Here is a 125,257-nt window from a genome sequence, read left to right as displayed (position 1 = left end):
TCTCTCTTCCCCCCAGTCGCTCTCTCTCTCTCTCTTCCCCCCAGTCGCTCTCTCTCTCTCTTCCTCCCCCCAGTCGCTCTCTCTCTCTCTATTCCCCCGCAGTCGCTCTCTCAGTCTCTTCCCCCCCAGTCGCTCTCTCTCTCTTCCCCCCCAGTCGCTCTCTCTCTCTCTCTTCCCCCCCAGTCGCTCTCTCTCTCTCTCTCTTCCCCCCGTCGCTCTCTCTCTCTTCCCCCCAGTCGCTCTCTCTCTCTCTTCCCCCCGTCGCTCTCTCTCTCTCTTCCCCCCAATCGCTCTCTCTCTCTCTCTTCCCTCCCCAGTCGCTCTCTCTCTCTCCCCCAGTCGCTCTCTCTCTCTCTTCCCCCCCAGTCGCTCTCTCTCTCTCTTCCCCCCAGTCGCTCTCTCTCTCTCTCCCCCCAGTCGCTCTCTCTCTCTCTCCCCCCCAGTCGCTCTCTCTCTCTTCCCCCCCAGTCGCTCTCTCTCTTCCCCCCAGTCGCTCTCTCTCTCTCTTCCCCCCAGTCGCTCTCTCTCTCTTCCCCCCAGTCGCTCTCTCTCTTCCCCCCCCAGTCGCTCTCTCTCTTCCCCCCAGTCGCTCTCTCTCTTCCCCCCCGTCGCTCTCTCTCTTCCACCCAGTCGCTCTCTCTCTTCCCCCGTCGCTCTCTCTCTTCCCCCAGTCGCTCTCTCTCTTCCCCCGTCGTTCTCTCTCTTCCCCCCAGTCGCTCTCTCTCTTTCCCCCAGTCGCTCTCTCATTCCCCCAGTCGCTCTCTCTTCCCCCCAGTCGCTCTCTCTCTTCCCCCTCGTCCCTCCCAGTCGCTCTCTCTCTTCCCCCAGTCGCTCTCTCTCTTCCCCCCCAGTCGCTCTCTCTCTTCCCCAGTCGCTCTCTCTTCCCCCCAGTCGCTCTCTCTCTTCCCCCCAGTCGCTCTCTCTCTTCCCCCCAGTCGCTCTCTCTTCCCCCCCAGTCGCTCTCTCTCTTCCCCCCAGTCGCTCTCTCTCTCTTCCCCCCAGTCGCTCTCTCTCTTCCCCGTCGCTCTCTTCATTTCCCCCCAGTCGCTCTCTCATTTCCCCCAGTCGCTCTCTCTTCCCCCAGTCGCGCTCTCTCTTCCCCCCAGTCGCTCTCTCTTCCCCCCCAGTCGCTCTCTCTCTTCCCCCCGTCGCTCTCTCTCTTCCCCACCAGTCGCTCTCTCTCTTCCCCACCAGTCGCTCTCTCTCTTCCCCCCCAGTCGCTCTCTCTCTTCCCCCCCCAGTCGCTCTCCCTTTTCCCTCCCAGTCGCTCTCTCCTTTCCCTCCCCAGTCGCTCTGCCTCTTCCCCCCCAGTCGCTCTCCCTCTTCCCCCCCAGTCGCTCTCTCCCTCTTCCCCCCCAGTCGCTCTCCCTCTTCCCCCCCAGTCGCTCTCCCTCTTCCCCCCAGTCGCTCTCTCTCTTCCCCCCAGTCGCTCTCTCTCTCTTCCACCGTCGCTCTCTCTCTCTTCCCCCCAGTCGCTCTCTCTCTCTTCCACCGTCGCTCTCTCTCTCTTCCCCCCCAGTCGCTCTCTCTCTTCCCCCAGTCGCTCTCTCTCTTCCACCGTCGCTCTCTCTCTCTCTTCCCCCCAGTCGCTCTCTCTCTCTCTTCCCCCAGTCGCTCTCTCTCTCTCTTCCCCCCAGTCGCTCTCTCTCTCTCTTCCCCCCAGTCGCTCTCTCTCTCTCTCTCTTCCCCCCCAGTCGCTCTCTCTCTCTCTCTTCCTCCCAGTCGCTCTCTCTCTCTCTCTTCCTCCCAGTCGCTCTCTCTCTCTCTCTTCCCCCCAGTCGCTCTCTCTCTCTCTCTTCCCCCCAGTCGCTCTCTCTCTTCCCCCCAGTCGCTCTCTCTCTCTTCCCCCCAGTCGCTCTCTCTCTCTTCCCCCCAGTCGCTCTCTCTCTCTCTCTTCCCCCCAGTCGCTCTCTCTCTCTCTCTTCCCCCCAGTCGCTCTCTCTCTCTCTTCCCCCCCAGTCGCTCTCTCTCTCTCTCTCTCCCCCCAGTCGCTCTCTCTCTCTCTTCCCCCCAGTCGCTCTCTCTCTCTCTTCCCCCCCAGTCGCTCTCTCTCTCTCTTCCCCCGCAGTCGCTCTCTCTGTCTCTTCCCCCCGTCGCTCTCTCTCTCTCTTCCCCCCCAGTCGCTCTCTCTCTTCCCCCCCAGTCGCTCTCTCTCTCTCTTCCCCCGCAGTCGCTCTCTCTCTCTCTTCCCCCGCAGTCGCTCTCTCTCTCTCTTCCCCCGCAGTCGCTCTCTCTCTCTCTTCCCCCGTCGCTCTCTCTCTCTTCCCCCCCATCGCTCTCTCCCTCTTCCCCCCCAGTCGTCCTCTCTCTCTCTATTCCCCTCCAGTCGCTCTCTCTCTCTTCCCCCCCAGTTGCTCTCTCTCTCTTCCCCCCCAGTTGCTCTCTCTCTCTTCCCCCCCAGTCGCTCTCTCTCTCTCTTCCCCCCCAGTCGCTCTCTCTCTCTCTCTCTTCCCCCCAGTCGCTCTCTCTCTCTCTTCCCCCCCAGTCGCTCTCTCTCTCTCTTCCCCCCGTCGCTCTCTCTCTCTCTTCCCCCCCAGTCGCTCTCTCTCTCTCTTCCCCCCCAGTCGCTCTCTCTCTCTCTTCCCACCCAGTCGCTCTCTCTCTCTCTTCCCCCCAGTCGCTCTCTCTCTCTCTTCCCCCCAGTCGCGCTCTCTCTCTTCCCCCAGTCGCTCTCTCTCTCTTCCCCCCCAGTCGCGCTCTCTCTCTTCCCACCCAGTCGCTCTCTCTCTCTCTTCCCCCCCAGTCGCTCTCTCTCTCTCTTCCCCCCCAGTCGCGCTCTCTCTCTTCCCCCCAGTCGCTCTCTCTCTCTTCCCCCCCAGTCGCGCTCTCTCTCTTCCCCCCCCAGTCGCTCTCTCTCTTCCCCCCAGTCGCTCTCTCTCTTCCCCCCCGTCGCTCTCTCTTCCACCCAGTCGCTCTCTCTCTTCCCCCCGTCGCTCTCTCTCTTCCACCCAGTCGCTCTCTCTCTTCCCCCGTCGTTCTCTCTCTCTTCCCCCCAGTCGCTCTCTCATTTCCCCCCAGTCGCTCTCTCATTTCCCCCTAGTCGCTCTCTCTTCCCCCCCAGTCGCTCTCTCTCTTCCCCCCCAGTCGCTCTCTCTCTTCCCCCCCAGTCGCTCTCTCTCTTCCCCCCCAGTCGCTCTCTCTCTTCCCCCCCAGTCGCTCTCTCTCTTCCCCCCCAGTCGCTCTCTCTCTTCCCCCCAGTCGCTCTCTCTCTTCCCCCCCAGTCGCTCTCTCTCTTCCCCCCCAGTCGCTCTCTCTTCCCCCCCAGTCGCTCTCTCTCTTCCCCCCAGTCGCTCTCTCTCTTCCCCCGTCGCTCTCTCATTTCCCCCCAGTCGCTCTCTCATTTCCCCCCAGTCGCTCTCTCTTCCGCCCAGTCGCGCTCTCTCTTCCCCCCCAGTCGCTCTCTCTCTTCCCCCCCAGTCGCTCTCTCTCTTCCCCCCAGTCGCTCTCTCTCTTCCCCACCAGTCGCTCTCTCTCTTCCCCCCCAGTCGCTCTCTCTCTTCCCCCCCCAGTCGCTCTCCCTTTTCCCTCCCCAGTCGCTCTCCCTTTTCCCTCCCCAGTCGCTCTCCCTCTTCCCCCCCAGTCGCTCTCCCTCTTCCCCCCCAGTCGCTCTCCCTCTTCCCCCCCAGTCGCTCTCCCTCTTCCCCCCCAGTCGCTCTCTCTCTTCCCCCAGTCGCTCTCTCTCTCTTCCACCGTCGCTCTCTCTCTCTTCCCCCCCAGTCGCTCTCTCTCTCTTCCACCGTCGCTCTCTCTCTTCCCCCCCAGTCGCTCTCTCTCTTCCCCCCAGTCGCTCTCTCTCTTCCACCGTCGCTCTCTCTCTCTCTTCCCCCAGTCGCTCTCTCTCTCTCTTCCCCCCAGTCGCTCTCTCTCTCTCTCTTCCCCCCAGTCGCTCTCTCTCTCTCTCTTCCTCCCAGTCGCTCTCTCTCTCTCTCTTCCTCCCAGTCGCTCTCTCTCTCTCTCTTCCCCCCAGTCGCTCTCTCTCTCTCTCTTCCCCCCAGTCGCTCTCTCTCTCTCTCTTCCCCCCCAGTCGCTCTCTCTCTTCCCCCCCAGTCGCTCTCTCTCTCTCTTCCCCCGCAGTCGCTCTCTCTTCCCCCGCAGTCGCTCTCTCTCTCTCTTCCCCCCCAGTCGCTCTCTCTCTCTTCCCCCCATCGCTCTCTCCCTCTTCCCCCCCAGTCGTCCTCTCTCTCTCTATTCCCCTCCAGTCGCTCTCTCTCTCTTCCCCCCAGTTGCTCTCTCTCTCTTCCCCCCCAGTCGCTCTCTCTCTCTCTTCCCCCCCAGTCGCTCTCTCTCTCTTCCCCCCCAGTCGCTCTCTCTCTCTCTTCCCCCCCAGTCGCTCTCTCTCTCTCTTCCCCCCGTCGCTCTCTCTCTCTCTTCCCCCCAATCCAATCGCTCTCTCTCTCTCTTCCCCCCCAGTCGCTCTCTCTCTCTCTTCCCCCCCAGTCGCTCTCTCTCTCTCTTCCCCCCCAGTCGCTCTCTCTCTCTCTTCCCCCCCAGTCGCGCTCTCTCTCTCTTCCCCCCCAGTCGCTCTCTCTCTCTCTTCCCCCAGTCGCTCTCTCTCTCTCTTCCCCCCCAGTCGCGCTCTCTCTCTTCCCCCCCAGTCGCTCTCTCTCTCTCTTCCCCCCCAGTCGCTCTCTCTCTCTCTTCCCCCACAGTCGCTCTCTCTCTTCCCCCCCAGTCGCTCTCTCTTCCCCCCCCAGTCGCTCTCTCTCTTCCCCCCCAGTCGCTCTCTCTCTTCCCCCCCAGTCGCTCTCTCTCTTCCCCCCCAGTCGCGCTCTCTTCCCCCCCAGTCGCTCTCTCTCTTCCCCCCCAGTCGCGCTCTCTCTTCCCCCCCCGTCGCGCTCTCTTCCCCCCCAGTCGCGCTCTCTCTTCCCCCCCGTCGCTCTCTCTCTTCCCCCCCAGTCGCGCTCTCTCTTCCCCCCAGTCGCGCTCTCTTCCCCCCCAGTCGCGCTCTCTCTTCCCCCCGTCACGCTCTCTCTTCCCCCCCCAGTCGCGCTCTCTTCCCCCCCAGTCGCGCTCTCTCTTCCCCCCCCAGTCGCGCTCTCTCTTCCCCCCCAGTCGCTCTCTCTCTTCCCCCCCAGTCGCTCTCTCTTCCCCCCCAGTCGCTCTCTCTTCCCCCCCAGTCGCTCTCTCTTCCCCCCCAGTCGCTCTCTTCCCCCCCGTCGCTCTCTCTCTTCCCCCCAGTCGCCCTCTCTCTTCCCTCCAGTCGCTCTCTCATTTACCCCCAGTCGCTCTCTCTTCTCCCCCAGTCACGCTCTCTTCCCCCCCAGTCGCTCTCTTCTCCCCCAGTCGCTCTCTCTTCCCCCCCAGTCGCTCTCTTCCCCCCCCCAGTCGCTCTCTTCCCCCCCCAGTCGCTCTCCTTCTTCCCCCCCAGTTGCGCTCTCTCTTCCCCCCCAGTCGCTCTCTCTTCCCCCCCAGTCGCTCTCTCTCTTCCCCCCAGTCGCTCTCTCTTCCCCCCCAGTCGCTCTCTCTACCCCCCCAAGTCGCTCTCTCATCCCCCCCAGTCGCTCTCTCTTCCCCCCCGTCGCGCTCTCTCTTCCCCCCCGTCGCGCTCTCTCTTCCCCCCCCCGTCGCGCTCTCTTCACCCCCAGTCGCGCTCTCTCTTCCCCCCCGTCGCGCTCTCTCTTCCCCCCCAGTCGCGCTCTCTCTTCCCCCCCAGTCGCGCTCTCTCTTCCCCCCCCAGTCGCGCTCTCTTCCCCCCAGTCGCGCTCTCTCTTCCCCCCCCAGTCGCGCTCTCTCTTCCCCCCCCAGTCGCTCTCTCTCTTCCCCCCCAGTCGCTCTCTCTTCCCCCCCAGTCGCTCTCTCTTCCCCCCCAGTCGCTCTCTTCCCCCCCCCAGTCGCTCTCTCTCTTCCCCCCAGTCGCCCTCTCTCTCCCCTCCAGTCGCTCTCTCATTTACCCCCAGTCGCTCTCTTCTCCCCCAGTCGCTCTCTCTTCCCCCCCAGTCGCTCTCTTCTCCCCCAGTCGCTCTCTCTTCCCCCCCAGTCGCTCTCTTCCCCCCCCAGTCGCTCTTCCCCCCCCCGTCGCTCTCCTTCTTCCCCCCCAGTTGCGCTCTCTCTTCCCCCCCAGTCGCTCTCTCTTCCCCCCCAGTCGCTCTCTCTCTTCCCCCAGTCGCTCTCTCTTCCCCCCCAGTCGCTCTCTCTACCCCCCCAAGTCGCTCTCTCATCCCCCCCAGTCGCTCTCTCTTCCCCCCCAGTCGCTCTCTCTCTTCCCCCCCAGTTGCTCTCTCTTGCCCCCCCAGTCGCTCTCTCTTGCCCCCCCAGTCGCTCTCTCTCTTCCCCCCAGTCGCTCTCTCTTCCTCCCAGTCGCCCTCTCTCTTCCCCCCAGTCGCTCTCTCTCTTCCCCCCAGTCGCTCTCTCTCTTCCCCCCAGTCGCTCTCTCTCTTCCCCCCGTCGCTCTCTCTCTTCCCCCCAGTCGCTCTCTCTCTTCCCCCCAGTCGCTCTCTCTCTTCCCCCCAGTCGCTCTCTCTCTTCCCCCCAGTCGCTCTCTCTCTTCCCCCCCAGTCGCTCTCTCTCTTCCCCCCCAGTCGCTCTCTCTCTTCCCCCCAGTCGCTCTCTCTCTTCCCCCCCAGTCGCTCTCTCTTCCCCCCAGTCGCTCTCTCTTCCCCCCAGTTGCTCTCTCTTCCACCCAGTCGCTCTCTCTTCCCCCCCAGTCGCTCTCTCTTCCCCCCCAGTCGCTCTCTTCCCCCCAGTCGCTCTCTTGCCCCCCCAGTCGCTCTCTCTCTTCCCCCCCAGTCGCTCTCTCTCTCTCTTCCCCCCCAGTCGCTCTCTCTCTTCCCCCCCGTCGTTCTCTCTCTTCCCCCCAGTCGCTCTCTCATTTCCCCCAGTCGCTCTCTCATTTCCCCCCAGTCGCTCTCTCATTTCCCCCGTCGCTCTGTCATTTCCCCCCAGTCGCTCTCATTTCCCCCCAGTCGCTCTCTCATTTCCCCCCGTCGCTCTCTCTCTTCCCCCCAGTCGCTCTCTCTTCCCCCCAGTCGCTCTCTCTCTATCTTCCCCCCAGTCGCTCTCTCTCTATCTTCCCCCCAGTCGCTCTCTCTTCCCCCCAGTCGCTCTTTCTTCTCCCCAGTCGCTCTCTCTTCCCCCCAGTCTCTCTCTCTTCCCCCCCAGTCGCTCTCTCTTCCCCCCCAGTCGCTCTCTCTTCCCCCCCAGTCGCTCTCTCTTCCCCCCAGTCGCTCTCTCTTCCCCCCCAGTCGCTCTCTTCCCCCCCAGTCGCTCTCTCTTCCCCCCCAGTCGCTCTCTCTTCCCCCCCAGTCGCTCTCTTCCCCCCAGTCGCTCTCTTGCCCCCCCAGTCGCTCTCTCTCTTGCCCCCAGTCGCTCTCTCTCTTGCCCCCAGTCGCTCTCTCTCTTGCCCCCAGTCGCTCTCTCTCTTGCCCCCCCAGTCGCTCTCTCTCTTGCCCCCCCAGTCGCTCTCTCTCTTGCCCCCAGTCGCTCTCTCTCTTGCCCCCAGTCGCTCTCTCTCTTGCCCCCAGTCGCTCTCTCTCTTGCCCCCAGTCGCTCTCTCTCTTGCCCCCAGTCGCTCTCTCTTGCCCCCAGTCGCTCTCTCTCTTGCCCCCAGTCGCTCTCTCTCTTGCCCCCGTCGCTCTCTCTCTTGCCCCCAGTCGCTCTCTCTCTTGCCCCCAGTCGCTCTCTCTCTTGCCCCCAGTCGCTCTCTCTCTTGCCCCCAGTCGCTCTCTCTCTTGCCCCCAGTCGCTCTCTCTCTTGCCCCCAGTCGCTCTCTCTCTTGCCCCCAGTCGCTCTCTCTCTTGCCCCCAGTCGCTCTCTCTCTTGCCCCCAGTCGCGCTCTCTCTTGCCCCCGTCGCTCTCTCTCTTGCCCCCGTCGCTCTCTCTCTTGCCCCCAGTCGCTCTCTCTCTTGCCCCCAGTCGCTCTCTCTCTTGCCCCCAGTCGCTCTCTCTCTTGCCCCCAGTCGCTCTCTCTCTTGCCCCCAGTCGCTCTCTCTCTTCCAACAACAACATGCCCTCAAAAGACCCTCGGCACCGCCGGGCACTTCAGCTAGTCTATTATAAAGGATGCAATAATTGGGCACTTAGAAACTAATAGTAAGATTGGGCAGAGTCAACATGGATTTATGAAAGGGAAGTCCTGTTTGACAAACCTATTGGAGTTCTTTGAGGATGTAACTAGTGGAGTAGTCAAAGGGGAACTGGTAGATGTGGTGTATTTGGATTTTCAGAAGGCCTTCGATGAGGTCCCACACAAGAGGTTGGTGAACAAAATTAGGGCACATGGAATTGGGGGTAATATACTAGCATGGATTGAGAATTGGTTAACAAACAGGAAACAAAGAGTAGGGATAAACGGGTCTTTTTCAGGATGGCAGGCTGTGACTAGTGGGGTACCACAAGGATCGGTACTTGGGTCCCAGCTATTTACAATCTATATCAATGATTTGGATGAGGGGACTAAATGTAACATTTCCAAATTTGCTGATGACACACTAGGTGACAGTGTCAGATGTGAAGAGGCTTCAAGGGGATCTCAGGCTCAGTGAGTGGGTGAGAACATGGCAGATGGATTATAATGTGGATAAATGTGAAGTTATCCACTTTGGTAGAAAAAACAGAAAGGCAGAGTATTTCCTAAATGGTGAAAGATTGGGATATGCAGATGCTCAAAGGGACCTGGGTGTCCTTGTACATGAGTCACTGAAAGTGAATGTGCAGGTGCAGCAAGCCATTAGGAAGGCAAATGGTATGCTGACCTTCATTACAAGAGGATTTGAGTACAGGAGTAAAGAAGTCTTACTCCAATTATATAGGGCCTTGGTGAGACCACACCTGGAGTACTGTGTACAATTTTGGTCTCCTAACCTAAGGAAAGATATACTTGCCATAGAGGAAGTGCAATGATGGTTCACGAGATTGATTCCTGGGATGGCGGGACTGTCGTATAAGAGATTGAGTAAACGAGGCCTGTATTCTCTTGACTTCAGAAGAATGAGAGGGGATCTCATTGAAGCATACAAAATTATTACAGGGCTTGATAGGGTGGATGCTGGGAGAATGTTTCCCTTGGCTGGGGAGTCTAGAACCGGGGGCCACAGCCTCAGGATAAAGGGTAGGCCACTCAGGACTGAGATGAGAAGAAATTTCTTCACACAGAGGGTGGTGAATCTTTGGAATTCTCTACCCCAGAGGGCTGTGGAGGCTCAGTCATTGGGTATATTCAAAACAGAAGTCAATAGACTTCTGACTAGTAAGGGCATCAAGGGATATGGCGATAAGGCCGGTGAATGGAATTGAGGCAGAAGATCAGCCATGATCTCATTGAATGGCGGAGCAGGCTCAAGGGACCGAATGGCCTACTCCTGCTCCTAATTCTTATGTTCTAATGTTCTTGTGTACATCCATAGACATTCCCCTCTCTACTACTTTAGTTACTTCCTCAAAAAAATTAATTAGATTTGTTAGGCATGACCTACCCTTTACAAATCCATGTTGGCTCTTTCTAATCAGCTCACATTTCTCCAAGTGCTCACATTTCTCCAAGTGCTCAGTCAATTTGTCCTTAATTATAGATTCCAATAACTTTCCCACAGCAGATATTAGACTACCAAGTCTGGTTTCTCTCTCTCCCCTTTCTTAAATAATGGAGTTGCATTTGCAGTTTTCCCAATCGAAAGGGACAATTCCTGAATTGAGAGCACCTTGAAAGATTATGGCTAAAGCATCTGCAATTTCCTCACCTGCTTCCTTTAAAATCTTTGGGTGCCAACCAACAGGTCCTGGGGATTTATCAGTATTTTTTCTAATACTGTTTTCTTCCTTACATTAAGTTTAGTGAGTTCCAGTCCTTGATTCATTATTAATTTCCCTGAAATGTTAGGTATATTATCCTCTTCCCTACTCTGAAGACTGACAAAGTAATTATTCAACAAGTCTGCCATTTCCTTAATTTCATTTGCAATATTACCCCCCCATCAGTTTTTAAAGGGCTCACATTACTCTTGACTACCCTTTGTTTTCTAATTATAAAACAAATTGTGTTAATCTTAATATCCATCAAGTTTCTTTTCGTATTCCCTTTTTGCAGCTCTTACTATCTTTTTTGTCTGTCCCAGTCCCCTGGATCTACACTATTCTTTGCACATTTATATGCTCTTTCCTTTAGTTTTATATTGTTTTGTTGATCATGGCTGTTTTATTTGGTCGAGTTCTGTCCCCTAAGGAATCACCTGTCCTGATATCACTCAGAGTGCTGGGAATGCTCTGCGGGATGGGCAGCATCTGTGGCGAGATAGGCAAAGTTGAAGTTTTGGGTTGATGACTTTTCATGAGGGTTGGAGAACATTGCAGATGTGGCAGGCTTTGGGCGAGTACGGGGGCCGGGAGGGAGAGTGGGTCTTTTTTCTTTATTCGTTCATGGGATGTGGGCGTCGCTGGCAAGGCCAGCATTTATTGCCCATCCCTAATTGCCCTTGAGAAGGTGGTGGTGAGCCGCCTTCTTGAACTGCTGCAGTCCATGTGGTGAAGGTACTCCCACAGTGCTGTTAGGGAGTTCCAGGATTTTGACCCAGCGACGATGAAGGAACGGTGATCTACTTCCAAGTCAGGATGGTGTGTAACTTGGAGGTGGTGGTGTTTCCATACATCTGCTGCTCTTGTCCTTCTCGGTGGTAGAGCTCGCAGGTTTGGGAGGTGCTGCAGTACATCTTGTAGATGGTACACACTGCAGCCACGGTACGCCAGTGGTGGAGGGAGTGAATGGTTAAGGTGATGGATGGGGTGCCAATCAAGCAGGCTGCTTTGTCATGGGCGGTAGCGAGCTTCTTGAGTGTTGTTGGCGCTGCACTCATCCAGGCAAGTGGAGAGTATAACATCACACTCCTGACTTGTGCCTTGCAGATGGTGGAAATGCTTTGGGGAGTCAGGAGATAAGACACCCGCCGCAGAATGCCCAGCCTCTGACCTGCTCTTGTTGCCACAGTATTTATATGGCTGGTCCAGTTAAGTTTCTGGTCAATGGTGACCTCCAATGGTGCGGGATTCGGCAATAGTAATGCCATTGAATATCAAGGGGCAGTGGTTAGACTCTCGCTTGTTTTAAATAGTCATTGCCTGGCACTTGTGTGGTGCGAATGTTACTTGCCAGGCACTTGTGTGGTGTGAATGTTACTTGCCACTTATGAGCCCAAGTCTGAATGTTGTCCAGGTCTTGCTGCATGCGGGCATAGACTGCTTCATTATCTGAGGAGTTGCGAATGGCACTGAAGACTGTGCAGTCATCAGCAAACATCCCCACTTCTAACCTTATAATGGAGGGAAGGTCATTGATGAAGCAGCTGAAGATGGTTGGGCCAAGGACACTGCCCTGAGGAACTCCTGCAACAATGTCCTGGTGCTGTGATGATTGACCTCCAACCATCTCTCATCTGTGGAGGGGTGGAGGGTAGAGGTGATGATGGGATGGTAGTGCAAGGCAAAGGAGGGTGATAATGGGACCAGTAAAGAAATGGGGCAGTGATTGTGTTAAGGACAGAGAAGAGGAGGAATTTCTGAAGTGTGTTCAGGAGAATTTTCTTGATCAGTATATTTCCTGCCCAACGAGGAAGGAGGTATTGCTGAATCTAGTGCTAGGTAATGAAGTGGGTCAAGTGGAAAATGTCACAGTTGGAGAGCACAGTATCATAAGGTTTAGCTTAGTTATAGAGAAAGGACTCTAGAATAAAAATGTTTAACTGGAGGAGGGCTAATTTTAGCAAATTGAGGAGAGATCTGGCCCGGATAAATTGGGAGTCAAAGACTGGCAGGCAGAACTGTATTAAAGCAATGGGCGGCCTTTAACGAGGAGATGGTTTTGGTACAGTCAAAATACATTCCCACAAGAGGGAAAGGGAGGGCAACCAAAGCCAGAGCTCCCTGGATGACAAAGAAGTTGTAGAGTAGGATGAAACAGAAAAAGGGGGTGTATGACAGATGTCAACTTGATAAATACAAGGGAGAATCAGGCTGAATATAAAAAGTAGAGAGGATAAGTGAAAAAGGAAATGAAAGAGGCAACGAGATAGTACGAGAGTAGATTGGCAGCTAACATTAAAGGAAATCTAAAGGTCTTTATAGGCATATTAACAGTAAAAGGGTTGTCAGAGGAGCAATGGGGCCGATTAGGGACCAAAATGGAGAACTATTGGTGGAGGCAGAAGACATAAATGAGGTACTAAATGAGTACTTTGCATCAGTATTTACCAAGGAAGAGGACATTGCCAAGACCATGGTAAACGGGGAGGTTGCTTGGATTCTGGATGAGATAGAAATAAATAAAAAGAGGTGGTACTAGACAGACTGGCAGTAATTAAAGTGATAAGTCACCCAGTCCATGTGGGATGCATCCTAGGTTGCTGAGGGAAGGGTAGAAATTGCAAAAATGCTGGCCACAATCTTCCTTAGCTACAGGGGTGATGCCAAAGGACTGGAGGATTTCAAATGTTACACCCTTGTTCAAAAAAGGGGAGAAGGGTAAACCTGGCAATTACAGGCCAGTCAGTTTAACGTCGGTGGTGGAGAAGCTTTTAGAAACAATAATTCAGGAGAACATTAACAGCCACTTGGACAAGCATGGACTAATAAAGGAGAGCCAGCTCGGATTTGTTAAGGGCAAATCATGTTTGATTAACTTGATTGAGTTTTTTGAGGAGATAAGAGGGTGGACGAGGGCAGTGCGGTTGATGTGTATATGGACTTTCAAAAATGCATTTGATAAAGCACCACATATTAGGCTTGTTAGCAAAATTGAAGCCCATGGAATAAGAGAGGTAGTACCAGCATGGATCCAAAATTGGCTAAGGAATAGTAAACAGTTGTGGTGAATGGCTGTTTTTCAGACTGGAGGGAGGTATACAGAGTGGCGTTCCCCAGGGTTCAGTACTAGGACCACTGCTGTTTTTGATGTAAGTTAATGACTTGGACTTGGTGATACAGGGCACAATTTTGAAATTTGCAGATGGCACGAAACTTGGAAGTGTAGTAAACAGCGAGGAATATAGTGATAGACTTCAAGAAGTTAGACAGGCTGGTGGAATGGGCGGACACATGGCAGATGAAATGCAACGCAGAGAAGTGTGAGCTGATACATTTTGGAAGAATAAGAAGAGACCATACAGACTAAATGGTACAATTTTAAAAGGGGTACAAGAACAGAGAGACTTGGGGGTGCTTGTACACAAATCTTTAAAAGGTGGCAGGACAGGTTAACGAAGCAGTTAATAAAGCACATGGGATCCTGGGCATTATAAACCGAGGCAGAGAGTACAAAAGCCAGGGAGTTATGCTGAACCAATGTAAAACACTAGCTTGGCCCCAGCTGCAGTATTGTGTCCAGTTCTGGCACCACACTTCAGGAAGGATGTGAAGGCCTTAGAGGGGGTACAGAAGAGATTTACTAGAATGGTTCCAGGGATAAGGGATTACAGTTACGTGGATAGACCAGAGAAGCTGCGCTTGTTCTACTTGGAACAGAGAAGGCCAAGAGGAGATTTGTTAAAGGTGTTTAAAATCATGAAGGATTTAGATAGAGTAAATAAAGAGAAACGGTTTCCAATGGCTGAAGGGTTGATAACCAGAGGGCACAGGTTTAAGGTGATTGGCAAAAGAACCAGAGGCGACAGGAGGAAAACTTTATGTAACGAGTGGTTAGGATTTGGATAGGGTGGTGGATACAGATTCAATAGTAGCTTTCAAAAGAGAACTGAATAAATACTTGGAGAAAAAAAATGGGGAAAAAGCAGGCGAGTGGGACGAACTGGATTGCTCGTTGAAAGTACCGGTGCAGACTCGATGGGCCGAATGGCCTCCTTCTATGATGTACTAGGATTCTAACACCTCCCACTGTTCATCTGTAGTTTTACCCAATAACAGTTTTGACCAGTTTGCAGTCGTCAGTCTGTCTCATCCCGTTAAAAGTTAGCCGTACCAAAATCTATTACTGCACTGAAGTGTGCTCAAGTCCCATTCTCCACACTCACACATTGGTTCAATTTTATATATTAAGTATTATTTATGTTGACAAGCCAGATCATTTTAATAGGTTTTAGGATTGAGGGAGGTATTTTCAATTAAACGAATGCCAATATGGGATTACAGATGGAACTGTCTCAATTGAAGGTTGTTGCCAAGAATTTTGAAAAGATAAAAAATAGAATTAAGCAATTATCTACTGTGCGTTATTTTTCTATCTCCCTTTTATTTGAAGATCACGAACCTAAAAGTAAGCTCACTTACTAGATTAGATTCCATCAATAGAAACACAGGACGGAGTCCTCAAGGGATGTCAGCCGTGGCTCAGCGGAGCACTCTCGCCCGAGGCAGAGGTCATGGGTTCAAGCCCCACTCGAGAGATTTGAGCACAAAATCCAGGTCGACACTGCAGTGCAGCATTGAGGGAGTGCTGCATTGTTGGAGGTGCCGGCTTTTGGATGAGATGTTAAACCGAGGCCCCATTTCCTCTCAGGTGGGGGATGTAAAAGATCCCATGGCACTATTTCAAAGAAGAGCAGGGGAGTTCTCCCCAGTGTCCTGGTCAATATTTATCCCTCCACCGACATCAGCAAAATGTCATTAACTCTTTGCTGATTGTGGGGCCTTGCTGTGCGCAAATTGGCTGTCGTGTTTCCTACATTACAACAGTGACTATGCTTCAAAAGTACTGCATTGTCTGTGAACCGTTTTGGGATGTCCCGAGATCATGAAAGGCGCTGTACAAAAAGATCTTTCTTTAACCACAGTGTGCAACAATGTCTTTGTTGTTTATTCCAGAAATGGAAGCTGAAGGGATCGGCCATCCAGCACCTCGTAACTGGCGCTTGCCTGGACAGCCAAGCAGCCAAGACTGAACCCAACCGGGTGGGGACCACACCATGTCAGCCCCAGCTCGACAGCCAACAGTGGGAGCTGCTGCAGGTCACGTGACACCCGAAGCCACGCTGCACCCATTAAACCTGCATGGACTTGGAAGCGGAGAAGGGGTTTTTAAAATTTGTGTAAATACATTTTCACTGTAGACACAAGATTTAAAAAAAAGCTCAGAATGCTGAACTGCAACTGGGAAAGTTTGGACAGGAGCCTCAACACAGTTCAGTACAGATGCTGCTGCAGTTGTCTAAAGGAGACATCACGCACAAACGGACTGCATACCATCCTTTCTCTGGAGCTGCCGTGTACTACAGTGGCCAATTTGGTTTTTTTCCCCTCCCAGATGTACAACTTTTACTGATTAGCTGAAACATTCACTTACTGGGAATTATTCCAAACCAAGATAAATCTGGTGTCACAATTAGGGTTGCCAAGTCTGGTTGGACCTTTTCCAGGAGATTATCACATGACCTACCGCCTCCAACAGCCCATCCATTGGTCGCCCGACACCCCCATCCTCACGGTGCCCCACCTTCTCACACCAATTGGAAAGCGAATAAATTCTGCGTTACCTGACTGCCAGTCAAACGGACATTTCCACCCCCTCCCCCCCCCCAATATTTTAATAACCAATAAATGAAACGTAAAAGAAAATGAAAAGCACGCACAATTTTTAAAGCCCCTATAATTTCTCTCTTCTGGGTTTCTTGTAGCAGTGTCCAGATTAATCTTCAATTCTTGGAAACTCCAGGGCAAGCCTGGAGGTTTGGTAACCCAAGTCACAATCTGCATGAGCAGAATGTTCCAGGGGGGTGAAAGGGCAACACTATTATACCACCTTCAATGGTGCTGTCCAGGCAGTGTTAGTACATCTTTCTTTCTATTACATCACTTCCCTTGAAGAACAGGCAGGTCTGTTGCTTACTTCTTTGTATTTAAACACACGGGAGGTTTGTAAGTTTTGGTTAAGTCTGGAACTGCACAGTGAGGTCATGGCTGGAGTTGAGTGTACTTGCAAAAATCAATTGAAAAACCTCAGTAATTAATGCTTCACATCCAGAAGTAAGCAGAGAAAAATATTTCCGAAGGCCACCGGTTTCCAGGTTACTTAAAAGCTCGGTAAAAACCATAGAATTCCATGCAATGGAAGCAATTAAAATAGCCATAAAGCAGTGCCTTCATTACTTTAAAAATTAATGGACTTTTATTTTGCAGTTTGTACTTCAGAGATCTCTAGCCAATACTACTCAAACTGAGCGGTCTAAAAATTAAATACTTACAATAATATTTTTTAAACGACATTTACAAATTCAGTTATAAAGAAATAGAAGGGAAAAAAGTTAAGGTTCCAAAATGTTAACTGCTTTCGACCGACCATTGCCAATAAATAAGACTTACTTCCTGTCACGTAGGCAACCTGTCCCAGACTTTCCACTTAAAAAAATACATCTGATAGTTATAGAATCATATAGCATAGGAGGAGGCCATTCAGCCCATCGTACCTGTGCCGGCTCTTTGAAAAAGCTATCCTGCTTTTTCCCCATAGCCCTGTAATGTTTTCCCTTTTCAAGTATAGATCCAATTCCCTTTTGAAAGTTACTATTGCATCTGCTCCTACCACCCTTTCAGGCAGTGCATTCCAGATTTGTACCAGACTAGACATTCTGCTGACATCATGGAAGTGATTAATTACCTTGTCAAAATTACTTAGCATTACCCTGAAGCAAGTTTGAAGCAACAGTATTGGTGAAGGTATGAATAGGTTGCTTCAAGAAGCAACTTTACTGTCAATTTTTTCTCCTCTAAGTACTGACTTCACTTCTAGTGAGTCAGACAGAATGGTCACTGCTCTTTGTTGTTTGACACACAAGAAAACAGTGAAACTAAACCGAGAATGGTAGAATTTAATTCCCCCAGCCAAAATTTAAGGAATTTCCAGATACCAGTCGTAAACTTCTATGATTTCATGAAATGGCTCAATTCGGAGCTCCAGGACTTCAGTTGAGTTCAAGACTCCCTCCTAGCAAACATACTACAAAAATCATACAATATCACCGTTCCTTCAACATTGCTGGATTAAAATCCTGGAACTCCCTCCCCATCAGCACTGTGGGAGTACCTTCACCACACAGACTGCAGCGGTTCAAGGCGGCAGCTCATCACCACCTTCTCAAGGGCAATTAGGGATGGGCACTAAATGCCAGTCGCCCATATCCCAAGAATGAATAAAAGAAATATAGGGAGCAGTATGCATGTGTATTTATTTTGTGTTTAGTACAAGTATATTGTATATTTGTCTTACCAAAAAGCACTTTTCTCAAAAAAAAGCCTTGCTCAGCCTCCCCTCAAGTGAAGGGTATAATGTTGAACCAGTCATGTTTGTCATATGGGCAGTCTGTTACCCATGCTCCAAGTAGACAGGGATGTGTAGCCAATGCCAGTCACCCCCTCCCCCACTACACCAAGCACCATTCATGACCTCGGGACGTCCCAAAGTTCTGCACTCCCCCCCCTATGGGAGAAGGCCCAGCTTCTACTCAGGTATTCGACAGTGGCACAGTTGAACCTGTGAGCTCAATGAGTGGGGATCTCCATCTCACCACAGCACGGTGCTGCTCCAAGCTCCCATTCACACTTGCACACCCCCAAAATACTTTTACAGCATCAAATACTTTGTGTACTCCAGAAAAACTATTGGAAAAAATTGCAATCCCTCCACTCCCAATGTAGATCAAGCAACTTTTGTACAATTTGAGCAATTCAAGAGAAGTAACTATAGTACGATCCAGGACAGAAACTGGAAAAAAAAAAGTGGGAATATGCCAGTTGATAGTTGGATAGATTTTACTGAGACAGTGGCTTCAGATCTCAAACTTCGATTTAAAACAGAACTACAATTTAAAAAAAATTCAAAAGGATGTATTAAATGGCTTTGAGCAACTATCAAGCCCAACAGCATGAGGGAGCTGAATTTAAGTAGTAACAGATTAAATAGAATCATTTAACCACTCCTGTTAATTCTATACTTTTTAAAATTCACTCTCGGAATGTGGGCGTTGCTGGCAAGGTCGGCATTTAGTGCCCATCTCTAGTTGCCCTCGAGAAGGTGGTGGTGAGCCACCTTCTTGAACCACTGCAGTCCGTGTGGTGAAGGTACTCCTACAGTGCTTAGGGAGTTCTAGGATTTTGACCCAACGACGATGAAGGAACGGCGACATATTTCCAATTCAGAATGGTATGTGACTTGGAGGTGGCGGTGTTTCCATGCGCCTGCTGCCCTTGTCCTTCTAGGCGGTAGTGGCCGCGGATTTGGGAGGTGCTGTCGAAGAAGCCTCGTTAAGTTGCTGCAGTGCATCCTGTAGATAGTACATGGTAGCTGTTCACACCAGACATTGCAGTAGGGGCACCATGACCGGGGATCCCACTCGTGATCATTCTTCAGATTACCCTTGGAGGGCAGGTACGGATGTGATGCTTCCCATAGTAGAGTAAATCACAGCCACTCAGTTTAGGCTCAACCAAAATAACTGGTGAGGTATTAGCGGGCTGCTTCTACCCAGATAACCAAACCCAGCACAGGCTTTTGACTGTGGGAGGGAGGAATGTGGGGGGGGGGGGGGACGCGGAGGGGGTGTTGGGGCGGTAGAAAAAAAAATTAAATCAGAAAATCTATACATTTTAATTCAACCTCTGCAGTTACTGCTCAGAAGTTCTTTACCTCATTATCGGAGAAACTGGTCATCAACAATCACTGCGCGAGTAAAATAAACAAGATGGAATACGGGACCTGAATGACTGATGTGCCCCATTATTTGATTCCAAACTACAGTCCTCAACCTTCTCTCCAGCAAGACACACACATCAGTCTGTGTTGTGTTGGCCAGCCTCCAGCTGAGCTCATACCATCAAGAAACTGCCTTGCTTGAAGCTACTAAGGCAACAGCCTAAAAGACTTGGATTTCAGAGTAGCTCATTATATAAATTGGACTCTGGCAACTGGGCAACGCATGCAGCTGTGACTCGCCCATTCCAGAGAATATTTCAGCTCAAGCCTTTAGCTGTAGAATCAAACAGCATAGAAGGAGGCCATTCGGCCCATCATGCCTGTGCAGCTCTTTGAAAGAGCTATCCAATTAGCCCCACTCCCCATACATTTTTCCTTTTCAAGTATTTCTCCAATTCGCTTTTGAAAATTACTACTGAATCTGCTTTCACTACCCTTTCAGGCAGTGCATTCCAGATCACAACAACTCACTGCATTAAAAAAAAAAATTCCTCATCTCCCCCCTGGTTCTTTTGATAATTATCTTAAATCTGTGTCCTCTGGTTACCGACCCTTCTGCCAGTTTAAACAATTTCTCCTTATTTACTCGATCAAAACCCCTCATAAAGGGTTGATAAATATCAAGTAGCTTTGCTCACCTCTCAAAATGGATTTTCAAGCAACCAGATTAAAGACACCTAATTGTAAAGTGCCACGTGACTAATTTCAGATGGGGTGCAGCATGGAATGGGAGGGAGAATCTGGCAAATTCTGATTTAAGATTGAGAAAGCACTTTAGTTATAAAGTCAAATTGTTTCATTTTTTTTGCAGTTTTATCTTCAAGTATTTTGATAAACTGACATAGTTTGAGGTTAGAAGGTAGATAAAACAAGCTATTATTTGCAGTACAATTTTTTTGTTGATTATATTGTCAGCTTTGGTTCAGTGGTAGCACTTTTGCCTCTGAATCAGTAGGTTGCAGGATCCAGACCTACTCCAGAGACTTAAGCACATAATCTAAGACGGTACTTCAATGCAGTACTGAGGGAGTGCTGCACTGTCAGAGGTGCCATCTTTCGGATGAAACGTTAAACAGAAGCCCTGAGGTGGACGTAAAAGATCCCACGGCACTATTCAAAGAAGAGCAGGGGAGTTCTCCCTGTGTCATGGCCAACATTTATCCCTCAACCAACATTACTAAAACAGATTATCTGGTCTTCACATTGCTGTTTGTGGGACCTTGCTGTGTGCAAATTGGCTGCCGTGTTTCCTACCTACCAACAGTGACTACACTTTAAAAATACTTTGTCTGTAAAGCACTTTGGGACGTCTCGAGGCTGTGAATACGTGAAAGAAATGCAAGTCCTTTTAGTCTCACCTGATTTTGTGAGGATATCTCACATAGGGACAAGTGGGGTAGAGTTCCAACATTGTCCTTTTCAGTTTCTGGCTCCAATCCAATCCAGAGCAACGAGTGAAGGATTTGCTAGGGTCAAGGCTCCTGGGTAAGGAATGTTTTAACAGTTTTGACCCTGTGCCCAGTGGGCACAAAACTAGCCATAACTCAACATTAAAAAACAAAATAGTCTGATTAACTCAAATATGGCACAATAACTACTGTGGGAAACGAGCTCAGAGCACAGCCCTGAGGCCCAGACACACTATTCAAAGTACAAGCAGCATCATTATGTGCTTTAGCGAATCAACATGGAATTGCTTGATGCGGTTAACAGGTGCCAAGAAAATGTGGTGGGGTTGGGGAGGAGGGAGGGAAAGAGAGTTGTTGCCATTCCTAAGCGCTTGAGAAGTCGGAGTTTAAGTGAATTACACGTTGTTTGATTAACAATGCTAAGTGGTGAAGAGATTTCAACAGCAAACTTGAAATTTTCAAAACTGCGATTGATAGATTTTTGTTGGGCAACGGCATCAAGGGTTACGGACCAAGGCGGGTAAATGGGGTTAAAGTACAGATCAGCCATGATCGAATTGAATGGCAGACAGGCTTGAGGGGCCGAATGGCATACTCTTGTTACCCTGTTCAAACTAGACTGCAACCACTTTAACTGGAGAGTCAAATGAAAATCTACTTCTTCCCCTTTGAGGAATGAAATGATTGCCAGCGCAGTAGAGACACTGGCCTCTCCCTTTCCGCCACATTTCATCTACAGCAACTAATGGAGAAAATTGGACAAACTCCCAAAAGCTGCAACGCTCGAACACAATTCAGAAGAGTGTGGGTGTTGAAAGGGAGAGGCAGCAGAGGATTAGATTTGTGCCAGCCATGGCTCATTGCGAAGAGCCAATTCAATGGATTAAAAAAATTAAAACAGAAATGGTATCGTGTGAAATTTTATTGTTCGTCAAAAATTATTTAAAAACTTGCATAAATTAAACTGCAGACAGTATAAGGAGCTCTCCAACATAAGTTATTTCATGCACTTTTTCCCCAAAAGGTATCAGTGCAAGAGAGTGGAACGCAGATTAAAAACACACACATCATACTCAAAAACCAATCGGGAGGGAGAGATGGGTGTGCCTAGGTATTGTGCTTCACTATACAATAAACACCATGGACTGGAAACAGCACATTCTAAAACGAGGCACCCGTACCAAACGTTCCAGGTATCCACTCACCAATGTAGAGTATGGGACCGTACCATGCTTGCATTGCTCACTGATGAAGAATTCAAAACCGCATTTAAAACTATTGTCTAGCATTTACAAGTCAGTACAAAGTACCTTTTTTATTCACCGATCGCATATTCCGATTGCTGCTCAATGATGTTCTAGTCTCCCGTGAAGTGAGGAATCGCAGCTCTGCTTGAACACAAAGACTCGGGAAGTGTATTCTACACGTGCCTGCTGTGTGACCTCCCTGCACCAGAGGCAGGGTTCCACCTATTTCCCTGCTTGCTGGGCCTGTCTACGCAGCAGGACGTAGATCTTCTCCTTGATCCAGTCCTTGTTGTAGGGCTGATATGTCTGGGTGTCTGCTCGGTAACTACCATGGGGGAGGGGGGGGGGGGGAGGAGAAGAGAGAGACCACAAATTAGATTTCATACATCTTTCAGCAATGATGCTTCGTAGCAACGACTGAAAGCAACAAATTAAGTTTCAAACTATGTGAAAATGAAAGAGGTTCCTGATTGACAGTAAATGGAAGCTGTCGCAGCAATGCTCGGTGGCAGTCAGTAAAGCAAACCAGATGTTGGGATGTATTAAAAGGTCAATATTGAGCCAAAGAGGTAATCCTGCCACTTTATAAATCATTGGTGTGACCGGACTTAGAATACGGTGTACAGTTCTGGTCGCCACAGTACAGAAAGGAGATTTCCAAAAATAACATGTTGGGATCCAGTATGTGAGTAATTTGAGACATGACGTGTGGTAAGTGTAGCATGTTTGGGAGCAACAGGTGGCTTTGGACCTATGGTTCCCAAAGCTCTCCACCACTGGGGTTTTTCTCACCTCATGTCTGGGTCTGTTGTAGACTCCTTGATGGAGATTGATTGCTGTGATTAGTCAACAACTCCATTATCGTTGCATTATGTGACTGCCAGGATGGTAGAAGGCAAACTTAGTCTGTGATCATCTAGTAATTTCTATGTTCCTATGAAGCAGAGAGCCCATTAATCCATTGAATAGTAGGGCTTAACACACAAACAAGAAATGTTCCGTGACCAAGAGCTGGCCATGAAGGCCAGTAAGTCTTCTTCCTTTCGAAGGATTAGCCCTATGTTTTGTGGCTGGGGAAGCAGAGTGACCAGCTTCGCCATCACCGAAGCTGCCTTGAGGTGATTTTTTTTAGTGCCAACTCTCAACACTGTAAAGCCCCAGACTGGATACTGTGCCAACCTCAAGAACAAGCACCTGCACAGGATCGATGGGCTGAATGGCCTCCTTCCATGCTGTAAACACCTGAGCACCTCTAATACTCCCATAGATGGGCTGCATGAAGGAGTTGGTCATCAGACAGGCAATCTTCACTCCCAAAACCTTCACCACCTCTCTTACTTATTATTGACACTACGCTCTTCCTTCTAAAGATCTCCTCATTCCAGTCAGCTTTCCTTTCCTCACACAATCTTCAAGTGTTTAAAGGCCAAGCTTGGCATCGCCTCGTTACTACTGCCCAATTTACCTCGTCTTCTCTCTGCGACCTTGGTGGTGACTCTTCACTTTGCTTCCTCAATTGAAACAAAAAAAAGACACCTACCCACCTTCGAACTGGAACAGAGAGCACATAGATGCTTCAGATTGAGATACGCCAAGAACAAGACAAGAATGGCGAAAGCAAGAGTTCTTTTGCAGAGAGGGTTGGCGGACATAGTAAACGAGAGAGTCAGATCAGCAATTCATGAAGCAGCAGGTTGTTTTTTTTTAATTATTCATTCTCAGGAAGTGGCCGTCACTGGCAAGGCCAGCATTGATTGTCCATCGCTAGTTGCCCTGAGAAGGTGGTGGTGGGCGGCCTTCTTGAACTGTTGAGTGGTTTGTTACAACCGAGAGGCTTGTTCAAAGGGCAGTTAAGAGTCAACCATGTTGGTGTGGGACTGGAGTCACATATAGGTCAGGCCAGGCAGGTTTCCATCCCCATAGGACATTATACCAACTCTCTTGGATTACCTTGAATTTGAAACTTGTTCCAAATGCAAGTGTCTCCTGCACACACGAGAGGGAGGAGGGGGGGGGGGGAAAAGAGTCATGCATTCAGCCAATCCCAATCCCTCCCCACTTTAGGTTTGCAGACCAAACTAGCAGGGTGCGTCATTCCTGCAGCCTAAACCAAAACTGCTAGAGGTCTGGCAGCAGACTATGGCCAAGCCCATTGTGGTCAGATGGAACACCCTTTCATCTTGAAGGCAGGTGGGGGTTAGAAAGTACATTTCACAACAATTACTCCCAAAAGTCCAAATCACTGGACAGTGGGAACATTATGAAAAATCCACCAAAAACATCCACTTGGTGGTTCAGGCACTGTAACTCTGAATACCGACAGCTAGAAGTGACTGGGGCTGGGGTTGGTGGGGAGTCGGGCTGGAAACAACAGTCCCGCAGATCTTTATGGGAAATGAGCCAATCCAATAAACATTTGCAACTATCTGTTTAAAGATAATTCAAATAAACAAACTGTGGACCATATGTACAGAGGTTTTCCCTTTACTATAATAAGAGAGGAACTTGCATTTATATAGCACCTTTCACAACATCAAGACGGACCAAAGTGCTTCACAACCAACGAAGTACTTTTGAAGTGTAGTCACTGTTGTAATGAGGGAAACGCGGCAGCTAATATGCACACAGCAAGATCCCACAAAGAGCAATGTGAAAATGATCAGATAATTTATTTTTAGATGCTGGTTGAGGGATAAATATTGGGCAGGACATCGTAGAGAACTCCCCTGCTCTTCTTTGAAATAGTGCGGAGACCTTTTACGTCCAACTGAGGGGGCTAACGGGGCCTCGGCTTAACGTTGCATCCAAAAGACGGCACCTCCAACAGTGCAGCACTCCCTCCGTACTACACTGGGAGTGTCAGCAGGATTAAGTGCTCAAGTCTCTGGAGTGGGGCTTGAACCCACGATCTTCTGACTCAGGCGAGAGTGCTACTTACCATGCTTACCAGGTAGCCCCATTTTACGCTATTTAAGTTAATGAATGTAAAATAGGGAGGGCTCTCCTACCAGAGGCTACTTCACCATCACCACCCCCGCCTGAGTGGTCTGAATTGGCTGCACCCAGGTAATTCAATACCCACAGGAGAACTAACCCTACATCAGGGGAACTTTGCCCTCCTGTATTACTCATTTTTGAAACGAACACAACATCCCTAGTTCTTATTCCCATTGTGAAGAATGTTTTCATTCTCTAGATGTGGGAGTCACTGGCAAGGCTGGCATTTATTACCCATTCCTAGTTGCCCTTTAGAAGGCTCACCACCATCTTCTCAAGAGGTCACAGACTCAGCCCTCCTAAAATCATTACGATGGGAGCAAGCAACATATTGATCAAAGTGTCGATCTAGAAGATGCATTAAAAGATCATTAATCGACGACTAGGCTGCCGTGATAATTTAGCAGCAATGGAGGATGAATGAGTCTGTCAGTCCACCCCCTCGCTCCCTGTCCCAATGGTTACAGTTGGTTAGAGTGCAAACACTACAGCTGCATGGATGATGGGTGTTACAATTGCCGTTGGTAGCCCTGGATTTTTGGGGAGATGGAGGTGGGAGAAAAGAGGGTTTGTAGGAAAAGGAAGGGACACACCAATGTCGATTGTCGGGAGTGCGCACAGTGGGCAAGAACAAGATTGGGGAAGTGTGATTTTACCCACAGTTGAATAGGCTGCCGACACTCACTGGCCCTTGTCCAGGTGGCTATTTATCCAATTGTTAGCATGGACAGTAGGCGCTTGTGGAACAGGAAAATAAGGAAAACAGGGAGGAAGATAATGAGGGAGAGAAGGAAAATGTGGGGAAAAAATGTCCGATTAGTCACATTCCAGATGGACATTATTTACCCCCCACAATCAATTACTCTCCCCTACCCATCACTTCCCATTCATACTCTGCAGTCATGTGACAGTGTGTTAATCCACATCTATTTAGTCCTTGACATTGGGGAAGAGAACGGAAAATTCATTTTCCAACCTACAGATCGCCCTGACTGGTATCGAGGGTTAGAAAGCAGAGACTGGCTTGTTTTGTTTTCCTGCTGGTCTGACCACTGGAGCAGCCCTGAGTGTGAACACTTCACCCCAGGAACAAGACTTACTGTCAGGTCCTTCTCGCCTTGACTGAATTCAAGATTGGAGAACTGCCTTGCCAGGCTGCGCCATCCCGCCCGATCCCACAGGCTAACTTGTGTTGAGCCCCCATTCCTGATAATCAGCCAATTCCTCTTTGGCAAGTCCGAAGCTTCAGTGAAAGAATAAAAATGTGTTCGCCCATCCTGCTGCTCGCCATCCCCCGGCCCCTATCCCCCAGTACAGGTGATGGGAATGTATACCTCCGCCCATATATAGACAGGAATATCGCAATAATATTCAACTTAAGAACATAAGAATTAGGAGCAGGAGTCGGCCATACGGCCTCTTGAGCCTGCTCTGACATTCAATGGCTGATCTTCGATCCCAACTCCACTGTCCTGCCCTAACCCCGTATCACTTGATTCCCCTAGAGTCCAAAAATATATCTACCTCAGCCTTGAATACACTCAACGACTCAGCATCCACAGCCCTTTGGGGCAGAGAATTCCAAAGATTCACAATCCTCCGAGTAAATAAATTCCTCATCTCAGTCTTAAATAGCTGACCCCTTATCCTGAGACTATGCCCCCTAGTTCTGGACTCTCCAGCCAGGGGAAAACAACCTCTCAGCATCTACCATCAAACCCCCTCAGAATCTTGATATTTCAGTGAGATCACCTCTCATTCTTCTAAACTCCAGAGTGTAGGTCCATTCTACACAGTCTCTCATCATAGGACAGCCCTCTCATCCCAGGAATCAATCTAGTGAACCTTTGTTGCACCGCCTCCAAGGCAAGTATATCCTTCCTTAGATAAGGAGACCAAAACTGTGCACAGTACTCCAGGCGTGGTCTCACCAAGGCCCTGTACAATTGTAGTAAGACTTCCTTACTCTTATACTCCAACCATCTTGCAATAAAGGCCAACATGCCATTTGCCTTCCTAATTGCTTGCTGTACCTGCATGCTAACTTTGTGTTTCCTGTCCGAGGACATCTAGATATCTCTGAACACCAACATTTAATCGTTTCTCACCTTTTAAAAAAAATATTCTGTTTTTCTAATCTTCCTACCAAAGTGAATAACCTCACATTTCCCCACATTACACTCCATCTGCCACCTTCTTGCCCACTCACTTAACCTGTCTATATCCCTTTGTAGACTCTGTGTCCTCCTCACAGCTTACTATCCCACCTAGCTTTATATTGTCAGCAAACTTGTATACACTGCACTTTCTCCCTTCATCCAAGTCATTAATATAGATTGTAAATAGCTGAGGCCCCAACACTGATCCTTGTGGCACCCCACTAGTTACAGCCTGCCAACCTGAAAATGACCAGTTTATCCCTACTCTCTGTTTTCTGTCAGTTAACCAATCCTCTATCCATGCCAATATATTGTCCCCAGCTCCATGAGCCCTTATCTTGCATAGCAATGTTTTATGTGACACCTTATTGAATGCCTTTTGGAAATCCAAATATACTACATCCACTAGTTACCCATTACCCTGCTAGTTACATCCTCAAAAAACTCTAATAAATTTCCCTTTCATAAAACCATGTTGACTTAAGGAAATAAGTTAGCCATTTACACCCAGTGGCACATTTAAATAACACAATACCCTCGGCAACTGATTGCAGCCAACAAAATTAGGGGAAAAACGGTATTGAGAGTTTGTGAATTTACAGCTGGTCTCCAAGGCTCACTGAAGCCGTTCTTCGCCCAGACTTGAAGTGGACTCCCTTGCAATTTATTGAAACATATAAAATTCTTACAGGGCTTGACAGGGTGGGAGGATGTTTCCCCTGGCTGAGGAGTCCAGAACTAAGGGTCTCAGAATAAGGGGTCAACCATTTAGGACTGAGGAGGAGGAGAAATTTCTTCACTCAAAGCATTGTAAATTTTTAGACTTCTCTACTCCAGAGGGCTGTGAATGCTCAGTCGTTGAGTATATTCAAGACAGAGAGCGATAGATTTTTGGGAAATCAAGGGATATGGGGATAGTGCCAGAAGGTGGAGTTGAGGTTGATGATCAGCCATGATCTTATTGAATGGAGGAGCAGGTTCGAAGGGCCTACTCCTGCTCCTATTTCTTATGTTTTTATGTTGAAAGACCAAGGAGTCTGCCAAACTTATGGATAGTGACCACGGTAACAGCCAGGGACATAGTGCACGTGTGTCCCGCCAGGCCAAAGAAGTGCCGCAACCCACTAAAACAGAAAATTAAAATAATAGAATTATATACAGTACAGGAGACCATTTGGTGCATCGCACCTGTGCCAGCACTTTCCCCACAACCTTCAAAAATGTTTCATTTTCTTCAAGTATTTATCCAGTTCCCTTTTGAAAGTTACTATTAAATCTGCTTCCACCACCCTTTCAGGCAGTGCATCGCAGATCACAGCAACTCGCTGCGTAAAAAAGTCTCCTCATCTCCCCCTGGTTCTTCTGTCAACGACCTTCAATCTGTGCCCTCTGGTCACCGACCCTCCTGCCACTGGAAACAGTTTCTCCCTATTGACCATCAAAACCCTTCATCATTTTGTACACCTCCATTGAATCTCTCCTTAACCTTCCCTCATCAAAGGAAAATAACCCCAGTTTCTCTAATCTCTCCACATAACTGAAGTCCCTCATCCCTGGTACCATTCTAGTAAATCTAGGATTCCATATACTTTAAAAACTTTTTTTTTTTTTTTTTTTTTTTATAAAACATCCTTGTCAACTTGCCTTGCCACCTTTAAATATTTGTGTGCATACACCCCCAGGTTTCTCTGTTCCTGCACCCCCTTTAAAATCTAGCCTATCTTGTCCTCTCAGCTATTGAGGTCTCACCCAAGTAGTACAGGGAAGGAGAATGGTGTGTCTCACCATCCATTTTTCTCTCCTGATCAATACCTTGCCCTCCTCGCTCTCTCCTCTAACCCTCCACCCAGCCTTTAGCACACTGGCAAATAGATAATTTCTGATAGTTACATTGATTAGTAAAAGGCCAATCGGGGAGCTGGAAACCCCGCCAAGAAATTCGGGAGAACCGACGGTAATTTACTTCACTTGCATAATAACTCCCATCAGTAGCCATGCATTCATTAGCCCATGTGCTTAAGCAATTATACTAGACTTTTAATTATTACACAAATGCAAGTTTCTGCTGCTTAGTTAGCTGCCCCCAGCCCTGATCAGGCTCAGGATTCCGATATGAGCATCAGCAGGTAACTGGCAATCTATTACATTGCTGCAGACCATTGTGGCAAAGCCACCAAGGGACTCCTGTATAACTGCCTTTAACAGAGTGCTACAACACCTAGGTTGGTTTACTGTATGTAAATAGCCCGTTCTGGGTAAGTCCCAGAACCAGCTCGATGACGTCATCACGTTGGTCACGTGACGTCCCGAGCGGCGGGAAACGCGATGACGTCATGACATCAGACTGGGAGGTTCCCAGTTCAGACCTCGTGAAGCCAGCATTAAGAAAAGACCTGTTGATTGTTTCTCCTGCATGCCATTGTTTGTTCTCTAGTTTACATTAAACTTCGTTTTATTATCGGACTGACTCAACCTCAGTACTTCAGTTAGGGATCTGTCGATTCCTACACCATCACAAATATCCACAATGACAAACTCATTGCCAGTTTGGAATTGGCTTCCAGTTTTCTCCTTCCATCTTGAAGGTGGTGTACAGAATTCACACGTGCCCATGAGGGCGAGCCATTTAGTCCTTAGCCTAGCCTTAATGCCGAGGAAAACGGCACAGGCCTAGAGCCTGGTGAGTCTGGCTTAGTGTTGCATTGGGTGACTCTTTGCCCATCAGATTTAGATTGAGGTTGGAGGGAAGTTAGCATTCTGAAGTCAGGGAACTGCGAGGTTTTGGATTTTACAGGTCTGACCCAAATCTAATTCTAATGTGGGGGGGGGGGGGGGGGCGGCGGGGAAGCAGGGGAGAAGAGAAAGAGAAGACGGACCCCAATCATCCTAAGAAACAGGCTACCAACTCCATAGAGGTGTCTCAGTAGCAGTACATAGAATTATATAGAATTTACAGCACAGAAACAGGCCATTTGGCCCAACTGGTCCATGCCAGTGTTGTATGCTCCACATGAGCCTCCTCCAATCCTACTTCATTGCACTATCAGCATACCCTTCTATTCCTTTTTCCCCCTCATGTGTTTATCTAGCTTCCCCTTAAATGCATTTATACTATTCGCCTCAACTACTCCATGTGGTAGCGAGTTCCACATTTTTGAATTATGCGTTCCTGGGATGTGGGCATCGCAGGCAAGGCAAGCATTTTTTGCCCATCCCTAATTGCCCTTTGTTAGATCCGTGATTCTGAGAGTATGATGTTTTTCAATAACCACACGGATGCTGTAACTTAACAATAAACAGGTATTTACTGGAGTAGGGTAGTCTCAAGACTGGGGTACAGAGGCATGCTCAAGGCTTATAGACAGGTGTGGTCACTGCCGGTACTACAGTATACAGGAGCTGTAAAAGTAGTTCTCTCAAAGGTACATACACTACAATTCCTCCCCTTTTAGATTAGTAGTACCCATAATATTCAAATAACAATTAACACTTTAACATGTACATTAAACAACAATAGTCCATTTATAGATTCAGTCTTTGGGGCGGCTTCCTGATCCTTTCGGGATAGCGCCTTTCCTGAGGTTCTTGTTCTTGGTGCGGAGGCGATTCTGGCCCCTTTTTATCGGTTAGTTCATCGGGTTCCACTGCTACTGGTTCGGAGGTAGATGCTACCGGTATGTCGGGTTCATCCCCAGGTACACAAGACATGGGGTTCACTTGTTCCTGTGACGCTAAGATCTGATCAACGTGGCGTCTCACAATGTTCTCCCCGACATCCACTGTGTACATTAATGGCCCCTGCCTTGTGCATATTGTTCCGGGTTGCCATTTCTCTGTTCGGTAGTCACGGGCCAAGACTGGTTGTCCTACGTTGAAGCTCCTTGTCGGCTTCTCATTGATGTGCTGGAATTGTTTATCTTCAACATTTCTTCGCACATTTGGTCTGAGCAAGTCCAGACGAGATCTCAACCTTCGGTTAAAGAACATCATGGCCGGGGTCTGGTTGGTAACTGCATGTGTCGCGTTTCGGTAGGCTAATAAGAAATTGTCCACCTTATGCTGTAGTGGAATTTCATCGTCGCACATGGCCTTTATCGCCTTCTTAAAGGTTTGTACGAACCTCTCAGCCAATCCATTTGTGGCTGGATGATACGGGGCGGATGTGTAATGCCTTACCCCATTCCTTCTCATAAATTTTCGAAACTCTTCGGACACAAACTGTGGTCCATTATCAGAGCAAATCTGCTCTGGCAAATATGGTCCGTAGGACTGCAATCGTTTTCTCTGTAATGGTTGAGGACATTTTTGTCACCTCAGGCCACTTTGAATGAGCATCCACTGCTATTAAGAACATTGAGTCCATGAACGGACCAGCGAAATCAATATGCACCCGTTGCCATGGAGAGGAGGGCCACTCCCATGGGTGTAGAGGGGCATGTGGTGGTGCATTTTGGACCCTCTGGCATCCTGAGCAGCTCTTGGTTAGGTCTTTGATTTGTTGATCGATTCCTGGCCACCACACATAAGCCCTAGCAAGGCTTTTCATTTTCACTCCCCCCAGATGACCTTCATGTAGCTCATTTAGCACTCTCTCCCTTAACTTGGGTGGAATCACTGCTCTGGATCCACACATCACTGTCCCCTGGCATACTGACAGCTGTTCTCTTCTGGATGAGAATGCTGGCAACAGTGAGTCGCCATGTGTTGGCCATCCCCTCACCGTCAAATCATATACCCGAGACAGCGTCAGTTCATTGTGGGTCTCCTTCTCTATATCCACGTTCGTTACTGGCAATCGTTCAATTATTGACGAATAAAATATCTCGATAGGGTCCACTGCTGGTGCTTCCTCCACAGTAGGCAGTGGCAGGCGCGATAGCCCATCAGCATTTCCATGCTGTTTCGTGCCTTTATATTCTATTTCATATTGATTCGCCCCTAGAAACAGGGACCATCTTTGTAACTGTTGTGCAGTCATCACTGGAACGCCCTTCTTAGGATTAAAGATGGAGACAAGTGGTTGGTGGTCAGTCAGCAAGGTGAACTTCTGCCCATGCAGATAGTGGTTGAATTTTTTACTCCCCATACTAGGCTGAGGGCCTCCGTCAATCTGGGCGTAGTTGCGCTCAGCTGAGGTTAGTGACCGAGACGCAAAGGCTACTGGCCTCTCCAACCCGTCTGGGAATTTGTGCGACAGCACCGCTCCAATACCATAGGGTGATGCATCACATGCCAAACGAATTGGTAGTGCTGGGTTGAAATGGGCCAACACCTCTTTTGATGTGATCAATTCTTTACACTTCTGGAAAGCTCATCTATGTTCGTCATTCCACTTCCATGGTACCCCTGTTTGCAGTAGGGTGTTCAGTGGGTGTAATACCGTGGACAAATTTGGTAAGAACTTATGGTAGTAGTTTACCAGTCCGAGGAACGACCTCAGTTGTGACACATTTTCCGGTGCTGGAGCCTTGACTACTGCCTCTATCTTGTCAGGGGACTTATGTAACCCCTCTTCATCGATGACGTGGCCACAATACGAGATCTGCTTCTGGAAAAACTCGCACTTGTGGCGATTAGCTCGTAGCCCATATTCCTTTAATCTGGTGAGCACCTTCTCCAAGTTGGCGAGGTGATTACTGTCATTTTCGCCCGTGACCAGGATGTCGTCCAAATAACACTGGGTCCCTGGAATCCCTTGCAGGACTTGATCCATCGCCCTTTGCCAAATAGCCGGAGCTGATGCTACCCCGAACACCAGCCGGTTGTACTGATAGAGACCTTTATGAGTGTTAATCGTAAGGTATTGTTTCGAGGCTTCTTCTACCTCCATTTGCAAGTACGCCTGGGCTAGATCAATTTTGGTGAAGTGTTTACCTCCAGATAGCGAGGCGAAAATATCCTCAATTCATGGAAGCGGATATTGTACCGTGTGAAGGACTGGGTTCACTGTCACCTTAAAATCCCCACAGATGCGGACCTTCTTTGGTTCCCCAGGCGTATTACTCAACGACCTCTTCATTACAGGAACGATGGGTGTAGCCCACTCGCTCCAGTCTACTTTGGACAGTACTCCTGAACGTTCCAACCCTTCCAGCTCTGCTTCGACAGCTGGTCTGATCGCATAAGGCACTGGTCTGGCCTTCAGAAACTTTGGGCTTGCGTTTTCCTCTATTTTAATCGTTGCTGTTATGCCTTTTAGTGTTCCGAGTCCCTCCTGGAACACTTCTTTTGCGTCAGTTAGCATTTTTGACAGTCGTCCAGATGTGATGTCGTCATCCTTTTTGGTCTCAACCTTCAGTGCCTGTATGGAATGCCAATCTAATTGTATCTTCTGGATCCATTCACGTCCTAGCAGTGGTGGTCCTCCATCTGGCAATACATATATATCCATTTTAGGTATTTCCTGGCCTTTATATATCACTTTCACCCTTATTTTTCCTTTGGGGTAGACTTTTTGCCCTGTGTACGTCTTCAAGACAATCTCTGTAGCTTTCAAGGGTATATGTGAAAATAGCCGCTTGTAGTCCCTTTGGTTTATGACTGTTAGGGCTGATCCTGTGTCCAATTCCATTTTCACTTGGACTCCGTCTATCTTGAGTGTAACCCAGATAGTCTGGTGATCCTCCATTTTGGTTACCTTATGTAGTTTCAGACAACCCAGCTCCTTGCTTTCGGAGTCTGTGTCACTTTTCTGTTCATCTGAACTACTGTCCATCACCTTGTGTACCTTTTTGTACTTCTCCTGTGGAGATTTCTTACTGTTGGTTTTCTTCCCAGACCTGTAGACTCTTGCTATGTGTCTTGCTTTTCCACACTGTCTGCACACTTGGTCCTTGAACCAACAATCCTTCTGGTCGTGTGTTGTTCTGCCGCAGCGATAGCACTTCCCTGTTCCATAGGACATTTCATTGGTGCCATATTCTTGCGGTCTCCGTTGCATCTCTGCAGCGCCCCTTGCGGCTGCTTTGTGTGATACTGCCATACTGAAAGCCTTGTCCAGCGTAAGATCCTTTTCTGATGGAACCCAGAAACGGCTTCTTTCACTTTGCAGCCCACACACAAACTTGTCCCTTAACGTATCTGCTAGTCCCGCTCCAAACTGGCAGTGTTTCGATAGCTTGCGCAGTTCCGTTAGGTACTCAGCATTGCTTTCGTCTTTGTGTTGGTTCCTTTTATGGAACTTAAATCGTTCTGCTATCAGCAGCGGTGTGGGGTTGAAGTGGTCCTGTAGGATTTCTACTATGTTTTCAAAATTCTTGGCCACAGGCTTCTCTGGGGTTATTAGGTTTCGCAGTAACCCATAAGTTTTTGCACCCATGGAATTTAACAAAACCAGTGCTTTCCTAGCATCTGGCACTTCATTCGCCCTGCAGTACACCTCCATACGTTCCACATATGTCGCCCAATCTTCGACTTCATTGTCGAACGTAGAGATACTGCCACTCTTCGGCATCCCTGGGTGTGATTTAACTGTCCAAAATGGCATCTCCCGCGCTTCCCCTTCTTCTCCGCTGGCACAAAATGGCGTCTCCCACGCTTTCCTTCCTTCCCGCGCTCGCCCTTCTTCCCCGCTGCGGCTTCTAAAAATGGCGTCTCCCGCGCTCTTCCTTCTCCGCGGCTCAATGGCGTCTCCCGCGCTCTCCCTTCTTCTCCCCGCGGACACTGTTCAGCCCTTGAGCCCTGGCTGTGCTCTGCGCGTTTTGTTTATTTCTTTCTGTGCGCCTTTCCCGTTTCCGCCGCTTGGTCCTGAACCCGGCTGCTGCTTTACCCTCTCTCTCTCCTCGTTTCGTTTTTCCTCGACGCCGCTCGGTTTTCAACCCCCAGCTGCGCCCTGTGCGCTTCACCCTCTATCTTACCCCATCAACGCTGCTCGGCTTTTTCTCCGCCGTCGGTCGGCTCCAGCCGCTGCTGTCCGGGAAGGGTCTGCGCTGTACCTGTCGTCAGTTTGTTGCTGATCGTCGTGGCTGGGGCACCAAGCCCGGCTCTCCACAGCCTCCCCTGCGATGTTCACTCTCTGCCGGACGACTGGGCGGTTGCTCGTGGTCGACGCCCGTGCTTCTGGCCTCGACTTTCTTCCACCGCCCTCCGGAGCGAATCCTCAAAGGGAAATGCAGAGTTGCAGGTAGATTCGAATCGACACTCGTCGCCACTATTAGATCCGTGATTCTGAGAGTATGATGTTTTTCAATAACCACACGGATGCTGTAACTTAACAATCAACAGGTATTTACTGGAGTAGGGTAGTCTCAAGACTGGGGTACAGAGGCATGCTCAAGGCTTATATACAGGTGTGGTCACTGCCGGTACTACAGTATACAGGAGCTGTAAAAGTAGTTCTCTCTTAAAGGTACATACACTACATCCTTGAGCTGCCTTCTTGAGCCACTGCAGTCCGTGTGGTGAAGGTACTCCCGCAGCGCTGTTAGGGAGGGAGTTCCAGGATTTTGACCCAGCGACAATGAAGGAATAATGATATATTTCCAAGTCAGGATGGTGTGTGACTTGGAGTTGATGGTGTTCCCATGCGCCTGCTGCCCTTGTCCTTCTAGGTGGTAGAAGTTGCGGGTTTGGGAGGTGCTGTCGAAGAACTCACCACTATCTGGTTTTGTCTAAGAAATTTCTCCTGAATTCCCTATTGAATTTATTAGTGACCATCTTATATTGATGCCCCCTAGTACTGGTCTCCCCCACAAGTGGAAACAGCAGCAGTTAGGTACCAATGTTCTGTGGTGCATCCCCAGTAGTAAGGGTCAAAATAGCTCGACAGGTAAAGAGTTAAATAATTCACAAATACACAATCCCCAGCATCCCACTTCAATCAAAACCAATCACGATAAAAAGGCAAGTAATTTTGCATTTTATAATGCCACTCAGGAGTACTTATCTGCACACCGAGTGCCTTTTGTAAACTCCCTTCCAATGCCAAACCCACTTGACGAATTCCGCACAACAAAATGTTAGTAATGAAGGCACTCGAAGCTTGGCGTACTTTATTTCTCTCTTGGATTGTAAAATGCACTTTTCAGTGTGGTTTATGCAGGAAATGGTTTATTAGCAGGGCTTTAGTGAACAGATTTAAATATATAAAATCTGGAGCCAGTACTCTTGCAAATCTGGAAAAAACAAAGTGATGGGAACTGGCAGCAGCCACAGAACCTGGTTAAGAGCACACACAAGCTCAGGTGCGGCCTCAAATGGAGGAGGAAGCAGTTTAGGGGTCAGTGGGATCAGGGGCTTGATCGAAAGCATTGGGCATCTAAACTCAACAGAACTGCATTGACTACACGCAGTCCTGATTGACTGGCAACCTAAGAGCAACCACTGGAGGTATGTATTGGCACAACATCTGCATTCACAGAAGACTAAACCTCCATGGAACACAATTTTATGCAAGAGACCTGTTTTAATAGTACGTGCACTTACTCATAACTATTTGAAGAGCACACATACATGCATGCTCGTGGTTACAATGTTCCAGAGATGGGGGAAGAGAGAACCTCTGCAAACTGCCATTCGCCCCTCCATCAGCAATCATTAGTTAAAGATGTTCAACAGAAAGAAGCATAGGCCGCTTAGTAGACGTTATAAAAAAAGAGAGACAAATTTAGTCTTTACAAGATTAAAATAGTTGCCAAAAAAAACACAAGAAAAGCTACTGTCCAGAATTTGGCAAAGACATGTGCCAATCATTGTTGGAGAGCAGCAGTCACTAGACCCACCCACTTGGTCACATTTACACCATCAGCAAAGCAAGGCGGCCTTGAGGAAGAGGCCCTTCATGGCCTCGCCCCATCCGATCTCTGTAACCTCGTCCAGCCCTAGAACTCTCCAAGAACTCTGCGTTCCTCTAATTCTGGCCTCTTGTGCATTTCGCCCACTTCCATCGCCCCACCATTGACGGCTGCACCTTCCACCGTCTAGGCCCCAAGCGCTGGAATTCCCTCCCTAAACCTCTCTCTCCTCCTTTAAGATGCTCCTTAAAATCTACCTCGCTCCTGTCCTAATGTCTCCTTATGTGGCTGGGAGTCAAATTTTGTTTTATAACACTCGTGTGAAGTGCCTTGGGACGTTTTGCTATATAAATGCAAGTTGTTGTTGAATAACGGCACCTCAGTCACTGACTGCTCCCATTAGCAGGAATACTGATTTGTCATTGTAACTCCCCCAGAGCTCAGTGTTAACTGGGTGGAATATTCCAACTGCTGTGCATTTTGAGAGTAAAGCTTTGCGTGTCATGGGAGAGAGAGATATACTGGAACCCCAAGGCATCATGAAGCACAAGCCGACCTTTTGCCAGCGTGTTTTACAGTTCCAGTGCTACACTGATTGTAACCTCAGCCAACAGCCTTGCATTGCTTGTGGAGCATAAACACGGAGAATTATTCATTCACTTTTAAACAGCATTTGGCATTTCCCGGAGTTTGCTCTGTAGAGAAACGAGTCAGCGCCAATTGGCTACATTTAATCTTCAAACAGAAGGCTTAATATTAACAGTCTTTGGGATACAGCGTAAATGCACAGTTTATAACCTAACAACAAAAGAGAGCACATAGTTATAATTTAGAATGTGGAAGTGGCAGAGGCAAATAGCATAGACTCGTTTAAGGGAAAGCTAGATAAGTACAGGAAGAAGAAAGGAATCGAAGGATATGTTGATGGGGTTGGATGAAGTAGGGTGGGAGGAGGCTCGTGTGGATCATAAATACCGGCATAGACAGTTGGGCCGAACGGCCGGTTTCTGTGCTGCAGCATCAACAGTAGCATCACCGTGTAGGGTGCCTTCCGCCACCCAGTGGCAGTTTATATAACTACCATACACAGAAGACTGCCGTTTCATATTCTGAGCAGCATTTATGCTTTTAATAAATCGAGGGCTGGACAAATCAGTGAAGTGCTATTCCACATAGAGACACAGCACATTTTGCAATCCCTTTGAGAGCATTATTCGACAGTTAATTTGAGCCACGTATTAAGAGGATTACACTCACACAAGGCAACTGAGATCAGCCAAATCATCGATGAAATCAAAAAGCTGGCTAATGTCGTACGTGATTGGTGGGCTGTTCGGGTTCATTCACTTCAAATGCTCTTCATACATCTTACAGACACCTAATAAATGTGGGGGGGGGGGGCAGAAAGAAGAGGGAGGATTACAATTTTATATGTGCAATGTTTCCATCTGAAAAATAAATGCTCTTTCTAACTCTGTTCCAGCAATGTGTCTCAGTCCCAAAGCAAAAAATGCTGCAAATATATAGCAAGTCTGTCAGCATCTGCAGAGAAAAGGCTTCAGGTGTAGATGTTGTCCTGAACTATTTAAAATAAATTTGTTTGCAATCAGCATATCCAGTTCAATCAAATCACTTTACTGCCACTAATCAAATTATTTTACACGGTTTCAACAAGAGCAACTTGTATTTATATAGTGCCATTAAAGTAGTAAAACGTCCCAAGGTGCTTCACATGAGTGTTATAAAACCAAATTTAATATCAAGCCACATAAGGAGAAATTAGGGCAAGTGACCAAAAGATTGGTCAAATAAGTACGTTTAAAGAAGTGTCTTAAAGGAGGAAAGAGAGGTAGAGAGGCAAAGAAGGTTAGGGAGGGAATTCCAAACCTTAGGGTCTTGGCAGCTGAAGGCACGGCCACCAATGGTTGAGCGATTAAAATCGGGGGTGCTCAAGAGGCCAGAATTAGAAGAGCGCAGATATCGCGGGGGTTGTGGGGCTGGAAGAGATTACAGAGCTAGGGAGTGGCGAGGCCATGGAGGGATTTGAAAACAAGGGACAAAATCAAGGCGTTGCTTAACCGGGAGCCAATGTAGGTCAGGGTGAACGGGGCTTGGTGCGAATTAGGACACGGGCAGTCGGGTTTTGGATGACCTCAGTTTACATAGAGTAGAACGTGGGAGGCCAGTCAGGAGTGCATTGCAATAGTCAAGTCTAGAGGTAACAAAGGCATGGATGAGGGTTTCAGTAGCAGATGAGCTGAGGCAGGGGTGAAGTTGGGCGATGTTACGGAGGAGGAAATGGGTCGTTTTAGTTATGGTGTAGATATGTGGTCAGAAACTCATTTCTGGGTCAAATATGACACCAAGGTTGCGAACAGTCTGGTTCAGCCTCAGACAGATGCTATAGAGAGAGGGGTGGAGTCGATGGCTAGGAACGGAGCTTGTGACGGGGACCAAAAACAATGACTTCGGTCTTCCCAATATCTAGTTGGAGGAAATTTCTGCTCATCTAGTACTGGATGTCAGACAAGCCGTGTATCAAATTAGAGACAGTGGAGGGGTTGAGAGAAGTGGTGGTGAGGTAGAGCTGGGTGTTGTCAGCGTACATGTGGAAAGTGACACTGTGTTTTCGGGTGATGTCGCCGAGGGACAGCATGTAGATGAGAAATAGGAGGGGGCCAAGGATAGATCCTTGGGGGACACCAGAGGTAATGATGCGGGAGCGGGGGAGAAGCCATTGCAGGTGATTCTCTAGCTGGGTGGGACTGCACGACGGTGGAGAGGCGTTGGAGGAGGATGGAATGGTCAAACGTGTCAAAGGCTGCTGACAGGTCGAGAAGGATGAGGAGGGATAGTTTACCTTTCTCACAGTCACAAAGGATGTCATTTGTGACTTTGATAAGAGCTGTTTCGGTACTGTGGCAGGAGCAGAAATCTAATTGGAGGGATTCAAACATGGAGTTCCAGGAAAGATGTTCACCGATTTGGGAGGCGACAACACGTTCAAGGACTTGAGAGGAAAGGGCGGTTGGAGGTGGGGCGGTAGTTAACAAAGATGGAAGGGTCAAGGGTTGGTTTTTTTGAGGAGAGGGGTGATGACGAGGGTGTGGTTGAGCAGATTGGTAGCTGCAGAAATGTCATGGTGAATGGAGGGCCAAAGGCTAGCCAGTTAGGATTTTGAAAGTGCAGTTGTAAGTGAGTTGGGAGAGAGTTTTTTTCCAGGGGCTGAAATAGAAGGAAGTGGGGGGGGGGGGGATGTGGGTGGAGAGCGCTACAAGGAAGTGGTCAGAGATGGCCTTACCTGTGATTAACACAATGGGAGCAGTGAGGCCACATGAGATGGCAAGGTCAAGGGGGTGGCTGTAAATATGGGTTGGGGAGTTTACATGGGAGAGATTACGGGAGGATAGGAGGTTAGTGAACTCAGAGGAAAGAATGATGAACTGAGATGGAGGTTGAAATCACCGAGGATGAGAAGTGGCTCGGTGCAGAGGCTGAGGGAGGAAAGCAGTGAAGATATCTCGGAGAGAACATTTTTATGGTACTTGGGTGGGCGGTAGAGAACGAGAATTTTAAATGAGAGGCGAGAGGGGTGGAACAAGGCGAGATGCTCAAAAGGAGGAGAAAGTGCCAGAGGAGCAAGGGACAGACCAAGGCGTGATTTAGTGACAAAAGCCACACCACCACCACGACAGTCTGGACGGAGCAAGTGGTGGAAGGTATAGCCAGGCATTTTTGTGTTTCAAAACACAAGTCACCCACCAAACAAAACCAGAGATCACGTCAGACTACTGCATAGTTATGAGAGAGGCCTCCCTGCATCAAAAACAGGAATTTGTTTGTATTGAATAAGGATTCTCTCCTGGCCGCTGATTAAATCAGCAAGATTTAAGGTTCATCAGCCCCTCTGGCTCAATACTTTATGACTGTGCCAATAGTATTACAAGATGGGAAACTAATATTAAAGGTTAATGACATCCAAGCTAGAATTACAAACCTGCCAGTTAGCCATTACTCCAGGCAATACAAATTACTGGCGCTGGTTTCCTGACGTTAGAGCTACCCTCTTAACCCCACCCTCCCCCACCTCACATTTCCCCCATCCTGAAAATCACACCTCCCTCCATTTGCCCAGCCTCTGTACTTGCTTATAAACTGTTAAATCTCTAACTTCTTCCAGTTCTGACGAAAGGTCACCGACCTGAAACGTTAACTCTGTTTCTCTCTCCACAGATGCTGCCTGACCTGCCGAGTGTTTCCAGCATTTTCTGTTTTTATTTCCGATTTCCAGCATCTGCAGTTTTTTTGCACGTGTTTGAAAATTTGCTGGGGTTCAGTTCCACAGGCCCAGTACACCCTCTGGGACCTCATCCAGTGGGGAGGCTTAACGACGTCAGAAACTGGAGCATCCTACATCAACTCACATGAAGAGCCCCAAGCGACAGCTCCAGGTGTGGCCTCGGATTAACTTCTCAGACAAAAGACATTGCAGCACTCCCACAGTACTGCACTGGAGTGTCAGCCTGGATTATGGGTTCAAGTCTCTAGGTAACTGTGGTTGCCAAAAAAATTAGTATGTAGCGAGTTATGATGATCTGGAATGCACTGCCTAATAGGGCAGTGGAAGCAGATTCAATAGTAACTTTCAAAAGGGATTTGGATAAATACTTGAAGGGAAAAATTTTGCAGGGCTATGGGGAAGGGGCAGGGGAGTGGGATTAATTGGACAGCTCTTTCAAAGAGCTAGCACGGGCAGGGTGAGCCAAATGGCCTCCTTCTGTGCTGTATAATTCTATAATACAATACCAGGAATATACCAATACTAGAAACCCAATAAGCTGCACAGACCTCTCCCCCCTGCACCCCCAGTTTGGAAACCTAGCCTCTAGGTGTCAGTGTTAACACCCCACATCATACGCTGGTTAATCCTACGCTGCCACCAACATGGTTACCATTACAGATCCACACAACATTTGGATTGGTCAAGTCCACACCAACAATCAGAGGGGAACAGCTCACCACCCTCCCATTGAAACAAGAATTAAACTGAAGCCGTAGAGCAATTTTGAGGCACTGTCATTTGAGCTCCGCGCTCCTCCCTCAAGGTTAATTATTAGCCACTTCAAATCGGCTCGTCTGAACGCCTCATCACCTTTCTCTGTTACAGCAAAGCTCCCCCCACGTAGTATTAATAGTGTCCCAGACAGTCCAAGTGTTTGGGCACTGTAACTCAGGAAGGATACAGAATCATACAGCACAGGAGGCCGCCATTCGGCCCTTTGTGCCTGTGCCTTTGGTAGAGCTATCCCATTAGTCCCACATTGCCCTTTCCCCATAGCCCTGCAAATTTTTCCCCAAGTATATATCCAATTCCCTTTTGAAGGTTATTATTGAATTTGCTTCCATCGCCATTTCAGGCAGTGCATTCTAGATCATGACAACTTGCTGTGTAAAAAAAAAAAAAATTCTCATCTCTAGCTGGATTTTTTTGCCAGTTATCTTAAATCTGTGTCCTCTGGTTACTGACCCTTATGCCACCAGAAACATTTTCTCCCTACTGAATATCAAAACCCTTCATAATTTTGAACACCTCTTAAATCTCCCCTTAACCTCCTCTGCTATAGGGAGAGCAATCCCAGCCTCTCCAGATAACTGAAGTCCCTCATCCCTGGTATAATTCCAGTAAATCTCTTCTGCACCCTCTCCAAGGTCTTGACATCCTTCCTAAAGTGTGGTGCCTAGAATTGGATATACTGGCCTTGGGGGGACTAACATATACCTATCCTTTCTGCTCCAAGCCAGACAAAGACTAGGGGAGGAGGCAGACCAAGAATCAAAGATGAAAAATACAATAAAAAAGTGAACTTATATGAATATTCTATAAAAGAGTGTATAGCACAGAAACAGGCCATTCAGCCAACTGGTCCATGCCGGTGTTTATTCTCCACACGAGCCTCCTCCCACCCTACTTCATCTCACCCCATCAGCATATCCTTCTATTCCTTTCTCCCTCATGTGTTTATCTAGCTTCCCCTTAAATGCATCTCTACTATTCGCCTAAACTAGCCCATGCGGTAGCGAGTGCCACATTCTAACCACTCTCTGGAGAAAGAAGTTTCACCTGAATTCCCTATTGGATTTATTAGTGACTATCTTATATTTATGACGACTCCTAGTTTTGGTCTCCCCTGCAAGTAGAAACATCTTTTCTACGTCTACCCTATCGAACCCCTTCATAATTTTAAAAACCTCTTTTAGGTCACTCTCCACAAAGAGCAGATAACTGAAGATGATCAAACTTGGGTCTTTCCTTGTTTAGTACCACACGAGGCACCATTAGCTCATAAAACTCACTAAATGCAGCTTCAGCTTTTTTCATCATGTACCAATTGATTGGATAGCATTCAAAGAGCCAGCACAGGCATGATGGGCCAAATGGCCTCCTTCCATGCTGCTCGATTCTATGAACTTCAAATGGTCTTCAAAAGTATCAGAGGTTTTACAGCACACCTCTTAAACACACAATTATAATTCTATACAACGAGTACTATGAATTTCTCACTGTTCAAGAGCCCTTAGATTGGATTACTTACCTAGTTTTGCATTGAAATACACCCTAGGAACAAAACGGAGCCTCACCAGCAATAGGCAGTGGGACTCATTTAATGTTGTCCTGTATGACAAGAGACCTCACTCAGCACTTCACAGAATCACAGAAACCCCACAATGCAGATAGAGGCCATTTCGGCCCATCGAGCCTGCACCGACACATATCCCACCCGATCCCCATAACCCCTACACCAACACATATCCCACCCTATCCCCGTAACCCCACGTATTTAATCCCCCTAACACTAAGGGTCAATTTATCATGGCCAATCATCCTAACCCGCACATTTTTGGACTGTGGGAGGAAACCGGAGTACCCGGAGAAAACCCACGCAAACACGGGGAGAATGTGCAAACTCCACACGGTCACCCGAGGCCGGATTCGAACCCGGGTCCCTGGCGCTGTGAGGCAACAGTGCTAACCACTATGCCACCGTGCTGCCATTTGGGGACCAGTTATACAACAAAAATTACTCTTCTCCATATTTAACAATAACTTGCTTTCTATTGCACCTTGAACGTAGTAAAACATCCCAAGGTGCTTCACAGGAGCGTTATCAGAGAAGATTTGACCCCGAGCCACATAAGGAGATATTAGGACAGGTGATCAAAGAGGTAGGTTTTAAGGAGAGTCTTGAAAGTGGAGAGATTTAGGGAGGGAATTCCAGAGCTTGGGGCCTGGGCAGCTGAAGGTGGGACAAAGGAAATCAGGGATGGACAAGATTCAAGTTTCAAGGATTCAAGTTTCCGACAGCACCAAACTCCAGAGAAAAGTTCAAGTGCCACTTTAACCCAGCGGTTACCTCCCTCACAGCCTTGATGTCCTTCTGTGAACTAGACGGGCTGGTTTTAATTCAGGTTTGGGCCAGGTCCTGTGCTGGAAGTACAGTATTGACATTTAATAAAGCAGAAACAAACACTGCAAGCATTCAGGTGATCAGGAAGCATCGGTGCAGAAAGGTGAAAGAAAAGTTAACATTTCAGGTATAATCCTTGGTCAGAATGAAGAAGGGTTATTCAAGAAATGTTAAATAAAAACAGAAAATGCTGGAAGCACTCAACAGGTCAGGCAGCATCTGTGGAGAGAGAAACAGAGTTAACGTTTCAGGTCGATTACTTTTTTCCAGTTCTGACGAAAGGTCAAGAGATGGAACAGATTTTAAGCAGGTGCAGGGAAAGGGGGGAGGGAAGGAAAGAACAAAATGAAAGGCCTGTGATAGGGTGGAAGGCAGGAGTGATTAAATGACAAAGCGAAAGGAGATGGTAATTGGACAAGTAAAGGAATAAAAGATGGGTCTACAGAAATGTTAACTTTGATTCCTTTCTCTACAGATGCTGCCTGTTTCCAGCATTTTTGTTTCTGGTTTCCAGCATCTGCAGTATTTTAGTTTTTTTGTTTGATTATTTGATAAACCAGCCCTCTATGAAAGAAAGAAAAGATTTTGCATGTAGTGCCTTTCACAACCTCAGGAGGTCCCAAAGCACTTTACAGCCAATGAAGTGCAGTCACCGCTGTAATGTAGGAAACGAGGCAGCCAATTTGCACACAGCAAGATCCCACAAACAGCAATGTGGCAGTGACCAGATAACCTGTTTTAGGAGTTGGTTGAGGGATAAATATTGGCCAGGACACTGTGTGGCGCTGATGCAGTAAGGCATTCACACTGAAGGATTGAAGACAGCGCCTTCATTAATCAACGTTTGAGGAGTATTCAGAGGTAGATTCCCAAAATAGTCTTTAGAACTCTGTCTAAACTTTAATCAGGGTCACGAGTGCTTGAATATTCCACAGCTGCAGAAATTCCAGTGGAATTTCTCGCCCTTCCCCAGTTTTCTCCGTTTGCAATAAATTCCTGGTGTTCAGAACACAAATAGAGTCAGGCAACACACCAGTAAGAACAGGAGAAATAGGAGCAGGAGTAGGCCATTCAGCACCTCGAGCCTGCGCCGCCATTCAATAAGATCATGGCTGATCTTCGACCACGACTTCACTTTCCCACCCGATCCCCATATCCCTTGATTCCCCTAGTGTCCAAAAATCTATTGCTATGTCTTGAATATATTCATCAACTGAGCTTCCATAGCAATGTTTCCCCCAAGGTGAGCGATCACACACGGATCGCGAGGTCCCGCACAGGCCACTCGCCAGCTGTTCCCCTGGAAGAGAGATACTGGGCATGCGCGGCCATTAAAGGGCCCAGGCAGGGATAAAAATTAGAGGAAACATTGAGCCACAGCCCTCTGGGGTAAAGAATTCCAAAGATTCACAACCCTTTGAGTGAAGAAATTTCTCCTCCTCTCAGTCTTAAATGACCGTCCCCTAGTTCTAGACTCTCCATCTGGAGGAAACAGCCTCTCAGCATCTACCCTGTCAAGCCCTCCAAGAATTTTATACACTTCAATGAGATCACCTCTCATTCTTCTAAACTCTAGAGAATACTCAATCTCTCCTCATAGGACAGCCCTCTCATCCCAGGAATCAATCTGGTGAACCTTCATTGCACCACCTCCAAGGCAAATATATCCTTCCTTAAGTAAGCTTGCAGGGAACATAAAAACTGACTGTAAAAGCTTTTATAGATATGTGGAGAGAAAAAGATTGGTGAAGTCAAGCGTAGGTCCCTTGCAGTCAGAATCAGGGGAATTTATAATGGGGAACAAAGAAATGGCAGACCAATTAAATACATATTTTGGTTCTGTCTTCACAAAGGAGGACACAAATAACCTCCCAGAGATGTCGGGGAACATAGGGTCTGATGAAAGGGAGGAAGTGAAAGAAATCAGTATTTGTAGGGAAATGGTGTTAGGGAAATTGATGGGATTGAAGGCCGATAAATCCCCAGGGCCTGATAATCTACATCCTAGGGTATTTAAGGAAGTGGCCCTGGAAATAGTAGATGCATTGCTGATCATCTTCCAACATTCGATGGAATCTGGAACAGTACCCATGGATTGGAGGGTAGCTAATGTTACCCCACTATTCAAAAAAGGTGGTAGAGAGAAAACAGGGAATTACAGACTGGTAAGCCTGACATCGGTAGTGGGGAAAATGCTAGAGTCCATTATAAAAGATGTAATAGCAGAGCACTTGGAAAACAGTGACAAGATTGGACAAAGTCAACATGGATTTACAAAAGGTAAATCGTGCTCGACTAATCTACTGCAATTTTTTGAGGATGTAACTAGCAAAATAGATAAGGGAGAACCAGTGGATGTGGTGTATTTGGACTTTCAGAAGGCTTTCGATAAGGTCCCACATAAGAGATTAACATGTAAAGTTAAGGCACATGGGATTGGGGGCAAGGTATTGACTTGGATAGAGAACTGGTTGGCAGACAGAAAGCAAAGAGTTGGAATAAACGGGTCTTTTTCCGAGTGGCAGGCAGTGACTAGTGGAGTACCGCAGGGATCGGTCCTTGGACCCCAGCTTTTCACAATATATATTAATGATCTAGACAAGGGAACTAGATGTAATATCTCCAAATTTGCAGACGACACAAAGCTGGGTGGGCGTGTGTACTGTGAGGAGGATGCCGAGAAACTACAGGATGATTTGGACAGGTTGGGTGATTGGGCAGAAGCATGGCAGATGCAATATAACGTGAATAAATGTGAGGTTATCCACTTTGGTGTCAAAAACAGGAAGGCAGATTATTATCTGAATGGCAATAGATTGGGAGAAGGGGAAGTGCAATGAGACCTGGGTGTCCTTGTGCACCAGTCGCTGAAGGTAAGCATGCAGGTGCAGCAGGCGATTAAGAAGGCAAATGGTATGTTGGCCTTCGTAGCGAGAGGGTTTGAGTACAGGAACAAGGATGTCTTGCTGCAGTTGTACAGGGCCTTGGTGAGACCACACCTTGAGTATTGTGTGCAGTTTTGGTCGCCTTATCGGAGGAAGGATATTCTTGCCATGGAAGGAGTTCAGCGAAGATTCACCAGGCTGATACCTGGGATGGCAGGAATGACGTATGAGGAGAGATTGGGTCGATTGGGCTTATACTCGCTGGAGTTTAGAAGAATGAGAGGGGATCTCATTGAAACTTATAAGATTCTGGCAGGACTAGACAGACTAGATGCAGGGAGGATGTTCCCGATGGTCAGGGAATCCAGAACCAGGGGTCACAGTCTAAGGATAAGGGGTAGGCCTTTTAGGACAGAAATGAGGAGGAATTTCTTCACCCAGAGAGTGGTGAACCTGTGAAATTCTCTACCACAGAAGGCAGTAGAGGCCAATTCATTAAATATATTCAAGAAGGAGTTGGATATATTTCTTAAGGCTAAAGGGATCAAGGGGTATGGGGTGAAAGCAGGGACCGGGTACTGAACTTGGATGATCAGCCATGATCGCATTGAATGGCGGAGCAGGCTCGAGGGGCCGAATGGCCTACTCCTGCTCCTATCTTCTATGTTTCTATGTTTAAGTAAGATCACCAAAACTGTGCACAGTACTCCAGGTGTGGTTTCATCAAAGCCTGATATAATTGTAGCAAGACCTCCTTACTCTTGTACTCCAACCCCTTGCAATAAAGGCCAACATACCATTTGTCTTCCTAATTGCTTGCTGTACCTGCATGTTAACTTTGTGTGATTCATGTACAAGGACCCCAAATTCCTCTGAACACCAACATTAACTAGTCTCCCACCTTTTAAAAAAGTCTGTTTTTCCATTCTTCCTACCAAAGTGGATAATTTCACACTTCCCCACATTATACTCCATCTGCCACCTTCTTGCCCAATCACTTAACTATATCTCTTTGCAGCCTCTTTGCGTCCTCCTCACAGCTTACTTCCCCACCTAGCTTTGTATCGTCAGCAAACTTGGATATATTACATTCGGTCCCCTCATCCAAGTCATTGATATAGATTGTAAATAGCTGAGGCCGAAGCACTAATCCTTGTGGCACACCACTAGTTACAGCCTGCCAACCCGAAAATGACCGGTTAATTCCCACTCTCTGTTTTCTGTCCGTTAACCAATCCTCAATCCATGCTAATATATTATCCCAACCCCAGGAGCCCTAATCTTGTGTAATGAGCCCTAATCTACTAATCACCACTGATACACAGCTCACTGTCACCATGCATTTCAGACTTTGCACAATTCACCTGAATACGTACAACACCACTGCTCTCAATGCTGACCAGCTGATTTGGCAGAAGCGGTTTGGCCAGTTTAGCAGGTAGAAATGCAAATTATGAAACAATTTTAGTGTTTAAATGACTGGCAAATCAATGGGGCTGATTGGTATAAACTGACACTATTCAAATTCAGAGCATTAAGAGTATTATCTGCCAGTTCATCATCTGACTAAGGAGAAAAGTTAGATGAGGCATCAATTATATTGTAAACAAGCAAGTACGGTAAACTATTTTTAAATAGTTTGAAATGTCCAATCTGTTTTAATACAACATTTAAAAAATACTATTGAGATCAAGATGCCCCTGAGATCAATATTGGCCAGGACACCAATGAGTGCCCCTGCTGTTTTTCGAATAGTGCCGTGGGATTTCTTTCGTCCAACTGAGAGGGCAGACGGGACCTCGGTTTAAATGTTTAACTGCGGGAGGCGAGTGTGAGAAGGGCACAGCAAGAGGCGCCCACTAAATGAGAGAGAGAAGTTGAAGTACCAGCTTCGCCTTCAGTGTCAGCTGTGGCTCAGTGGGGAGCACTCTCGCCTCAGAGTCAGAAGGTTGTGTCAGGTTCAAGTCCTGCTCCAGACACTTGAACACAAGGTCGATGCTGACACTTCAATGCAGTACCGAGGGAGCTGTGAGTGCTTTGAAATGTCCTGAAAGGCACTATTAGATTACAACTTCTTGTAAGCATGTACACAAAACAAGGGAGTGGGACTCGCCTTCCATACATTCATTTACAGACTCAGTCAGCGTACATTCTCCCTTCTGGCCTTTTGGTGGGCTGAACTAGCAAAAATCGTGTGTGACTGAGGAGAAAGGAGTCATGTTAGATGTTCGTTAGTTTCTCCCTCCTTTGCGCCACGTTCTCTCTTTCCTCCTGCCCCCTCCGAGGCAAAAACAGCTTAAAAATTGCAAAGTAACTGAAAAGTTATGATGATCTGAATGCACTGGCTGAAAGGGTGGTGGTAGCAGATTCAATAGTAACTTACAATAGGGAATTGGATATATACTTGAAAAGGAGACATTTTCAAGGCTATGGGGAAAGAGCAATGGAGTGGGACTAATTGAATAGCTCTTTTAAAAAGCGCCGGCACAGACACGATGGGCCAAATGGCCTTTTCTGTGCTGTACAATTCTATAACCGCTGAAGGCTCGTCAAAAGTTACGATGCAAGGTTTTCTGATTTTGCATTTTAGTTAATATTCATTGTTCGTTACTGCATATGCAAAAACACTGATGTTTATATATTTCACATGCTCTCTTCAAGCTCCCAGGAACAATTGCCGGATTCACTATTTCCCAATTCCAGAGGATAAACAGACAACCCAACTTCTGAGAAAACCATTGTTACTGCATTTATATTGTTGCAATGGTGGTGGAGGCAAGCTCCTCTTCGCCAGTAGTGCCACACTATAAATAAGGTGGCACTAGTGCCACAGCTTACTTCCGACAGTAGTGTCACATTGTAAATAAGGTGGCACTAATGCCACAGCTTACCTCCGACAGTAGTGCCAGAGTAAATAAGGTGGCACTAGCGCCACGGCTTACCTCCGACAGTAATGCCACACTGTAAATAAGGTGGCACTAGCGCCACGGCTTACCTCCAACAGTAGTGCCAGTGTAAATAATGTGGCACTAGCGCCACAGCTTACCTCCGACAGTAGTATCAGTGTAAATAAGCTGGCACTAGCGCCAAGGCTTACCACCGACAGTAGTGTCACACTGTAAATAAGGTGGCACGCGTTCCACGGCTTGCCTCCGACAGTGCCAGTGTAAATAAAGATGGCACTAGCGCCATGGCTTACCTCCGACAGTAGTGTCTCACTGTAAATAAGGTGGCACTAGCGCCACGGCTTACCTCCGACAGTAGTGCCACACTGTAAATAAGGTGGCACGAGTTCCACGCCTTGCCTCCGACAGTAGTGCCAGTGTAAATAAAGGTGGCACTAGCGCCATGACCAGACTGCTGGTCATGGCGCTGTTGCCAGACACAGTGCTGCTAGTCTGAGCATTCAGCTGGCTTGTACCTGCCAGATTACTAGTCCATAAATCAATTACTCTGTGCCCTCCTCCTTCCATCATGAGATCCGTGGCCTGAAAGAACCTCACCCATGTTCAGTTGTTTCATGTTGCCAGAGTTTGGAAACCCGCTCACAGTATGAACAGGGCAATTTGGACTCAATACACTGTGGAACTGCTGTCACTGGATCGCAGCTTAAACTGCCCTTGTGCATCTTTTTAGCAGGCGCTGGTGGTTTGCCTACCAGGAAGGGACTGGATCAGCAGTGCAAAAGTGCCAGTGTATACATTCTTATTCCACAATCCAGGCGCTGAGCTACCACACATTTAAACCCCAGCAGTAGCTCACTTTGATGGACCCATTACTGCACCAAAAAGCTACATTACATCCAGTTACCACTTTTAACAAGTTAATAAAACTCTCACTTGCACACAATGGTATTCCGGGATCTGCTAGTTTACACTCGAGAGGCACAGAAAGATCGGTAAGGAATGCAAAGAAAGACAAGCTTTTGGGTGGGTGAGGGCTGTAAGGGAGAGGTGGAATTACAGGGCAGGAAAAGAGAAACAGGAATGGCCGAGAAGGCAGCTACAATTTTGTGAACCCATCTTGATCTGAAGAAATAGAAAGCGGAGTATGCTGGAAGTACAATAAAACAGAACTGTTGTGAATCTTAATACAGCATTTTCAAAATTGAATCTCCATCACAGGTGAATTACTTGAGGGACACACAAGTTAAAATCATGCCTTCAATTACAATCTGTTAAAAGAAATCAAAATTTGGGAAAGAGAAGTTTATGTAAAGATCAGTTGAAAATCCAGTGGCAATGTACAGTATTAAAGAGCTCAGAGGATGAATTACAGTTAAAACATACAAGTGACCAGAAGTTACACAGCCAAGTTGCTGCAAGTAACCTGTTGAACTGCAGCTCTCAGGTTGTGTCTAAAACAGTGTTGCGTCAAAAGTACTCTTCTGTAAAATGTAAGTAAGTTAAAGATAGGAAAGAATAGGGAAGAGAAAATATGGGGAGAAAGCAGGGACATGGTACTGAATTTGGATGATCAGCCATGATCGCATTGAATGGTGGAGCAGGCTCGAGGGGCCGAATGGCCTACTCCTGCTCCTATCTTCTATGTTTCTATGAAGTAAGACAGGCGTTAAGCTTTTTTTAATTTGTGAAGCATTATTAGCATATCATTAAAACCAATCCTGACATCTGGGCGGCACTGCTGTACCATTTGATCCACAGCACACCATTTCCTGGAGCTGCTAGCAATCTAAGCTTTAGCCTGTTGAGCTTGCTACTCCAGTGTATACAGATACATAGCCTCGCACATGGAACTTTAACATTAAAAGCACAGGATCACCATGGCCCAGAGAGGAGGAAAGATTACACACATGCACACGAAGCAATACCCTGAATACTGTAGATTACATCAGCCAATTCTAAATAATGCTCAAACTAAATGGTCAGTTTGACATTTGTAAAAAGAGCTCATCCATATTCAACTGACTTTTCATGTTAAATTGACCAGATAATAGCAAGTCCATGAACAAGATAAACTAATGGACCTAACTGCAGCACAATTTGCCCGGATTTCGCCACTCGCTTTACAGCCCATTTCTATCCCACTGCTCAAATACCAGCTTCTGATTAATAGTTTACATATTTACATCGAGTTTACTGCACAGAAACAGGCCATTCGGCCCAACAGCTTGCTCCACATGAGCCTCCTCCCATCTCTTTTCAATAAGCCCCATCAGCATATCCTTCTATTCCTTTCTCCCTCATGTGTTAATCCAGCTTTTCTTTAAATGCATCCATGCGATTCACCTCAACCAGTGCCTGTGATAGCGAGTTCCACATTCTAACCACTCTCTGGATGAAGAAGTTTCTCCTGAATTCCTTACTGGATTTATTTATTTATCTGGGTGGGTCAACACTTCAGATCTTTCAAGCTCTCAGCAGAGAGATGGAAACACCAGCAGCTGATCTGAGTCAGGTAAGGGTCCCAGAAGCAGTGCTTCGACATTAGAAAGCCTCAAAAAGGGAACAGCAACAAGAAGAATGGCAAAATGAGTAAAGCCGAGGACATAAAGCCCCTCCGCAGCCTCGGGAGATAAATTAAATCATAGAAGAGCAAGTGCTCTTCACAAAGGATAGGACAAGGAAACAGTGCAGAAGAGTGACTGGGGTAAGGATAACCAGATTGTGTCAGGAAGGGACAGAGCGTACAAACAAAGGAGTGCACCAACAAATAGGGTCCGGGTAAGAGAAAATGGTAATAAGACAAATAGGGCCATAATACAAAAAAATGTTAAGATGTCTAAAAATGTTAAAAAGACAAATCTATAGGCACTGTATCCGAATGCACGAAGCAAACGTAATAAGGTAGATGAATTAACAGCGCAAATAGATGTAAACGGATACGATATAATTGCGATTACGGAGACATGGCTGCAGGGTGACCAAGGCTGGGAGCTGAATATCCAAGGATATTCGATATTTAGGAAGGACAGGCAAAAAGGAAAAGGAGGTGGGATGGCGTTGTTAGTAAAGGATGAAATCAGAGCAAGTGAGAAAGGATATTGGCTCAGAAAATCAAGATGTAGAATCAGTCTGGGTGGAGCCATGAAGCACCAAGGGGCAGAAAACATTGGTGGGAGTTGTCTATAGGCCTCCAAACAGTAGTGGTAATGTAGGGGATGGCATCAAACAGGAAATTAGAGATGCATGTAACAAGGGTACTACAGTAATCATGGGAGACTTTAATCTACATATAGACTGGCCAAACCAAATTAGCAATACTGTGGAGGATGAATTCCTGGAGTGTGTACGAGATGGATTTTTAGACCAATACATTGAGGAGCCAACTAGGGAACAGGCTATCCTAGATTGGGTATTGTGCAACGAGAAGGGATTAATTAATAATCTTGTTGTGCGGGGTCTGTTAGGGAAGAGTGACCTTAACATGATAGAATTCTTCATTAAAATGGAAAGTGAAGAAGTCCAATCTGAAACTAGGGTCCTAAATCTAAACAAAGGAAACTACGAAGGTATGAGGAGTGAGTTGGCTATGATAGATTGGGGAGCTTCATTAAAAGGCATGATGGTGGATAAACAATGGCTAACATTTAAGGAACGAATGCATGAATTGCAAGTTATACATTCCTTTCTGGCGCAAAAACGCAAAAGGAAAAGCAGCCCAACCATGGCTAACAAAAGAAATTAAGGATAGTATTAGATCCAAAGAGGAGTCATACAAAGTTGCCCAAAAAATTAGCAAGCCTGAGGATTGGGAGCAGAATAGAGTTCAGCAAAAAAGGACCGAGAGATTGATTAGGAGGGGAAAAATACAGTACGAGAGTAAACTTGCAAGGAACATAAAAGCGGACTGTAAAAGCTTCTACAAGTATGTAAAAAGAAAAAGATTAGTGAAGACAAATGTATGTCCCTTACAGTCAGAAATGGGAGAATTTATAATATAGAACAAGGAAGTGGCAGAGCAATTAAACAAATACTTTGGTTCGGTCTTCACGGAAGAAAACACAAATAACTTCCCAGAAATGCTAGGGAACCAAAGGTCTAATGAGAAGGAAGAATTAAAGGAAATTAGTAGTAAAAAAAAGTGCTGGAGAAATTAATGGGACTGAAAGCTGATAAATCCCCAGAGCCTGATAATCTGTATCCCAGAATACTAAGAGAGGTAGCCATGGAAATAGTGGATGCATTGGTTGTCATCTTCCAAAATTCTAAAGATTATGGAACAGTTCCTGCAGATTGGAAGGTGGCAAATGTAACCCCACTATTTAAAAAAGGAGACAGAAAACAGGGAACTACCGGTTAGCCTAACATCAGTAGTAGGGAAAATGCTAGAATCTATTATAAAGGATGTGATAACAGGACACTTAGAAAATATCAACGGGATTAGACAAAGTCAACATGGATTTATGAAAAGGAAATCGTGTTTGACAAACCTACTGGAATTTTTTGAGGATGTAACTGGTAGAATAGATAAGGGAGAACCAGTGGATGTGGTGTATTTGGATTTTCAGAAGACCTTTGATAAAGTCCCACATAAGAGGTTAGTGTGCAAAATTAAAGCACATGGGATTGGGGGCAATATGCTGGCATGGATTGAAAATTGGTTAACAGACAGGAAACAGAGATTAGGAATAAATGGGTCTTTTTCAGGGTGGCAGGCGATGACTAGTGGGGTACCATAGGGATCAGTGCTTGGGCCCCAGCTATTCACAATATATATCAATGATTTGGATGAGGGAACCAAATGTAATATTTCCAAGTTTGCTGACGACACGAAACTAGGTGGGATTGTGAGTTATGAGGAGGATGCAAAGAGGCTTCAAGGCGATTTAGACAAGTTGAGTGAGTGGGAAAATACATGGTAGATGCAGTATAATGTGGATAAATGTGAAGTTATCCACTTCGGTAGAAAAAACAAAAAGGCAGAGTATTATTTAAATGGTGATAGATTGGGAAATGCTGATGTACAAATGGACCTGTGTGTCCTTGTACACCAGTCACTGAAAGCAAACATGCAAGTGCAGCAAGCAGTTAGGAAGGCAAATGGTATGTTGGCCTTCATTGCAAGAGGATTGGAGTACAGGAGCAAGGATGTCTTACTACAGTTGTACAGGGCCTTGGTGAGACCACACCTGGAGTACTGTGTGCAGTTTTGGTCTCCTTACCCAAGAAAGGATATACTTGCCATAGAGGGAGTGCAGCGAAGGTTCACCAGACTGATTCCTGGGATGGCAGGAATATCGTATGAGGAGAGATTGGGTCGACTAGGCCTGTATTCACTAGAGTTTAGAAGAATGAGAGGGGATCTCATTGCAACGTATAAAATTCTGACAGGGCTAGACAGACTTGATGCAGGGAGGATGTTTCCCCTGGCTGGGGGGTCTAGAACGAGGGGTCACAATCTCAGGATACGGGGGAGGACATTTAGGACTGAGATGAGGAGAAATTTCTTCACTCAGAGGGTGGTGAACCTGTGGAATTCTCTACCACAGAAGGCTGTGGAGGCCAAGTCACTGAATATATTTAAGGAGATGGATTTCTAGACACAAAAGGCATCAAGGGGTATGGGGAGAGAGCGGGAATATGGTACTGAGATAGATATATACATGATCATATTGAATGGCGGAGCAGGCTCGAAGCGCCTACTCCTGCTCCTATTTTTCTATGTTTCTATGATACAAAGAAAGAAAATAAAAATCCATTAGTTTGGGTATATTGTGGAAATTTTAGAGCCTTGGTCAGAATGATATATTGGCCTTGGAGGGGGTGCAGTGCAGATTCAGCAGAATGATACCAGGGTTAAGGGGTTAAATTATGAAGGCAGATTGCACAGACTAAGCTTGTATTCCTTTGAGTATAGAAGATTGAGGGTGATCTAATTGAGGTGCTTAAAATACTGAAAAGATTTGATAGGGTAGAGAGAGAGAAGCTATTTCCTCTGGTGGGAGAATCCAGAACAAGGGGCACAATCTTAAAATCCGAGCTAAGACATTCAGGAAGCACTTCTTCACACAAAGGGTAGTGAAAATCTCAAACTCACTCTCCCAAAAGGCTGTGTTGCTGGGTCAACTGGAGTTTTCAAGACTGAGATTGACACATTTATGCTAGGTAAAGGGATATGGAGTTGAGCTACAGATCAGCCATGGTCTAATTGAATGGCGGAACAGGCTCAAGGGGCTGAATGGCCTCCTCCTGTTCTGATGAGAACTAGCCGATTGCCCGTACTGTTATTCAGTTTGAAGAAGGTGCAAGTACAGCAGACCCCATACGCCGAAACAAAGCTAGATCAGATGCAGCATGCAAACCTGTGATTGGGAAAGAGTTTTCTGAGAAGGTCAGGCCGAGACAATGAATTAAGAATGTAAGAAATAGGAGGGAGGAGTAGGCCATTTGGCCCCTCGAGCCTGCTCCGCCATTTAATCAGATCATGGCTGAAACTTCCACATCAACTCCACTTTCCCGCCCTATCCCCCTACCTCTTGGTGATTCTCTTAGTGCCTAAAAATCTAGCAAGCTCAGTCTTGAATATACTCATCAACTGAGCATCGTCATCACTCGCACGCAAAGCCCGTAGGCCCCTCGGTAGCTGGGTTAGTAGACATGATTCAACAGCATGGGCCATATATTTGTCTGCAAGGACATTTGTCATCTTAAATGGTCTTTGTCTGTATATCTGTATCTATGTAAATATGTATACGCTGAAAACTGAAATAACTACAATTTAGCACAAGGATGGAACAGAAAGAAACTGGCTTAATACTACAATGTAATAATACATTTTAAATCTAATACAACAAAATAAAGTTGAAGTAGTTTCAGGTAATAAAAATCCTAATGTTTAAAGATTACACAATTTGGGGTAGCTAGTTCAGAATTTATTTTAGTTACACAATAGTCTGCATAAGGGAACTGTCCAGGATTTCTTGCATTTTTAGGATGGGTTCCTAGATGCATGTGATAGTTCCGTGCTAGTTTCAGTGACATTTTGGAAGCATCAATAGCACATTCACCTGTACGTTTACAGCCTGCAATAGATAAAATAATGTGATTTAGTAAGTGCATAAATTATTAACATCAGAGTCCACCAGCACTATCGATGGGCTATAGTAAGTGTACACAATGTTTTCTTACCACTGCTGAATTACTTCAATAATCATTTTAATTTTCTCCGGTACAATCTTCTCTGATTTCCCTCTGGGTCCGTTGCCACTGCTAGCCAGTAACTTATGCTAGAGCACAATTCTCAGCCCTGTAAAGTCTCAATCATTGAATGTGACACACACTCTCTCTGTAACCTCTTCCAGCACTACAACATTGAGATCTCAGCACTCCTCAGATTCTAACCTCTTGCGCATTCCCGATTTTCATTACTCCACCATTGGCTGCCATGCCTTCAGCTGTCTGGGCCTCCAACTCTGGAATTCCCTCCCTAATCCTCTCTGCTCCTTTAAGACACTCCTTAAAACCTACCTCTTCTTCAAATGCCTCATGTGGCTCTGTTTCAAATTTTGTCACAGGACTTTTTTTTTTAAATGACGTTAAAGGCGCTACATAAATACAAGTTGTTGACAGGCACTTACTTATTCGGATTTAGAAATTCAATATCATTCCTCAAAATAAACGCATCTTAATTTTTTCCAAACAGATTTGCAATCAGACTTGCTCTTTGTGACCAGACGCTGCACACTGAACATAGGTTATCAGAAGCGATGCTTTCAGAAAGCTTAGGCCCTCATCTACCTTGTTCCATACTGCTTGAATTACCTCAAAAACACAAGCTAGCTTTTTCCCCAGTTTATTTTGCAAAGAAACAACTTACACCATAAGTTAACTTTTCATATCAACTTTTTTTTTTTAAAAAGCAGGATTTACAAATGCACGCTTCATATTACAGTACCACTGGTTAATTGAATGAAAAGCCATTTTCAATGAACCTGTGGCGGAGCCACTAAGGGACTCTGATCAATTGTATATAATTCCCTTTAATAATATGTTAGCTACAGCCTGAGTCTGTATCTTTGTTTTCACTGTTTACATGTACAGAGCGCGATCACTTTAATAGCGCGGGTAAACGCGATGATGTCACTCCGTTCATCACGTGATCCCCCACCGCCGCGAAAAACGTGATGACGTCAGCCACGGGACCGCCCAAGCAGTCCTCGTGGAGCCTCAGAACTGACTAGACCTATATTCGATGTTCTCCTGTAATTATCCATTAAACTCTGTTACTTTTCATTAAACCTCATTTATTTGATCGCCTGAGTGGACCTCAGTCTTTTGGATAGGAACTAGACATTCCTACGTTGGTGACCCCGACTTTTGCGAACGGTTTTCGCAGAAGTTACTGAACATGGAAACGAACGCCGTTGCTTTGAAGCTACCACAGTTCTGGGAGCAACAGCCAGCCGCGTGGTTCATCCAGGCTGAAGCCCAGTTCGCAATCAGGAACATCGTTGCGGATCAGACCCGTTACTATTACGCGGTCTCCGCCTTCGACAGCGCCACAGCCTCGTGGATCGTCAGCCTGCTTGGTAATCCACCAGAAGATCGCAAGTATGAAACGATAAAGGTGCGGTTGTTACAGGTCTTCGGGTTGACGAAGTCGGAGCGCGCCCGCCGGCTGCTCGCTATGCCCGGCCTCGGGGGCTCCAAGCCGTCCGAGCTCATGAGCCAAATGTTCACGCTTCTGGGCTCCGAACCGGAATGCTTCCTCTTCAGGGAGCTATTCCTCAGCCAGCTACTGGAGCAAGTTCAGGCTGCCCTAGCCAGGTCGGAAGTCACAGACTGCACAGAGCTTGCTGCCGAAGCGGACAAGATCTTCGCGGTGACACAGCAGTACTGTGCTGCCACGAGGCGGCCATCCCCCACAGACGCTGCTCCAGCCCCTCAACCTGCAGGGTTGTGCTTCTACCACGCCCGTTTTGGCGTGAAAGCAAGATGCTGCCGCCCTCCCTGCAGCTTTTCGCTCAAAAAAAAAAACAGCAACCCTGTCGAAAGAGGACCGGTTATAACGAGCGCCCCACAGCTGCGATGGCAATCGGTCATTCGGGAAAACTCCTCTTCATCACCGACTCCCTATCTGGTCGACGTTTCCTCTGCAACACCGGGGCGCATTGTAGCATCCTAACTGTGTCAAATCTTGATATACAAGCCGGGGGACACGGCCTCTCCCTCGAGGCGGCTAATAGCGGGGCCACTTTTTACTCAGTGCGTGACACCGCGGTAATGCCGTGTCACGCACTGTCTCCTGTGCGTTCCCACCTCCGGATGACTTCACTCGCCTCCTTGGAGATTTCCCAGGCCTGACCAGACCCACTTTCTCTTCCACGGCCACGAAACATGGTGTCGAACATCACATCACTACTACTGGCTCCCCGGTCTACGCACGGGCCCGGCGCCTCGAACCTGGCAAGGTCGCGGCTGCGAAAGCGGAGTTCGACACGATGGAGCGGCTAGGGATTATTCGCCGGTCGAATAGTCCCTGGTCTTCGCCTCTCCACATTGTTCCGAAGCCTGGCGGCGGATGGCGGCCTTGCGGCGACTACCGACGCCACTACTCCTGATTGGTACCCGATCCCTCATATTCAGGATTTCTCTGCCCATTTGGCGGGAAATACCATTTTTTCAAAAGTCGTCCTTGTCCGTGGCTACCACCAGGTCCCCGTGCACCCACAAGACGTCCCGAAAACAGCAGTCATCACCTCATTCGGCCTGTTTGAATTTCTGTGGATGCCGTTTGGATTGAAGAACGCTGCACAGGCTTTCCAGCACTTGATGGACTCCGTGCTTCGGGACCTCAAGTTTCTATTCGTCTACCTCGACGACATCCTCATCGTCAGCCCTAATAAAGAGGAGCACATCTGCCATCTACGTACCCTCTTTAGACGCCTCAGTCAACATGGCTTGATCATCAACCCGGCCAAGTGCCAGTTCGGCCTGCAGCAGATTGATTTCTTAGGCCATTGCATCACCTCGGACGGCGCAATTCCCCTGCAAATGAAGGTGGAGGCAGTTACTTCTTTCCTGCGCCCGCAGACTGTCAAGGCCCTGCAGGAGTTCCTCGGTATGGTAAATTTTTATCACCGGTTCATCCCTAATGCAGCGCTGCTCATGCAGCCACTGTACAAGGCCCTCAAGGGCAAGTCCGGCAAGGATCCGATTAGCTGGACGGTCGACGTGGACCGGGCGTTCGTCGACACAAAAGGCGCCTTAGCCAACGCAACCATGCTGGCGCACCCGCTGCCAGGTGCCACCATCGCCCTTACCACTGACGCGTCAGACTACGCCATCGGCGCAGTGCAGGAACAGTGGGTGAATGAGACGTGGCAACCGCTGGCGCTTTTCAGCCGTCAACTACGGTGAAACGAACGGAAGTACAGCACGTTCGACCGGGAGTTGCTGGCCCTTTTTCTGGCCATCCGCCATTTCCGGTTCTTGCTAGAGGGCCGTCCGTTCACGGCTTTTGTGGATCATAAGCCACTAACGTTCACTATGGCCAAGACTGCCAAACCATGGTCAGCTCGGCAACGACGTCAGTTGACGTTTATTTCAGAATTCACCACTGACATTCAGCATGTGTCCGGTAAAGACAACCTGGTGGCGGATTGCCTCTCCCGTGCGACCGTTCATGCAGTCCAGCTCGGCATCGACTATGCCCTCATGGCTGCAGATCAAGCCCCGGATCCGGAAGTCCAATCTTACAGAGCCAACCCCTCTAGCCTCCAAGCGGCCGACGTCAAATTCCATGCCGCGGGCACTACGCTACTCTGCGACGTCTCCGTGAGAGATCCTCGCCCTACCGTGCCGGTCGCCTGGCGTCGAAAAGTTTTTGACGTCATACACGGGTTGTCGCACCCTGGCATGAAGGCCTCGCAACGGCTGATGTCGTCCAAATTCGTGTGGTGGGGCATGCACATGGATGTCCGCGACTGAGCCAACACCTGCGTGGTCTGCCAAAAGGCCATGGTGCAGCGTCACGTCAAGGCTCCATTGGCCACGTTCGCTGTTCTGGAACATAGGTTTGATCATGTGCATGTGGACCTGGTGGGGCCACTTCCGCCTTCGCACGGGTTTACTCATCTTCTTACAATGGTGGACCGCACCACTAGATGGCCTGAGGCGGTTCCTTTGTCATCCACCACTTCCGCAGACGTCGCCAGGGCATTCATCTCCGCTTGGGTTGCCCGTTTCGGGGTACCGGCGGACAGCTCGTCTGATCGTGGGCCGCAGTTTTCTTCTGAGCTCTGGAACGCTGTGGCTCAGGGGCTTGGCATCAAGCTACATCGCACCACTGCCTACCATCCACAGGCGAACGGCCTGTGCGAGCGATTCCACAGGTCGCTCAAAGCCGCACTGCGAGTTAGCCTTCAAGGCGCGGGCTGGGTGGACAGGCTTCCATGGGTCCTTTTGGGTCTTCGTACGGCACCTGAAGAAGATCTTCAATCGTCCTCGGCGGAGCTCGTATTTGGCCAGCCGCTACGCGTACCAGGGGATTTTCTTCCGACTGCAACAGAGCCATGGTCCGCATCCCAGCAGCTCATCAGCCACCCGGAGGCAGCCAGAAGTTTCGCTCCAGTACCTACGTCGCATCACGGCTTGCAGAGCTCCCACGTCCCAGCTGAGCTGAAGAACTATGTGTTTATCCGCCACGACGCTCATCGGGATCCGCTCAAACCCCCTTACACTGGTCCTTTCCGCGTGATAGAGCCGGGAGACAAAACTTTTTCGGTCGATATCGGAGGTAAACCGGACCACATTTCGGTTGACCGGTTGAAGCCGGCTCACTTGGACCTTGACCGCCCAGTCGAGATTACACAACCGCCGAAACGTGGTCGACCGCCCACAGTCGCCGTGCCAGATCAAACGCAACCGCCCGCCAGCTCGCCCGCTGTCCATCAGCTTCCACTTCAAGGCTACAGAAGTCGATCTGACAGGCTTGTCAGGCCTCCTCGCCGTTTTACTTTTGCTGTTAAAAGACAATTCTGGGGGGGGCGCATGTGGCGGAGCCACTAAGGGACTCCGATCAATTGTATATAATTCCTTTTAATAATATGTTAGCTACAGCCTGAGTCTGTATCTCTGTTTTCACTGTTTACATGTACAGAGCGCAATCACTTTAATAGCGCGGGTAAACGCGATGACGTCATGCCGTTCATCACGTGATCCCCCACCGGCGGGAAAAACGTGATGACGTCAGCCACGGGACCGCCCAAGCAGTCCTCGTGGAGCCTCCGAACTGACTAGACCTATATTCGATGTTCTCCTGTAATTATCCGTTAAACTCTGTTAGTTTTCATTAAACCTCGTTTATTTGATCGCCTGAGTGGACCTGTCTTTTGGATAGGAACTAGACATTCCTACAAACCCACCAAATATTGGTTTTAACTATTATAAAAAGGATATTTTTTGTCTCCAAGCATATAAATGCATTAATATATAAAAAAGTTATTTTTGCTGGATTTGCTGTGAATGTTACACCAACATAGTAAATTCAATTCATTTTATTTTATTTTATATACTATCTCATTCAGAACAGCAAACTCCACCTAGTATGTTTATATTATGCAGTTTTTGTTTTAAAAAGCATAAATCCTACTTCTAAATATTTCTCTACTGTTGACTGACAACTTCTCCATGAGTTGAGTCGTGAAGAGCTGGACTTGCCTCCAACTGAGCCTATAGGCCGCAAAGCCTTATTCAGTCGCCCCACACAATACATTATCCTTTGTCCTTACACATAATATAATATAGATATATTTCAACAAACTGACGCTCTCCAATTTAAAGTGAACCAGTCCCAGACTTTATCAGCCCCTCAAATTACTTCCCTCAGGCCTCTCACCATTTCGAAGCTCTAACCCACTCTTGAGCCACCACTGGACTGAAGTGCCCCTCACTGGACTGAATGCCCCTCACCCCCGCCGCCATCTTTGTGCGGGGCATTTATAAAAACCTGTTCCTTAAAAAAACATTCCAGCTCAGAGTCGTACGCTTCCAGTTTCACTATATTAACACCTTCTTTCTTAAGCAGTCCCTCGGATGACGATTGGCGCCCGAAATCCTGACATGGGATGCTTCTCATGCACACATACACGCCCCTCTCTCCCTTTTTCTGTTATTCTCCAAATGCGTGCCGTGGCCGCCATCTTTGTGAGGGGCAAAGAAGAAGTTTTTTTTAACGCCTCAATAAATGCTCATGTAATGACCTCGAAGAGTAAAGCAGAAACATCTACTTTTAGGTGGGGGGGTGTAAACCGAGTTTTAATTTTATTTGAAGAAAAGTAACAAGAGGTGGTGTGTGTGGCGGTTGGGCCGGAAGTGAGGAGGCGGGCCGGAAGTTGATGCTCGGTCAGTCAGGGGCCGCTGCAATGGCCGCGCCGCGCGGGTCTGACTCGGGCCGAGTCCCAATCGGCGAGCCAGTAAAATAATCATCACAGCAATAGAGTTGTGACAGTCCCTCAGTGAAACTCGGTCCTTGGGTTACTGAGCAGCCTCGTCTCCTCCTCCCGTTCTCTGACCCTCCCCGCTCCCAGTCCCCTCTCTCCGGCCGCAGGGACAGGGGCAGAATGGACGATCTCAGCACCATCAGCCTGCTCTCTCTGGCCATGCTGGTCGGCTGTTACGTGGCAGGCACGATCCCCTTGGCGTTCAACTTCTCCGAGGTAAGAGCGAGCCCGTGGCGGCAATTGTGGGGACAGACCGACCGACACCCGCCTCTCTCCTCTCTGTGCCCGTCAGTTCACTGGCATTTAAACCACCCTGGCACGCAGCTTTCCTCTTTATAAAGGTTTGGACTTTCTGTCCATTTTTCCTCGTTTTTTACAAAGGTTTGGACTTTCTGTCCATTTTCCTCGTTTTTTACAAAGGTTTGGACTTTGTCCATTTTCCTCGTTTTTTACAAAGGCTTGGACTTTCTGTCCATTTTCCTCTTTATAAAGGTTTGGACTTTCTGTCCATTTTCCTCGTTTTTTACAAAGGCTTGGACCTTCTGTCCATTTTCCTCTTTTATAAAAGTTTGGACTTTACATATATTCCAGGTTGATTTATCGTTTTAAAACCTTACTCATCTAGTTTCAATATGGGATGCAGTTAACATTAAGGTCGAGTTTTGCTGTTTTTTTTTGTTATTGGTGTCTTGTGGCAGCTGTTACTTCACCTGTAACTCCTCTGCAGGTAAGGCTGAGTCACACAAGTAGATTGTAACCCGAGTGCCAGAATGTTGGCTGGAAGTTCTGTTGAATTTTAAGGAACCATTTGCTGCAGGAATCTTCATTTTGCAAACCAGAAGCGAAAAGGCATGGTTTGCTCCTTAATCTCAATCTGACTAGAGCGTGTAATGTTTGTGTTTTGACATGACAATTTAAGAGGAGTAATACCTTCGTCCTATCTTGGAACAACTCGAAATGTACTTGTTACTTTTTAACAGAAACATTACCTCTACATGTTTGCATAAGCAATGGTCTCAGCAGAAGTGTTACTAAGTCTTTGGGTCTGTGTATTTGCAATTGTGGGGCTAAATAGAGTTTGGAAGTCAAATACCTCTCTTTGATATGATGCCAGAAAACAGGAACACTTTTTAAAAATTCTTTATTCACATTTAACATCTGTCCAATGCCATACTTCATCTGACCCTCATTGTTGAGAGTACAGTACTACCCTTTTTATACTGTACATTACTAAAGTTTTATATGTTTATAATAAAGTATTAATCTATCTGTGGCAATCTTTGCAGTGCCCTGAAGCAGGATGCATTGCTGACAGTTATCCAATGAGATGTGCTCCAATGTGTGGATGTGGTGACTTGTGTGGTCAAATAGCTGGCACTCAGTGTCTAGCAACAACCTGGGTGCGGTACCAGCACCTGTGTCCCATTGTGAGTTAGCACCTGCAGGAGAGGCAGAGGCAGCATTTTAGTAAGGAACTGTTTTTTGAAATGGTTGAATTACTTCGAGAGGAGTTGGTTTTGCAACTCAATTCTTAAACATTTCCAACCAGGCGAATAGAGGTTCTTGAGTATGACATCAGTATCTGGCTATGGATTAACCTTTGCTTTGGTTGAAGGGAGGGGCAATCTGTTCTTTTGACAGTTGGGCAGTGTGACAGTTGGGCAGTGTCCAACATTTTCACACTAAGGGAAGTGGGCCAGGTAGAGTATACCTACCCGCCCCAAGTTTTGAATCACTTTCTTTGAAGGCCACTAACAATTAGTGTCATCATTGCTTCAATCCCTGCAAGTCAAAATCTGTTGGAAATTGCATGACCTGAGTTGACAAATGAAATAATTGGTGAATTTTAGATGTCAGACACTTGCATCAACAGCTGCATGTGCCAACACTTTACAATATCTGTTCTTTGCTGTGCCTGCCCAAAAGTATCTGCCTGTCAAATGTAATCTTCAGATCACAATACAATAGGTAAAGAGCTTTCTGTGTCAACATTATATTGCAATGGTCTTTGCATGATTTATCTAAGTATGAAACATATGTTTGGTTGGCTTTGAAGTGCATTCAGAGGTAGTTACATGATTAGCATTGCTGTTTGTGGAGCAAGTAAGGAGGTTATTTTAGGTTGTGAAGTAGAAAAGCTAGATGTCTAGACAGCCAAATGATAAAAGCTATTGCACTGCCATCTTTGCATTAACACTGCTAAACACCAACCTGCAAAACAACTCTACCTGAAATTATTAGCTTGCTTATTCAGTAGAATGTGAGAGAAGAACTGAGTGGTAGTGGTTAAGTTACTGGACCAGTAAACCAGAGGCCTGGCCTCATAATCCAGATTCCGGCCCAGGCACAATAGGCTGAATGGCCTCCTTCGGTGCCATATGATTCTATGAATAGTTTATTTACTGTCTAATCTGAGAAATATTGATCTGGCAAATATGTCAAGTAGGCTGCGGAGAGACGCTCTACTAGTTTTTCCGTTCTCCCCTTTTCCTAGCATTAACTGTGTAAAGGAAAGACTTGCATTTCTATAGCACCGTTCACGACCTCAGGATGTTTACTTTCAAAATGTAGTCACTGTTGTAATGTAGGATCTAGCGGTGAGGAATACTGGGCATCTGGACTCTGACCTTCAGGTGATGCTGGGGTTGGATCCTAAGACTCTGACTGCATAATTCTAAGTTTGCAGTATTTTTATAAATTGGGATTGTTCTCTGACTCGATTGTGAAATTCACCATAGGAACAGGAGTAGGCCATTGAGCCCCTTGAGCCTGTTCCGCCATTCATTGAGATCATGGCTGATCTGTGACCGAACCCCATATACAGGAAACTCTTTTTTAGGTTTATCAAAAAGTCCGGATTACAGAGAGGTATAGTAAAAGGTACAAGTGCCCCGTACACGGCCACAGATCCAGGCGTCCCTGTTGCATGGCAACAGGTGCAGGAACCCCGGCCACAAGATCCAGGCGTCCCTGTTGCATGGCAACAGGTGCAGGAGCCCCAGTTACACGGCCACAGATCCAGGAACGGCCACTAATATGAAGTAAAACTTACCTGAAGCTACTCCTGAATTTTGCCGGTTAACAGAGATTTCCGGTTATTTAGGTGCCGGTGAATCGAGAGTTTCCTGTACCCGCCTTTAGCCCCAGATCCCTTTTGGTTAACAAAAATCTATCACTGTCAGATTTAAATTGACAATCGACCTAGCATCAATTGCTGTTTGCAGAAGCGAGTTCCAGATTTCTAACACCTTTACACGTGGGCGTGTTTCCTAACCTCACTCCTGAAAGGCCTGGCTTGGATTTTTAGGCTATGTCCCCTAGACTCCTCAACCAACAGATATTTTCTCTCTAACTACCCTATCAGTTTCCCTTAATATCTTGTAAATTTCAATCAAATCACCCCATAACCTTCTAAATTCCAGGGAATAATACAACACTAATTTGTGTAATCTCTCCCTGTAATTTAACCCTTGGAGTCCAGGTATAGACGATATAGATGGGTTGGTCAGATGGGCGGAACAGTGGCAAATGGAATTTAACCCGGAAAAGTGCGAGGTGATGCACTTTGGGGGGACTAACAAGGCAAGGGAATACACAATGAATGGTAAGACCCTAGGCAAGACGGAGGTGCAGAGGGATCTGGGTGTGCAAGTACGCAGATCCCTGAAGGCGGCGGAACAGGTGGATAAGGTGGTAAAAAAGGCATATGGGATACTTGCCTTCATTAGCCGAGGCATAGAATATAAGAGCAAGGAGGTTATGATGGAGCTGTATAAAGCATTGGTTAGGCCACAGCTGGAATACTGTGTGCAGTTCTGGCCGCCACACTACAGGAAGGATGTGATCGCTTTGGAGAGGGTGCAGAGGAGATTCACCAGGATGTTACCAGGGCTGGAGCGCTTCAGCTATGAAGAAAGACTGGGCAGATTGGGTTTGTTTTCCTTGGAGCAGAGGAGGCTGAGGGGGGACATGATTGAGGTGTACAAAATTATGAGGGGCATAGATAGGATGGATACTGAGGAGCTTTTTCCCTTAGTAGAAGGGTCAATAACTAGGGGGCATAGATTCAAGGTAAAGGGCGGGAGGTTTAGAGGGGATTTGAGGAGGAACTTTTTCACCCAGAGGGTGGTTGGAGTCTGGAACTCACTGCCTGAAAGGGTTGTGGAGGCAGGAACCCTCACAACATTGAAGAAGCATTTGGATGAGCACTTGAAATGCCATAACATACAAGGCTACGGACCAAATGCTGGAATATGGGATTAGATTAGACAGGGCTTGATGGCCGGCACGGACACGATGGGCTGAAGGGCCTCTATCCGTGCTGTATGACTCTATGACTCTATCATTCTAGTAAACCTACGCTGCACACCCTCCAAGGCCAATATATCCTTCCTAAGGTGTGGTGCCCAGAACTGCTGACAGTGCTCCAGGTGTGGTCTAACCAGGGCTTTGTACAGCTGCAGCATAACTTCTACCCCCTTGTATTCTAGTCCTCTAAATATAAAGGCCAGCATTCCATTAGCCTTTTTGATTAGTTTCTGTAACTTTCCATGACATTTTAATCTATGCACATGGATCCCTAAGTCTCTTTGGACCTCCACTGTTTCTAGCTTTTCACCATTTTAGAAAGTAGCCTGTTCTATCGTTTTTGGGTCCAAAGTTGATGACCTCACATTTGCCTACATTGAAATCCATTTGCCACAGTTTTGCCCATTTGCTTAATCCATTAATATCGCTTTGTAATTTTATATTCCATCTACACTGCCTACAATGCTGCCTATCTTTGTGTCATCGACAAACTTGGAAATGTGACTTTCTATCCCATCATCTAAGTCGTTAATAAATAGTTGAGGCCCCAACACAGATCCCAGACACCACTAGTCACATCCTGCCAATTGGAGTACCTGCCCATTATCCCTACTCTCTGTCTCGTGCCACTCAGCCAATTTCCTAACCAGGTCAATAATTTGACTTCAATTCCATGTTTTATTCTTTCAATGTAATTTAAGAAATAAGTGCATTAATCTAGTATTTAGTAAGACGTCCACCATCATGTTTTTATAACCATAGAGCTGAACAAGATAGGGGGCCATTTAGCTGATGTTGACTCTTTTCTCGAGCAACCTAGAGGTAAATCCACTTCTCTCTTTCTCTCTCACGCTATATCTTACTCAAGTTCAAACGTTACCAAGTTTTCTCTTAAAAGATGCAATGGTTTCTGCCTCAGCCAATCCCTGTGGCAAAGCATCCCATGCTCCAACAACCCTCTTGTGTAAAGAAATTTCCCCTATCAAAAGTTCTTTGATGAAATAACAGAGAGGGTTGATGAAGGTAGTGCAGTAGATGTTGCATACATGGATTTTGAAACAGCATTTGATAAAGCACCACATAACAGACTTATTCGGAAAATAGAAGCACATGGTATTAAAGGGATGGTGGTAACCTAGGTACGAAATTGGCTAAGGTATAGGAGGCAGAGAGTAATGGTGAACAGATGTTTTCTGAACGGAGAGAAGTATGCAGTGGGTCCCCCAGGGGTTGGTATTAGGACCATTGCTTTTCTTGTTTATAAATGACCTGGACTTGGGTATAGGGAGTACAATTTTGAAGTTTGCGGGTGATACAAAACTTGACAACGTAGTAAACAGTGAGTAGGATAGTAGCAGACTTCAGGAGAACGGGCAGACACATGGCAGATACAATTTAATGCAGATAAGTGAAGTCATGCACTTAGGGAGGAACATCACAGAGGGGCAGTATAATGTAAATGGCACTATTTTGAGGGGGTGCAAGAACAGAGGGTCCTGGGGGTGCATATTCACAAATCCTTGAAGGTGGCAGGGCAGGTTGATAAGGCAGATAAAGTGTATGGGACACTTGGCTTTGTAAATAGGGGTGTAACCCCTTCACGGTTCTCTAGATATATGTGAGATGTGGTCTCTGTTGCAGACAGTATTCTATAGTCCAGTAAGGAGATCACTACTACAATGGCTTAATTCTAATTATCTTACTTTATAGTTTTAACGTCAGACAGTATAAGAAGATTACGGGTCAATGACCTAAATTAGACATTTGCATACATTAGAATGAATCTAGACATAATAAACATACAATCTCCATTTATATGGATTCAAAGGAGAATCTGTCCCTGTGTCCAAATTCGAGTGCACTCATTCGTTGGCGCGCTCAAGTTGGAGCTCATGGTATGTATAATGTCTGCAAGACTTATGACTCCGAACCCCTTCGTTGAATTCTCTTCACGATCACTGAATCCCACTTTGAGTTCTGGATGCAGAGCTACTAATACGAAGGGCGGCGGCCGAGTTTGGAAGCCCGGGACGGGATGCGGCAGCCATTTGCCTCCTGAGCCCTCTTTTCAGAGCTCCTGCCCTCTTCTTCCAGTCGCTCCTTTTCCCCGCTCGAAAAACCCGACTCCACCCCTTCCTCCTGGGGTTTCTGCCTGGAGACTGCGCAGCCTCACTGTCTGCAACAGTTGATACTGGTGCAGAATTATGGAAAGTCTGCTCTTAGTCACATTGTGTCCTTAAAAGTTCTTGCCGTACCTTCACATGGGCAACTTTAACCCAGGGATTTATAACAATGATAATACAGTGTCTTAAGTTAAAGATTGATAACCATACTTAGCGTACATAACATTTCCAGTGGGTATTACACTGGCATTGAATACAAATAAAGGAAGTTATGCTAAACCTTTACAAATCACTGGTTCAGCCTCAGCTAGAGTATTGTGTTCAATTCTGGGCACCACTTTAGGAAGGCTGTCAAGGCCCTGGAGAGGGTACAGCAGAGGTTTACCAGGGTGATATCGGGGATGAGGGGCTTCAGTTATGTGGAGAGATTGGAGAAGTTGGGACTGTTCTTATAGCAGAGAAGGTTAAGGGGAGACCTAACGGAGGTATTCAAAATTATGAGGGGTTTTGATAGAGCAAGTAGGGAAGAACTGTTTCTTCTGACAAGTGGGTCGGTAACCAGAGGCCATAGATTTAAAATAATTGGAACCGTAGGGGAAATGAGGAGAAATTTCTTCACACGGGGTTGTTAAGATCTGGAACACACTACCTGGAACTTTCAAAAGGCAATTGGACATGTACCTGAAGAGAACTAATTTGCAGGGTTACGAGGAAAAAGCTGGGGTGTGGGACTAAATTGGACAGCTCTTTTAAAGAGCTGGCTCAGGCATGACTGGCCGAATGGCCCCCCTCTGTGCTGTAAGATGTTTCTGATTCTGTAACCCCTCTCCTTACTCTTAGTGGTATTGCACATGGGGAATTTTTTTCCTAAAATATTTATTCTTTCCATTTCTCCTTGAGAACAGGGATAGGGTTCCTTGGACACCAGCAGCACTCAGTACTTCACACCAATTGGTCGTTATCCCTTGGTGAGACAAGACCGTGCATGCCAAAAAAGCTCTGGGACCATGGGGGCCTTCACAGTGAGTCCTCTCCACCCATGCCCCTAACACGTGCGCACGTTTTTGTACAGGTCACTGGACAGCAATCAGCTCTGATATCCTGGCTAGGTAGTTCCTTCCCTAACCCAGCAGCAATGACACCTACTTCTACCATAGCTGAGCTCGGCTAACTCGGCGCAGGCAAGGAATTCAAGAAACTTTTTTTAAAAACAAGTTAACCTCCTGCTGCATTGCTATAGGACAAATGTGTATTTTTAAAGCCTTTCTCTCCCTGAAGCTGTCTCTTCACTTGTCTGCTATTCTCCACTTTTTATCTCCCTTTCATTGTTTGTCTTTTGCTCTCTTTCTCTTCCTCTATGCCGCTCACATATTTTCATCATGGGTTGTAGCTGTGTCTCTGATTGTTTTGCTCTTCCTTTTTCCCTTTTGGTAAGTCTGTCTCTTTGCCCAAGCTTTTAGTCACCTGTTCTAATGTCTCCTTTGGCTCAATGTCAGGTTTTTTTGTCTGATTACGTTACTTTTCTCTTGTCTCTTGATATATATACCTCCTTCTGACTCTCCCTCTCTTGTGCATGCATTCTCTTGCATCTAACGTCTCTTTCTCTTCTGTCTTCTAGAGAGGTCGCAGGGTTTCAACTGCCTGATAGCTGCAGAAATGATATTGTTTGCCTCTGGTTGTGAAGGAGAGTGTGAGCAGCTAGGATATGCACCAATGCAATGAGCTGGATTGGTCCTTCTATCACCACTGTGCTGGATCTGAGTCAAACCCTAGCTAGTTCTGATCTTTTCTTTCCAGCTTTGAAGAAGGGTTCGACCCGAAACGTCAACTCAAATTTCTCTCCACGGATGTTGCCTGACCTGAGTTTTTCCAGCATTTTCTGTTGTTATTTCTGATCTATCTAGGATCTGTTGCCAAACCTGTTTTTAATGCGGAGAGGTGGGACTTCCTGTTGCCATTTGTAGGAGAGCTGCAATGAGTCTCGAGAGAGAGAGCATTTTCATTTAAAATTTCTAAGGAAATTAAAGTGTTATTGCGGAAATAAGGCTTTGGGCTAAACAACTAGCTTTTTTTTTTTTAAAGGCACCCGTTATAGTGTCATAGCAAATTAATATCACAATTATGATTTCTACCATATCCTGGTAAGTTAGTGTCTCTACTTCTGTAAATAGCCCACAGGTGCTTAGTTAAATGGTTTCCTGTTTTGCTTTACCAACTGTGAGCACCAACAACTCAACACATGTTGTAGATGTGGGAGTTGATAGAGACGTACGGTATGATGAACAGAAATCTGTAGAATCACTTCCCCCTCGGACTCCCCTAACTCATAACCGGATAGTAAAACACGAGTTCACAGTGGGGGGGTGGGTGACTGGAAAGTATGGGAATTGCCACTGAACAAGGCCTAGGTGAGACTCGAGTCCAGGCACTGGAGCTTGAAACTTGGGAGGGAATAAATGAGAATCCTGAGCTTGTTGCTTGAGACTGTGAAGGAGCAGTGAATCCCAGATCTTGCCGGGGAGAAAGGCCGGGAGGTGACCAAGAAACTGGATGTGGAGCAGCAGCACTTGCTTTGGCCCATGGTAACCATTAACCAATTGGCTTGCTATAAATGGACAGAGAAACATGGAAGATAGGAGCAGGAGTAGGCCATTCGGCCCCTCGAGCCTGCTCCGCCATTCAATGAGATCATGGCTGATCATCCAAATTCAGTACCCTGTTCCTGCCTTCTCCCCATATCCCTTGATCCCTTTAGCCTTAAGAAATATATCCAACTCCTTCTTGAATATATTTAATGAATTGGCCTCTACTGCCTTCTGTGGTAGAGAATTCCACAGGTTCACCACTCTGGGTGAAGAAATTCCTCCTCATCTCAGTCCTAAATGGCCTACCCCTTATCCTTAGACTGTGATCCCTGGTTCTGGACTCCCCCGCCATCAGGAACATCTTTCCTGCATCTAGTCTGTCCAGTCCTGTCAGAATTTTATAAGTTTCAATGAGATCCTCTCTCATTCTTCTAAACTCCAGCGAGTATAAGCCCAGTTGACCCAATCTCTCTTCATACGTCATTCCTGCCATCCCAAGTATCAGCCTGGTGAATCTTCGCTGCACTCCCTCCATGGCAAGAACATCCTTCCTCAGATAAGGCGACCAAAACTGCACACAATACTCAAGGTGTGGTCTCACCAAGGCCCTGTACAACTGCACATTTCCTGCCCTGAAGGGATGTCTTCTCCGTGATCAGTTTTGAGTACACCGTCTCTGTATGATTATCATTGCTGTCATCACATTGTAGTTCAGTGTGCCGTTAATTTCAGTGGTAAAATCTGCACACTGACCCATTTTATATAAAAATCCCAAAAGCTGAAAAAAAATGCTCAAGATAAGCACCAGCTGCAGTAACCTCTGAAAAGACTAGGAAGTGCAGCTTTTAGGTAATGCACTATTGTTTTCTGGCTCCTCCAAGTAACGGGAATTGCAATGGCATTGTCAGCTATGCCTATTTGTACTTAAACCATGTCAGGCCCAGTGCAGTGTATTACAGTACATAGAATTTCCAGCACCGAAACAGGCCATTCAGCCCAATGCCGGTGTTTATGCTCCTCCCACGCGAGCCGACTTCATCTAACCCCATCAGCAGATCCTTGTATTCCTTTCTCTTTCCTGTACTTACCTAGCTTTCTCTTAAATGCATCAATGCTATTAGCCTCAACTGCTCCATGTAGCAGCGAGTTCCACATTCTCACCACTCTTTGTGTAAAGACATTTCTCCTGAATTCCTTATTGGATTTATTAGTGACTATCTTATATTTATGACCCCGAGTTTTGGACTTGCCCACAAGTGGAAACATCTCATGTGTCTACCCCATCAAATCCCTTCATCATTTTAAAGACCCTGCCACTCAGCCTTCTCTTTTCTAGAGAAAAGAGCCCCAGCCGGTTCAGTGTCTCTTAATTAGTTCTCTCGGTTCTGGTAAATCTTGTGAAGTTATTTATTTTTTTGTAACATGGTGGCTGAAATGCTTTCTGCTGATCTAACTTTAATTAAGGTATAAAGCTGTGGGAGACTATGTTCATAGAATGGTTACAGCATGGAAGGGGGCCATTTGGACTACCGAGCCCATGCCGGCCCTCTGCAAGAGCACTTCAGCTAGTCCCACTGCCCCGCCCTTTCCTTGTAGCTCTGCAAAAAAAAATTTCTTCAGGTACTTATCCAATTCCCTTTTAAAAGCTGTGATTGAGTCTGCCTCCACCACCCTTTCAGGCAGTGTATTCCAGATCCTCACCACTCGCTGCGTAAAAAAGTTTTTCCTCATGTCGCCTTTGGACCTTCTGCCAATCACCTTAAATCTGTGTCCTCTGGTTCTTGACTCTTCTGCCAATGGGAACAGTTTCTCTCTATCTAATCTGTCCAGACCCCTCATGATTTTCAACACCTCTATCAAATCTCCTCTCAATCTTCTCTGCTCTAAGGAAAAGAACCCCAGCTTCTCCAGTCTATCCACGTAACTGAAGTTCCTCATCTCGAACCAGTCTCATAAATCTTTTCTGCACCAGCTCTAAGGCTTTCATATCCGTCCTAAAGTATGGTGCCCAGAATTGAACACAATACCACAGTTGAGGCTGAACCAGTGTTTTATACAGGTTCATCATCATTTCCACACTTTCGTACTCTATACCTCTATTTATGAAGCCCAGGATCCCGTATGCATTTTTATCTGCTTTCTCAGCCTGCCCTACCACCTTCAATGATTTCTGCACATATACCCCTAGGCCTCTCTGTTCATGCACCCACTTTAGGATTGTACCCTTTAGTTTATATTTCCTCTCTCCATTCTTTCTAACAAAATGTATCACTTTGCACTTTTCTGCGTTAAATTTACATAGAAGATAGGAGCAGGAGTAGGCCATTCGGCCCCTCGAACCTGCTCCGCCATTCAATGCAATCATGGCTGATCATCCAAATTCAGTACCCTGTCCCTGCTTTCTCCCCATATCCCTTGATCCCTTTAGCCTTAAGAAATATATCTAACTCCTTCTTGAATATATTTAATGAATTGGCCTCAACTGTCTTCTGTGGTAGAGAATTCCACAGGTTCACCACTCTCTGGGTGAAGAAATTCCCCCTCATCTCTGTCCTAAATGGCTTGCCCCTTATCCTTAGACTGTGACCCTGGTTCTGGACTCCGCTGCCATCGGGAACATCCTGGATCTAGTCTGTCTAGTCCTGTTAGAATTTTATAAGTTTCAATGAGATCCCCTCTCATTCTTCTAAACTCTAGCGAATATAAGCCTAATCGACCCAATCTCTCTCCATACGTCATTCCTGCCATCCCAGGCATCAGTCTGGTGAATCTTCGCTGCACTCCCTCCATGGCAAGAACATCCTTCCTCAGATAAGGCGACCAAAACTGCACACAATACTCAAGGTGTGGTCTCACCAAGGCCCTGTACAACTGCAGCAAGACATCCTTGCTCCTGTACTCAAATCCTCTCGCTATGAAGGCCAGCATACCATTTGCCTTCTTAACCGCCTGCTGCACCTGCATGCTTAACTTCAGCGACTGGTGCACAAGGACACCCAGGTCTCGTTGCACTTCCCCTTCTCCCAATCTATTGCCGTTCAGATAATCTGTCTTCCTGTTTTTGACACCAAAGTGGATAAACTTGCATTTATCCACATTATACTGCATCTGCCCAATCACCCAACCTGTCCAAATCGTACTGGAGTTTCTCTGCATCCTCCTCACAGCACACACGCCCACCCAGCTTTGTGTCGTCGGCAAACTTGGAGATATTACAACTAGTTCCCTCGTCTAGAAATTGAATATATATTGTGAATAACTGGGGTCCTAGCACCGATCCCTGCGGTACCCTACTAGTCACTGCCTTCCACTCGGAAAAAGACCCGTTTATTCCAACTCTTTGCTTCCTGTCTGCCAACCAATTTTCTATCCAAGTCAGTACCTTACCCCCAATCCCATGTGCTTTAACTTTGAACGCTAGTCTCTTATGCGGGACCTTATCGAAAGCCTTCTGAAAGTCCAAATACACCACATCCACCGGTCCTCCCTTATCTATTCTGCCAGTTATATCCTCAAAAAAACTCCAGTAGATTAGTCGAGCATGATTTATCTTTTGTAAATCCATGTTAACTTTGTCCGATCCTGTCACTGTTTTCCAAGTGCTCTGCTATTATTACATCTTATATAATAGACTCTAGCATTTTCCTCACTACCGATGTCAGGCTTACCGGTCTATAATTCCCCGTTTTTTTTCTCTACCACCTTTTTTTAAATAGTGGGGTTACATTAGCTACCCTCCAATCAATGGGAACTGTTCCAGAGTCTATAGAATTTTGGAAGATGACCAGCAGTGCATCTACTATTTCTAGGGCCATTTCCTTAAGTACCCTAGGATGTAAATTATCAGGCCCTGGGGATTTATCGGCCTTCAATCCCATCAATTTCCCTAACACCATTTCCCAACAAATACTGATTTCATTCAGTTCCTCCCTCTCATTAGACCCTATGTTCCCCAACATCTCTGGGAGGTTATTTGTGTCTTCCTTTGTGAAGACAGAACCAAAGTTTGTATTTAATTGGTCTGCCATGTCTTTGTTCCCCATTATAAATTCCCCTGATTCTGACTGCAAGGGACCTACGCTTGACCACCAATCTTTTTCTCTTCACATATCTGTAGAAGCTTTTACAGTCAGTTTTTATGTTCCCTGCAAGCTTACTCTCGTACTCTATTTCCCCCCTCTTAATTAATCCTTTTGTCCTCCTTTGCTGAATCCTAAACTGCTCCCAATCCTCAAGTTTGCTGCTTTTTCTGGCCAGTTTATATGTCCTCTCCTTGGATCTTATGCTATCCCTAATTTTCCTTGTTAGCCATGGTTTAGTCACCTTTTTTGTTTTATTTTTATGCCAAACAGGTATGAACAAATTCTGTCGTTCATCCATGCGATCTTTAAATGTTTGACGTTGCCTATTCACCGTCAGCCCTTTAAGTAACATTCCCCAATCCATCCTAGCCAACTCGCGCCTCATACCATCGTAGTTTCCTTTATATTATTTAAATACAGGACCTGAGTCTCTGAGTCAAATACTTCACTCTCCATCTTAATGAAGAATTCGATCATATAGGTAGACTATCCTTTATCCGCACTTCCGAAAACCGAAAGTTTTTTTGTGGCGCGTAAGTCGAGCGCACGACATAACCCGAGTGGCGCCAAACATGACCCGACACGGCCGATGCTTTTCTGACCTGATTTGCGGGCCAGCTTAGCGTAGGAGTCAGCCGATATCCGGCTTTCCCACAACTGGCGGCGGCAGTCGAGCCCCAGACCCCCGCTAAGTCAAGGAATTCAGATACTGAGCAGGGGAAGCTGTAAAGAGACTGGGAGCGGCAGCACAGAGAAGCAGGAAGGGGAATGAGACACGGAACAGTCGCAAGAGGTAGCCTGAACTTTTAAAAATTTATATTAAATACAAATACTAATTACCAAATTAATTTAATGTTCAGAGTTTCCCAGTCTGAAATAATACCTTCTGAAATCCAAAAATTTCCGAAAACTGAAACACAGCTGGTCCCAAGGTTTTCGGATAAGGGATAGTCAACCTGTATTATGATCGCACCGCCCCAAGGGGCCTCGCACAACAAGATTGCTAATTAATCCTTTCTCATTACATAATACCCAGTCAAAGATGGCCTGATCTCCAGTTGGTTCCTCGACATATTGATCCAGGAAACCATCCCATATACACTCTAGGAATTCCTCTTCCACCGTATTGTTACTAATTTGATTAGACCAATCTATATGTAGATTAAAGTCACCCAGGATAACTGCTGTGCCCTTATTGCACGCATCTCTAATTTCCCGTTTAATGCCATCCCCAACCTCAGCATTACTGTTTTGGGGGTCTGTATACAACTCCCTCTAACGTTTTCTGCCCCTTGGTATTTCTCAGCTCTACCCATACAGATTCCACATCATCAGAGCTAATATCCTCCTTTACTATTGTTAATCTCTTTAACCAGCAATGCTACACCACCTCCTTTTCCTTTTTGCCTGTCCTTCCTGAATATTGAATACCCCTGAATGTTGAATTCCCAGCCTTGGTCACCCTGGCGCCAAGTCTCCGTAATCCCAATTATATCATATCTGTTTGCATCTATTTGCACAGCTAATTAATCTACCTTATTACGAATGCTCCTCCTTCAGGCTTGTTTTTTTTAACACTCTTAGACCTTTTAGAATTATTGTGTACTGCGGCCATGTTTGATTTACACCCTTGATTTCTCTGACTTCCACTTTTGCTTTTCTCCTTCCTGTCTTTTGCTTCTATCCTTGCTTCCCTTTCCTCTGTCTCCCTGCACAGTTTAAACCCTCCACAACAGCACTAGCAAACACTCCCCCTAGGACATCAGTCCCAGTCTTGCCCAGGTGCAAACCGTCCACCTCCCCCAGAACTGGTTCCAGTGTCCCAGGAATTTGAATCCCTCCCCCTTGCACCATTCTTCTAGCCACGTATTCATCTGAAATATCCTTCTATCCTTCTATTTCTACTCTGACTAGCGCGTGGCACTGGTAGCAATCCTGAGATTACTACCTTTTTGAGGCCCTATTTTTTAATTTACCTCCTAACTCCCTATATTCAGCTTTTAGGACCTCATCCCATTTCTTACCTATATCATTGGTACCTATATGCACCACGACAACTGGTTGTTCACCCTCCCCCTCCAGAATGCCCTGCAGCCGCTCCGAGACATCCTTGACCCTTGCACCAGGGAGGCAACATACCATCCTGGAGTCTCATTTGCGGCCGCAGAAACGCCTATCTATTCCCCTTACAATAGAATCCCCTATCACTATAGCTCTCCCGCTCTTTTTCCTCCCGTCCCGTGCAGCAGAGCCACCCCTGGTGCCAGGAAGTTGGCTGCTGCTGCCTTCCCCCGATAAGCCATCCTCCCCAACAATACCCAAAGCGGTGTATCTGTTTGAAAGGCAGCCCATTGTTCCATTACAGTTTTGCCTGCCAATCTTTGACTCCAATTTACCTGGGCCAGCTCCATTCTGTCGCACTCTGTCATTTGCCACGTGTCTGCCTATTCCACCAGTCTGTCTGTCCTCTTGAAGCCTTTCACTTTCCTCCTCACTGTTCACTACTTCCAAGCTTTGTGCCATCTACAAATTTTGAAATTGTGCCCTGTGCACCCACATCCAAGTCATTAATATATATCAAGAAAAAGCAGTGGTCCTAGAACCGACTCCTGGGGAACATCACTGTGCACCTTCTTCCAGTCTGCAAAACAACCGCTCACCACTACTCTCTCTTTTCTCTCACTTAGCAAATTTCATATCCATGCTGCCACTGTCCCTTTTATTCCATGGGCGTCAACTTTGCTGGCAAGCCTATTATGTGGCACTTTGTTGAACACCTTTTGAAAATCCATGTACACCACGTCAACTGCATTACCCTCATCAACCCTCTGTTACCTCACCAAAAAACTCGATCAAGTTGGTTAAACACGATTTGCCTTTAACAAATCCGTGCGGGCTTTCCTTAATTAATCCACACTTGTCCAAGTAACTGTTGATTTTTGTCCCTGATTACTGTTTCTAAAAGCTTTCGAGTACCTCGTCTTTATCAATTTTTATCCCATCCAGTATCTCCTCTACCTCCTTCACTATGTCTATGGCAGCATCCTCTTCCTTGGTGAAAACAGATGCAAAGTACTCATTTAGTACCTCAGCCATACCCTCTGCCTCCATGCGTAGATCTCCTTTTTGATCCCTAATTGGCCCCACCCCTCCTCTTACTACCCGTTTACTATTTATCTGCCTATAGAAGACTTTTGGATTACCTTTTATGTTAGCTGCCATTCTATTCTCGTACTCTCTCTTTGCCCCTCTTATTTTCTTTTTCACTTCTCCTCTGAACTTTCTAAATTTAGCCTGATTCTCAGATGTATTCTCGACCTGACATCTGTCATACGCGCTCTTTTTCTGCTTCATCTTACTCTCTATCTCTTTCGTCATTCAGGGAGCTCTGACTGTAGTTGCCCTACCTTTCCCCCTCGTGGGAATGTACCTCGACTGCACCCGAACCATCTCCTCTTTTAAAAATCACTTAAGACTTCAAGTAAACTACTTTTAACCAAAACCCAAAAAGTTCTTCAACAAACAAGTAATACCAGTTCATCGCCAGTCCTATTGGCACTCTAATAACTCCTCGTCTATTACAGTTTTGCCTGCCAATCATTGATTCCAATTTAACTGGGCCAGATCTGTTCTCATCCCACTGAAATAGGCCTTCCTCCAATTAAGTATTTTTACTCTAGATTGCTCCCTGTCCTTTTCCATAGCTAATTGTTTGGAGTGATCTTTGTCTATGGCTGTTATGACAGCAAGCAATCTCCTTCATACCAAAGTCATACAAAAAAACTGTAGAAGCTACATCATTACATAAATTTAAAACAGAAATAGACAGTTTCCTAGAAGTAAAGGGAATTAAGGGTTACGGGGAGCGGGCAGGAATTTGGACATGAGTCTAGGTTCGGATCGGTCATGGCCCTGTGGGGAGCGGAGCGGGCCCAGGGGCCGTGTAGCCTGATCCTGCTCCTATTTCGTGTGTCTAATTCTGTTAGATGCAGGAGATGGTTCTGTGATAGTGGATTGGCAGTTAGGATCAGATCAGCCATGATCTTATTGAATGGCGGAGCAGGCTCGAGGGGCCGATTGGCCTACTCCTGCTCCTATTTCTTATGTTATGTTCTCTGGTTGCAGCAGAATGTGAGTAACAATCAATTTAGGTCAAAGTCTTATGCACAGTATAGATTAAAAGGACACAGATGTTTCTCTGGCACAGATTCATTTGCGGTGTCATGAACTTGCTATTTACAGTGTTGGAAAGATGCCACTCTGGGCCAACAGTGCATTGAAGCTCTCTTCACCTGGAGTGAACAGGCATGGCCAGAATTGTGAGTATAGTAGAGGTTTAGATCTCAGTTCTGTCACAAGTGCAGCTTTGAGGATCATGTGTCTGCATATTGATCATGTTCGTAAGCTAATGAGAGATATGCACATTGCACAGTTTTGCTATTTTGGTTTGTAGGGCTGATTTTCAATGAGAACTCTTTTTCCCCATCTAAATATTTTTAAAGAGTTGGCAGTATGCAGCACATCACAACAATTGGGAGAGAAGCACAACGAGGGAAATCATTTAGAGGACTGAGAAGATCGAAAGGCAGAGGCAAAGTGTGAGCTATGAACTGAAAAAAGAGCAGTAGAACAGCAAAGGGACGTTTTAGTGAATAGGAAAATAAATGTCTAACGATTGAATTGCAAAAGAGAAGGGAAGGTACTTGTACAAATAAATTGGTTCAGGATTTTTATTTTGGCATGTCTATTTTTAGCCTAGTGGGGCTATTGGAATAATTGTGCTCTAATTTTGTACAACCAATGTCAAAGATTGTAAGATGCCCATCACTGCAGAATGTGAAGGACTACCAATCAGCGTGACCGCATTCTGAGAGTGTTTTACGCAGATGTGGGAAATTCTGTCTCCTCCATGTCCTGATTTAGGTACAGGAAATCAAGCCATCCTGGGTAACAATGGTGGGAAATGCATCGACCCTGAGTTGAAAGAGAAAGTTTAACCACACATTTGAGGTGGGAACCATCACCAAAGCACAGGTCTTCGAGGCCTGTTGAAGGGCCCTACCTGAAATGTTTTCAGAAACTGGTCAATCTGATGTACATCTCCAACATGTTTTGTTTTCATCTGATTTCCAGCTTGCACACAATATATCATTTTAGTCTATCCTGGTTCTTTTTCTCCTACTGGGTATTGGCCCTACTGGTAATGCTATGAAGGAGGAGCGTGCACATTCATACAGGTCATACAGTCGGGAACGGTAACATAATGGTTGTTACTGGACTAATGGTGTGCATGTACATAGATCTCTGAAGGCAGCAGGACAGATAAGGTGGTTAAAAAGGCATATGGGATACTTGCCTTCATTAGCCAAGGCATAGAATATAAGAGCAGGGAAGTTATGATGGAGCTGTACAAAACGCTAGTTAGGCCACAGCTGGAATACTGTGTGCAGTTCTGGTCACCACACTATAGGAAGGATGTGATTGCATTGGAGAGGGTGCAGAGGAGATTCACCAGGATGTTACCTGGGCTGCAGCGCTTCAGCTATGAAGAGAGACTGAACAGGCTGGGGTTGTTTTCCTAAGAGCAGAGAAGGCTGAGGGGGGACCTGATTGAGGTGTACAAAATTATCAGGGGCATAGATAGGGTAGATAGAAGGGAACTTTTCCCCTTAGTAGAGGGGTCAATAACCAAGGGGCATAGTTTCAAGATAAGGGGCAGGAGGTTTAGAGGGGATTTGAGGAAAAACTTTTTCACCCAGAGGGTGGTTGGAATCTGGCACTCACTGCCTGAAAGAGTGGTAGAGGCAGGAACCCTCACAACATTCAAGAAGCGTTTCGATGAGCACTTGAAACGCCATAGCATACAAGGCTACGGACCAAGTGCTGGAAAATGGGATTAGAATAGATAGGGCTTGATGGCTGGCGTGGACACGATGGGCCGAAGGGCCTCTTTCTGTGCTGTATAACTGTGACTCTGAGTTCAAATCCCACCACAGCAGCTGGGGAATTTAAATTCAGTTAACTAAAGATTGAAAACAAATCTGGAATTAAAAAGCTAGCATCAATAATGGTGACCATGAAACTATTGGATTGTCGTAAAAACCCATCTGGTTCACTAATGTCCTTCAGGGAAGGAAACCTGCCATCATGTGACTCCAGACAGCAATGTGGTTGACTCTTAACTGCCCTCTGAAATGACCTAGCAAGCCACCCAGTTTAAAAAAAAAAAAAAAAAAACCGCTACGAAGTCCCGTCTTCACAATGAGGACACCCTCCATCGTGTTTGTGTGGCACTACCACCGTGCTAAATGGGATAGATTCAGAACAGATAAAGTAGCTCAAAACTGGGCATCCATGAGGTGCTGTGAGCCATCAGCAGCAGCAGAATTGTATTCCACCACGGTGGCATAGTGGTTAGCACTGTTGCCTCACAGCACCAGGGACCCGGGTTCGAATCCGATCTCGGGCGACTGTCTGTCTGTGTGGAGTTTGCACATTCTCCCCGTGTTTGCGTGGGTTTCCTCCGGGTGCTCCGGTTTCCTCCCACAGTCCAAAGATGTGCGGGTTAGGTTGATTGGCTATGATAAATTGACCCTTAGTGTTAGGGGGATTAAATATGTGGGGTTACGGGGATAGGGTGGGATATGTGTTGGTGTAGGGGTTACGGGGATCGGGTGGGATATGTGTCGGTGCAGGCTCGATGGGCCGAAATGGCCTCTATCTGCACTGTGGGGTTTCTGTGATTTCTGTGAATCTCTACCTAAAAATGCAGTGCCAACCTGGAAAAGCTGCAACACAGGACTACATGCATGCTAAAAAATGGAAGCAGCATGCTATAGACAGAGCTAAGTGATCCCACAATCAACGGATCAGATCAAAGCTCTCCAGTCCTGCCACATCCATTGGGAATGGTGGTGGACCATTACACAACTAACGTGGAGGAGGCTCCATGAATATCCCCATTCTCAATGATGGTGGAGCCCAGCACGTGAGTGCAAAAGACAAGGCTGAAGCATTTGCAACCATCCTCAGCCAGAAGTGCCAAGTGGATGATCCATGTCGGCCTACTCCTGAGGTCCCCACCATCACAGAAGCCAGTCTTCAGCCAATTCGATTCACTCCATGTGATATCAAGAAACGGTTGAGTGCACTGGATGTAGCAAAGGCTGTGGGCCCCGACAGCATCCTAGCTGTCATGCTGAAGACTTGTGCTCCAGAACTAGCCGCGCCTCTAGCCAAGCTGTTCCAGTACAGCTACAACGCTGGCATCTATCGGACAATGTAGAAAACTGCCCAGGTATGCCCTGTCCACAAAAAGCAGGACAAATCCAATCTGGCCAATTACCGCCCCATCAGTCTACTCTCACATCAGCAAAGTGATGGAGGGTGTTGTCGACAGTGCTATCAAGTTGCATTTACTCACCAATAACCTGCTCACTGATGCCCAGTTTGGGTTCCGCCAAGACCACTCTGCTCCAAACCTCATTACAGCCTTGGTCTCAACATGGACAAAGGAGCTGAATTCCAGAGGTGAGGTGAGAGTGACTGCCCTTGACATCGAGGCAGCATTTGACAGTGTGGCATCAAGGAGCCCTAGTAAAACTGAAGTCAATGGGAATCGGGGGGGGGAAACTCTCCACTGGCTGGAGTCATACCTAGCACAAAGGAAGATGGTTGTGGTCGTTGGAGGTCGATCTTCACAGCCCCAGGACATCGCTGCAGGAGTTGTGGGGCTGAAGGAAATTACAGAGATAGGAAGGGGCGAGGCCATGGAGGGATTTGAAAACCAGGATGAGAATTTTGAAATCGAGGTGTTGCTTAACCAGGAGCCAATGTAGGTCAGCGAGCAACTCGCCAAGACTTCTTCGGCAGCACCTCCCAAACCCGCGACCTCTACCAGAAGGACAAGGGCAGCAGGTGCATGGGAACACCACCACCTCCAAGTTCCACACACCATCCTGACTTGGAAGTATATCGCCAATCCTTCATCGTCGCTGGGACACAATCCTGGAACTCCCTCCCTAACAGCACAGTGGAAGTACCTTCACCACACGGACTGCAGCGGTTCAAGAAGGCGGCTCACCACCACCTTCTCGAGGGCAATTAGGGATGGGCAATAAATGCTGGCCTTGCCAGCGACGCCCACACATCCCATGAAAGAATTTTTTTTTAAAGGTTATGAGAACTGACAAAAGCATAGCTTAGAAATTAGTGTAGGACCAGCATATTTGTAGAATGAAGCATCCTTTTTTCTTTCTGAAGTGCAAATTCACCAATCTCACTCTCGAAGGAAGTGGCAGTTCTCCAACTTGTGGTTCCCTGCTGGGAGTATGAGTTTACCCTCTAGATACTTGACTGCAAATTATATCCATTGCAAGTACAATCTTGTATGAAATGAAAGTAACTGAGGAGCAAGTGTCTATAATAAAGAAAGAAACTTGTATTTCTGTAGTGCCTTTCACTACCTCCGGATGCCCCAAAGCACTTTACAGCCAATTAAGTACTTTTGAAGTGTAGTCACTGTTGTACTATGTATCCCCAATCCACCATGCACTTTTCTGTTTATCCTTCCCTTTTGCATCCAGTGTTTTCTTAGCTGCTTTGTCCGGACCAGCTCCTCTCCTGCCCACCAATTTTATTTTATGGTAGGCTTTCCACGCCTACTGTCTATGTGCTATAATCATCCCATTTCCCTGGATTTTCCTGATCAGTGTGGGTTACTTCTGCACGGGAAGGGGTAGGGGGAGTGAACCAGGTGAATCCTGTCTTGGGTTTAAAATTATTTCCCAAGGAAAGGAATTAAATTTGTTCTTCTGGAGAAAGGTGAGTAGAAATGGGGAATATGTGATGGTGAGCTGTGGATAAGATTTGTATCCAAAGGGTTGGCAAACTTGAGCAGATACATTGGGGTCAGTGACACAAGCGGATTATAAATCACTCCCCTCCCCCCATGGCTTCAGCATGTTGTGTGCATACCATTTTTAATATACTTGTTCTCAGAATGTGGGTGAGACTGGCATTCATTGCCAATCCCTGAAGAGGTGGTAGTGGGCCTTGTCTTTGAACAGCTGCAGTCCTTGCGGTGATGGTGCTCCCACAGTGGTATTGGGTAGGGATTTTCAGGTTTTTGACTGAACAGCAATCAAGGAATGGCGATGCATGTCCAAGTCCAAATGGTATGTGACTTGGCGAGGAACTTGGAGGTGATGGTGCTCCCACAACATTGCCGATCTTGTTCTTGGTGGTAGAGATTGCAGGGGAAGGAGGTGCTATTGAAGTAACATAGAAACATAGAAGATAGGAGTAGGCCATTCGGCCCCTCGAGCCTGTTCTGCCATTTAATGAGATCAAGGCTGATCATCCAAATTCAGTACCCTGTCCCTGCTTTCTCCCCATATCCCGTGATCCCTTTAGCCTTAAGAAATATATCTAACTCCTTCTTGAATATATTTAATGAATTGGCCTCAACTGCCTGGTGTGGTAGAGAATTCCACAGGTTCACCACTCTCTGGGTAAAGAAATTCCTCCTCATCTCAGTCCTAAATGGCTTACCCCTTATCCTTAGACTGTGACCCCTGGTTCTGGACTCCCCAACCATCAGGAACATCCTTCCTGCATCTAGTCTGTCTAGTCCTGTTAGAAGTTTATAAGTTTCAATGAGATCCCCTCTCATTCTTCTAAACTCTAGCGAATATAAGCCCAATCGACCCAATCTCTCCTCATACGTTATTCCTTCCATCTCGGGTATCAGTCTGGTGAATCTTTGCTGCACTCCCTCCATGGCAAGAACATCCTTCCTCATAAGGTGACCAAAACTGCACACAGTACTCAAGATGTGGTCTCACCAAGGCCCTGTACAACCTTGGTGAGTTAAGCAGTGCATCCTGTCGATTGTACATACTGTAATCACAATGCACCAATGATTGAGGGGCGGGGGGGGGGGCATGTTGACTTCAGTGGCAGTTGGACCAATCAGCAAACTCTTTCATCCTGGATGTTGTCAAGCTCGTTAAATATTGTTGTGGCTGCACACATCCAGGCATGTGCTGAGTATTCCATTACACTCCTCACTGGCGCCTTGTAAATGGTGGCGAGGCTTTGAGGAGTCCACCTGTGAACCGGCCTCTTCCTTGCTCCTGTAGCCACAGTGATGACACGGCTGTTCCGGTTAAACTTCTGATCAGTTGTGATCCCAAAGATGTTGATGGTGGAGGAACGCTGGGATGGCTGGATGTGCTGGCCTTTTTTTTGAGATGGTCATTACCTGGAACTTTGTGCAAATGTTACCAGCCACTGGTCAGCCCAAGCCTGGATGTTATCCAAGTCCTGTTGTAGGCTGACATGGGCTGCTTCATTCTGGGAGGAATTGTGAATGGAGTGGGATGTCCCAGGGCTAAGATGACTGGCCTCTGATAACTATAATCATCATCTTTGTGTCACATATGACTCCAGCCACTGGAGGGTTTTCCCTTTGACTCCATTGACCATGGTGTTGCCATATGTTAAAATAACCTGGTAGAGAGTAGGTGAAATTAATTGGGCAAAATGGCTTGGTTCTTGTGTAGCTGGAACAGAGTGGCAATTGGATTATTGTGTGATGTGGACCGAGCCCGTTGCACACATTCTTTTCAAATGGGGAAAGTAGTTCAGTGATTAGAACATGATGTCACCTTTGTGGGAAAAATATATTTGGTAACTCAACTCCAGAAACATTGCAGGTATTTTCTTTCTGGTTTCTCGATGTACTTGGAGAAATCTCCAAGTCTCAATACCCTTGCAAATATTGACATGCTCTTTTGGACCCCTTCCTTAACTTCTGAAGGACACTATCAGCAATTTAAAGTAAAGCACTGCTGTCATTGAAGGAAATGTTTATTAGTGGACAGTAACAGAAATAATCTGCAAGTAATTTAACATTTACGGAAATCTGATGGATAAAAATCTGATGACCTTGGGGACCCCGGGATCCCCCCGAAGATCCCAGTGTAAAAACCTAATGGTAGTTCAAATATTTTTCAGCCTTTGCTCTGAGAAATAGAATAATCATTTGAAAGAAAGAGCATGGATTTATGTAGCACATTTTGCGACCTCAGGACATCCCAAAGCTTTTTACAGCCTGTTAAGTACTTTTGAAGTGTAGTCACTGTTGTAATGTAGGAAACGTGGTAGCCACACTGTTCATTTCTTCTGAATGGGATTGGGATCCATGCAACGCTGGGAACAGTGTTGTCCTTTAGGCTGCTAAAGAGTATAGGTTGTAGAAATAATGTCTGTAAAGCTGTTAAATGATGCTTAGATTGATTGATTGACTGATTTTATGAGTTCATTCACGTTTACAGTGACCTCTTTCGGGAATGGACCGTATGACTCCATTCTATTGCTTCCACTGGTCACCGAGTTGCTGAATTGAGCAAGGGGGCGTAAACTCAGGATTAGTACAAGGAATGTAAGGGGAGGTTGGAAGAATTTTTTTTCACATAAAGGGTTATTAGAATATACAGGAAACTGTCGATTTACCGGCACCCAAACAACCGGAAATCTCGGTTAACCGGCAAAATTCAGGAGTAGGTTCAGTTAAGTTTTTCTTCATATTAGTGGCCGTTTCTTGATTCTTGGCTGTGTAATAGGGGGTTTCTGCACTTGTTGCTAAGCAACAGGGACGCTTGGTCTGTGGCGGGGGTTCCTGCAGCTGTTGCTAAGCAACAGGGATGCCTGGATTTGTTGCTGTGTATGGAGCTCTCGCACCTTTTAACTATAACTTTCTGTAATCCGGACTTTTTGATAAACCGGCACCACGCCGGTCCCGTCGGTGCTGGATAAAAGAGTTTCCTGTAGAATGCTTTAAAAATAAATAGCTTTGAAAGCTGAGTCAATCATGGTATTTAAGAGGGAATTGGATAAATATTAAAAGGTATAAGGAAATCATTCCAGTCAGAGCTAGCACAAGCGCAATGGCCTCCTTCTGTATTGGAGATTCCATACCTACATTTTTGATGACGTGATGCAAAAAAAAATAATGAAACTGTTTTTGTTTGTTTCTCTCCAGGAAAGGTTAAAGTTGGTGACGGTTCTTGGTGCTGGGCTTCTGTGCGGCACTGCTCTAGCAGTCATCGTTCCTGAAGGGGTTCACGCACTCTACGAGGATGCTCTGCACGGTAAGGTTTAGATCCCAAGCCAAGTCCTGTTTCAAAGCACGGTAGGGCACAGAATGCAAGTACAGGAAACTCTTTGGTATACGGGACCGGCGTGGTGCCAGTTTATCAAAGTCCGGATTACAGAGGGGTATAGTTAAAAGGTACGAGAGCTCCGTACACAGCAACAAATCCAGGCTTCCCTGTTGCTTAGCAACATGTGCAGGAACTCCGGCCGCAGACCAAGCGTCCCCGTTGCTTAGCAACAAATGTAGGAGCCCCAGTTACACAGCCACAGATCCAGGAACTGCCACTAATATGAAGTAAAACTTACCTGAACCTACTCCGAGATTTCCGGTTATTTAGGTGCCGGTAAATCGAGAGTTTCCTGTAACTGGATGCCCTATAATCATTAGGCCAATGCAGTTGTTTTTGAGTAGCGACTGTACTCTCATGACTGACTCATTGCATGCCTGAAAGTAGATGACTAATTTATCAGGTTAAAAAGGTCATCAGAGCTAGTGGAGCTGAATTAGGACCATCAAACATCAATGAAACTTTCTGAATTATTATTTGGCCTCAAATTAACTTCCCATGGCACCGCACTGGAGTCAAGACCAAGTGTATTGTTCAAGTGAGGTGGGGTTAGAGAACATACTGATATAATTCAGTCAACACTTTAAAGTCAGAACGTTCTGTCCTTACTTTTTGCATAATACTTTGCCTTGATTATTTATAGTTAAATAGCAAAGATTGCTGTCCTCTGGGAAGCGGAGAAGTAGAGTCGATTGGAGCATATCTATGTCTCGGCAGTACCGGCTAAGGAGCTGGGAGACTCTAAACTGACGTATTACAGTGCTACCACTTATGGGAGGGTGTAATTACAAGTAACAAATTTACTTAGGCAATTTGTAAATGTGGACATAGGAATTTATAATGGTAAAACTTGACGCAAAAGTATGCCAAAAACACGACAACAGGCAACAAGGTCATGTGCAGAGGGAGAATTTATAACATATTAATAAATAGATATACTTTTCCAAATAAAGTGTGGAAATTGTTGCCTATTTTCAAAAGAAGTAAAACCTCAATTGCTGAAGTGTCCACATTGCTCAGGGGAGTACTTTTTGTATAATCTTCTTGATGGGTCCTTGCTTTTGGATGCATATCCAGAAAGTTGTTGCAATTATTTCTAGTTCTGTAATCAAATTTGGGTGTTCATAAAGCAGCAATATACCATGGTGGGTTTTTTCCAAGCCCCCTTGATGAGATCATAGCCTTACAATCACACCTGGGTATCGCTTACTCTTGTGCATCTTGCTTTCCTCCCTTACTCTCTCAAAGGTGTTGAACTGTGCTTGGGTCCAGTATCCTGGGTGCAGTACCTCGCCCAAATGACCTGAGCAGTGAGTGTTCGCGAACTATTTGCTGGGGATGGGGACACATCAGGACTGAGCCTGATCCTGTCCTTGAGTTTTCCCAGCAGCATCCACTGGATGGTGACCTAGGGTACTTAAGGAAGTGGCCCTAGAAATACTAGAGGTATTGCTGGTCATCTTCCAACATTCGATAGACTCTGGAAAACTTCCCATGGATTGGAGGGTAGCTAACGTAACCCCACTATTTAAAAAAAGGTGGTAGAGAGAAAATGGGGAATTATAGACCGGTAAGCCTGACATCAGTAGTGGGGAAAATGCTAGAGTCCATTATAAAAGATGTAATAGCAGAGCACTTGGAAAACAGTGACAGGATCGGACAAAGTCAACATGGATTTACAAAAGGTAAATCATGCTTGACTAATCTACTGGAATTTTTTGAGGATGTAACTGGTAAAATAGATAAGGGAGAACCAGTGGATGTGGTGTATTTGGACTTTCAGAAGGCTTTCGATAAGGTCCTGCATAAGAGATTAGCGTGCAAAGTTAAAGCACATGGGATTGGGGGTAAGGTATTGACTTGGATAGAGAACTGGTTGGCAGACAGGAAGCAGAGTTGGAATAAACGGGTCTTTTTCCGAGTGGCAGGCAGTGACTAGTGGGGTACCGCAGGGATCGGTGCTAGGACCCCAGCTATTCACAATATATATTAATGATCTAGATGAGAGAACTAGATGTAATATCTCCAAGTTTGCAGACGACACAAAGCTGGGTGGGCGTGTGTGCTGTGAGGAGGATGCCGAGAAACTCCAGTATGATTTGGACAGGTTGGGTGATATGGCAGATGCAGTATAATGTGGATAAATGCGAGGTTATCCACTTTGGTGGCAAAAACAGGAAGGCAGATTATTATCTGAATGGCAATAGATTGGGAGAAGGGGAAGTGCAACGAGACCTGGGTGTCTTTGTGCACCAGTTGCTGAAGGTAAGCATGCAGGTGCAGCAGGCGGTTAAGAAGGCAAATGGTATGTTGGCCTTCATAGCGAGAGGATTCGAGTACAGGAGCAAGGATGTCTTGCTGCAGTTGTACAGGGCCTTGGTGAGACCACATCTTGAGTATTGTGTGCTGTTTTGGTCGCCTTATCTGAGGAAGGATGTTCTTGCCATGGAGGGAGTGCAGCGAAGATTCACCAGACTGATACCTGGAATGACGTATGAGGAGAGATTGGGTCGATTAGGCTTGTATTCGCTAGAGTTTAGAAGAATGAGAGGGGATCTCATTGAAACTTATAAAATTCTAACCGGACTAGACAGACTAGATGCAGGAAGGATGTTCCCGCTGGTGGGGGTGTCCAGAACCAGGGGTCGCAGTCTAAGGATAAGGGGTAAGCACGGTGGCGTAGTGGTTAGCACTGTTGCCTCACAGCGCCAGGGACCCGGGTTCGAATCCGGCCTCGGGTGACTGTCTGTGTGGAGTTTGCACATTCTCCCCGTGTTTGCGTGGGTTTTCTCCGGGTGCTCCGGTTTCCTCCCACAGTCCAAAGATGTGCAGGTTAGGTTGATTGGCTATGATAAATTGACCCTTAGTGTTAGGGGGATTAAATACGCTGGTTTACGGGGATAGGGTGGGATATGTGTTGGTGTAGGGGTTACGGGGATCGGGTGGGATATGTGTCGGTGCAGGCTCGATGGGCCGAAATGGCCTCTATCTGCACTGTGGGGTTTCTGTGATTCTGTTTCTGTGATTTTGGACAGAGATGAGGAGGAATTTCTTCACCCAGAGCGTGGTGAACCTGTGGAATTCTCTACCACAGAAGGTAGTAGAGGCCAATTCATTAAATATATTCAAGAAGGAGTTGGATATATTTCTTAAGGCTAAAGGGATCAAGGGGTATGGGGAGAAGGCAGGAACCGGGTACTGAATTTGGGTGATCAGCCATGATCTCATTGAATGGCGGAGCAAGCTCGAGGGGCCGAATGGTTTACTCCTGCTCCTATCTGCTATGTTTCTATGACGGTGATTGGTAATGGGAGCCTAGTTTGATTTTCTCCACCACCCCCCCCCCCCCCCAGGTTCAGAGGCCAGCTGTACCACCCCTTTTACAACACTTGCTGAGACTTTCTGGTACATTTTGACACAATGCAGTACATTTAACAACTGAGCAATGGGGGATGCTCTCATCCTGTATAGTTTTAATTAGCAGATTGAAATTACAACTCTTGGAGTGATTTCATCAAAGTTGCCAGATAAGGCGAGAGGAAAAGTTATTTTTGCTGAAACAAGGATTTTAATTAGGACAAAGGTTGAAGCTGCACAGTGCTCCTTTATTTCAGTTCAAGTGTCTGCAGTCTTTATTTTTTGCATGTTGTAGTGCCAGACATCCCACTAATGTAAATGGACCTCACTTTAATGGACTAAATGGGTCTCTGCAGCATCTGAAAATAAAGCCTACCTATTTTTATTGTTTATACTTTTTAATGCGAATCATAGAAAGACTTGCGTTTATATAGCGCCTTTCACGACCACAGGACATTTCAAAGCGCTTTACAGCCAATGAAGTACTTTTGGAGTGGAGTCACTGTTGTAATGTAGAATCCTACAGCACAAAAGGAGGCCATTTGGTCCATCGTGCCTGTACCAGCTCATTGAAAGAGCTATCCAATTATTCCCACTCTCTTTCCCCTTTAGTCTTGCAAATTTTTCCTTTTGAAGTAATTATCCAATTCCCTTTTTGAAAGTTACTGTTGGATAGAAACCTAGAACATAGAAGCAGGAGTAGGCCATTCGGCCCTTTGAGCCTGCTCCACCGTTCAATATGATCATGGCTGATCCTCTATCTCAATACCATATTCCCACTCTCTCCCCATATCCCTAAATGCCTTTTGTGTCTAGAAATCTATCTATCTCCTTCTTAAATATATTCAGTGACCTGGCCTCCACAGCCTTCTATGGTAGAGAATTCCACAGGTTCACCACCCTCTGAGTGAAGAAATTTCTCCTCATCTCAGTCCTAAATGTCCTCCCCCGTATCCTGAGATTGTGACCCCTCCTTCTGGACCCCCCCCCCCCCCCCAGCCAGGGGAAAACATCCTCCCTGCATCCAGTCTGTCTGGCCCTGTCAGAATTTTATACGTTTCATTGAGATCCCCTCTCATTCTTCTAAACCCTAGTGAATACAGGCCTAGTCGACCCAATCTCTCCTCATACGACAGTCCTGCCTTCCCAGGAATCAGTTTGGTGAACCTTGGCTGCACTCCCTCTATGGCAGGTATATCCTTTCTTGGGTAAGGAGACCAAAACTGCACACAGTACTCCAGGTGTGGTCTCACCAAGGCCCTGTATAACTAAGTAAGCCATCCTAGCTCCTGTACTCAAATCCTCTTGCAATGAAGGCCAACATACCATTTGCCTTCCTAACTGCTTGCTGCACCTGCATGTTTGCTTTCAGTGACTGGTGTACAAGGACACCCAAGTCCCTCTGTACATCAGCATTTCCCAATCTATCACCATTTAAATAATACTCTGCCTTTCTGTTTTTCCTACTGAAGTGGATAACTTCACATTTATTCATGTTATTTTGTCATGTATTTCCCCACTCACTCAACTTGTCTAAATCGCCTTGAAGCCTCTTTGCATCCTCCTCACAACTCACAATCCCACCTAGTTTTGTGTCGTCAGCCAACTTGGAAATAGCCGCCTGCCACCCTGAAAAAGACCCATTTATTCCTAATCTCTGTTTCCTGTCTGTTAACCAATTTTCAATCCATGCCAGTATATTACCCCCAATCCCAGGTGCTTTAATTTTGCACACTAACCTCTTATGTGGGACTTTATCAAAGGCCTTCTGAAAATCCAAATACACCACATTCACTGGTGGTGTATTCCAGATCATAATATGGATATGATAATGAGGAGAATCATAACAATGAGGATAGCTTTTAAAATACTGAACTGTAGAAAGATTTGTACACTGGCAGACATTTGGGAAAAGCCGATTTTACAACCTACAGGCATTCTTTCAGTCGGAGCAGTGGACTGCCTTGGGGTCAAGTAGAATGACTATACTACAGTAGTACAGTGTCTGGTACAGCCCCTGCTGCAGGACAGCAAGAGGAAACAACTGCGTTTTGGCTTGCTGTTGCCTGTGCTGTACTCTGAGAATTGCCCCATGGTGCAAACTGGCAGGGGAAATTGGTGTGAACCAGTGTAACTGTAGTGCTGGTTGATTCATTGCACGCACATGAAGAGTAGTGAAGTTTTAAACATGCTTGATTGGAGAGTGACCTGTGGGGTCACTGAATCCCGCAGGGTTTGAACATTCCAGTTTAAGTCGTAAAGAAAGGCTTCTGCCCCCCCCATCAAAGGTATAGTCTGATTTAATCTATTTTTTCTCTTCCTCAGATAAACGCCCCCATGGAGGTGAAGTGGAAAAGGCGGAGGATCCGGTAAAGACAGGACAATCGGCAGCGACTGAGCATGATCATGAACACATTGCTTTGCATGCATACATTGGTGTATCACTGGTCCTTGGATTTGTTTTTATGCTGCTGGTCGACCAGATAGGCAGTTCTCACATGCACTCCAGCGATGGTAAGAGGTACTTTGAATCTCAGTGGCTCGCTCCGCCAAATAATGCCGTGAGACACGGTGAGCCGAAGCCAATGCGCTACTCACCGTGGTGTGCAAGTGTAAAATATCTTCAATTTAACTGGGCTGTGTCGTATTTGCCATTTCTGCTTCTGAACTGTCTCGAGGGTTTGTTCAAACAGTCTGTCTGAGCCCAACCGAAAAGGTGATCAGCCCAGATAAAGAAGCACTGGTCTAAGGTGACTGTTTAGTTTAAAATCAAGGCTGAACAAGTGAACCATTCAAGGCTTTGTTATAGTCCACATGCACTGCCAGCTAAAGTATGGGGATGAGAAGTTGCTGCTGAAATTTTAGGAATGTATGGAAGGCAGCCCATCAAGTGTGGCTTTCTTGCAACTGTGAGACCTCATTGTTCCCATGCCTGGTGTTTCATACAAGGCTATCGTGAAGCTAGGCTAAATTTCAGTTCGCTCTGTGCAATCTTTAGATTGGTATAATTAAAGTAGTGCACCCACACGCAATCACTGAACCAGATACCTTTTTTTAATTGCAGCCTCCCTTCTTTTCTTCCTCCCTAGTCTTAGTGTGTGTGTGTGTGTGTGTGTGACAATTGTTTCATAGAATCATACAGCATAGAAGGCGGCGGCCATTCGGCCCATCGTGCCTGTGCCGGCTCTTTGAAAGAACTATCAATTAGTCCCCCTCCCCTGCTCTTTTCCCATAGCCCTGCAATTTTCCCCCTTATTGAATCTTTAAACACCTATCAAATCTTCTCTTGACCTACTCTGCTCGAAGGAGAACGATCCCAGTTTCTCTGGTCTCTCCACATAACTGAAGCCCCTCATCCCTGGGAGCATTCTAGTAAATCTCTTCTGCACCCTCTCCAAAGCTTTTACATCCTTCCTAAAGTGTGGTGCCCAGAACTGAACACAATACTCCAGCTGAGGCCTACACAGTGTTTTATAAAGATTTAGCATAACTCTCTTGCTTTGGTACTCTATGCCTCTATTAATAAAGCCAAGGATCCTGTATGCCTTTTTAATAGCCTTCTCAATTTGTCACCTTCAATGGCGTGTGTTCGTACACCCCCGGGTGTCTCTGTTCCTGCACCCCCTTCAAAAATTGTACCATTTAGTTTATATTGTATCATAGAATATGAGATGGGGATCGGGCAGGAATGTGGCGTTGAGGTCGAAGATTAGCCATGATCTTATTGAATGGCAGAGAAGGCTCGATGGGCCATATGGCCTACTCCTTCTATTTGTTATGTTTTTATATTGCTTCTCCTCATTCTTCCTAACAAAACAAATCACTTCACACTTCTGTGTGTTAAACGTCATCTGCCGTGTGTCTGCCCATTTCACCAGTCTGTCTGTCCTCCTGAAGTCTGCTACTATCCTTCTCACTGTTTACTACATTTCTCAGTTTCATGTCATCTGCAGAATTTGAAATTATGCCCCGTATACCCAAGTCCAGGTCATTCATGTATCACAATGAGCAGTAGACCTACGTGATTCCAGTCAGGTTTTCTTTTATACTTCGGAACAGGAGTAGGACTTTCAGCCCTTCGAGCCTGTTCCACCATTCAATTAGATCATGGTTGATCTGCACCTCAACAACATTTACCTTTGTGTGAAAGAGCTTCCTGATTTAGCTCCTGAATGGCCTAGCTCTAATTTTAAGATTGTGCTCTCTTGTTTTGTAATCACCCACAAGAGAAAATAGCTTCTCTGTATCTTTCGAATCCTTTTTATCATTTTAACTCAAGGGAATACCAGCCAATTTCATGCAACCCATCCTCGTAAGTTAACCGTGCCAGGCAATGACTATCTCCAACAAGCGACCGTCCAACCACCGCCCCTTGACATTCAACGGCATTACCATCGCCGAAGCCCCCTCCATCAATATCCTGGGAGTCACCATTGACCAGAAACTTAACTGGACCAGCCACATAAATACTGTGGCAACAAGAGCAGGTCAGAGGCTGGGTTTTCTGCAGCCAGTGTCTCACGTCCTGACTCCCCAAAGCCTTTACACCATCTAAAAGGCACAAGTCAGGAGTGTGATGGAATACTCTCCACTTGCCTGGATGAGTGCAGCTCCAACAACACTCGAGGAGCTCAACACCATCGAGGACAAAGCAGCCTGCTTGATTGACACCCCATCCACTGCCGTACCATGGCTGCAGTGTGTATCATCTACAAGATGCACTGCAGCAACTCGCCAAGGCTGCTTCGGCAGCACCTCCCAAACCCGTGACCTCCTATCACCTAGAAGGACAAGGGCAGCAGCAGGCGCATGGGAACACCACCACCTCCAAGTCACACACCATCCTGACTTGGAAGTATATCACCGATCCTTCATCGTCGCTGGGTCAAAATCCTGGAACTCCCTAACAGCACTGTGGGGTACCTTCATCACATGGACTGCAACGGTTCAAGAAGGTTGCTCACCACCACCTTCTCAAGGGCAATTAGGGATGGGCAATAAATGCTGGCCTTGCCCGTGGCTCCCATGAACAAATAAAAAATAAAACCCTTTAATTCCCAGTACAGGAAACTTTGTGCTATCTGGAGGTGAGCTATTCAGCAACCTGGAGCCACCGGCAAAAATCAGCAGCTGTTTATTATTCATTTTTTTTTTTTTTTTTTTGCTTTGTTTGAACAGTCAAGCTGTGCAAGGTCTGTAGCTATAGCAACAGCTTCAGCTACAGAGCTTTAGGGCCACACCCGAGTGTTTAGAAGCTGTTGCTAAGCAACAGTGTTTGTTGTCAAATACGGAGATAAGAATCTCCGTATCTCTCAACATTAACTCTGGAGAGTACGGCACTTTTTAGGCAACGGCAGCAGCTCGGTCCTGTGGGTGCTGGATAGCACAAAGTTCCCTGTATCATTCTGTTGAATCTGTGCTACACCCACTTCAAGGCCAGTAATAATTTCTTAAGGTGAGGTGCCCAGAACTGAATGCAATACTCCCAGATAGGGTCTGACCAAGGCCTTGGATAACTGAAGCATCACTTCTCCCCTTTGTATTCCACACACTGTGAATATGCCGTGAAATATTAGCACTTTTGTGGCATTTAACAGCTTTCTTTACAAAATCACAAATAAAAGCCATATTTTGGTGTGAGGACTCTGTCCTACAGCGACATGCTGTAATTCTCAATAGTCCAGCCCACCACAGACTGCTCTGGCCTGTAAACCTGTGATATGACTTCAGGACTCTTCTGGATTTTCCCAACTGGTGTAAAAGTAACTGACCTTTTTCCAAAACACCAGATTTTGATAGTTCCTTTGCACACAAAAAATCAGTCAAAATTGTGCTGTACTGAGAAAGTAATTTGTTAAAACTGTTCTAATACAGACAAATGGTTCAATATGTGTGGTTACCATCTCTCAAAGACTATTATCCACCTTGGTTACTAAGCTAGGCTTGGTTAAGAGGGAAGACACCAGTGGCACAGCAAGGGCTTCAGCATGTCTTTGGGTGGGATATTGAACAGGGCAGAATCACGCCAAGGGGGGCCTCTTGTACCACCTGGTGGTCAACTACAGGAAGCTTGGGTGGACATCCAACGAAGGGACATAGGATCAAAGAAATGGCTTGTATATGAAAATATCCTGCTGAAATGATTGATGCTGTGTTTAAATTTGCGGGAGTTCTCTGCACGGTTCATTTTGTGTTTAATATGTCTTTCAGACCCTGAAGCTGCGCGAACAGCAAATACCAAGATCACCACCACACTTGGACTGGTGGTTCATGCAGCAGGTAATGCTAATTCATCATGTCGTGTGACAGCTTTAATTCCAGCGCTTCTACTGTGTCCAAAATACACGTCAGGGTTTCAAAGTGACGAGCTGATGGTGCTCTTTCAGTGGCTCGATTCAGACTGCTGATGTGTGATGTGTTCAATTAAATGGTCAACCAAATCTAAGCACAGAATATGCCAAACCATTTCTGGTCCACTGCCTCCTGTATCAGTTACCTGATCTCCGCGTAGTGCTAAAACACAAAGACTGTTCAAAGCTGCTGTAATTGTACAAGGTCTTTTGTGTGATGCCTCTCTCTTCTCCACCCGCCCCCCCCCCCCCCCCCCAGCTTTGCCCCTGCCACTCAATCCCGCAGAGGTTTTGATTCTGATCATTTTTTCGTTTAACCAGCAGTGGGCTTGTTATCACTACTTGTGTAACTTTATTTTCATTCCATCTCGTGGTTTCAGAGCTTATTACTTGAAAGAGTTCTCTTGTAGCAGTTTAGGTCCAGCATAGTAGAGGTGCCCGCAAAAGGATTTTGTGGTATGGTTTTTCGGGGGGGGTGGGCGGTAATTTAATTTTTTTTTTTTTTTGAACCTTGTTTCATGGAATAGCAAGTTTGCAACCAGTTCCAATTCTCTTTCTCTCGCTTTCTCTCTCTCTCGCTTCTTTACACCTTTAGCTATATTACTGTAAATTTATATTGGGTATGTTGAACATTTCACCAGTTCCTTAAATGTTTGTGTAGAGGTAGTTTCGTGGAACAAACTCACGCACCATGAGAGCAGGCCAGTTTTGCATTTGGACTTTTTAGAAGGATTTTGGAAATGCATGTCCCAGTACCTGGATCCAGGCAAACGAGGTTATAGGTTTTAGTGCTTAACACAGTAAATCTAGGGTTTGTGTGACTTCAACACACTGATCTGGGGAGGAGAAAAAATTAGCAATGGTGGTCACTACCCCATAACTCCTGCTGAGATGTGCGAGGATAGGTAGGGATTTGCAGAGTGGTCTCCAAGCCTGAGCACTGCCATTCCAGGGGTGCTGAGTCCGGTCATGGCACCCTATTGCCACGACAGAGATCACCTAACTCAATACAGAGCAGCGACTGAATCAGCACTTTATGACCCTGTTAAATAGGAACAGGAGGAGGCCATTCAGCCCCTTGAGCCTGTTCCACCATTCAATGAGATCATGGCTGATCTGCGACCTAACTCCATATACAGGAAACTTTCTGGTATCCGGCACCGACGGGACCGAGCTGGTGCTGTTAGATCAAAACTGTCGTAGAAACAGCGCTAATGTTAAAACATACGGAGCTCAGAGCTCCGTGTGAAGCAACAAACCCAGCGTCAAAACAGTCGGCGCAGCTTGCAAGCGTCTAGCTGAAGCTGTTGCTTAGCTACAGAGACGCTTGCAGAGCCAGGACTGGAGAAAAGAAGCAACGAAAAGAAAAAAAATTATCTGAACTGACTCTTGAATTTTGCCGGTAGATAGAGCTTGCCGGACATTTAACCTCCAGATAAACGAAAGTTTCCTGTACCCACCTTTGGCCCATATGCCTTAATCCCTTTGGTTAACAGAAAGCTATCAATCTCCGATTTAAAATTAATAATTGATCTAGCATCAATTGCCATTTGCGGAAGAGAGTTCCAATCTTCCACCACCCTTTTTGTGTAGAACCGTTTCCTAATTTCACTCCTGAAAGGACTGGCTCTAATTTTTAGACTATGCCCCCTAGTCCTAGAATCCCCAACCAGGGGAAATAGTTTCTCTCTCTCTACCCTATCTGTTCCCCTTAATATCTTGAAAACTTCGATCAGATCACCCCTTAACCTTCTAAATTCTAGGGAATACAACCCTTTTGTGTAATCTCTCCTCGTAACTTAACCCTTGAAGTCCGGGTATCATTCTGGTAAACCTACGCTGCACTCCCTCCAAGGCCAATATATCCTTCCTAACGTCGTGTCCAGAATTGCTGACAGTGCTCCAGGTGTGGTCTAACCAGGGCTTTGTACAGCTGCAGCATAACTTCTACCCACTTGTATTCTAGTCCTCTAGATTTAAAGGCCAGCATTCCATTAGCCTTTTTGATTATTTTTTGTACCAGTTCATGACATTTTAATGATCTATGTACCTGGACCTCCAAGTCTCATTGGGCCTCCACTGTTAGCCTTTCACCATTTAGGAGGTACCCGGTTCTATCCTTTAGGTCCAAAGTGGATGAATCATGGAATCGTACACTGCAGAAGGAGGCCATTCAGCCCATCGTGCCTGTGCCAGCTCTTTGAAAGAGCTCTCCCATTAGTCCCATGCCACTGCTTTTTTCCCATAACCCTGCAATTTTTTCCAAATTTTACGATGAGCCACTAGGAACCCTGTTTTTACAGTTCAATGGTGATTTCTATGCATTCAGAATTAAACAGGAAGTTCAGATTTAAATGGTTTCATAGATTAACTGTAACTCGGCACCACAGATAATAGATTATTATTGTTGTAGCTTGTCAGAATAATTCCTAAAGACTTAACTGTGATTAATCAGTCCTATGTACATTTCAGATGGTTCCTGTCTCCAGTAAACTGCATCTGGAACTGCACAAATGCTGTGTGTGCCTCCAATGCACTCCCGCCTTCTGAGAGTTGCTGTTTTCTGAGCCATTCTCGCTCTGCTCTGTTCATTTAAGTCCTGCTCCTTTTCCCTTTCTTGGCTTTTCCAGTTTGTCTCTTACTGTGTGAGCAGTGGAACATGTAATCACAGATTGAGCCGCTGGCTGGATCGAATCCACAACCTTTCTCTGGCACGTAGGACGTGATTTAAAAGAAAATGTTGTTTTACTACAGGTCCTGTTTGCCTTTAAGTAATGCAAGGCGGGATCGTGGAAAGGACAACCAATGTAACCTAATGCACATTGCACCTGCTGGTGGTATTTCAACCCATTGTTTCCCCTTCCTGCCTGTTGGCCTAATGTCAGAGCTCTGAACTAGTCTATGCACTGCCCTATGTGGTAACCCAGCTGACCACACAGCCTCTCTATCATCATTTGTCATCTACCAAAAACAGTTTAGCTTTCTAATCGTGGAGTCTATTTTATCAAGCAAGTTGTAACTAACAGTGACCATTTTCAGCTTGTCAGTTTTGCCCATGGCTGGGAGTTACTGGGTTTGAAGCAGCGTCTTTTATTTCTGTATCGCCCTGCACTACCCAGCCTTATCTATTCCTTTCCCTTACAGCGGATGGCATTGCATTGGGTGCAGCAGCTTCCACATCACAGACAAGTGTACAGTTGATTGTATTTGTAGCTATTATGTTGCACAAAGTAAGTATCCAAATCTTGGATTTCCCATTCTTTCTTTACTGTATTCCACGTTTTAGGGTTTGAGATAAATTTTCAGTGATTGGATTTAACTGGACATTTTCCCCCTTTAGATGCTGGTACAGTAGTGGACTGGTAATTCCGAGGCCTGGCTTGAACAGTAGTGTAGTGACTATCTTATTGGACTTACCGGAGGCCTTGACTAATAATCCGGAGGGGGCGGTCAATTCCCACCATGGGAAAGTAAGCTGTGAGGAAGACTCTAAAAGGATATAGACCAGTTAAGGGATTGGACAAGGTGCTGGATGGCGTATAATATGGGGAAGTATGAAGTTATCCACTTTGGTAGGAAGACTGGAAAGGCAGAATATTTTTTAAATGGCGAGTGACTAGTAAAAGTCGGTATTCAGAGGGATTTGGGTGTCCTTGTACACGAATCACAGAAAGTTAACATGCAGGTACAGCAAGCAATCAGGAAGGCAAATGGTATGTTAGCCTTTTGCAAGGGGCTTGGAGTACAACAGTAAGGAGGTCTTGCTGCAATTATATCAGGCTTTGGTGAGACCACACCTGGAGCACTGTGTACAGTTTTGGCCTCCTCACCTAAGGAAGGCTATACCTGCAACGAAGGTTCACTAGATTGATTCCTGGATTGAGAGGGCTGTCCTATGAGGAGAGATTGAGATTGAGATTGGCCAGACAGCCAGACAGAGTGAATACACACGCTGAAGATGGGCTGCTGAATTTTTAGTGTTTTTAGTGTTTAAAGTGGGGAAAAAAAAGGTTCATTTCAAGTTTAAAAAGGTTTTAAAGTTAAATTTAGTTCTAGTTAAGTTAGTTTAGTTTGTTTAGTTAAGTTTAAGTTTAGTTTAGTCTAGATTAAGTAAGGAAGGAAAAGACCACCAAAGGAAAAAAAACCAGAGGAAACTAGAAAAAAAAAAGCCAAAGAAAAAAAAAAAAAATAAGGGAAAAAAAAAACAAACGGGGCCACAGCAGCAGCAGAAGCAAGGTGACTCGGCCGCATCGGGAACCGAGGCGCGAAGGCCGCACGGAGACGCAGCGGCAGCCGGAGCGAGGAGACTCGGGGAGGCCGCTTCGGGAAACGAGGCGAATCGGGGAGGCCGCACGGAGACGCAGCGGCAGCCGGAACGAGGTGACTCGGGGAGCCCGAGCGGCGAACGAGACACGGCCCGATCGGCGGCCGCAGTCCAGCACCCGAGCGACGACCGCAGTCCAGCACCCGAGCGACGGCCGCAGTCCAGCACCCGAGCGACGACCGCAGTCCAGCACCCGAACGGCGAACGAGGCACAACCCGAGCGGCGGCTGGGCTAGAAAGCCCGGGAAAGGCCCGAGGAGCCAGGCCCAGAGACCTCTGAGGAGAAGGGGAGCAACCAGAAGGCTTCCAGAAGCAAACCAAGACTGTGAGTACAGGGCCCAGGGAGGGAGACTGAAGCCAGGGAAAGGCCCGAGGAGCCAGGCCGAGACAGAGGCACAGAGGCCTCTGAGGGGGAGGGGAACAGCCCGAAGGCACCGGGAAACAGCGGCTCACAGACCCAGACCTGAGAAGGGTGAACCCAGAAGCCGAGGCCCAGGGACCACGGGGTCGGAGAGGGGGACCGGGAAAGCTCGCGAACAGGGAGAGGGAAACACCAAACCCGGGGCCCCAGAAAAGCTTATTCTAAGATCAACAATACTTTACCAAAAATGAGCGAATCAGAAGATCCACAACAGCCCCGCTTCCAGATTCCCCCCAACACTGCAAAAAAAGCTATAAAAGCGATCAAGCATGAGCAGATGAGAGAAAAACCAGAAACACTTTTTGCTGACTGTTACAACAATGGGACAAAAAGTAACCTCATTTTCTACTCAGATCAGCCAGTGGCTTGGATCACAGCAATAAAATCACACTATACCAATGTTAAGCTAGAAAATACCGCAAATGGGTCCATAATGAAAATTAACACACCAGGAGACAGTTCAACTACGACGGTCAACGCGTACAATACCGGGACAATATTAGTGCAAGGCAACCTCGACAAATTTGCAACGGCCTTCAGGACACTGAGAAAATTAACTAAGGGGGGAAGGAACAGCCCCAGAGTGGCCCGCACTCCCCCCAACATTGACAACTTACCAGGAGAAAATCTGCCTGGTCAGGAGGTGAACGAGCCACACAGTTCAAACCAGACACTAACCCCGGGGAACCACAGCCACACGATACAACTGACAAACCCCAGCATAACTACCAGGGAGGAAGCCACACATAGTCCCCCTACCATTCCCAGCTCACCAAGAGAAGAGCAGCATAGCCAGGAAGTGAGTGAGCCCTCCAGGGCCGACCAGCCTAGCCAGGAAGTGAGTGAGCCTACCAGGGCCGACCAGACACATACCCCGGGATCACACAGCCAGATACAACCAAAAGATAAATTTAATCAATTAGAGATAGAGGTGGTTAAACTTAGAGAGGACTTCCTCAAAATGAATGACAATCAAAATCAGGAGAGGGAGAGACACAAGAGAGAGCTGAAGCTACTTGAGAACCAGGTGAATCTACTTAGGAATCAGGTGAAAGAGCTGCAGGAAAAAGAAGAGAGCCATAGAGGAGAGAAAACACCATTAGACCAGCAACCAGAGGCTAGAGATAAGACAAGACAGAGCCGGACGGAACGGCTGCACTCCCACACGGAACAAAAGCAACAGACACACAATACAAGGGGTGCCACACAGACCGACCAGCATACTGATTCTCAATCTTCCCCCACCACCGTGGAACCACAAGCGGGCCGCTCACAAGAGGTACGCACACACCAGACACCCCAGCCCAGCACACACACTATGAGTCCAAGCGAAAGCCACCAGACAGTAAACACAAACAAGGCTGACGTCGTAATACTCATAGACTCAAATGGGAAATTTCTATGGGAGAAAAAGCTATTCCCTAGAAGTAAAGTAGAAAAGATCTGGTGCCCAACAACAAACAGAGCCATGGGATGGCTGACCAAAGCCAGATTAGGCTCCCCCCAACACATAATAATACACACGGGCACAAATGACCTAAAGACCCAACAGAAAGAAGTAGCAACATCGCTCAGAGCAATGATTAGGAAAGCAAGCAGTACATTTCCAAACACTAGAATCACTGTTTCCACAATATTGCCGAGAACAGACTTCAACAACAACACAATTCATGAGATAAATGCCAGCATAGCAAGAGACTGCGAATCAAACCACAACGTACACCTGGCCCAACACCCCACCCTCGATGAGGAATGTCTTTACGACCACGTCCACATCCAAAGGCAAAGAATATCGATCCTTGCTAAAGCCCTGAAGGACGTCGCTTTTAACCGGGTCCATACCCAGACTCCAAGAGGACCCCCCCCCGACCACCAGAGATCAGCGGGGTACATATCAGGAACACTACAAGGACCACCAACACACCAACCGAGACCAGAGAGGATCCCCATGCAAAACAACAATGTCAGACCTGCACCACTCCTGTCCCACAGGGGAATAGGACTGCTCCCAGCCAGACAGAGGGAGAGATGCACAGGACGTACGCAATACCTCAGACAGAAACAATCCATTAAGAGACAATAAGCAGATGTGCAGCAGCATCTACTTCCGCCTTATGGATCAAGGACTAATTAATAGAAAGAACTGTAACCAAATTGTATTAACTTTTGTAGACAACTGATGTGATCTTTTTTTTCCCACACTTAGACACGACAAACACGTACCACTCTTTAACCTATCATAGTAAAAGATCAAACTTAACATGAAATCCTTATATATTTCGACCTGGAATATCCAAGGTCTACGCTCTTCACTGCGAGAAGTGAAAAGTAGGACCCCAGAGTTCATAGATGAAACTAAAGACCTAGATATTATCATTTTACAGGAAACTTGGTATAAAGGAAAAGGACACACTGGCTGTCCCCAAGGGTACACTGAGCTGGTGGTGCCCTCCAATAAATTACCAAGTGTAACCCAAGGCAGAGACTCCGGAGGCATACTGATCTGGTTTAAAACAGAACTTAAGAATTACATCAAATTTATAAAAAAGGGCGAAAACCATATGTGGCTCAAACTTGAGAGGGAGATTATCTCAAACACCCAAGATGTTTACATTTGCGCACTTTATATCCCTCCAATCGATTCCCCGTACTTTAAAGAGGACACCTTCTCCAACATGGAGGGGGAAATTATCCAATACCAGGCCCAGGGGAACGTGTTGATCTGTGGGGACCTCAATTCAAGAACGGGCGAAGAACCAGACTTCACCAATAATCAGGGAAACAATTATGTTTTCGGGAATAACCACTTTGACATCCCTTCCCTTCCATACAGGCATAACTGCGACAAGCAGTCAAATACCAACGGAAAACAGCTACTACAGCTCTGTCGAAACCTGGGTCTGTACATTGTCAATGGTAGGTTCATAGGAGACCTCCTAGGAAGATCGACCTATTGCTCACCTCTTGGCTGCAGCACAGTAGACTATATGATTACAGACTTAGACCCATCCTCTTTCAGAGCATTCACAGTCAAACCACAAACAACACTGTCAGATCACAGTCAAATTACTATGTTCCTCAAAAAGACAGAAACAAACAACATAGAAACACAACCCAGTAAACTGTACAACACCAAAAAATCGTACAGATGGGCCAAAAACGACACGGAAAAATACCAGAAAACAATTAGCAATGCATCAACTCAAGCTCTCTTAGACACCTTTCTGGATAACATATACACTCACAATAAAGAAGGCGTAAACCGGGCAGTTAGTAAACTAAACAATATTTTTGATAATTTGGCAACAAATGCAAACTTGAAAGCTCGCAAGAACAAACCCAAAACAAAAAACTATGAAAAATGGTTTGACCGAGATTGCCATAACATGAGGAAAAAACTTAGAAAAATATCAAACCAAAAACACAGACATCCAGAAAACGAGGAACTACGCCTTACTTATTGTCAGACACTAACACAATACAGAAACACACTCAGAACCAAAAAAGAGCAATATATTAAGAATACACTCAGCTCCATGGAGGAATCCATTGATTCCAATTGTTTCTGGGAAAACTTGAAAACACTACACAAAAAACAACACGACGATTTGGCCATTCAAAATGGGGACACATGGGTAAACCACTTTGAAAAATTATACCAGAAAAAAACACTAAGACCAGAGCAACACCAAATATGCAAAAAACTGGAAAAGCTAGAAATGGCCATAAAAGATAACCAAAACCCGCTGGACGCCATAATAACAGAAAAAGAACTTCTTGAAAAACTCAAGGACCTGCGACCAGGAAAAGCCTGCGGGACAGATGGCATACTAAACGAGATGATTAAACACACAGACAACAAAATGAAACTGGCTATCCTAAAACTCTTCAACTTGGTTCTGAGTGTCGGTTATTTCCCTGATATCTGGAACAAAGGACTCATAACGCCCATATACAAAAGTGGGGACAAAATCGACCCAAACAACTATCGAGGCATCTGTGTAAACAGTAACCTGGGGAAGGTATTCTGTAGCATCATAAACAAAAGACTTATAAACTTCCTTGAGGAGCACAATGTCTTGAGTAAAAGCCAAATTGGATTCCTGCCAAACTATAGAACATCCGATCATATCTTCACCCTACAGACCCTAATTGACAAACACGTTCACAATAACAAAAGCAAAATCTACGCATGCTTTGTAGATTTCCAGAAGGCTTTCGACTCCATCTGGCATGACGGTTTATTCCTGAAACTTATCGAAAGTGGGGTAGGAGGGAAAACATATGATGTAATTAAATCAATGTATACAAACAACAAATGTGCAGTTAAAATTGGAGACAAACAAACAAAATACTTCCCACAGGGGCGGGGGGTGACGCAGGGCTCGCCAATCTCACCGACACTCTTTAATATTTACATAAATGGATTGGCAAAACTACTTGAACAATCTACAGCACCCGGCCTCACCCTATATGAATCCAAGGTTAAATTCCTCCTCTATGCAGACGACCTGGTTCTGCTGTCACCTACTAAAGAGGGGCTACAGCAAAACCTGGACCTGCTGGAGTCGTACTGCCAGACTTGGGCCCTGACAATAAATCCCCAAAAAACCAAAGTCCTTGTGTTCCAGCAAAGATCCAAACATCAGGGACCCAAAATAAATTTCACAGTAGGAACAACCAAAATTGAACAAACCACTAACTACACATACTTGGGCTTAAAAATCAGTTCTACGGGAAACTTCAAACTGGCTGTGAATGAACTGAAAGAGAAAGCAAGAAGGGCTTTCTATGCCATCAAAAAATCAATCCAAATAGAAATCCCAATTAGCATTTGGCTCAAAATTTTCAAATCAGTAATTGAACCAATTGCACTCTATGGCAGTGAGGTATGGGGACCGCTAACTCAACAAGAATTTGCAAAATGGGACAAACACCCAATTGAGATCCTACATGCAGAATTCTGTAAAAGTATCCTCCGGACTCAAAGGAAAACAGTAAACAATGCATGCAGGGCGGAACTAGGCCAATATCCATTAATAATCACTATCCAAAAAAGAGCCACCAAATTTTGGAATCACCTACAAATGAGCAATCCCCAATGCTATCACTACGACGCCCTGAAATGCCAAGAGCTGACCATAAAGAAGAATACCCTCAGTCAATTAGTCCTGGGACTCAGTGAAGTAACTACTAACAATACTAACAATAACCAGCCCCAGGACAGTGACAGGGTAACACAAAGAATTCGACCCAACACAATCGTCGCTAAGCAAAAGGAAAAATATCTGACATATTGGGCAGAAACAACAAAAACCCAAAGCAAACTCAATTGCTACTTGGCCCTAAACAGACAATACAACATAGCTGATTACCTGACCATGGTAAAGGATAACAAACTGAGAAGAACCTTGACAAGGTACAGACTTAGCGAACATAGCCTAGCGATCGAAAAAGGCAGACACAGGCAGACCAGGCTGCCAAGAGAGGACAGGATATGCTCTCACTGCAGTCAGGGAGTGGTGGAGACAGAGATGCACTTCCTCACAGCTTGTGGAAAATATCAGGGCATCAGGGAGAATTTCTACCAAAAATTCTCACAAATATGCCCTGATTTCAGAAATCTGAATGACAACCAAAAACTCCCATTCCTACTGGGAGAGGAGAGAAGCTGTATAACACTGGCGGCGCACTATGTTACAGCTTGCCATGAACAGAGGGACAACCAGTAAGCTAAGAAAGGAATATATATAAACGGTGCGAATGTATATTTGTACACTCAGGGATATACCTGTTTATGCACTGTATGAATAGAACTGCGTTTATGTGCTGAACCATAAATGTATTTTGATGCTTTGGCAACATAAGATGTAACTTATCATGCCAATAAAGCGATTTAAATTGAAATTGAAATTGAGTAGACTAGCCCTATATTCCCTAGAGTTTAGAAGAATGAGAGGTGGTCTCATAACATATAAAATTCTTAGAGGGCATGACAGGGTAGACGCTGAGAGGCTGTTTCCCCTGGCTGGAGTGTCTCGAACTAGGGGTCACAGTCTCAGGATAAGGGATCACCATTTAGGACTGAGATGAGGAGACATTTCTTCACTCAGAGGGTTGTAACTCTTTGGAATTCTATACCCTAGAAGGCTGTGGATGCTCAGTCATTGAATATATTCAAGACAGAGATGGATAGATTTTTGGGCACCAAGGGGATATGGGGATAGTGTGGGAAAGTGGAGTTGATGTAGAAGTTCAGCCATGATCTTATTAAATGGTGGAGCAGGCTTGAGGGGCCGTATGGTCTACTCCTGCTCCTACTTCTATGTTCTTATGTAAGTTTGTGAATGTTTAAAAGAAAGAAATAAAAAAACAATTAAATAAATGGAATAAAAAGCTAGTATCAGTAATGGTGACCATGAAGCTATCGAATTGTTGTAAAAACCCATCTGGTTCACTAATGTCCTTCAGGGAAGGAAGCCGGCTGTCCTTACCTGGTCTGGTCTGAGACTCCAGCACCACAGCAATGTGGTTGACTCTTAACTGTCCTCTAACGGCCTAGCAAGCCACTCAAACTGCTACAAAAACTATAATAAGAATAACACCGGCCAGACCACCCGGCATCGACCTAGGCATCGGATTCGGACATGACAAAGGCACACCCAGCCCAGTCGACCCTGCAAAGTCCTCCTCACTATCATCTGGGGACTTGGGAGCGCTGTCCCATAGACTTGTCAAGTAACAGCCTGACATAGTTATACTCAAATGATCATACCTTTCATCCAATGTCCCAGACTCCTCCATCACCATCCTTGGGTATGTCCTGTCCCACCAGCATGACAGACCCACCATAGGTGGTGGCACAGTGGTATATGGGAGGGAGGGAGTGGCCCTGGGAGTCCTCAACATTGACACCGAACCCTATGAAGTCTCATGGAATCAAGTCAAACGTGGGCAAAGAAACCTCCTGCTGATTACCACCTGCTGCCCTCCTTCAGCTAATGAATCAGTACACCTCCATGTTGAACACACTTGGAAGAAGCACTGTGTAGCAAGGGCACAGAGCGTATTCTGGATGGGGAGCTTCAATGTCCATCGCCAAGAGTGGCTTGGTAGCACCACTACTGACCGAGCTGGCTGAGTACTGAGGACATAGCTGCCAGACTGGACCTGTGGCAGGTGGTGAGTGAACCAACATGAGGGAAAAGCCTACTTGACCTTATCCTCACCAATCTACCTGTCACAGATGCTTCTGTCCATGACGGTATTGGTAGGAGTGACCACCGCACAGTCCTTGTGGAGACAAAGTCCTGTCTTCACACTGAGGACCTGCTCCATCGTGTTGTGTAGCACTACCACCGTGCTAAATGGGATAGATTCAAAACAGATCTAGCAGCTCAAAACTGGACACCCATGAGGTGCTGTGGGCCATCAGCAGCAGCAGAATTGTATTCCACCACAATCTAACCTCATGGCCCGGCATATCCTTCACTCTACCATTACCATCAAGCCAGTGGACCAACCCTGGTTCAATGAAGAGATTAGAAGAACATGCCAGGAGAAGCACCAGGCATACCTAAAAATGAGAGGTCAACCTGGTGAAGCTGCAACACATGGTGCTAAACAGCCGCATGCTATAGACAGAGCTAAGCAATCCCACAACCAACGGATCAGGCCAAAGCTCTGCGGTCCTGCCACATCCAGCCATGTATGGTGGTGTACAATTAAACAACTAACTGGAGGAGGCTCCATGAGCATCCCCATCCTCAATGATGGCGGAGCCCAGCACATGAGTGCAAAAGACAAAGCTAAAGCATTTGCAACCATCTTCAGCCAGAAGTGCTGAGTGGATGATCCATCTCGGCCTCCTCCTCCTGAGGTCTCCACCATCACCGAGGCCAGTCTTCAGCCAATTCGATTCACTCTGTGATATCCAGGAACGGCTGAGCACACTGGATACAGCAAAGGCTATGGGCCCTGACAACATCCCGGCTGTGGTGCTAAAGACTTGTGCTCCAGAACTCGCCTCACCTCTAGCCAAGCTGTTCCAATACAGCTATAACACTGGCATCTACCCGACAAAGTGGAAAACTGCCCAGGTATGTCCTGTCCACAAAAAAGCAGGACAAATCCAATCCGGCCAATTACCGCCCCATCAGTTTACTCTCAATCATTAGCAAAGAAATGGACAATGTCGTTGAATGTGCTATCAAGTGTTCATGACCCAGAGAGTGGTGAACCTGTGGAATTCTCTACCACAGAAGGCAGTTGAGGCCAATTCATTAAATATATTCAAGAAGGAGTTCGATATATTTCTTAAGGTTAAAGGGATCAAGGGGTATGGGGAGAAAGCAGGGACCGGGTACTGAATTTGGATGATCAGCCATGATTGCATTAAATGGTGGAACAAGCTCGAGGGGCCGAATGGCCTACTCCTCCTATCTTCTGTTTCTCTATTCTCCTATTATCCGTCTCTCAGTTTGTGAACCTATTAGAATGTTTTCCTGATATCAATGTTGTTTCTGCAGTGATGTTGAGACTGCACTCGTGTCTGTGCATTTGTTTTGGCCCAATTCCTCGTTAATATACTTTATTCAACAAAGCCTTGGCTCCGTGGTAGCACTCTCACCTGAGTCAGAAGGTTGTGGGTTCAAGTCCCAATCCAGAGGTTTGAGCACAGAATTTTCAGTGCCGCGCTGAGGGAGTGCTGCACTGTCGGAGGGTGCCGTCTTCCGGATGAGACGTTAAACCAAGGCCCCGTCTGACCTCCCGGATGGACGTAAAAGATCACACGGCAATATTTCGATGATGATCAGGGGAGTTCTCCCCAATGTAACAAAGGTAGGTGCCATTCCCATCGACTCCAGTACCGAAAGGGCAAGTTAAATGGCAACTTGGGAGGAAACTACCCAAAGCAGTTTGTTAGGGGAGTGCTGCAGGATGGGGCTCAGTAGAGATACTTGCTTTCAACAATGGCAGTTTAAAAATAAATAGATTAAGCTGCCAGGTGTCTGGCCTCATCTGGAACCCCATCTCGATAATGTTTCTAAGCCTTGGGTGCAGGAATATTCTGGTCAGTTGCTCATCTTTCTCTAGCGCCCGGTGTTGTCCTTGGTAAATTAATACCAGTCAAGAGTGTGTAAAGATGTGCACGTTCCCGGTTTGCCGTGGCTCTTCAAAAGTACCTCATTGACTGTGAAGCGCTTTAGAAACATCCTGAGGTCGTGGGGGAAATCTCGTGATTCGAATAACCGTAAGCACCATGTGTTGACTATTTAATCATTTGCCGCAATCTTTATGTTCCTGTCCTCTGTCTTTAGGCTCCAGCTGCTTTTGGTCTGGTTTCTTTCCTCATGCACGCAGGGCTTGAAAGGAATCGAATCAGGAAACACCTACTGGTGTTTGCCTTGGCAGCACCGCTACTCTCCATGGTCACTTACCTAGGCCTGAGTCAGGTATGTAACATTAAATAATTACTGGTATTTATGCAGCACCTTGCCACATTAAAACCCCTCTAGCACTGCGCTAAGAAATTACAGTGCAACGACTGTTGTGTCGGCAGCATGCTGCAAACAACAATGAGGTGAATGATCAGTTGATATCTTTTTTTTATCATTTGAGAAGATATTGGTCAGGGCACCAGGAGCACTCCTTGCTCCTCTTCGAATAGTGCCATAGGATCTTTAACATCCACCTGAACAGACAGGCAGGGCCTCTGCTTAACCTCTCATCCAAGAGTGGGCCATCTCTCACTCCCTCTGTACTGCACTGGAGATTTTGGCCCAGATTACGAGGTCAGACTTTGGTCTGATGCTGGGACATGTGAACCCGTGACTTCTGACCTCGAGTTGGGAATGCTGACAAGTGAGCAAAGCCAACGTATGTGGTAGTTGGCACAGTTTCGGGCACTAGTTACTTGAAACCATTATCGTTGCATCATTCCATAAAGCAATAGCAGAGCAGGTAATGTAATTGAAGGAAGGGAGAGTTTCCACATCAGGCCATGCAATTCAAACATCAAACCATTACTGTACAAAAAAATGATAAAACATGATGATGTTTGTGTGTTTTCAGTTTTTGAAATGGTGAGTCCTCCTGATGTAACCGGAGAGCACTGACCTTGAGGGCTTACTGACCTGATGGTGCAAGGGAGCGAAGTCAATATAATTTAATATTTTCACGAGCGCTGGGAGCTTTGGCTGTGTCTGCTAATTCAGTCCCCTAGTAGCATTGTGCTCGGCAACGCCTTGAAGCTATTCCCCTACAATCCGTACTCCAATTCTGCCCTCCTTAACTCTTGCTGGGTACAGCTTCATGGGCTCCACAGACTGGAAGGACTCTTCAACCACAGGGCCACCACAGCCAAGCCCAATCCTGCCCTCACCTAATGGCTATACATATACTTTCCAGCCGGGATACAAGAGAAAGCACCTTGTGCCCCACCTCAGGAAATTTCTAACCACTTTATACCCAATGGATTACTTTTTGAAGTGCACTCACTGTTCTAGCATAGGCAAACATGGCAGCCAATTTCCACACACACCCAGTGAATGACCAGTTAATCTGTTTATTTGGTGCTAATGGTTGAGGGAGGGACGTTGACCAGAGCACCAGGAGAACTCCCGTGCTTTGCTGTGAATTATGCCATTGGATCTCTTACGCCCACCTGATTATGTAAACGGGGCCTCAGTTTAACGTCTCATCCGAATGATGACATCTCCAACAGTGCAGCACTCCCTCAGTACTGCACTGAAGTGAGGTTAGATTATGTGCTCAAGTGAAAATGTCAGGAACTGAGCCTAGCTGACTTCATTCTGGATGGAGTCACTAGATGGCGATCCACGCTGATTATTTTCTCTCATTTATAGGATTAGGAGACCACCATTCAGCCCCTTGAGCCTGTTCTGCCATTTAGTCAGATCATGGCTGATCTGTATCTTAACTCGATTTACCCGCCTTGGTTCCACATCCCTCAATACCCTCACCCAACAAAATCCGAGTTTTGAAATTGTCAATTGACCTCCAGCCTCAACAGCTTTTTGAGGGAGAGTTCCAGATTTCCACTACCCTTTGTGTGAAGACGTACTTCCTGACATCAACCCTGAATGGCCTAGCTCTAATTTTAAGGTTATGCCCCCTTGTTCTGGACACACTCACCAGAGGAAATAGTTTAATCATTTAATCATCTTAAAAACTTCAATTAGATCATCACTTAATCTTGTATGTTCAAGGGAATACAAGCCTAGTCTGTGCAACCTGTCTTCATAATTTAACCCTTTTAGTCCCGGTATCATTCTGGTGAATCTGCACTACACCCCCTGCAAGGCCAGTATATCCTTCCTGAGGTGTGGTTCCCAGAACTGAACACAGTACTCCAGTTGGGGTCTAACCAGAGCTCTCTATAACTGGAACATAACTTTCACCCCTTTGTATTCCAGCCCTCAAGATGAAACCTAGAAGATAGGAGCAGGAGGAGGCCATTCGGCCCCTCGAGCCTGCTCCGCCATTCAATGCGATCATGGCTGATCATCCAAATTCAGTACCCTGTCCCTGCTTTCTCCCCATACCCCTTGATCCCTTTAGCCTTAAGAAATATATCTTAACTCTTTCTTGAATATATTTAATGAATTGGCCTCTACTGCCTTCTGTGGTAGAGAATTCCACAGGTTCACCACTCTCTGGGTGAAGAAATTCCTCCTCATTTCTGTCCTAAATGGCCTACCCCTTATCCTTAGACTGTGACCCCTGGTTCTGGACTCCCTGACCATCGGGAAAATCCTTCCTGCATCTAGTCTGTCCAGTCCTGTCAGAATTTTATAAGTTTCAATGAGATCCCCTCTCATTCTTCTAAACTCCAGCAAGTACAAGCCCAGTCAACCCAATCTCTCCTCATACGTCAGTCCTGCCATCCCAGGTATCAGCCTGGTGAATCTTCGCTGAACTACTTCCATGGCAAGAACATCCTTCCTCAGATAAGGCGACCAAAACTACACACAATACTCAAGATGTCTCACCAAGGCCCTGCACAACTGCAGCAAGACATCCTTGTTCCTGTACTCAAACCCTCTCGCTATGAAGGCCAACATACCATTTGCCTTCTTAACCGCCTGCTGCACCTGCATGCTTACCTTCAGCGACTGGTGCACAAGGACACCCAGGTCTCGTTGCACTTCCCCTTCTCCCAATCTATTGCCATTCAGATAATCTGCCTTCCTGTTTTTGCCACCAAAGTGGATAACCTCACATTTATCCACGTTATATTGTATCTGCCATGCTTCTGCCCAATCACCCAACCTGTCCAAATCATCCTGGAGTTTCTCGGCATCCTCCTCACAGCACACACGTCCACCCAGCTTTGTGTCGTCTGCAAATTTAGAGATATTACATCTAGTTCCCTTGTCTAGATCATTGGGGTCCAAGGACCGATCCCTGCGGTACCCCACTAGTCATTGCCTACCACTCGGAAAAAGACCCGTTTATTCCAACTCTTTGCTTTCTGTCTGCCAACCAGTTCTCTATCCAAGTCAATACCTTGCCCCCAATCCCATGTGCATTAACTTTACACACTAATCTCTTATGTGGGACCTTATCGAAAGCCTTCTGAAAGTCCAAATACTTCACATCCACTGGTTTTCCCTTACCTATTACCAGTTACATCCTCAAAAAATTCCAGTAGATTAGTCAAGCACGATTTACCTTTTGTAAATCCATGTTGACTTTGTCCGATCCTGTCATTGTTTTCCAAGTGCTCTGCTATTACATCTTTTATAATGGACTCTAGCATTTTCCCCACTACCGATGTCAGGCTTACCAGTCTGTAATTCCCCGTTTTCTCTCTACCACCTTTTTTGAATAGTGGGGTAACATTAGCTACCCTCCAATCCATGGGTACTGTTCCAGATTCCATCGAATGTTGGAAGATGATCAACAATGCTTCTTCTATTTCTAGGGTCACTTCCTTAAGTACCCTAGGATGTAGATTGATCAGGCCCTGGGGATTTATCGACCTTCAATCCCATCAATTTCCCTAACACCATTTCCCTACAAATACTGATTTCTTTCAGTTCCTCCCTTTCATCAGACCCTATGTTCCCCGACATCTCTGGGTGATTATTTGTGTCCTCCTTTGTGAAGACAGAACCAAAATATGTATTTAATTGGTCTGCCATTTCTTTGTTCCCCATTATAAATTCCCCTGATTCTGACTGCAAGGGACCTACACTTGACTTCAATCTTTTTCTCTTCACATATCTATGAAAGCTTTTACAGTCAGTTTTTATGTTCCCTGGAAGCTTACTCTCCTATTCTTTTTTCCCCTTCTTAATTAATCCCTTTGTCCTCCTTTGTTGAATCCTAAACTGCTCCCAATCCTCAAGTTTACTGCTTTTTCTGGCCAATTTATATGCCCTCTCCTTGGATCTTATGCTATCCCTAATTTCCCTTGTTAGCCACGGTTGAGTCACCTTTTTTGTTTTATTTTTATGCCAAACTGGGATGAACAAATTCTGTAGTTCATCCATGCGGTCTTTGAATGTTTGCCATTGCCTATCCGCCGTCAACCTTTTGAGTGACATTCCCCAATCAATCCTACCCAACTCGCGCCTCAGACCATCGTAGTTTCCTTTATTTAAATTGAGGACCCTAGTCTCTGAGTCAACTACTTCATTCTCCATCTTAATTAAGAATTCGATCTTATTATGATCGCTCCGACCCAAGGGGCCTCGTACAACAAGATGGCTAATTAATCGTTTCTCGTTGCATAATACCCAGTCTAAGATGGCCTGATCTCTGGTTGGTTCCTCGACATATTGGTCCAGGAAACCATCCCGTAAACACTCCAGGAATTCCTCCTCCACAGTATTGTTACTAATTTGGTTAGCCCAATCTGTACGTAGATTAAAGTCACCCATGATGACTGCTGTGCCCTTATTGCACGCTTCTCTAATTTCCCTTTTAATGCCATCCCCCACCTCCGCATTACTGTTTGGAGGTCTATATACCACTTCCACTAACGTTTTCTGCCCCTTGGTATTTCTCAGTTCTACCCATACAGATTCCACATCATCAGAGCTAATATCCTTCCTTACAATTGTGTTAATCCCTTCAACCAGCAATGCTACCCCACCTCCCTTTCCTTTTTGACTATCTTTCCTGAATATTGAATACCCCTGGATGTTGAGTTCCTAGCCTTGGCCACCCTGGAGCCATGTTTCCGTAATCCCAATCAAATCATATTTGTTTACCTCTATTTGCGCAGCTAATTCATCCACCTTATTACGAATGCTCCTCGCATTAAGACACAAAGCCTTCAGGCTTGTTTTTTTAACGCTCTTAGACCTATTAGAATTATTATTTACTGTGGCCATGTTTGATTTAAACCGTTGATTTCTCTGACTGCCACTTTTGTTTTTCTCCTTCCTATCTTTTGCTTTTATCCTTGTTTCCCTTTCCTCTCCCCCTGCTCAGGTTCCCAACCCCCTGCCATTTTAGTTTAAACTCTCCCCCAGAGCACTAGCAAACACTTCCCCTAGGACATTGGTCCCGGCCCTGCCCAGCTGCAAACTGTCTGGTTTGAACTGGTCCCACTTCCCCTAGAACCGGTTCCAATGTCCCAGGAATTTGAATCTCTCCCTCTCGCACCATTCCTCTAGCCACGTCTTCATCTGAAATATCCTTCTATTTCTACTCTGACTAGCATGTGGCACTGGTAGCAATCCTGAGATTGCTACCTTTTGAGGTCCTATTTTTTAATTTACCTCCTAACTCCCTATATTCAGCTTTTAGGACCTCATCCTGTTTTTTACCTATATCGTTGGTACCTATATGCACCACGACAACTGGCTGTTCACCCTCCCCTTCCAAAATGTTTTGCAGCTGCTCTGAGACATCCTTGACCCTTGCACCAGGGAGGCAACACACCATCCTGGAGTCTTGTTTGCGGCTGCAGAAATGCCTATCTATTCCCCTTACAATAGAATCCCCTATTACTATAGCCCTACCCCTCTTTCCTCCCGTCCTGTGCAGCAGAGCCACCCCTGGTGCCAGGAAGTTGGCTGCTGCTGCCTTCCTCTGATAAGCCTTCCCCGCCCCCAACAGTACTCAAAGCGGTGTATCTGTTTGAGAGGGGAATGTCCACAGGGGACCCCTGCACTACCTGCCTGCGCCTAGTACTCTGTCTGTTGGTCACCCCTTCCCTTTCTGCCTGTCCAACCTTTGCCTGCGGTGTGACCAACTGCTTAAACGAGATATCCACGACTTCCTCAGCATCGCGAATGGTCCCGTATGTATCCAATCGCAGCTCCAGCGCCACAATGCGGTCTGCCAGTAGCTGCAGCTGGACACACTTCCTGCACACACAGTTGTCAGGGACACAGGAAGTGTCCCTGAGTTCCCACATAGTGCAGGAGGAGCATACCACGGGGCCGGGCTCTCCTGCCATGACTTGCCCTTTAATTAATTGAAATTAAATTAAATCAAATCAATCCCACCAATTACACTACAGTTAAATGGTTTATTTAAGGGCCCTGGTTTACCAACAGCCCCCGCTACACCACGGAGAGCTTAAAAACTATAAACCACAGAGTTAAAGTTTAAAAGATTACTGATCAAGATAAAAAATCACGGGATTGGGGGTAATATACAGGCATGGGTGGAAGATTGGCTATCTAACAGAAAACAAAGAGTTGGGATAAATGGTTCGTTCTCGGGCTGGCAATCAGTAACTAGTGGTGTTCCGCAGGGGTCAGTGCTGGGACCCCAACTCTTTACAATCTATATTAACGATTTGGAGGAAGGGACCGAGTGCAACATATACAAGTTTGCCGACGATACAAAGATGGGAGGGAAAGCAGTGAGTGAGGAGGACATAAAAACCTGCAAAAGGACATAGGCAGGCTAAGTGAGTGGGCAGAGATTTGGCAGATGGAATATAATATTGGAAAGTGTGAGGTTATGCAGTTTGGCAGAAAAAATCAAAGAGCAAGTTATTATCTAAATGGAGAGAAACTGCGAAGTGCTACAGTACAAAGGGATCTGGGGGTCCTGGTGCATGAAACCCAAAAAGTTAGTATGCAGGTGATCAGGAAGGTCAATGGAATCTTGGCTTTTATTGCAAGGGGGATGGAGTATAAAAACAAGGAAGTCTTGCTGCAGTTATACAGGGTATTGGTGAGGCCACACCTGGAATACTGCGTGCAGTTTTGGTTTCCATATTTAAGAAAAGATATACTTGCTCTCGAGGCGGTTCAGAGAAGGTTCACTCAGTTGATTCTGGAGATGAGGGGGTTGACATATGAGGAAAGGTTGAGTAGGTTGGGCCTCTACTCATTGGAGTTCAGAAGAATGAGAGGCGATCTTATCGAAACATAAGATTGTGAGGGGGCTTGATCGGGTGGATGCGGTGAGGATGTTTCCACTGATGGGTGAGACTGGAACTAGGGGGCATAATCTTAGAATAAGGGGCTGCCCTTTCAAAACTGAGATGAGGAGAAACTTCTTCACTCGGTAGTAAATCTATGGAATTTGCTACCCCAGAGAGCTGTGGAAACTGCAACATTAAATACATTTAAAATGGAGATAGACAGTTTCCTAGCAGATAAGGGAATTAGGGGTTACGGGGAGAGGGCAGGGAAGTGGACGTGAGTCTAGATTCGTATTAGCCATGATCCTATTGAATGGCGGAGTAGGCCTACTCCTGCTCCTACTTATAAAAAGAGAGAAATACTCACCAACCAATCACTTACCTGCTTTCTGGTGACGTCACACTTCGATTACTTTTGACGTCTTTCCCTCCCTCTGAGTTCTGAGATTGGAGATTAGTACGCCCTGAGGCCTACCTGGTCTCTGGCGCCTCTTTTAAACTCGCCGCTCCGCCGAGTCTCCCGCAGGTCCGCTCTCGCCGCTCTGAAGGCCAACATTCCATTAGCCTATTTAATTATTTTTTGTAACACTAGCTTTTAGTGATTGAACTGTTTGAAAATGAAAATGGTAAATCCAAAAGGCACCTCAATTTAATTTTAAATAACAACAGAAAATGCTGGAAATACTCAGGTCAGGCAGCATCGAGGAGAGAGAAACAGAGTTAACGTTTCAGGTCGAGGACCCTTTGTCAGAACAATTTAATTTTAGTTCTCTAAACTGTTATTTTTAAAGTGCCCTGATATTAAGACTTTTATTTTATTTTTTTTAAAATAAGAGTATTCTAATGGTGAGATTCACACTTCCTCAGTGTGGATGAATCCCCAGGGCTTTCAGACAGGTTATCGATGTTAGAAAACCCAACAGGAAATGGCTGCTTTTGTCCCCTCTTATTTTTATACTTTTGACACTTTGAAGTGTGCGATGGATGAAAGCTAGACAAAAACAATTTTTTATATAACCAATGTATTTGTAGGAAATTCTGCTTTCTGCTATCTTAAAATACCTGGGCTAAGGTCTTTGCTAAAATAGCAGAGAAAGGAGTTTCATTCATTGCTATTATTGCACAGCACAATTTCAACCCGATAGAATTCTTTAAATCAGCGAGCAGGGTTTGAATAACCCGGATAATAGTTTGCAGCTGGATTTGACCCTGTGCAGTTATGTGATCTGATAGGAAATGCTAACATAGCCAGCAGTAAGAGACACCATTGAACATTAAAGCAGGTTAATTGGTCATTTATCTCATTGCTGTTTGTGGGAGCTTGCTGTGTGCAAATTGGCTGCTGCGTTTCCGACAGTACTTCATTGGCTGTAAAGTGCTCTGGGATGTCCTGAGATCGTGAAAGGCGCTATCGAATTGCAAGTTCTTTCTTTCAGTGTCAGCAGCAATATGCTTTTGTTTCCCACTTCCAAGTGAGATTGCTGATTTAATTACATTAAGTAAGAGGCAGTTTTACACTTGGAAACTGGATTGAGATTGTCCCTCTCCATTCACATGAGAGAGTGGTCTGCTATTTCATTCCATCAGTGTGGGCTAAATTTGAACAACTAATTTTAAAAATAAAATCTCACTTTTGACTGGCTTAATACTTGATATGGTTTTGAGAATTGAAGACTATATTGCACTCCCAGGAGAGTAGCTGCTGAATCATTGTTGTGTGTTTTCTTCTCTTCCATATCTTGTCTTCTGATTGTAGAGCAGTAAAGAAGCGCTTTCAGAAGTGAATGCCACTGGAATCGCCATGCTGTTCTCGGCAGGAACTTTCCTGTACGTAGCCACCGTGCACGTGCTCCCGGAGGTGGGAGGCACTGGCCACAGTCACAAGGCCGAGTCTGGTGGGAAGGGACTCAGTCGACTTGAGGTTTGCACCCTCGTCCTGGGCTGCTTGATTCCATTGATCCTCTCGGTGGGTCACCAGCATTAACCAGCAACGGAGCAAGCAGGAGTGCGGATAATAAGGGTCTGCCAGAGGTCTCGTAGCGGCAGAACGGGATCGTTGCGGGTTGGGCTTTCCCGTGAAATTCCGAATGTAATGGGATTGAAAATATAAATTAAATTTGGGCCAGGTTGTAAATAGGAAGTTGGGAAGAATTCTAGCAGCATAGCCATTTTAAAAAGGTAACTGAGTTTTGTCTTTTGCATCGACAAAACCAGAATTCTCCCCTTTTCCCCCTTGTTCCAACCAAACTTTAACCAAGCAGTGTCTCGGTACAAAAGACGCAATTCAGCCACTTAATAAATTAACAAAGAACTTGGGGTGTGTTAGAGATAATCCGGGGCATTAATCGAGCCAAGGGAATTAACACTGGGTTCGTTACGCAGTATGTGAAATATAATTTTTACTGGATTTTATTCATGTGTACAGTCTCTTCACATTCAGCTACAGTCTTAAAGAGTTTGTTAGCCCGTGAGTTTGGTGCCTGCCCATTCAGTGTCTGTGTGTTTAATTGATAGGATTTTGACAGGTTCATGTATTTGGGGAGGGATTTTTTGTTTAAAAGTGCTTTGTTAATGTACATGGGGAAAGGAAATTAAAAGAAACCGTCTGAATCTTCGGTTTTAATGGTTAAACATATCAGTCGGTGGGGGGAAGAGAAGGTAAGGGTGGGGGGAGAGGAGGGTAAAAGTGGGGGTTGGAGGGTTAACGCCTGGGTGCGGGAGGGGTGTGGGGTGGGTAACACCGGGGGGGGGTAATGGTGGGGTGCGAGGGAGGAGGATCACACCAGGGGGATTGGGGGAGGAGGAGGTAACGGTCGGGAAAGGTTTCCGAGATCCATGGAAATAAAAGTGTGAAGAATGAAATGCCGTTGGTGTGACTGTGCTGACTTTTGAATATTCATTGTTCTGAACCGTGTTCTATTGCTTCGGTTGTTTTATGTAAACTGAAATCATTCCATGGATGACTGCCTTACTTTTCCAACTCTTTGTGCACAATTAACAGATCTTGCAGTTTTTTTTTGTTTTTAAGATAAATATCTATAAATAAATTTTTAATAAGTGGCCATTCTTTTAGTTTTATCTAACTTTTCTTTCATCCCATCTCTTGCATCATGTAAACATTTGGACAAGAAAATGTGGTTGCAGAGCTGATAAAATTATACATGCATCCTTTATCAATAGAAGGGGTTTATATCCCCGATCCCTTTTAGAATCTTCGAATCTCACAGCCCAGAGGGAGGCCATTTGGCCCATCGTGCCTGTGAAAGGCATCTTTGAAAGAGCTATCCAATTAGTCCCACTCCCCCCTGCTCTTTCCCCATAGCCTTGCAATTTTCTTCAAGTATTTATCCAATTCCCTTTTGAAAGTTACTATTGAATCTGCTTGCACTGCCCTTTCCGGCAGTGAATTCCAAATCATCATAACTTGCTAACCCCCCACCTGCTGCCTCCAAATACTCCTCTGTTCACACTTTACATAAAGTATTGAAGAGCTGGCTTCATCTGCAGTTGTCCCTTCAACAGTAGCCAAATGCCCCATCGACTAGGACATTATTTCTGCCCGGCTTCCTTATCCGAATGCATACATGCCAATCTATACACCTAGCAAAAGGCAACCAATGGTGCTTTAAAAAGCCAGTGACCGCCCCAACGACCCTGAAATGTGGAAACAAGAATTTACACAGACTTTGTAACTTAAAACAATAGGTGTGCATGATATTCCTTCACTTGTTTTGGAAAGGACACAAAACATAGGTACATAAAAGCCTATAGGGGAAATCCAAATGCTGGTGGTGCATTTCTGGGGGCATGGGGTGATTGCTGGGCATGCTGCCTTGGAAAGTCTTGAATTTTTAAACTAAAAATTATGTATTCTGGTTAATTTTAAGCACTTTTATACTGCACAATTGGTATTTTTTTACCTTTTTGTTAGAGCATAAGAAGTAGGAGTAGGCCACACAGCACCTCGAGCCTGCTCTGCTATTCAGTAAGATCGTGCTGATCTACATCAACACTTTCCCGCTCTATCCCCATAGCCCTTGATTCCCTTAGTGTCCAAAAATCTATTGATCTCAGTCTTGAATATACTCATCGACTGAGCATCCACATCCCCCTGGGGTACAGAATTCCACAGATTCACAGCCCACTAACTGAAGAAATTTCTCCTCATCTCAGTCCTAGATGGCCGATCCCTTATCCTGAGGCTTTGACCCCTAGTTCTAGACACTCCAGGTAGGGGAAACAGCCTCTCAGCATCTACCCTGTTAAACCTTTTAAGAATTTTGTACATTTCAATGAGATCACACCTCATTCTTCTAAACTCCAGAAGTATATCCTTAGGATTAAATATCTAAGTGATGTCTGTATTTCAGTACACCAACCAGACATTCACTTACCCCAAAGGTTACCCCACAGTCGCACTTCCACATCCAATCCCCATCCAACTCCCCACCCTTTTACACACAAGACTGTACCCCATCCAACTCCCCAGTCTCTCTCACACACATACACACACATTGTACCCCATCCAACTCTCCCTCCTTTCACACAGACATTGTACCTCATCCAACTCCCCACCCCCTCTCTCATTCAATGTACCCCATCCAACTCACCATCCTTTCACATAAGAACATAAGAAATGTGAAGGAATCCGTCTAGTGAACCTTCGTTGCACTCCCTCTAAGGCAAGTATATCCTTCCTTGAGTAAGGAGACCAAGTCTGTACACAATACTCCCAAGTGTGGTCTCACCAAGGCCCTATATAATTGCTGTAAGACGACTACTCTTGTACTCCAATTCCTTTGTAATAAAGGCTAACATACCATTTGCTTTCCTAATTGCTTGCTGTACTTGCATGTTAACTTTGTGATTTGTGTACAAGGACACCCAGGTTCCTCTGAACACCAACATTTTGCAATTCTTTCACTTTTATTAAAAAAAAAGTTATTTTATTTTTCCTACCAAAGTGGGTAACTTCACACTTCCCCACATTATATTCCATCTGCCACCACCTTGTCCACTCACTTAACCTGCCGATATCTCTTTGCGTCCTCACAGCTTATTTTCCCACCTAGCTTTGTATCGTCAGCAAACTTGGATACATTACACTCGGTCCCTTTATCTAAGTCATTAATCTAGATTGTGAATAGCTGAGGCCCAGCACTGATCCTTGCGGTACCCCACTAGTTACAGCCTGCCAATCTGAAAATGACCCGTTTATTCCTACTCTCTTTTTCTGTCCATTAATCAATTTTCAATCCATGCTAATATATTACCCCCAATCCCAGGAGCCCTAATTTTGTGTAATAACCTTTTATGTGGAACCTTATCGAATGCTTTTTGCAAATCCAAATACATTACATCCACTGATTTCCCCCTTCTCTGCCATGCTAGTTAAACCTCAAAAAAACTCAACAGATTTGTCAAACACGATTTCCCTTTCGTAAATCTGTGTTGACTCTGCCCAATCATATGATTTTCTAAGTGCCCTGTTACCATGTCCTTAATAATAGATTCACACTGGCACTCTACCCCATCCAACTACTCACCCTTTCACACAGACACTCTCTCCAAAATTTGCAGTTCATGTCCTCTCCATCTCTTAGCAGTTTAAAAAGAGCGGGCCAGAGAGCCAGAGCGGAGAACAGTTTAGAAAGAGCGAGAGCCGGAGCGGAGAGCAGTTTAAAAAGAGCGAGAGCCGGAGCGGAGAGCAGTTTAGAAAGAACGAGAGCCGGAGCGGCGATGCGGTAGCAGTTAAAGCAACCCCGTGGCAGAGTAACATCTGCAGCAGATCCAGAGGAAATTGAGCTGAGTATTTAATCTATATACACTTTTTAACCCAACTATAAATAAAAAGTTATAGATATTCAGAATTATTAATAACTAATATAAACTTAGTTTAAGAGCTGGCAGTGAATCCAACGAAGGGGGAAATCTGAAAAAGTGACGTCATGGGGAGCACGGAGGAGGAGCTCTGAGGGTGTGTAAAAAGCAAGTAATTAATTTTTTAACTAAAGCTGTCTACCTAATTTTAATTAAATCAATAAAACAAGGTTAGTTCGTGATGGCAATGCAGGAAGTGTCTCACAAATGCAGCGTGTGGGAGTTTGTGGAGAACATCGCGAGCCTGGACAACCATGACTGCAGTAAGTGCCTGCATCTCGCGGAACTTCAGCTCAGAGTTGTTGAGCTGGAGTCAGAGGTG

At 46.2% G+C, this 125,257-nt stretch overlaps 2 protein-coding genes across 2 annotated transcripts in view; both read left to right on the top strand.

The window, feature by feature from the left end:
• Positions 1 to 20,932, top strand: part of galnt16 (UDP-N-acetyl-alpha-D-galactosamine:polypeptide N-acetylgalactosaminyltransferase 16) — a 242,549-nt gene extending 221,617 nt beyond the window's left edge. Inside the window, exon 15 of the mRNA XM_086003759.1 lies at positions 14,740 to 20,932. Coding sequence (XP_085859885.1) covers positions 14,740 to 14,892 — 153 coding nt within the window. The 3' untranslated portion in view covers positions 14,893 to 20,932. The remainder of the gene's footprint in view (positions 1 to 14,739) is intronic.
• Positions 20,933 to 62,826: 41,894 nt separating this feature from the next.
• slc39a9 (solute carrier family 39 member 9) lies at positions 62,827 to 121,718 on the top strand. The gene is made up of 7 exons (XM_086003760.1): positions 62,827 to 63,134; positions 88,063 to 88,171; positions 93,926 to 94,114; positions 97,811 to 97,879; positions 101,095 to 101,180; positions 112,016 to 112,150; positions 120,812 to 121,718. Exons 1-7 carry the CDS (start codon positions 63,039 to 63,041, stop codon positions 121,037 to 121,039), a joined length of 912 nt encoding a protein of 303 aa, XP_085859886.1. The 5' UTR covers positions 62,827 to 63,038; the 3' UTR covers positions 121,040 to 121,718.
• Positions 121,719 to 125,257: the final 3,539 nt, after the last annotated feature.

This window comes from Somniosus microcephalus, chromosome 12 (genome assembly GCF_052327205.1).
Source record: "Somniosus microcephalus isolate GS21.2 chromosome 12, FLI_Smic_1.0, whole genome shotgun sequence".
Classification (NCBI taxonomy): Eukaryota; Metazoa; Chordata; class Chondrichthyes; order Squaliformes; family Somniosidae; genus Somniosus; species Somniosus microcephalus.
The sequence above is the reverse complement of the archived record's forward strand: the minus strand, read 5'-3'. Positions and strand labels throughout refer to the sequence as shown.

Excerpts from the sequence above, each read along its gene's own strand:
- slc39a9 (XM_086003760.1), top strand. The coding sequence starts at position 63,039 with ATGGACGATCTCAGCACCATCAGCCTGCTCTCTCTGGCCATGCTGGTC. Across the intron at positions 94,115-97,810 it reads TCACATGCACTCCAGCGATG|ACCCTGAAGCTGCGCGAACA; the intron begins GTAAGAGGTACT and ends TATGTCTTTCAG. Across the intron at positions 97,880-101,094 it reads ACTGGTGGTTCATGCAGCAG|CGGATGGCATTGCATTGGGT; the intron begins GTAATGCTAATT and ends TTTCCCTTACAG.